The sequence below is a fragment of the Silene latifolia genome, chromosome Y, assembly GCF_048544455.1.
Source record: "Silene latifolia isolate original U9 population chromosome Y, ASM4854445v1, whole genome shotgun sequence".
In the NCBI taxonomy this organism is placed as follows: Eukaryota; Viridiplantae; Streptophyta; class Magnoliopsida; order Caryophyllales; family Caryophyllaceae; genus Silene; species Silene latifolia.
In genome coordinates this window covers 452942630-453086808 of record NC_133538.1, presented here as the reverse complement: position 1 = coordinate 453086808, position 144179 = coordinate 452942630, and the positions used below count along the sequence as shown (strand labels likewise).

General features: G+C 39.0%; 1 protein-coding gene and 2 long non-coding RNA genes across 4 annotated transcripts; all 3 read right to left on the bottom strand.

The window, feature by feature from the left end:
* Window positions 1–56339: 56339 nt before the first annotated feature.
* LOC141627032 (uncharacterized) lies at window positions 56340–71359 on the bottom strand. The gene is made up of 6 exons (XR_012536595.1): window positions 71186–71359; window positions 70864–71034; window positions 70164–70417; window positions 56819–56971; window positions 56575–56620; window positions 56340–56474 (listed from the first exon to the last, which is right to left on the bottom strand). It is a non-coding gene; the product is annotated as an uncharacterized LOC141627032 (long non-coding RNA).
* A 19923-nt stretch (window positions 71360–91282) lies between these two features.
* On the bottom strand, window positions 91283–94686 carry LOC141627031 (uncharacterized). 2 transcript variants are annotated; one of them, XR_012536594.1, is made up of 3 exons: window positions 94503–94686; window positions 94336–94409; window positions 91283–92051 (listed from the first exon to the last, which is right to left on the bottom strand). It is a non-coding gene; the product is annotated as an uncharacterized LOC141627031 (long non-coding RNA). The 2 variants fall into 2 exon arrangements; XR_012536593.1 differs by lacking the exon at window positions 91283–92051 and adding an exon at window positions 93115–93320.
* A 3591-nt stretch (window positions 94687–98277) lies between these two features.
* Window positions 98278–99633, bottom strand: LOC141632803 (uncharacterized). Its single transcript, XM_074445315.1, has 3 exons — window positions 99576–99633; window positions 98559–99062; window positions 98278–98405 (listed from the first exon to the last, which is right to left on the bottom strand). The coding sequence occupies exons 1-3, from the start codon at window positions 99631–99633 to the stop codon at window positions 98278–98280; spliced, it is 690 nt and encodes a 229-aa protein (XP_074301416.1).
* Between the last annotated feature and the right edge of the window lie 44546 nt (window positions 99634–144179).

The following is a 144179-nucleotide window of genomic DNA, read 5'->3' as shown; positions in this document are numbered from 1 at the left end:
CTAAAATTGTTGTTATAGAGTTCCTAAATTACCCTTAATCGCTAATTTGTTTGAAATTCAAATATTAGTGAAGGGAAATGAAAAAATTTAGTGAAAGTACAATTATACACCGGGTGGTACTCAAATTGAGCGTCACCCGGTGGCGTCATCTCATTTTCCTTTTTTGATTTAATTGGAGGACTTGGCTTCCATCTAATCATATTCACACCCATTTCTATTACTGGACATCCGGGTTCCAATCTGGTCCAAGCCCGGATAGAACCAGACATAGAGTGCCACCCTTTTATTGATATCGCATATGTGCGCTTAGGATGAACAAAAAATCTCATTTCAGACCGATATCCGTCTTAACCTTAAGATGAGTTAAATAGAATGGGTAAGACAAAAAGAAAGCTTGTAGGGGCTAGCAAAATAATTGTCACTTGACCCGTTTTATGGTTAAGACAAATATACTCATTTTTAGAGAGATACTCCCTTTATTCAACTCCACACTACACATTTCTATTTTGTACACTATTCACAAGTGAGCCTTCAATTTCGTTTTTTTCTCAATACGTAAGTGAAAATATATTCATGTGGGATCTTGTTTGCTTCGTCTTTAGGTAAACGAATTGAAAATGTATAAGAAATATTTGGTGAAAGTTTCTGTGTGTGTGTTTCCATTGCTCAACAACGTAATATATACAACTTACAACCAATAAGATAACTAGTAATTAGCCTACATAATAGCTAACAAACGTCTGACTAGTTGACCCATATCAACAACCAAAACTTACAGATTTTCTAGGCTAATATTACACTAACACCCCCCCTCAAGTTGGTGCATGTAAACTTGAAATGCCCAACTTGCCTAGCAAAAATTAAAACTGTGATCGACTCAAGGCTTTAGTAAGAATATCAGCTAGCTGAGAGGTAGTGTTAACATAGGAAGGCGTGATAGTGCCCCGCACAATGTCATCTCGAACAAAGTGACAGTCAATCTCGATATGTTTTGTGCGTTCATGGAACACGAGATTATTAGCAATATGTAAGGCCGCCTGACTGTCACAATGAAGTGAAATGGCCGCAGAATGATCATACCCCAGACTTTGAAGCAAACCTTTTAACCAAATAATTTCACAGGTAGCGGAAGCCATTGCATGATATTCTGCCTCAGCAGAAGAGCGAGACACAGTAGCTTGCTTCTTAGTCTTGCAGGAAATAGGAGAGCCTCTTAGAAAAATAAAATAAGCAGTGAGGGAACGAGGACTTACTGGACAACTTGCCCAATCAGCGTCACGGTAAGCTTCAAACACCATAGGCACGCAAAAAAATGCCTTGACCGGGATTGCCTTTTAAATATCGAACAACTCGTAAAACAGCTTCCCAGTGTGATTGAGTTGGAGCTCGCATGAACTATGCCAGTATGTAAACCGAATAATAAATTTCAGGACGAGTAAGAGTGAGATAAATTAATTTACCAACCAGTCGAAGATATTGTGAAGGCTCGGGAAACGACGGATCCGATGCGAGAGTGAGACGGTGATTTTCTTCTATGGGCACACTTTCAGGCTTGGAACCGAGTAACCCCGTCTCAGTCAGAAGATCAAGAGTATATTTTCGCTCACAAAGAAAAATACCACGGGTATTCCGTGCCACCTCAAGACCCAAAAAATACTCGAACTTACCCAAATCCTTCATACGAAAGCACCGACTCAGGTAATCTTTAAAATTACAAATAACAGCACTTATAGCACTTATTACCAGAAATGACCAAATCGTAAACATACACAAGAATATTTAGAATGACCTCATCCTTTCAATAGATAAATAAAGAGTGATCAGACGGACTATGAGAAAATCCATATGAACATAAAGCATTAGCCAATTTGGCATACCAGCACCGTGGGGTTTGTTGAAGACCTTACAAAGATTTACGAAGTCGACAGACTTTGCCTTGCAACCCATGACTGAAACAAGGCGGAAGGCGCATATATACTTCTTCAGATAAGTCTCCATGAAGAAAAGTATTGTGTACATCCATTTGATGTAACTCCTAATTATTAATTGCAGCGACAATGAGAAAAGCCCGAACGATAACCATCTTGACGGTAGGGGCGAAAGTTTCAACAAAGTCAACACCCTCAACTTGATGATTTCCAAAAACTACTAACCTCGCTTTGTACCGTTCCATTGCATTGTGCCATCAGATTTATGTTTAATCTTGTACACGTACATGCATCTAATAGCCATCTTATTCCGTGGTAGATCCTCCACTATCCAAGTACCATTAGCCTCGAGAGCATCGATTTCTTCTTCCATGGCCTTCTTCGATTTCGGATCACGAATGGCCTCCTTAAAAGAGGTGGGCTCCGTCTCAGTCGTAATAGCTGCAAGAAATTGTTGATGTGCGACAGAAAATATTTTACAATTCACGTAATTAGACATAGGATACGGAGTACCTGTGACAAGAATTGTTGTGGGTGGCCGATTAGAAGGAACCAAAGTCGTGTTAAGATGCTCATTAATTTTATCCCAGTGCACATAATCACGGTTTCGAGTATCTTCAAACTTCTCTCGTTTACCACGTCCCAATTCCTCGTCTACTGTCCCATTACCCGTATCGCCATCATCCTCAGCAATAAGCGCATTACCATCACTATCACCTCGTGCTATATCATGACCAACTAGTTCATCCACCCTCACGACAGCCCCGTCGATTTCATCGGTACCCCGCACGACTGGGCTGCCCATTGTTGAAGCTGAAGCATTCTCGCTCTGCAATGTACTAGTAGGAGATGCATTTGTTTGGTTGTGAACAACAGAGTCCGTGTCAATGATGCAATCATGGGATGTACTTCCTGCATCATGCCCTGCATCATCAACAAAGACATGTTTTGCTAAGGAATCTGCGGAAACATTTGTTGAACCACCATTTGGAGTACCTCCTGCATAGTGACCTGCATCATCAGGGTCATTCTCCACCAATAAATCCCCATCATCAATGTACAACGATTGAGCCCTTGCAACTCTTTCTGATCAGCAAAAGGAAACACGTTTTCCACAAACTGAACATCTCTGGATTGAAAGTAATCGCCAGTCTCAATATCAAACAAAGACCACCCTTTCTTTCCAAAGGGATAGCCAATAAAAACGCAGCGGCGACTTCGAGAATCAAACTTGACACGAGGATGAATATTTTTAGCATAGCATAAACATCTGAATACCCTAATTAAGCTGATATTAGGCACCTGCTGAAAAAGTAATTCAAATGGTGTTTTAGTTTGTAAGACTCGAGTGGGAATACGATTAATTAAATATGTCGTCGTCAAAATACATTAACGAAGCCCGTTGTAGTATATCGTAAGTATTATGTCGTATTACTATTATGGGCTTAGGGTTAGTTGCCCTAGCTATATTTATTTATCCTATATATACATTCGTATGATGAATAATAAAGCAAGTCGTATCATTCCGTCGTATATCCTTCTTAACATGGTATCAACTATCTTACAAAATAAAGATCATTAACCCTAATTCCCTTCTCGCCATGGTACAGCGTTGAAACACCTGAGTCCTCCATACCCATAAAAATCGATCCCTCTTCCCCCTCTTCGTCGGCCAAAACGACAAGCCAGGGGATCATATCACGGATGTCCGTCTCAATCTCACAAACTTTGATGAATGGACGTACTCTCTTCGTACTGCCCTAAAAGCGCGTCGTAAGTATGTGTTCCTTAATGGGACAATTAATGAACAATAACCTCCGTGTACACCGGCTGATTGGGAGACGGTCCATTCTCTCCTTGTTTTGTCGCTTCTTAACACCATCACTTCCAAGGTAAAATATTTTCTTCCTAATTATGCGGATGCGAAACGCTTGTGGGATGCTCTACATGAGCGTTTCAGCATCATCGATGGCCCAATGATTCAACAAATTAAGTATGACCTTCATGATTGTCGTCAAATTGAGTCGATAAGTGTTACTGCCTATTATGGGAGGCTTTGTCAGTTGTGGGACAAACTCGATAAATTCCAGCCTCTTATCGGTTGTAAGTGTCGTAAGTGTGATTGCGATATCGCTAAGCAATATGGTGAACATCGTGACTCGGATAATTTACACCAATTTTTGCTTGGTTTATTACATGTTTATGCTAATTTACGGTTGTTTTTTCTATCCCAATCCCCTCTGCCTACTTTGCATATGGCCTTTAATTTGATTTCGCAGGAGGAGCATGTACGGGGACTTAGCAATCTCCTTACGCCTCCCTCTGAGGTGTCTTTGTTTGTCGTTCCTGCTCCTGCTGGTTCTAGTGCGACCGTCCCTCATCTACCTTCTCAGATGACTCGCACTGAGCGTCAGCAGCTGGTTTTCTCTAGTTGTAACCGTAAAGGACATGATCGAAGCATGTGCTTCGACCTTCTCGACGAATTGCCCGACTGGTGGTATGATTTAAAGGGCATTAAAAAACCGTCTAAAGGTGCCTCAGGCCGTGGAGGGGGTTCCAATCATGGTGGTGGTTCTGGGCGAGGTGGTGGTCGCCAGGGAGCTGGCCGTAGTGATGGGGGCAAGGCCGAGTCCAGTGGAGTCGTGGCAGCTGCAGTTGATGGGAAGACTGATGATGGTGTCACGGTGTATGGTACTGTGAACCATAACTTGTCTGGTAAGTGGCTTATCGACACGGATTGCTCACATCATGTTACGGGATATTCTGATGCTTTGTCCGACATTCAACAGGTGCCCAGTCGTATGGTTGCCTTGCCCGATGGCACGCAAATTCGTGCCTCGCAAGTGGGTCGTGTTGTACTCACCCCCACGATCTCTCTTTAACCCGTAATATATGTACCAAAATTACGTTGCAATTTAATATCTGCCTCACAGTTAAGTGACGGACTTAATTGTGAAATCATTACTAATGCTTCTGTTTGTACCATATAGGACCGACATACGGGAACGGTGATTGCAACGACTGACAGATTGGATGGACTGTACTATCTAGGAGAAGACAAAATAATCACGGGATCCGTAGCTGTCGAGACATCAATAAATCTATGGCATAGTAGATTGGGACATCCGTCTAAAAGAGTAGTGAAATTGCTTCGTTTTTTGCGTAATAATAAAAAACATTTGACAAAACCATGTGAGGTTTGTCATCGTGCTAAACATGTTCGTAATAGTTTTCCGTTGAGCAATAATAAAAGCAGTAGAATTTTTGAACTTCTTCATTGTGATTTATGGGAGCTGTATGACCCGCCTTCTTCCTGAGCTGCACGTTATTTCATTACGCTTGTTGATGATTTTTCGCGTGGAGTATGGATATATTTATTGTCCAATAAAACAGAGGTTTATGATAAATTTTTGCAATTTACTGCTATGGTGCAGTGTTAGTTCTCTACTGTTATTAAAGTTGTTCGCAGTAATAATGGTACGGAATTCAATTGTCTACAGCCATACTTTCGTGAACAGGGCATTTTGTTTCATTCTTCCTATGTCGGAACTCCTCAGAAAAATGGTTGCGTCCAAAGGAAGCACCAACATCTGCTTAATGTTGCACGCGCCCTACGTTTTCAGGCCCATCTACCACTAAAATTTTGCGATGAATGCGCGTTGGCTGTTGCTTATTTAATAAATCGTGCTCCCACTGTGTTACTTGACGGTGTCACTCCATATGAGGTATTATTTGGCTCGCCACCACAGTTTGATCGTCTAAAGGTTTTTGGTTCGTTGTGTTTTGCTCATGACCAACGGGCCAAGGGTGACAAGTTCGCCAGTCGTAGTCGTAAGTGTGTTTTTATGGGGTACCCCATGGAAAAAAAAGGTTGGTATTTGTATGACCTTGACACAGAAGGGTTCTTTGTGTCCCGCGATGTGGTATTCTACGAAGACCAATTTCCGTTCAAAAATGATGTCGCTCCTTCTTCGTCCTCTACTACTTCGTCTCGTGAGTATGTTGTCGATTGGGAGTGTGATGATGTCCCGGATAGTCAACCCACTACCACGCGTGTTAAAGCCGAGGGGCCTGGTACGGTTGTGGACACCGGTGCCGACACCGCTCCTAATACGACTGATGGGGGAGGTGAGGTGTCCGGTGGTGACGGAAACATTGTTGATAACAATGTTGTTAATGACACGGTGCGGGTTCGTGGACACCGTACTGATATTCCCAACAAGGATCTCCGTGATTATGTTCTTGATAGTACTATCCAAAACAGTCCATCCGACGCTCTACAAGTCACCGTTCCATCATCTGTCTCAGGTATGTCGTATCCCTTAGTTAATTATATTGTATGTAATAAGTTTTCTATGGAACATCGCGCGTATGTGGCAGCCATATCTTCAAATAAAGAACCACGTTCGTTTAAAGAAGCTGCCAAAGACGAAGGATGGCGTAAGTCGATGGAAACAGAAATGAATGCTTTAATCGAGAATGGTACTTGGACCTTAGAGTCGTTACCTGTCGGAAAGAAAGCACTTGGTAGCAAGTGGTTGTACAAAATCAAGTACAAGTCCGATTCTACGATTGAAAGACTAAAGGCTCGGCTCGTTGTATTTGGAAACCATCAGACAGAGGGCATTGACTATGAGGAAACATTCGCTCCGGTGGTTAAAATGAGTATAGTTCGTACATTTATTACGGTTGCAGCTGCTAAAAATTGGGTCCTTCATCAAATGGATGTACACAATGCCTTCTTGCATGGGGATCTTAGTGAAGAAGTATATATGTGTTTACCGCCTGGATTTCACTCACCAGTTCCAGGTATGGTGTGTCATTTACGCAAATCTCTGTATGGTCTTAAACAAGCCCCTTGATGCTGGTTTGCTAAGTTAGGGGTTGCGCTAAAAGAGTATGGGTTCAAACAAAGTTACTGTGACTATTCATTATTTACATTTGTTAACAAAAATGTACAACTAAACGTCTTGATTTATGTTGATGACTTGATCGTTTTGGGTAATGACCTGGCTGCGGTTTCCAAGTTCAAAGAGTAACTTCATTCGTGTTTTCACATGAAAGATTTGGGTGTTCTAAAGTATTTCTTGGGTATAGAAGTGGCAAGGAATTCCGACGGTATTTTTCTATGTCAGCGCAAGTATGCTCTTGACGTTATAGCTGAAGTAGGATACCTTGGAAGCAAGCCGGCCTTTACTCCGATTGAGCAGAACAACCGGCTGTCCATTTCTACGAGTCCTCTAATAACTGACCCGGAAGCATACCGCTGCTTGACTGGAAGGTTGGTTTATTTGTCAGTCACTCGGCCCGACCTCACCTATGTCGTACATATTCTGTCTCAATATATGCACGCCCGTAGACAAGCTCATTGGGACGCTGCACCTTGTGTCGTTCGTTATCTTAAAGGTACTCAAGGCCAAGGCATTCTACTTCATTCGAATGCCGACCTACGCTTGGAAGGGTGGTGCGATTCTGACTATGCTACGTGTCCTATTACTCGACATTCTCTCACCGGTAGGATGATGTTCTTAGGCTCGTCCGTTGTGTCCTGGAAAACAAAGAAATAGCATACCGTCTCACTTTCATCTGCTGAAGCTGAGTATTGTTCGTTAGCTGCCGTCACTTGCGAGATAAAATGGCTAACTGGTTTGTTGCACGATCTGGGAGTTTCACATTCCGCTGCCATACCCGTTTGTTGTGACAGCCAGTCTGCTTTACATATTGCCAAAAAACCTGTCTTCCATGAACGTAATAAGCATATCGAGGTTGATTGTCACTTTGTACGTGATGCCCTCACTGATGGACTTATAGCACCATCCTATGTTCCGAATGCTTTTCAGCTTGCTGATGTACTTACTAAGGCATTAGGTGTGTCGCAGTTTATCTCGTTAACATCCAACTTGGGCATCTATAATTCGTATCTTTGTAAGTTGGGGCGAGGCCCGTTGTAGTATGTCGTAAGTATTATGTCGTATTACTATTATGAGTTTAGGGTTAGTTGCCCTAGCTATGTTTATGTATCCTATATATACATTCGTATGATGAATAATAAAACAAGTCGTATCATTCCGTCGTATATCCTTCTTAACATACATTCACCCCAAAAATCAAGAGGTAAAGAACTTTGAAACCGTAAAGCACAAGCAACATTCAAAATGTGGCGATATTTCCGTTCAACCCGAGCATTCTGTTGGGGCGTTTTTACCATGGAGTTTTGATGAATTATCCCATGTTCACGAAAATACGGAAGGAGCCAGCGAAATTCCGTCCCATATCACTCCGTAAAATTTTCACATGACAATTAAAATTACAACCAATAAGATAACTAGTCAATAGCCTACATAATAGCTAACAAACATCTGACTAGTTGACCCATATTAACAACCAAAACTTACAAATTTTCTAGGCTAATATTACGCTAACAGGAAGGTCAATCCGAATAAAGAAGCAAGTAGGCAAGCATATACGTAAAATTATTTGGTCAACGAAAATAAAGTAGCTGGTAAGCAAGCACGTACGTAAACTTTCTTTTCGAAAAACCGTACGTAACGTAGCGGAAGCAGTAGGGTTTGATTTTTTTTTTTGTTTTCTATAGAAAAAGAAATAGGAATGTATGTAGATAAACTAAGAAGTGTTTAGGAGAATATGAAATAAGAAAAGAGAGCATAAAATTTCCTTATTTGCCTAACAAGAAACCAACCAAATAAAATAATAACAACCAAAATATCTTCTCCATTTTTTTGTAAAAATAAGCAATGGTAAAATAATAATAATAATAATTATACTAAAGATTTCAAATAAAAGAATAAAAAGGATAAATCTAGCTAAATAATTAACTTGTCTATTAAATAAAAACACAGTCCATATATCAATGGGGCCAAAATCTATTTCCAATTTTTGCTTACAAAAATGTCATTTAAATAAAAAGTCGGTCCGAGAAGAAATCAGGCCGAAATAAGATTTAAAACGGCATTAATTAATGACTTGAAAAAAACCGGTAAATATAAGCATTAAAATTTAAATCTTAAAAACAAAAATTAAATAAGTGAGATTAGAAAATTGCGGGTGTTACAAATCGACCTTTTAGAATCAGCCTGAACGAGGGCGTGCATTTGACCACCTTTTCCATCTCCTGTGGTGTGATAATTCCTTGATCGCCGTGTCTCTAGCTAGGTGCTACTCTAGGTTTGGAGATTCCATCTTTCTACCTCATTCGTTCATTTTCCATATTTCAAATGACTTCCAGACTTGTCAATTTCCCAAATGAGCATAAATTTCTTTCTTCTAGATTCATCCATTTCCCATATCTCAAATGACTTCCAGATGAGCACAATCTCATATGATCGACCATTTCCCCAAATATTGTCTTTCATTCCCGTTGATGCTAGAAAACTAGCTCAAAAATATTCAAACTAGATTCTTAGTACACCCGTGGCCAAACATACCAAATAAGACACGGGAGCGCGCACTCCGTGCTGTTTTCTAGGTGACCACTAGTCCCTTAGAATAAACTTAAGATGTGAGTCCAAGTACCAATACAAGCTCAAAAATACTCACACCAAAGACTCTCATAAGTCAACAAAAATTCCAATCAAAAATGCAAACAACTCTAGTGACAGAAGTCTCAAAAAGTCAACGAAAAAAAAAATGATCTCTAATAGATACAAATCTAGTGACAAAAGTCTCAAACAGTCAAAGACAAAAACATATGATCTCAAGTAGATACAAATCCAGTCTCACAAATTCAAAACAGAAAAATTTCCAGTCCAGGTTGCAATTAAAATTGTGGAGTAGTCATTTTTCATTTCTCAGAAATTTGCAATCAAATTGCAAAGTAGTCATTTTTCCTTTCTCAGACGAGTTAATCCATAGTTACATTGTCTCCATCCCTGTAGGGACGATCCTTTCATTCATTTAGGTGAGTGAGAGAGATGCTCAGATCTCCATTATCTTCTAACACCATAGAACCTTCTACTCCATTCCACTTATCACCCTTAGCATCTAAGAATTCGGGGGATATGATCACAAAAGTATTTTGCTTCTATATTATTAGTTTTGATTAATTGGTAGAGCTTGTTACTGTAGAGAGGGCAAAACTCATCAATTTATAACTCAAATTCACATGTCGAATAAAAATGATAAATATTATCTACATCAGAGATATTTCCAGAGTAACAATGCCTAATCTTTCTACTTGGATCATATTTGGGTCAGACCCCATTTTTTTCAACATATTTTCAAAAAAATAAAAATATATTTTTTTCAATACTCATTAAAAATTTTCGAAACTAACATTTGCATCATAATACACGCATCATATCTAGGACATGCATTTGCATTTTATGTGTCATATATTTGTCCCTAACTACTCCAATTTTGTCACTAATTACTCTAGTAGACTACTTTGTCATTCATTTTCCAGATTCATCCAAAGTGGGGGCTTCTCATAAAGTCCCATCTGAAATAAAAATTTTGCGAATTTGAAAATCAATGATTGTGAAAAATTCCAGCCTAATTTTTATGCAAAATAAAATTTTACAATTTTTCAATCCTTTTCGTGAAATAAAATTTTGCGATCTAGCTTTTTTAAAAAATAAAATTTTCAAATCATTTGGTCGGCAAGCCCTGACATGCATTTGAGTTCTTAAAATAAAATTTTCTGAACTTACCTTTTCGCGTAATAAAATTTTGCAATTTTCAAATCAATTGGTCGAAATGCCCTGACATGCATTTGAGTTCTTAAAATAAAATTTTTTGAACTTACTTTTTCGCGTAATAAAATTTTGCAATTTTCAAACCAATTGGGCGGCAGGCCTTGACTTGCATTTGGGTTCTTAAAATAAAGGTTTTTGAACTAATAAAATTTTGCAATTTTCAAATTAATTGATCGGCAGGCTCTGACAGGCTGACATGCATTTTGAGTCCTTAACATAAAATTTTCTGATCTTGTCTTTTTACGAAATAAAAATTTGCAATTTTCAAATCAATTGGTCGGCAGGCCCTGACATGCATTTGAGTTATTAAAATAAAATTTCCTGCACTTACGTTTTTGCGAAATAAAATTCTGCAAATCCTAGTTTGTAAAATCATATTTTACATTCTAATCCCTTTTCAATTAAAATTTTGATTTCCTCGGTCGGCGGGCCCTAACACGTATTCGAGCTTGTGAAATCATATTTTGCAGGTTCATTCTTAAGTTTTACTTAACCAGATTCCAGACCAGCTAAAAATAGTTTAGCTATACCAGTTTCCAGAATAGCTAAACAAAGTTTGGCTACATCAGTTTCCAGATATCAGTTCAGACTTCAGACCAACGAAACAAAGTCTGGCTATTCCAGATTCCAGACCAACAAAACAAAGTTTTTCTTTATCAGATTCCAGATCGGCGAAACAAAGTTTTGCCATGCCAGTTTCCAGAATGGTGAAACAATGTTTTACCAGCTTTATTCCAGATTAGTAAAACAAAGTTTTGCTAAGCCTGTTCTAGTTTCCAGCTACTTTAGACAGGTAAATAAGAGGCCCAGGTACAATTCTTAGCCTTCATCTGTCCGGACCGGACTACTTTGACCTTCGTCTTACTCAGACTCGATCAAAGTGGGGGCTTCTGTAGACACCTCAAAGTTGTCTACAAGCCTTACGGGTACCCGATGATGAGGCTAATATTTAATGACTAAATGGAAATTGACAATCTTATAATTTATGGTTTTTTATGCTTATTCCCCGAGAAATTACTCAAAATATTAAAAAAACAACTTAAACCTTCCATTTCCTTTTATTTCACCTTGACAAATATATTTTCATAAGCTAGACGTAGTAGTCGTTAAATGGTATATTGTCCGCCTAAAACGGATTCGGGTTCATATTGTATCACCCTCAAATATGTTCATTGAGTTGGATTTCTATAGTGACAATATAAATTGACCCAGGAAATTAAAACAAGCCATCGTATCATGCCATATTGGGTATCTGAAGTCGATCTTGCTAGAAATTGTTACTACGTAAATAACAAGGCCATGATAAATAGAGAAGGCAATTCACCTTGTCATTCCATTTTTTTTGAATGTAAACACCCGAAGGCATTACTCTATTAATAAACGATCAAAAGAAACAACAGTGTTTGCAAAAGGTGGTAAACCATCCTCCCAAACTACTCTACCAAGAGTGCACGGACTACAATGAGCTAAAGCGTGAGCTACACAGTTATTAACTCGACTAACATGCAACCAATAAACAGAAAGAAAATAAAAGCTAAGTTCCAAAATATAATCAATGATCAACGAGAAGATACTCCGCCGATGGCTTCGATTTTGGATTGCTTCAATCACTTGTCGACAGTCGCTTTCCACTTCCAGCTTTTGGATCCCTCATCTAGCAGCTACCTCCACACCATTTAGCACCACAACCGCCTCAGCTATGTGGGCTTCCCAAACCTGTTCACGGACAATAGACACACCCCACAACACCTCCCCTCGACTGTCATGACATACAATCCCCGTACTGACTCCTTCACCTTCTTTAACTCCCGCATCCACATTTATCTTAACATACCTGTCCCTCGCCACCTTCCACCCCTCTGTCCTTTCCCCTTCACCCTGTGTGGATGACCCTCTACTCCTTGTTCCACCATCCGTCCCTCCACTCTCGCCAACTCCCTCTTTAACAACATCCCTAACCCTTCACACCACCTCAACCGGTTCTACCCCAACATTGTCAAAAATCACTTTATTCTGATGCTCCCAAATAGCCCCATAGCCCAACAGCCCAACAGCTCACCATGAACCTTACACAATCCTCGTGACTCATCTCCTTCCAGCAAGCTTCCACCCAGTCTCGAACATCATAACCCCTCCCCTCCGACACATCCTCTATCTCCAGCTCGTCCCAAACCCAATTAGCCACCCCACAATCCCTAAAAAGATGAATTCTAGACTCAATAGTAGAATGAAAAAAAAGGACATAAAGAGTACTCACCTTCTATCTGGGTTGCGATGTTTGCCCGTGTCGCCAAAGCTTCACTACACCGTTGCCAGAAGAATAGAAGAGCTTCACGCGGGGCCAAACCGAAACTTTCCAGAGCCGATTCCAGAGCCATGTGCCTCTCGTCCAATCCGACGAACCCGCCATATCCCCTACCTCCCCCACGAGCATTTTATAAGCACTTCGTACCGTGTATAACCCATCTTTCTCCAGTCCCCAGTACCACATGTCCCTCGGCATGTTAGAGCTAAGATGAATATTTCGAACTCGTTCCCTCTCAAAAGGTAGTAAAAAGAGCTCTAGTTTCTCCTCATCCAAACCCCTGCCATTCGGTCTCAACAAGTCAGCAACCATCAACCCTTCATTCCCTTGTGCACATGCCGAGATAATTCGACCCTATAGATACCTCGTTTCTACACCTTCCGCCAACCACCCAGTGATGATTGGGCCGAATGTTTGGTACGCGGAACGATTTATGACAGTTCGTAAGTTTATCATCAAGTGATAGCTCAAAAACTTGTGTCTACCTCTTGGTCGTCATCTACGCGCGGATGCGGTAGTTTTGACAGTAATTATAGTTCATTTGGAGTCCGGGTCAAAAACCACTTCATTTTCTAATAAACCGTTTAAAATGCCGAGTCGGAATGCTCTAGAATATTCCGTATATTTATTTCCTAAATTAAATTTATATATTTTGGTAAAATATATCCCGTATATCATATTTTAAGGAATAAGGAAGTAGAGATCTACCGCAATTCTATAATAGAAACGCGGATATCTTTCTTCCGCAGAAGGAAACCTCTAGGGAAATGACGCAACAGGTGCTGCGCCTGTTGGAAGGATCGCATCAGCTGCTGCGCCTCTTCTCCAGCCTGTTTTCGCTGTTTACAGATATTTTCCGTGATTTGTTTCTATAGTTTGGGTCATTCCATAACTCTTCACATATTTTAGTATAAATAGAGACCTTCGGTCTCCATATTTTTCACGCGAATGTCCGCCCTTCTATTCTCCCTTTGCATTCTAGACCGTGCTCTAAGCTTTTGACGCCTACGTTCTTGAACAATTGACCACGTAAGCTCAGATCATTCTGAGTTCCAGTCACGTTGCATGACCGACCAATTTGACCACTATACATCAATCAATCAATTAATCTAAAATTCTCCAACGAGGGCCCTTTATACATATATTCGAGTCGAGCAATCACTAAACGTTAACTTAGTTAAACTCATTTCGTTAAACATGTAAGTCTAAGGGTGTAAATCCCATCTCTTTTTTATTGTATTTTATTTTTTTTATATCAATTAATGTAAGGTTCACGTCAAAAACACATTCAAAAACGATTTTAAAAACCTTTATTACAAACTATTTTTACGAAACTGTAGTTACCAGACATCGAGAAGAAACGCAGCAACAGCTGCGCCTCTTCGAAGGGTCGCAGCACCTGCTGCGCCTCTTTCAGAGGCTGCCGCTGCTCCTGCTCTTCTTCTTCCTCCTCGGGTTTCTGTAGTTTTGTTCTCTTCTTTTAGTTTTCTTATTTTCTTCCTTTCTTCTGTACATTAAACCGTATTTTAATGATTCCTTTCAAATTATCGCATTTTTTTCGACTTAAATCCCTTATAATAAATATTTGCGGGTTTTCGTCATTAAATCAATCCTGGATTTTAGAAGCTCGAGTTGCTCATATCAAGTTTCTGGAATTCGTCCTTTGTACATATTTCCTTTGTTTATTCTAGTTTATCAAGTTTTTTAAAAGTTCGTTTTCGCCTTCGTAAATAAACCTAATTCATTTTAATTCATTTTGATTAGTTTTAATCCATGTTTATCGCTTTTATGACGATGTCAGTATGTAATTAATTTGTTAATTCACTTTCACTTGAGTCGAATATCGATAATCAATCGTAAAACATGCCAAAGAACATTCACTACCCGCGGTTCTGACTTCACAGCCAAAGCTCAACTCAAGAACAGACACAGGAATAGTTGCGCCTCTTCTAAGGGATGCAGCAGATGCTGCGCCTGTTTTGAGGTGACTTCTGTCCCTGAACTTTCCGTTCTCGCTTTGACGTAGCTTTAATTAGGTATTAATTAAATACTAATCATAATATCACCTTTAGTTTATCCTTTTTGTCACTTTGATTTCAAACTTTTATTTTATTTTCTTCAAATTTCCGTCTTAAGTGTATTTTTGACGTAAATCAGTTAAACCATTGTAATTTTAATTATTACTATTTTATTTATCGCTATTTATTTATTGTATGATTTATTTGCTTGTATTCACATGTAATTAATTCTAAATCCCAATTCGACATAATTGAGTGCTAGTTATTTGTTCACCGACGTAGTTTAATTCACATGCTAGGACTAAAACGTTGGATGTTGCATTGCATGCATATAATCGACGACATATCAAATATGAACGATTTCCCTAATCATTAGTAGAGGCCGCTATCAAGGCGGGCGGGATTAGTTGTTCGATTAAAGAGCTTCCTAATACGTACCCCCACCCCTTACTCCAGATCTCTATGAACATGCTTGTTCATTGGCATCCACGAGAGTCATTCTAGACATAGAATGCTAAGGGTAATAAATTCTTAGTGTTCATGTCACTACTTTTTGTCTTGACATGGCACGAGGTATTCGAACGGTTCCAATTTTCCATAAAAATTGGTGGCGGCTCCACAAATGCAACTCTTGTCCCAAGCGCCTCCGTGACCCATGTCCACAGTTTGGCGACTCCGATGGGGAATATACACTTACGTGTTACCCAGGATGAAACTTGAACAAGGCTAGGGAATAATTTATACGAGACAGTTGTCGGTTTTCATTACTCGACCTTCTTAGGTCGTTTTATTCGGCCTTCCTAGGCCCAACCCAACCCATTCGACCAATCGTCCTGTCTGGACGGTCCAAATTCTTATCTGGGCCCAAGGATAGATAGCGATTGACGTCAACCATACCGTGGTACATACTCTTGTTTGTATCAAGGGATTTCACTACTGGAGGAAATGGACTAGGAACCAACCTTACTCATGTTTGGCACGGACCTCTCCACAGACCAGGGTTTGATTGCTTGGTATGACAACCCAACTTTTAAGCCAAAACCCTTTAAATGCGCTCAACATACCGTTATAATGCCTGTATAAATGTTTCTATCATATACGTGATCACCATTTTGTAGACAAAACCACGACGAAATAAAATCCTTTTCTAAAATGTAAATATTTCAAAAGTGGCCTAAAATAGCGCAAAATGATTCGAAACTCTGTCCAAATGTCCAGTCAAAACTCGGGCCTCAAAACCCATTTAAAAAAAAAACTCACCTCGAGTCAGCACTCCTACAACTACTACTACAGTTGCCTAGGACAAACATTTCAAATTCTGTCATTTTCAAGCCTCAGCTGACACAGTGGCACACGTCCACTTCACGAGTTGAGTCTCTTTTGAGTAAGTATGCTAAAATGGTCGATCATGTTTTGATTCATCGTCGATCTCCTATCCTCAGTTTCCAAGATGCCTGGAACTAGTCACGCATGTCCGTCCTTTTAAGGACCCGTTGACCGACGTTGACTAACCTTAGACACCGATCATGACCTTGGGAAACTTTACAAGTGATGACTTGTGACGTGGTGAGATTTAGTTTGTGTTGTACTCGATCTAGCTGAGGCTACTCTATCGAGTTGCTTGGGAGCTCGATCGAGTAGAGGTCATTCGATCGAGTAAGTTAGTTACTCGATCGAGTAACGAGGTTGCAGCAGGGAATTATAAATCGTATATCGTGAAACCCCAAATAATTTCCCCACTTTTTTTTTTAAACCTAGATGCCGTCACCTTCTTTCTCCTTCTCCATAATCCCTTTTCTTGAGGCCTTTGAGGATGCTTACACCATGGGAATGGGATGCTTGATTCGGGTAGCGGTCTTGACGCCAGATTACTTTGTATAGGTATGTTATCATCGTCATCATCGTCATCATTGTTTTTTGTTAGGTTTATAGTGGTATTAATAGGTGGTTGCATTACTTTGTAAAGGTAGTTTTCGTGGTTGGTTGATATCTTGTGATCGGACGCGGAATCGCTGTGGTTTGCTATAGGTAGGTTCGCCTACTCAGTACTGTTGATTGTCTAGAGTGTCTATTGGTGTTGTTTGGTTGGTGTAGAGTCAGTATTGCTGATTGGTTGTGGTAGTTGTTAATGTTGTGTTGGTATAGTAGTTGGTGTTTGTTGTTGTACAGCTGATTGTGATTGTTTGTCTGTGGTTCTCAAGGTGCGCCCTCTGCTGAGTGGAGTCACTTGTAGGAGTGGCTTCGCGCCCTTAGTTCGTCCTCCGTGGAACACGCCACGGGAGGGGATGTGCACATTAAGGAACATGGTTTATCGCTCAGATAGATGAGTGGGGCTTAGGTGGGAACGGCTGCGGTCCCCCACTGGCAGGACTGGACCTTCGGGCAGTCAGAGGTGTGGATGGTTGGAGGAGGTGTGGTGTGTGTGTTGTTGTACTCGTTTTGTATCTGCCTGTATATGTTTGTTATCTGAGTCACTGACCATGTATGGTTTTGCTGTGTTGTTGTTTCTGTTGTGTCTGCCGTGATCCACTATGGTGAGCAGTCAGTCTTAGCAGGTTGTTGTTTGGATCATAGCTAGGTGCTTGGATGGATGAGTCTATCACGAGTCACGATAAAAGTAGTTCACATAGTTGATAGTGGTGTTGAGTTGTATGTTTCATATCGCCTGTTGTTGTAATTCACTTGTTATATAACTTAAACATTCTTTTATCGACATTAGATTATTACTGTCCTCGGGTAACCGAGATGGTAATGCCCTTATATGCTAGGGAAGGTCTTGTTAAGGTTTCTTGGTATATGGGGTGTTACAAAGTGGTATCAGAGAGACGATTTTGGAACCTGTAACAAATGAGCCTAATGAACGTAGAGAGTCTAATAAAATGAACATGGTGTATGTATATTGGGAGCCCCAGTTGATGCTTGGTTTTGGGTGATTAGGAGGCGCCTTCTTTTCAAAATCACGGCTCCATTATGCTTAAACCAGCCACGGGTTATGAGAATATCGAGTCGGGAATTATGTGCTTAGTGTATGATAAATAAGTTAGCAATATCTGTGATAGAGCCTCTGTTAATGTTTGGTACGTATAACAGTGATGATGAACAGCGTAGGGTTATGGTTGAATGGAAGTGTGAGTGAATGTAATAGAGATGGTGAAGTGTCAATAGTGCATGATAATGTTGAGTGATGTAGTGATAATGATGCGTTCTAAATCTTTCTATGCGTGCTAGTTTATAAAGGAATTGCGAGTCTTGAATGTGTAATAATAAGAGTTGTAAGTCTTGGTATGCGTGCGAGTACATCAAGGAATGGTAAGTTTTATGTTGGATGATATACTTGTCAAACGTTAAATAGAATTGCAACGAATGAGTCGTTGAATACTTTTGTATTATGGCATAGTTAAGTCGAATAATTTAGTTGATAATTTGTTATGACATGATTGAATTGTTAGCAAACTTGAATGATAAATGATGGTTTATTATTAGATGAATGCTTAGAGTAGTGTGAGTATAAGTTCGATTGTTGAAGTTTGCACATGCATGATTAGAAGTGAAATAATGTGTTGAGTGTATGTATGAATAAGTTAATGATATGGTAAATTGTTTTGTGTAGTGTTTGTTATAGAGTGATGTAATATGCGTCATGTTTGGATGGAGTAGTTGAGTTACATTTGAGTAGGAATAATGTGTCATGAATGAATGAAATAATCTGTGACGATTTTCAGATACATTTTGGAATTGACACGAGTTGTTGTTTTGCAGGAATTTAACTAAACTCGTAACTTTTGATATGGTACCTAACCTTGCTCGACTGAGAACGAGTGCCTATTCCATCGAGTAGACCTTATTCGATCTAGTTTAGGAGTTATAAGATCAAAATAGCTGAAACTGTCAGCGAAAACTCGATCGAGTAGCTCCAACTCGATCGAGTAGAGGCCACTCGATCGAGTGCCTTACTTTGTAATACTACGTATTTATGAGTCTCTGGGTAATCTATCGAGTAGGCCTTACTCTGTCGAGTAAGGGCGAGTTGCAGATTAAAATAGTTTCTGACATGTTGGGTACTCGATCGAGTAACGTGGATACTCGATCGAGTAAGGGGGCGCTCGATCGAGTACCTTAGTTACTCGATCGAGTAGCCGGTTTACGGGGGATGATTTCTCTGGTTTTGTTAATAATGCGATTATAGTATATAATACTTCCGTCATTGTTCTTTAAACACTTTTTAAAACCTAATCACTGTGAGAAGAGAAATCAAACTACGTCATTCGCTTTAATCGCATTGTTGGCAAATCCCGGAGTGTGGAAGGTCGGATTTCACCTTTCTTTATACCGTTGTGATCCTTGCGTCGAGGGTAAGACCTATATACCGTTTTTATAGTATTTCTTTAAAGTTGGTTAAACCCTAATGTTGGGAATTGGGGGTTTTGTGGTACTTTATGCTTGGTAGTGATTATATGTTTGTATATTAGGAGGAGGATTCTTAGAGAAAGCGTTTTGATATCAGCTGTGAGATCGTCTGATTGTTGTGCTTTCGGGTAGGGTTTCCTACTCAAGTATTAATTACATAATGTGTGGTGATTGTCTTTGTAGTTAGTGATTGTTGATTGATTTAGACGGTTGTTGATGTTGTATTATGATTCTTTGATTGTTTGTCTCGGTTCTCGAGATGCGTTCTCTACCGAGTGGAGTCACTTGCGAGAGTGGCTTCACTCCTAGTTTCGCCCTTCGTGGAACCCGCCACGGAAGGGGATGTGCACATTAATGGGACGGGGTTATCGCTCGGTATGATGAGCGGGGATTTGGTGGGTACGGCTGTGGTCCCCCACGCGGGTGGTCGGGTCCCGATGGACGATCGGTGGGGAGATTGATTGGAGTGGGTGATTGTGTGTGATTGCTGAGCTGTCTTGATTCTTTGTATGGTTGGTTATATAAATTGTGTGAATAATCGACCCTGGTTTATTGTTTTAAAACTGCGGTGATCCATTCGGGATGGTGAGTGAGATATTGAGCGGTATGAGTTGAGTCTTGGGATAGCCGGGATGTGCCACCGCCTCGATGATAGAAGTCTTCATTTGTAGCTTAGTAGTTTTCATAAACATTTCGATTAGATCAAAAGAGAGTTGGTTTGAGAACATGTATACGTATTTTGGTTTGGTTTTTGGATTGTAACCTTTCACTAAAGTATTTCTATTTAAACATTGTTTCATTATTGTTTATTTGATTATCATTGCCTCGGGTAACCGAGATGGTAACATCCTTATACGGGTGGTTCGGTAAGGCACTTGGAGTATGGGGGTGTTACAAAATGGTATCGAGCGACGATCCGAAACTCGTAACCAATGAACCTAATGAATATAGGGAGTCAATTAAAATGAACCCGGGGTAAAGGTTGTTGGAGCTAATGCAAAGGCTTGGGAGACGTCCTAAAGTCGCGAACTCGCCCTACAATTTTGAACCGGTCACATGGGGGGGGGGGGTGTATGTCAAGTCGTATGTGTTGTTTGTTCGCTTGTGTGTGGATGTGATGAAGTATGTTGTAATTGCTGGATGTTTGGAGTAGAAGGTTGAGAATATGAATGAAAGATTGATGAGACATATAGAACTGTGTTGGAATAAGAAGCATGATGGATGTTTACTATGTGGCGTTTGATAACATGATATAGTTATTTCGTTGATCATATGAAGAGTTGAGTGGCATAGTATGCTTAATTATGATATAATGTTGTGTTTATAAAGTTGTTTTATATGTTGGGATATGATATAGCATGCGGGTAGCATATTCGAGTTAACATGACTCGATCGAGTGGGTCTGACTCGATCGAGTGGGTATTTGACGATTTTGTAACCAGAATCGTGTTTTTGGGTACTCGATCGAGTACCTCGGGCACTCAATCGAGTAGTGAGTCACTCGATTGAGTAGCCTGGCTACTCGATCGAGTATGTTAGAGATCAGAAGGTCTGTTTGGGGTCTGATGTCGAGGCACTCGATCGAGTATGGGGGGGCACTCGATCGAGTAGCCTCTTACTCGATCGAGTAGCTTTAGGCAGTCGATCGAGTGTGTTCTGGGCAGTCCGCTTTCGTGTTTTAAGGTTTTAGAGCGTATGTTTATATCTACCCTTTATTATATAGTTTCAAGATGCCGCCCAAGAGAAACGCGTATTATGCGAGAGCTGAGACCATGAATATAGATGATATCGTTAAGATGTTGGAGCACCAAGATGCTCTTACTGAGGCCTTAAAGAAAGTGAATAAGGATAAGGAGGTTGATCACTCTAAGATCAGTCTCTATATAGCAAGGTTTAACCCAAAAGAGTACACGGGAACCGGGGAACCAAACCTTCTTGACAACTGGCATCGTGAGATGGAGAACATACTAGACCTGGTTCACTGTCCTGATGAGATGAGAGTAGAAAAAGCTGCGTTCTACCTGAGGGAAGCAGCTGGCAAGTGGTGGGATACAGTGAAGGTGGGTGCCAGGGAGATGTATGCGAACCAGGGCTTACCTGCTATACCTTGGGAAGAGTTTCGGAGGGCTATGAGGAAAGAGTTTGTACCGGAGCATGTGAGGAGTAAGCTGAGGGAGGAGTTTGATGGGTTTAAGATGACATCCGATATGTCGATTCTGGCCGAGTACTACAAGCAGTTTAATGAGAAGTCTAGGTATGCTGAGGATATGGGTTTGAGTGAGGAGAACCTGGCGCTGAGGTTTGAGAGAGGGTTGACACCCAAGATTATGGATAAGTTACCCGTGGGAGTCCTTACCGATGTTAAGGAAGCTTATGAGAGGGCTGGGAGAGCTGAGAGGTTGGTGGAGATGGGTCAGGAGAGAGTGAGGGTGGTGGCCAATCTAGTCATAAGAAAGGCAACCACACCCAAGCTAGAGGGTTTTCTTCTGGGTCAGGATTGAGTGCTGGGGCTTCTTTTGGGCGTGGCCGTGTGAGTGGTAGTGGTAGTTGGGGGATGACCTGCTATGGCTGTGGTGGTGTAGGCCACAAGAGACATGAGTGCACGAGTGCACCGGGAGCTTTTCAGGGATCGGCTCGGGGAGCTATTCTCGGGGACCCGCACGAGTTATGCGAGTAATAGACCGTCTGGGTCATGGTCTAACCGGGAAGTCGAGCTATCGGGGTGGAGGTAACCGCAATGGCGGTAATTCGATCGAAACCGGATACGAACAACAACAACAATCGGGGTCGGGTGCTAAGCCGACCACATCGCCCAAGATCTTGTCGGGGAGGTGGACGGAAGACCGATGGAAAGTCTGTTCATGATGGACAAGGAAGCGGTGAGGAGGATGCACATGTTATCACTGGTACTTTTCTTGTTAACGGTGTTCATACCTTTGTTTTGTTTGATTCGGGGGCGTCTCAGTCGTTTGTATCTTCGAGTCATGTTAAACGGTTGGGTTTGAGGGTATATGAGTCTGTAAGCGAGAAAGTTTTTATACCTTCGGGTGAGTCTGTATCATGTGGGAGGTTGTTTAGAGATGTGTCTATGATAGTTGGGCAAGTTTATCTACCTGTAGACTTGCTAGAGTTTCCTTTTGACAGTTTTGAGATGATAGTCGGGATGGATTGGTTGGGAAAGTATAAAGCTAAGATAGACTGTCATCAAAAGAAAGTGTCTTTGAGAGGGCCTAAGGGTGTTAGTGTGTCTTATCGTGGGTTTCTAGTCAAACCCAAAGTTAAGTTGATTGCAGCTGTTACCTTGAAGTCTTATTTGAGGAAGGGATGCCCTTTGATCTTGTGCCATGTGAGAGATGACCGGATAGAGAGTCCGACAGTTGATCAGATACCAGTGGTGGGAGAGTTTGCAGATGTTTTTCCAGAGGAGATTCCGGGGTTGCCACCGAAGAGGGAGATAGATTTCACCGTTGAGTTGAAACCGGGGACGGGGCCAATCTCCAAGGTACCGTACCGAATGGGTCCTAAAGAGATGGAGGAGCTCAGGAAATAGGTAGATGATCTGATAGAGAAGGGATACATTAGACCTAGTGTATCGTCGTGGGGAGCACCAGTTCTTTTCGTGAAGAAGAAAGATGGGAGTTTGAGGTTGTGCATAGATTACAGGGAGCTGAACCGAGTGACGGTGAAGAACAAGTATCCTTTGCCAAGGATAGATGACCTGTTTGATCAGTTGAGTGGTGCATCAGTCTTTTCTAAGATTGATTTGAGGTCGGGATACCTTCAGGTGAAGATTAGAGAGATGGACATACCAAAGATAGCTTTCACGTCGAGGTATGGTCATTATAAGTACGTGGTGATGCCGTTTGGGTTATCTAATGCACCGGCTGTGTTTATGGACTTGATGAACAGAATCTTCAGATAGTTTTTGGACAAGTTTGTGGTGGTGTTTATCGATGACAACTTAGTATACTCTAAGACTAAGGAGGAGCATGAGGAGCATCTGAGGATTGTGTTGCAGATTTTGAGGGAGCATGAGTTATATGCTAAGCTGTCCAAGTGCGAGTTCTGGTTAGAGAAAGTTGCTTTTCTGGGGCATGTGATCTCTAAGGAGGGAGTAACTGTGGATCCGGCGAAGATTGAGGCAGTGACAAAGTGGGAAGCACCAAAGAATGTTGCTGAGATTAGGAGTTTCCTGGGTTTAGCTGGATACTACAGACGGTTCGTGAAAGATTTCTCCAAGATAGCTAGACCTATGACAGCTTTTATGAGGAAAGAGAACAGGTTTCGTTGGGATGAGAGTTGTGAAAAGGCGTTCCAAACATTAAAGGAGCGTTTGACCACAGCTCCTATCTTAGCATTGCCTGAAGGGATCGAGAACTTTGAGGTTTACACAGATGCCTCAAAGAATGGGTTGGGATGTGTGTTGATGCAGAACGGTAAGGTGATTGCCTATGCTTCTAGGCAATTGAAGCCGTATGAGGAGAACTACCCTACACATGATCTAGAGTTGGGTGCAGTGGTGTTTGCTCTCAAGATATGGAGACATTACCTTTATGGGGCGACCTTTAAGGTATTTTCGGATCACAAGAGTCTCAAGTACATCTTCATTCAAAAGGAGTTGAACATGAGACAGAGGAGGTGGATGGAGCTGATTAGCGATTATGACATGGATATTATCTACCATGAAGGGAAAGCCAATGTTGTTGCAGATGCTTTGAGTAGGAAGAGTGTCCATTCCTTGTGTACAACTCTATCTTTGATGAGGTTGAGAGATGAGGTGGGGAAGTTTGGGATACATATGATGCAGAGAGGGTCCTCTCCCTTCTCTCTAAAACCTATAAACCCTTCCCTCCATGGATCCAAGCTTGCTTTGAGGAATTCCTCATCTTGTTCTTCAACATCCACACTTGTAAGTCGATTTCCACTCACCCTTTGTTTTAGTCTTAACCATAATTTTGAGGGTTTTCACTTGGGTTAATTTGTTAGTACTTAATATATGTAATATGGGTAATTAGTGGGTAATAATACGGGATTTGTATTGTATATTAGTGTAGGATGTTTAGGTAATGGTATTACATGATTTATAGGATTACGACGTTCTCGCGAGACGGAATTTTGTAGGATTCGAGTAGCTTATGAAGAATGCTAAAAGGTAGGTTAATCCTACTCAGTTTCAATAATGTGTGTGTATATTTATATATCTTTTCGTCATTTTCATAATATAAGTCGGATTTGTGTTACATGGTAATGTTCAGGATTTTGGTGAATCTTTTATGTTGTTGGGATTGTATTGTATCATATGGTAACTTGGTATCCATGAAGTATGAGAAAAAGGTAATTTTGTAAGAGTTATGCATAATCATTATGAGACGAACATATTGGCATATTGTGATACATCTAATATTTAATGTGACGGTTGATAATTGTTGGTGCCGATTCTTGTTGTTGAGGAGACGTAAGACGGTTGGAACACTATCTTACGTTTGAGTCACCTCTTGGAGCTTACCACTCCAAGAGGGATTTGTACATTAATGGCTTGAGTTTGGAGGTACTCGTGTGGGTGAGACACGACGTCTGGTAGGGGATCCGGTTGGCTTCCAGACCCGGTGCGTCTGGGCGTGTCCCGGTACCTTTGTGGTGAGGTGTGGTGCCGTGGGCGTGTCCCTGACACCGGTGGTTATGGTTATATCTGGGCGTGTCCCTGTACCGGCATTGTGGTTATATTTTCGTATCTTATTCATCTCACTAGCATGTTGCATATCTATTTATCATATTGTGTTATATGAAATTATTGAAATTGACGTTTGTGTGTGTGTGTGTAATTGTCACTTATTTCCGGGGTGGCCTGTGTTGATCTATATGATATTTCCGATCATATGGGGAGCAGGTTGAGTACAGGTTATCTTTGGTAGCACGTGGGAGATAGGACGAGCCTTGATGACATTTGAGTCGAGTATAGTTGGTTAGGAGAGTATAATAGTCATGAGTTGTATTCTTTTATTTATTCATTCACGGTTATGTAATTAACTAAACCTATCATTTATATTTAAATGCTTCTTTATTGTATACCCGATTCACCGCCTCGAGGAACCGAGAAGGTAACATCTCCCAATTACCTTGGCCGGGTAAGAAGAGGGTGTTACAAAGTGTTGGAGTAAGTGTCCTCAACAATAGTGCGATCACATGATCACTACTACACACACCTTACTTTGCCCACGCTTTATTTGGCTATTCTCGACGCTTAAAAGCGTCGCCATTTTATTTCTCGACGCTTTTAAAAGCGTGGTTTTTTGGGGCGTCAAGAATTTTTGACGGTTTTTAGCGTCAACCTTGTAGACGCTTTTATGTGTCGAGAGCAGCAACACTTTTAAGCGTCAAAGTTTATCTACACTTATTTGCGTCGAAATTTTGAAGTTCTCTACGCTTTTTCCCGTCATTAGACAAATTCACTAATACTATCTTCGTCAATACGATTTGAATTAAATCATATAAATTACCAGCTAATGACATCATAAATTAAAGTGTGTATAAAAAACATTAATTTGACTAAAACCAAAACAAAATTTTATACCATAAATTAAAATTGCAATTATCAAATTACATGCTTTCAAAATTCAAAAAAAAAAAATATCGTAATTATTTCATCCGAACAATAGAAATAAGAAATATCCCTATTAATGCTTTTACGCAAAAATAATAAACTGTCTCTAAACGATTAGATTTAAGGCAAAAGGTGCAACTAATCTACTCCAGAAAGTGAATTCAAGATTTGGTCCTTCTATCCGGATGAACCGCCACCATTAATTGAGTCTGATATCTACATGCAAAGAAATTAAATATCATCAATAAGGCAATCAAGTAGGAAGTTGTGCTACTAATAACGAAAAGAAATCAAAATACTACATACTTAAGAAACCATATATAAAAGAAAGGGTTATTTGATAAGAATAATCCAAACTATTGCTGACCTTCTCAAAATAATTCGAGCTATGGTTTAACCCAAAATAATCCAATTTATGCAATCATTTATCTTTTATTGCTTCGGTGAAAGGGTAACCTGTTGAACAGGTTACTCCTCCTTCTCATTTGAACCCAATTCACTTAATCTAATTCATCTATCTATCTCCTTCTTCCTTACTCTTTCATCTTATTCTCATGTACCTCGTTAACATTATCAGTGAAATTCTTCCACATTACCAACTGTGCAGATTAAGCAATATGCATCTTGCTACTGATTTAGTGACCAAAACTAAAGTAACAACATCAATATTTTTTGCTGAAATAAACCCTTCCACTAAGTTCAGACCTCTTAATCTCAACACAACCAAAAAAATTCACACAAGTTTAGGGCATTTCCCTTTAAACCCACTTGTAATCCAATCAGAAACATTAACATTACCGGCTCTTGATGCATAATTAAGCTTTTTACATTTCTCAATTAACCTATTTAACACTTCCAAATACACATTACTTTGTGAATCACAAACCAACAATGCATTCTTAAAACAAACCAAACCCAAAAAACACTAATTCAATCTAACCAAGATCTTAGCTTTACACACCAAAGACTTAAAATCGGATAAATCAGTCGTAAGGACTTCCTCACAATATTTAATTTCAATGCTTTCTCATATTCCCTCAATCTTTGTCGGGTCTCGGCTTGGCTTGATTTGAGAGGGTTAACCAAATTCAAAGGGGTTTCCGACATTTTCGAAAGGTGATTCGGGTGGATTATGGAAGAACAAATCTGGGGAAAAATAAAGAAAGATGAAGAACACAACATAGTGAACATACCAGTGGCTGAAGATGTTTGCAAATAAAGGAGATTAATAGAGGATGATGAATGCTGAAAGAAGAACAAGAATAATAAAACAAAAGACGAAGACTACCGTCTACAACTGAAGAAGAAGAAGCATAAAATAACAAAATTACTGGCAAAATTTAATAGATTACCCGTGGCAACAGGTCACCAAGAAGACCAAAGCAACACAAGATAAATGAGAACAAAGATCGGATTATTATGGGTTAAACAATAAGTAGGATTTTGTTTATTTTTTAATACTTTGACAATAGATTATGAGTAAAATGTCACATTTTGCATTTAATGTATTTCAGAGAGGAGTTTGATAGGAGAATGAGCATGATCGTATGGTTCTTATCGGATGGTCATTATCTCCTTCCTTAGAAACAGAGAAAGCTACTTCTCTTGATAATGTTAAGATTACAATAGAACAAGTCGAGGAAGCTGAAATCAATTCCATGTCCAAGAAAAGGAAATCAGACGAGGTTTCAGATGCATCCAACTCACTTCCCTCGAGTGAAATTGATGATAAAATAAGTAAGAAAAAAGGTATATTGCTGCAAGATGACAGCGATGACCTTATTGTCCTTGATAGTTTGAATTCGAACACGAGCAAGAAGCCTAGACTGGTATAAAACCAATGTGGATATATTGGCTGAAATCATTGCTCTCCGAAACTTAGGCATCAGGTAATGATGTAGGTGTTCATTTTCGGGTACCTAGTATTTGCTTTGTTAGATAGACTCTTAGATTCTAGTGTTTGACTCTTACTTAGGTAGCCATTCGTATGAAATTAATGTCTTCATTTCTTCTTAATTATCAATAACCCAGAAGCAGGATATCTATATGGTATACGACTAACGCAGCTGTAAAGGCATTAGTAAGATCACATGAATTGGAGGATTTGACAGGAATAGCAATAGAAAGATTCATTTTCATTCTACTAGGATAATTAAAATCTTTCCGAAGACAGGAAAATCTTTCCGAAGACAGGAAAGCTTTAGAGGGATAATTAAAATCTTTCCGAAGACAGTTTAATTGTTTTACTCTTACCATAAAGCTTGGGTAACTACTGAAATTAATGTTTTATTAGTGGTGATGTAGCCTAAAATAATTCGAGTAATTCAAAGTATTTACATCCATTGTGAGAATTGTGGGAAGAACATCATACAAAACATACAAAAGATGGCAGGTATACTCTATTAGTCAATCCTCGTAATCCTACATTTTTTGTGTTAAATTGTCACGATAAATCCGTCTTATCCTACAAAAGATGGCAGGTATACTCACCGTAGAAACTACTGAAGTAGCGTCACTGTCCAAATTTTGGGCCAAATTCCAATTATCTGGATCCTGCCCTGAAATTAAAGACAATCAACTGATAAATCAACTGATCAAAGGTTAAGGTATGCTAAGAGAATGAATATTGCTGCGGTTACAGTCAAAGGTCTTAGCGCCCAGCCCCAGCAGAGCAGACATGCTGACTAGTGTTAGAGCTTGCTGATCCAGACAGAGAAATATAAAAGGATAGACTCAAATTGAGGTCTGAAATTACTCGACCGAGAATGAACGGGACACATATTCTCTTAATAGGCGGCAAAGCGGTTATGAAAAAGAGGGAGGGGGTTTGCAACTCACTAGTCCGATGCCCACCCCGCCTCACACTTCTCCTTAGTTAGATTAATTTTGTGCACGTCTCAAATGGCTTCCCCAATTTAGAAGAGCCAAGCAAGCTTAACCTTCCTGCCAATGCCCTCTCGCCTAGTTCCATATGGACAAGTACAAAAAAAGGTTGACTTTCACCACATTAAAAAATTGAGGGGGAGTTAAGACATACTGATATTGTGATTTAACAATGTACTAAAATTCTTATCTTTGTTATAGAGTATAAGATAAATGTTTATATTGAGAAAATTATATGTTTTGATGAAGTAAATAGAATGAATTTATACAAGTGTTCAAATTATAGCTGTATGTGACCTTGGTTTGATCGATAGATATGAAACAAATTTGAGTAACGTGGACAATTGCTTGGTGATTGACAGAAAATATGGATAGCTGACGAAAAATCTAACGCAAATTACCAACAAGGTTGCCACAGGGAATCAGTAATGCCAGTTTTATATCCATAAAAATGAGGGCTGTCGGGAAAAATAAGGATCAAATATAGGAAATGCTAATCGACACATATTGCGCTACTAAACAGTCCATGGAAAGATGATTCGGTATAGGAAATACTAATCGACACATACTGTGCTACCAAATTAGCTAAATTCAAAACAGCTAAAAAATGCTAATTAAACAGCTAAAATCCAGAACCCTAAATTCACTAAACCCAGAACCCTAAAAATGATTAACAAATCGACTATCCAGCAAAAATATATGGAGATCCTATGCTTTGCAAATTGTCACAATAATAAATGCGCAAATACTTCAAATTTTGAAAGTTGGAAACCTGACATGGAAGTACATCAATGAATTTTAAATCCAACTTTATCATAGTTCCCTCTTCTTTTCTCCCTTACCTTTTCCTCTCATTAAATTGCCATATCCAAATCATTGAAGGATTAAGGCTCAAGAGAGCTTAGCTAAGTTCTACTTCATGTACACCAAAATTTTCAACGCTATTAGGTTTTAATAATAAATAATAAATGAAAACTAAATAGGAATTTGCAATACTCACCGTATAAACTACTGAAGTAGTGTCACTGTCCAAACTTTGGTCCAAATTCAAATTATCCGGATCTTGCCCTGAAATAAAAGACAATCAACTGATAAACTAATATTATAATATAAACAACTGTAAGACCTGACTACTAAAGAATCACAGTAGCCACTGATGTTAATCATAATTAAGGATTAACAAATACTTTCCTTGAGTATTTAACTTATGAATCTTCTAGATAAAATTTTAAGGAATGACTCTTTTTACTGAACTCTTCTTACTGAACTGTGTGACCAGGACTATCAGAGATCAGCGATACATAATGCTTTTGAGACTAAATAGCAAAAATTCAGTGTGACATCCCTAAGATTCTGAACTGTTGCATTCATAATGTCACGGAAGAGAGGGATACTTATATGGTATACGACTACACAGAGCTGTAAAGGCATTAGTGGTTCCCAAATAAGCTGTGTTCAATTCCTCAGGTTCAGAGTAAAGCATACCAGTGACACTCACTTAAAACCCACTGCAATTGATTACCAAAATTTCAACATTCCTTCTGCCACTCGCATCTCCGATATCATATATCTTTAGGTATTCTGCTTTTTCGACACCTCTGCCTTGCTTGTATGTTCAATCACTTTGTGCATTCTCAATTTGCCTCTTTAACTCGTATCTTTGCACAATTTCACTCATTAAAGTTGTGATTAACATTAAAGTACAAACTCCCAACAGAGAGAAATTTGGCAGAATCTTGTTCAAATGAAAGATTCAAAATCAGCTTGCTTTTGTCATCTTGTGCAGCAAGAATGATTATACTGGGTATGAACTAGTATCCAAAAAGGCCAAATTGGACATATTTAATGTAAGTTTCATTACATTCTGGTATTTGGCAAGATTTACACAATTTGCCTCAAGTAGTACAGAAAACATGATCTTTCCAAGGACTATTAAAAAAATATCCCATTAAGAGTTCCTTATCAGGCAATTCGTCGAACGCCTAACAAATTCAGGTAATCCCTAATTTGTGGCTTTCCATCCAAAATCTTTGTCTACTTCAACATACCAGGCCAAACAAAAGCATACATTCAATTAGATATTGTCAATCAATTTTGAAATTTTATTCAAACAATTTTCCAATCAAGTTTTTCCCTAAATTTATACTACAGCAGACCATTGAAGTTAATTAGATTATACTCATTGTCCTTTGAAATTGGCAGAGGCATACTTGTTTTTGTTCAAATTATTGTTTCACCACGATTATATATGCTAAATAAAACAACCCGGCTACCCAAGACGATGACGATGAAACAACGATTTAACAATATACAAACAATTGCGATGATGATGAAACAACGATCGAAAGCAAGAAATAAAACACAAGCGTACATTAGGTTTTGATTAATTACATACCTATTTAGCTGATGACAATGATGATAAACGAGAGTCCCGATTCACTGTGATGAGCAATTGTTGGAGATGAATAGTAGGACAATTGAATAGTAATGAATTAGGTTTTGATTAATTAATTACGATTTCTGAGGGAAATTGAGTGAAAAGTATGGGGGAGAAATTGATAGCTGAACAGGCGGTTTGATATTTTGGGGGAAAATCAAAATATTTGGGAAAGGATGAGCGCGAGAATGAAACCATATTGAGTCAGCGGGATTTTTTTATTAAAAATTATTATTATATTAATAAAATAGTAAATGGGGGAAAATTGGGTCGACGCCTTTAAAAGCGTCGACCATAAAGCGTCGGGAAAGTAAGGGGTTTGTAGTAGTGGATTAAACATCATAATTAAATCTCATAATAAGAATATGTAAGGGATAATTCATTATTAAGTCAACTAATCAACATTAATCGGTAACGATTGGCTGACTAGAGTTTGACGTTACTGTCGTTTGACAGTGGTGATCAGTTTATCCCTTTAGGTCACACCTATAGGAACAAGCTCCAATATTAAACTAATTATTAGTATAAGATACAATTTAATTAGTCCCTTGATCGATAAACTGACTAAAAGTTAGTGGAGTAATATAATTTACTTAGATCGAGTTAAGAACTCATGTCGGTTAAAGTTATTATTTAATTATACGATAATTAAATAAATAAATAAATTGGTAGAGGCGGATTTTATTAATTAATTGTTAATTAATAAAATCGTACTAATTGACTAATTGTGTTAGTATTAGAACGTATTATATTTACGCATAATTGTATACGTATAATTATATTAAGAGTGTTATTAAAATATGTTAATTGGGAATTAACTTTATCGTGTAAGACGATTAAGCTACGATTTATGCGCATTCATGAGACGAATATGAAAATCGACTTTGGCACACTTAACTAGCTAGGGACCGGTTTTTTATAAGGCCTATACCTAGGTTTTGTTTCCAATTGCATCATGCATTGGTCAAAATATTAAAATGTTAATTATTGTTAGCATGCAATGAACATAATGATGACTTTTGTGCATAAAAAAAATAAAAAGCAAAACACTCCAATCCTCCTTCCTCTCTTATGTTGGACGGTCCATTTGAGGAAAGTAAGAGGAATTGTTTTCTCTTATTTTTCTCTCTAACTCACTTGTTTTATTTTGGTATGACTAGTGATTTATCTCTCTAAAAAAACTCTCATAAATACCTCAAAATATTACTAAGAGTTAGTATTATTATTAGAAATCAAATATTACTAAGTGTAGTAGTTTTGATAGTATTAAAAGGGAAGCTCTAATAACATATGTAGTTAATATACATATTAGAGTGTTGGAATCTTGTTCTTGGGTGCAACAAGAGGAGACTTTCTAATTTTAAAGTTTGTGTTCATGGAGGATCATCCATAATGGTAATAGCTCAATATCTAGTTTTGGAATGAGTCCAAAACTAGTGCCCTTAAATTCGTCCATATGATGTAAGAAACATAATTTCTCCCTTTTGTTTATTTTGTTATGCATGCACTAGATCCACAAGGTTTATATTAACAAGTTAATTAAATAACCATTAGAGGAGTCTAATAGGAGTATATAAGCCCAACAATTGGTATCAGCGCTTTGGTGTTGCATGCATAATCGGTTTGGTTTTTCCGAGTTAAATGTAACTTAATTAAAACTAGATAATTTGTGATTTATAAGGATAAAGTCACGAAATTTTTTTTGCATGTAATATATTCTGGTTCTAAAATATATTTTGGTCATTTTGATTGTTTATGGATGATTATTGCTTATTTTAATAATTTTTAGTGAAATAATTACGATTTTATTAGTAAAATAAACTTTTATTTACTAAAAATAGTTAAACATCACTACTGGCCGTGATTTTTTTAGTATGACCTCATATGCATATTTTATGTATTGTATGTAATTTCATATTAATGTGATTAATATTGCATGATTTATGATTTTTATGTGATAAAAATGCTATAAATGAAAGTTAAATGACTAAAAATAGTTAACCTTCGAAACAGACCATGAAATTTAAATATGTTATTACATGCATATTTTACAGATTGTATATAAAATTTGAGATAAATGTGATTTATTATGCATGATTTATAATTTTAATGGTTAAAATGATATAAATAGTGACTATTTTTAGCAAAAATAGCTAAAATAAAATTTTTGATTTGAAATTTTTCCCAAATATTGTATATATGATATGGACATCAGATCTAAAGTTGCATGATTAATTTTGATTGATTTGATCCAACCGAGTGTACCACCACCATTACACGACACGCACACAAAATCCACAATAACAGCCCACAACTGAGGACTCAAACAACAACACAATCACTTATACACCAACATACCCACGGTCAAACCACCACGGTTCAACCAGGCCACCAGTCCTCGGTCAACCACCACGGGGTCAGGTCGGTCACGGTCTCGGGTCCATGGTGGGTCACAGGTCGTATAAATCCGTCTTAACACAATTTGTATAAAATCCCCAATTATAAAATTCTAGAGTTAGCATAATCAATTCAAGGTATAACAAGATTAAGATAACTAATTAATTAAATATGAAAACAAGATAGAAAGATCGTCTCACACACGAATATCACGCCTATTTCCTTCTCGTATTCTCGCCATCGCTGCTCCCTCTCCTTCTCACAGTTATATGTAAAATATGGTATGAGTTCATTATAACTTGGAGTGTATATATATATATATATATATATATATATATATATATATATATATATATATATATATATAGTGTCGGGATCCGGTGAGAACCACTAGTATAATGAGAACCACTTAACAAGCATTAGATCTAATATTACACGGAAGCTGAGATTAAGTCAAGGAAAAACCAAATCTTACGCGCGTCCCCCCTAACCCCACTAATCTCAGTCATTTTCCAATTTTCCTTTCTCTCTCATCATTCTTTATCTCTCTTCGACTATCAAAACCTTTCGCCATCACTCTAGTTCTTCGACTATCAAATTCTTTCTCTACAATCGATCGTCACATACTGAACGAGCAATTCTTTGACAATCAATCTTTCGACCAATTCTTCGACAATCGACGCTGCTTCAATCAATGGAGCCTTTTAATTCGAGGTAAATTTTCGATATTGATGCTTATTTTTTGTGAACTTAACGTTTATATTTCGATCTCTTTATAATTTTTAAATTCGTCGATCAAATTAGTTTAATTTAGTGTTTGATTATCGTGTTAGATTGTTTGCAAAATTACGGTTTGATTCTTTTTTTTATTTGTCGATTAAATTAGTTGAATTTAGGGTTTGATTATCATGTTAGATTGTTCGTGAAATTAGGGTTTGATTCATTTTTTTATTCGTTGATTAAATTACTTGAATTTAGGGTTTGATTAATCGATTAACTTTCTGGATTGATAAATTATGCTTCTGAATTTAAGGTTTTGTGAATTAAATTGGAGAAACTGAAGAATTAGGGTTAGGGAATTTGAAAAACTACCTAAATTTGTTGAAATCATGAAATTGGAGACCGAATTCAATGATTTAGATAGTCTTTACAATCATCACAATATTATTTATGTGCATCAAATTCTTGTTTATGTGCATCAAATTCCTGTTTAGGTGCATCAAATTGCGATTTTGTGATTGAGATTGGCTTAATTGAGAAATTAGGGTTGGAGAAATTGAGAGATCACCTAAATTTGTTGAAATCAGGGACTCAATTTCATGAATTATATTGTTGTATTGTTGCTTATTTAATTTTTGATATTTCTTGTTGCAGCAATAATGACAACTGCTCAATATATACTAGCAAATACTTCTTCAAATGTATTACAAATGAAGGAGCCATTGTTGAACTAAATGGAGCTCAGTCTGCACTTGCAGTTGAAGTTGATGAAGTTGATATTCCTGAGGTTGTGACTTCTGAATTTGTTCAAGGTATATTCAAGGTTCTCTTTTGTTTCATGATTGTCTTTGTTGCAAAATAAGGGGACTGTGTATTAACCTCACACAAACTGTTTATTAGGAAACAAGATTTTACCTAGTTCATGCTTGTAGGAGGTTATTTAATGCACATACATTGCTTTCTATGCACGTACAAGACAAGGAATAAGCTGTGGTATACTTGTGGGGCAGTCTACTTGAATTACCAACATAACATATTTCTTACTTTAATTTCATCACATATGCAGAGGAAGAGGAGGTAGGGGAGATAAAAGCTTCTTCAAGCAACACAAATCGGATATTTGAGTGTCCTATTCATCTTAAGCCTAATATTGGTATGGTAATCCCTACTCTTTAACTCGGTATTGAGTTTTATGAATCATATGCGAAAGAGTGTGGATTTATGACTAGATTAGGATCACAAAAAGTTTCAAAGGGCGTCGTTACGCATAAAAAATATTTGTGTAATAAGGGTGGGGAGTGTGAAGCAAATGGGACACAACAACGGAGGCAACGAACTAGGATAAGATGTCCTGCGTTGATTAAGTTTACGCGAATTGATAAGGGTCAATACGAAATTTATTATTTTGATGGTCACAATCTTATGCCACAAACACCCTTAACAATTGTGGATTTGACGCAATTGAGAGAATTGAACATTATTCACAAAAAAATGATAGTTGACAACTCGAAACTTAAACTAGGTTCAGTTAAGTCCTTTAGGATATTGAATGAGTATGTCAGAGCATATAAGAATGCGGGTGAATCATTGGAAGACTTTAAAAAAATTTCAAGAGGCATAAAAAGGTACTTAAGTGAAGGTGGTGCTCAAATGCTTATTGAGCATTTTATGAAAATAAAACACATGTGTCCATCGTTTTACTTTGACTTTGACGTAGACTCCAAAGGCAGATTGTCACATGTTTTCTGGGCTGACCCTATTAGTATAAAAAATCATATGCTATTTGGGGACATGACATCTTTTGACACTACCTTTAGGAAAAACAAGTATAAAATGATATTTGGCCCTTTCACGGGGGTAGATCACCATAAGAGATGTGTGATCTTTGGTACTGAGCTCATTATTAATGAAAGCAAACACTACTACAGATACAGCCTATAACAACGGGTAAAAACCGTTGTAAAATCAAAAAGCGGACGTTGTTAAAGCGGCCGTTGTAGAAGGTATTTACAACGGTTTGTTTATTTAGTGAAACTGTTGTCTAAAGTATTCACCACGGTTAAAAGCCGTTGTTGTTGGGTGTTCTCCGTTGTGGAAAGTGTTTCAAAATTTTGGAGGGAATAATATAACAACGGTTGTCGTATGTATAACCGTTGTTGTAACTTTCCCTCCAAAATTGTGAAGTCTTTTGACAACGGGTTTATGGTACATACCCGTTGTTGAAATTTTTAGTAACAACGGTTCTTTGTTTAATACCCGTTGTTGTAAATTTACCTCCAAAATTGTGAAGACTTTTAACAACGGTTCTTCGATTAAAACCTGTTGTTGAATATTATGCGCGGGTATTTGTGAATGTCATTCACAACGGTTTTATTTTTATTAACCGTTGTGAAAGGTATTCACAACGGTTTTTTTAGTAACTGTTTTTATTACAAACTCCTAATGTTTTGAAAAAATAAATTTGTTTCATGCCATTCAAAAATCTGCATATGTCAGCAGCACCATATACCAGCACCAGCATAAATCATAGCTGGGTTCATCAGAACTCAATAGATTCAATTCAACCACAACAGCAGCTGCATCATATATATATATACTTACAAGGAGTTGAATTTACATGAACTAATCATTCTCTAACTTCAACAAAAAATTTACTAATAAGTTGATCTAAACTCTGATCAGTATCATGCATTTGTAATATATTCTAAGACGTAGTTGCCCCACATGTCTCTTACCTCGTCTATATCTACACTTGAGTACTGCTCAATTCAATCACAGATCTGGTTGATTGCATACTCATGGAAAAAACAAAGAGAAGACATTATGGTATATATAGCAGCAAGCAAGATAACATTAGCAACATCATGGTATATATAGCAGCAAGCAAGACAACATTAGCTCTAATTTAAAAAAAAGTAATAAACACATGTTTAAATTATTACTAACCTTTTCTGGAATAACGAGATATCTTCGCCTAATAATCTCCAACATGAACCGACAAGCATAGTATCCACATTGTATGCTATCTGGCTGGCGAGGGGCCTATTATTACATAAAAAAAACAGACGAGAGAAGGCTCACATCAGAATCTTGAACTTTAGGTATTGTATTAGTATTAAACACAGATTTTGCACTTAATGTTATTGTATTTGAGCACGCACCCTCGTTATCGTAATAAAATCGGGGCCAACATCGAATCTTCCGTGGGTTGATCCCGCTCGTTTGCTCTTTTCTTCTTAAAGGCCCTTTTTTAAAAAATAAAAAAGGAGGCAGAAACTAATTTTTTAGGGGCAAAAATATGAAAGAGCTTTTTTCTATAAATAAAAAATGAAAATGTTATTATAAATAAATCAGTATTATAAACTTACATATTAATCAAGTGCTTAAAAGTCTCGCTTGGTTGATGATGTAAAGAGTCCAACCGTAAAACTTTATTCCTTTGTCGGCATGATGGTCGCTAGCACCCAATAAGTCCTACATCAAGAGACATCATCATTATTAACAAGTACATATATTAGTTATGAAAATGCAATTGTAGGGGGAAACGTAATATTAATTTTTTTATTACCCTTTTTCATTATAAGCGCCAAAAATCAGCTTCTTGGTTGTCGCCAATTGCTGAGCAATATAATCTACCCGTTGTTCGAACGAGAAATCCGGAATAAATAAAGATAAAACATAGGGGCACAGAACGTATAGATCGATGGAATATTCTTTCTGGGATCACTCTCAATTTCAATATCCTACATTATTACGATATTAATTCCGGTATTTAAAACACTATCTAGTAGTCAGAATATTAGACTATGAAATTATTTATTAAGAAACTTACTTCATCCAAACAAATATGTGTGATATATCAACTGTCTAGGCCACCCCATACGGCTAGCAGATCCCATGATATAAGCGCTTGGCGCTCAGCCCTAGAATATCCTCCTCGAGCGGAATAACTATCACTTGCTCGGTGGCTATGCGATGGCCAGCCTCCTCATGCAGTCTCATCATTGTCACCGTTCTTACTTTTTGCATGTAATCCTTCCCTTTATATTGTGTGAAGTTTAAAGTCCTAACTTTGTGTCAGGAAAGAATGAGTCTTTGATTTTGTGCTACTACCACCAGCTACACACATGTAGTAGATAATTAAAATAATAAAAAATCCAAAGGTAACATATCCTAGTTGGAGTAATAAAAATAAAAGCGTACTTAATTAAATACCTCGTCAACCTGCTCTTTCAATGATGAGGTAGTAGTAGCAGGTAAGACTGGGGACTTAGGCTTATCAGTCTTTTTTGTCCCCTACACAAAATTACCATGCTTTTTATAAATACAGACAAAATATAAATAAAGGGAGCGAGGTTAATTTTTAAAAAAATGGAGAAGTTAATTAAATACCTCATCAAGTTGTTGTGAAGTCGAGGTCGTTGGCATGTCTGTGGACTTAGGCTTATCCGCCAAAGCCGTCTTTTTTGTTCCCTACAAAAAAAAAAATAACATATAAATTTAACATATAAAAACATTCAACAATTAAAAATGTAACATATATATAAAGGTATTTCTTCTAACCCCAACTGCTTTCCGCTGCTGAGGCGGCGGAGATATCTTCGCCAAGTAGATGTGAGTTTCAGGCCATTGGATGAAACTTCCAAGCGCATCTCCCAGAATGGTAATGTCGTCACGAATTGGGACAGGCAGTTGAAAGTTTTCATGGCCTGGAAAGACTGTAGTTATCTCTACTTTTCTATGATTCGGCAAAAGTTTTTCGCCATGAACTACGGTTTCGCGATTGCAGATTTGTTTTCTACGAGACCCGCCAACACGCACATGTGGCTTTTCGGTTCTATTAGGGTCAAGCAAGAATAATTGGCCTCTTGTTTACGGCCTGAAGAATATACACATACATTATTATATCTTTGCAAAAACGCTTCAAAATTCAAAAGATTTTGCAAAAACGCTTTCGATCTCAGCCGATTTTTGCACAAACTTCAAGCATTCATATAAATTTAACTAATTAAACACTTCATGCATACCTTATTAAAACAGGGGAACTGACTTGAAGGGGATGTATGCTGTTTTCCATCAGCCGTCTTCTCAAGTTGCATCTCCTTTTCAGACCCATTATTTACCTAATAAAATTAACCAATTCAATGGCACCATGTCAGAAGTTATAGCATTAGAGCTGGCAGTGAACACACCCCCTGATCTTACCCAAAAAAAAAACAAAAGAAAAATAAGGAAGTATATATTAGGTACCTGATCGGCTTTAGTTGTTACAACTTCAGAAGCATTATTAGGTACCTGATCTTTCTGAATCTCGTTGACCGATACTTCCTTCTCATGTATTGCCAAGGTAGTAGCGGCCTCTTGACCAATCTGTTGTACCTTATTATTACCCCCTTTAGAAATGACATCCTCCATCATCTTCACTTCTTCTTCGGAAAGCTTACCTCCAACATTCAGCTTTAGTAGTACGGATGCCATTAATCAAGTCGCTTGCCAAGAATGTAATGTGTCAGCAATTTTTATCCCAACAATAACATGTGAATTGAACTTAAATGAAAATAATAGAATAAATGTTACCATGTCGGCCTTCTCAGACTTAGTCTTCCTTTTCTTCTTTATCCGGCGTTTTCCCATAATATTTCGTTACTCCAACCTCGTAACGGGACGCCCTCAAACGACCGGATGTTCGGGTCGGCCGATCGCTCTAGCAAGAACGTCATTACGACCACTGGGAGTGAATTTCCCTTCTTCTACCTCTTTCAATACGTTATCCTATAATATATTAAATAAACTTCAAATTATATTTGTGACTAAAATAATAAAGTTAGTAATGAACTCGTCTTAATAAAATAATGCTTATTATGTTGGCCAAAACTTCCTCATCATATTTGTCACGCGACGACCGGGATCCTTTAGGCGTGTGCCCTTGTTTATAAGTTATATGCCGATCCACCTCTTTCACTCCCTTTGCCACCTACACATTAACATGGTAACATTTATACACGTAAATGTGTATCAATGCAAGTCCAAGTGTGATTAAAAAAATAAAGTCTCACAGGGGAATAATGCATGCTACTTACGAGGTCCTCTTCTATCTTTCAGAATCGCCTCGAGAACCATAGAATTTCCCCTTCTTGCATGAAATGTTAGCACGATTTCTTCTGCTAACGGCCTTCAAATAATTATATAAAAGCGCAAGTAGATGAGATAATAAAAAGATTATATAAAGGACTCATTAATTAAAAAATGATAGGTAAATCGTTAAAAGGCGAGGATATTTAACCTGAAACTTCTCAGTAGTTCTCATCTTTTTGAAAAGATCCCATTCTTCCTGCTTGATGGTGGGACACTTGTTTTCCGGTGGGCTCTTACGCATCTCCCCCGTTGCCTTGTCCACATACAACCAATCCCTAGCAACGCCACACTTCCACTGCCTGTGGACATCCGCTGCCTTATGCATTAAATACTCATCATGTCTTTTATCGGGTATAATAAAGCCTTCCTTTACACGAGCCAAGTATAACTCCGCCAATTTTGGATTCAAAGTTCTAACATCATCTAAATGGATAGGCACAAACTGTCTTGTGCAAGCACCAATCCAACTGGAGAAAAGACCCGCATTTGGACCAGTAGGGAAACCCATCTCACTCCATGTTATTTCGAACGACTGTTTAGCGGCTATAGCTGCAAGGACTTTCTTGCACTTCGTAGCACCCCTCTCACCAGGCTTATTATCACCAGGCTCATTATTCTTTTGACTTCTTTTACGTTTTTCACCCATGATAATCCTAAAACCCAAATATGAATGATATAGTAAATGAACAACTTAACAACGTACATGAAGAGTATTATCTAAAACCCTAAACCCTAATAGGAATGAAAATTTAAAACAACAGATTGAGCTTCTAAAATCCTAAACCCCGATAAGAGGAGTAAAGTAGATGATGCGGGATGATAAAGATAACAAAGAAGACGAAAAACAAAAACAGATGCATGAAAAAGAAACAAGATGATCGTCTTAAAACCCTAATGACGAAACACAAAATTAAAGTGAACATACCTGTTGATGATGATGATAAAGAGAACGAGCAGGATGATAAGGGAAGGCAACGGAATCGGGCTTTGAAATCAGCGCGACGACGGCGATTTAGAGAATGTAAAAAGCGAGGAAGAGAGAAGAATTAACTCGGGATACCAACGGTTGAACTAATAATGTTGTGTGTGTTTGTGTATGGCATGCTGTATGGGTTTCTATATTAGTTTTTTATTATGACAAACTATTGACAACGGGTCCTCAAAACAAAACCGTTGTTATATGTTAATAACAACGGGTCAATAAAAGTCAACCGTTGTCAAAACTTTATTACAACGGTTAAAATATACCCGTTGTAATATATTTTCACCAAATTTGCGCCAAAATGAAATATGTCAAAAAAATAATTGACAACGGGTAGAGGTACTACACCCGTTGTTGAAAGTATTAACAACGGGTAATTTAAATACAACCGTTGTTATTGTTGAACCTCTCTTTTTTTTAAAATTACTGTAATTCCATTACAGTCCAAACTGTAACAATACATACTTTATGTAAAGCAATTTCAACACCAAAGCATCCACATCTAATAATAAGATCAAGAAAATAAGACAACACCAAAGATGCATGCATACCGTGTCCCGATGAACTATCTCGGGATCGGGGACGTTTCTTGGATGTCATAGTTTCTTCGTTAACCCAAATACCTTCACCATGGTCATCACGCATATAGATGCTTTCGGTGTCCTCATGATCGTATCAACATCGTCGAAATAAGATACAAAGTGTCAACATCCATTCCCTCAAAAACGACATCCCGATCATCATCACCATTATCGGATGGACTACTCCTTCTTTTCCTTATAGACAAGATGACAACGGACCACTTCTTATCCATAGGATCGGTGACATAGAACACTTGTTTAGCTTGGGATGCCATTATGAAAGGATCATCCTTATTATTGCCAACCTTACCCAGATTGACCAACGTAAATCCCATCTTATCCTTTCGGACACAATGGATGTTGTTATCAACCCGGTTACATCGAAACAAAGGCAGTGTGAAATCAATGTAATCTAGTACCAATATTTCTTGAATAACACCATAATAAAGGCATTTTCCCCAAATAGGCTTTTTATCTTTTGAAGTAGCAAAGTGCATTGCCTCAAATTCAGAACTCACACCACTATTTTGCATTGTGCTCACCTCATCTTGCTCGCGGGTGTAAAAAGTATATCCATTAATGGCAAAACTGTTGTAAAAGGTGACCCTGGCATTTGGACCTAAACCAAGACGTAGTAACCTAGGAGAGATGTCATCACCAGTTTGATCAAGATAATCGTAAGACAATATTCCTAAACCACTGGAAACGTCTTCGTATGCTCGTTCGCAATCCACTTCTCGGTCTTGTTTTGGTGATCGTATTTGAGTTCATCTTTGTGTTGTTGAATATAAGGTTGCACCTCATCTTCGTTGTTTAGCACATACATGTGTGCTAAATGCAACATTTCACGTGTCACAATTTTTTCAACCCGGCCCCTAATACCTTTTCCGGTCATCCAGTCACTATGACGATTCTTAGGAACGCCAATCAACTCCTCAGGGAGAGATGAGCGTAACAATATGAAAGAGCTTCGTCTAAAATAGCGCGTTCAGCAATACAACCTTCCTGACGATACCGATTAGATGTATAGTCCTTGTAGACTTTCATCAATCTTTCGAAAGGATACTGGTATCTCAAGTACACGGGCCCAAGGTACAAAATCTCCCTAACCAAGTGAATGGTCAGATGAATCATGATAGTGAAGAAAGAGGGTGGAACATACATTTCCAACTGACAAAGAGAGGGTACAACGAGGTCCTGCAATGAATCCGCGTCATCGGGATCGATGACTTTCTCGCATATGGACTGGAAGAAGAGACAGAATCTAGTTATAGCATATCTTATCTTTTCAGGTAAAATGGAACGAATAGCCACAGGTAGTAATTGTTGCATCAAAGTGTGACAATCATGTGACTTTAACCCGGTGAGTTTTAGGTCTTGCATCGACACTAGGCTTTTGATGTTCGACGAATAACCATGTGGCACTTTAATTCCATTCAAGCATGCACGTAACTCTTTTCTCTCATTCCGTGAAAGGGTAAAAGTCTTGGCGGTAAAAATGTACGATTACCTCTCTTCGTGGTGCCAACTCTAGCCTAATACCCATCATTTTCATATCTTCCTTAGCTGCGGCGTTATCCTTTGTTTTACCAGGAACATTCGGAAGGGTATTGATAATATTATCACAGACATTTTTCTCAATGTGCATGAAATCGAGGCAATGCTCGACCTCCAGTCGAGCCAATATGGAAGTTTATCAAAAAATATGGATCTTTTCTTATACCCACGAGTAGACAATTTATAGCCGCTCTTCTTCCCATAATCTATCTCAATATGCTTTACTTTCTGATAAACTTCATGCCCACTCAAAATTCTAGGAGGTTAACGAAGTTCTTGTCTTCCATTGAATGCTTTCTGCATCTTGCGATAACAATGGTCATGAGACAAGAACCTCATATTTCCCATATACACATACTTACGAGAAGACTTCAAGTATTCAAACTCGATATCCTCCCCACACAATGGACAAGCCTCTTTCCCATGAACTGTGTGCCCAGAAAGGTCGCCATAAGTCGGATAGTCAGTAATTGTACACAATAACATCGCTCTCAAATTGAAAGTTTCGTTCTTATATGCATTAAATACTTCTATCCCACTATCCCACAACAATCGCAAATCATCTAGAAGAGGTTCCAAATATACATCTATATCATTTCCAGGTTGTTTAGCGCCGGAAATTAACAACGACAACATCAAATACTTTCTTTTCATGCACACATATGGAGGTAAGTTATAAATAGCCAACACTACTGGCCAAGTACTATGTTGGGTACTCATGTTTCCGTGTGGGTTCATTCCATCAGTGGACAGCGCTAGACGTAAGTTTCTAGGTTCATTGCCGAACTCGGGATACTTAGCGTCGAACGATTTCCATTGCTTACCATCTGCCGGGTGTCTTAGCTTTCCATCATTTATTCTTCCTGTTTCATGCCAAGTTAACATTTTTGCATCATCGGGATTCGCATAAATCCTTATGACTCTTGGTATCAATGGAAAATACCACAACACCTTAGCCGGCATCCCTTCCTTATCCTTATAACGCCACTCCAAACATTTAGGGCAATTGGTTAAGTTTTGATATAATTTCCGATACAATATGCAATCATTTGGACATGCATGTATTTTCTCATATTTCATACCCACTCCTCTTATTAGTTTTTTCGCCTCATATGTCTTAACAGGTAGAACATTACCATCAGAAAGCAACTCCTTTATCAAGGCTAAAAAACTAGTGAAACACGTGTCACTCACCCCATTTGCCCCCTTGATATTATACAACTTCACCACAGCCGACATTTTTGTGAACTTACAACCAGGATACGAAGTGCTTCGGACTCACACAACTTCTCATACATGTTGTTAAGGTCATCCCAATTACTAGTGTCATCACCTACATCTTCAAAAGCAATGGACTCATCATCATTCTCTTCATTATCTATAGACCCAACATTCAACTTCTCTACTTCCAACTCTTCCAACTCAAAAAACTCGGCAAACTCAGGATCATCAGTTAGCCTTTCGTGTACCTCAACATCATCTTCTTCAGAATTATTCTCTTCCTCTAATGATTCCCCATGAAAAATCCAAAGTGTATAGGATCGACTAAATCTCCACTTTTCTAGGTGTATTTTAACGTCCGGAAAAGCCATATAGCTAATATTACCACATCTTTCACAAGGACATGCAATACTAGAAGAACCTTTCAAATTGTTCGAAACGAATTCATAAAATTCAGCTAAACCATCCTTGTAGGTGCGGTCACTCATATTTGCATCAATCATCCAAGTTCGAGTCATTATTCTACATTCGTAATAATAGGCAACTAATTCAGAAAATACAATAATAGGCAAACAAATAAACGAAATTCAGGAAAGCAATTAAGCTAAATTATCAACAAATTAGATAATAACCCAAAAAATCCTATATCTAGTTATAAGCGTTGCTAAGAAACATATATATACCTGATTGATAAACACGATGATGAGGGAGAGAAGACGTGACAACAGTGACGGAGATGAAGACAGAGAGATGATCAGGGAGGAATGGAGGATGATATAGTAGCAGTATTAGCTTGTGTTTGTGTTTGTAGCGTATAGCAGAATAAAGCAATATGTTGTTCTAAAGATTTTCATAATATTAATAACAACGGTTATTGAGTCTACAACCGTTGTTAAAAAGTATTAAAAACGGGTTCTAATATAACCGTTGTGATTACTTTTCACTAATTTGGCGCCAAACCATTAACAACGGTTAAAATTTAACCGTTGTTATTAGTTTTTTCATTAACAACGGTTGTTTAAGTATGACCCGTTGTTAAAACCAATAACAACGGCTAACAACACATAACCGTTGTAATTAAGTTTGGTAAAATTCGCGGAATAAATTCTACAACGTGTTTTGATGATTTTCGTGAATAAGCGTTGTTAAAGGGCCGTTGTGGTTTCCTGTATTTGTAGTAGTGAAAGAGTTATTTGCCTAATTGTTTAATAAGTTCTTAGAGGCCATGGGGGGTCGTCATCTAGTTTGTCTTATAACTGATGAAGATGCGGGGATAGAAGAAGTAATAAAATTAGCTTGGAAAGATAAGGTCCAACATAGGTATTGTATATGGCACATATTGAAGAAATTGCCTGAGAAAGTAGGGCCTTCAATATGTAAAGAAACCGAGTTTTTGAAGGAGGAAAGATGGACAACAATAGTTGAATCTCATAGGTTGTCTGAGAATGAATGGCTTAAGAAAAAATATGGGATTAGGCAGATGTGGATTCCGGCATACTTTTGCGACCTATTTTTAGGAGGTTTGATGAGAACTACCTAAAGGTCTGAATCAGAAAACCATTTTTTTAACAACTTCACTAATCCTAATCTAACCCTAGTAGAGTTTTGGATGCGATTTGAGAGTGCAATGGATGTGCAACGATGGACCCAATATAAACTCATTTCACAATAAAAAAAACTCTTCTCCCTCGTTATCGACTCCTCTTGCTCTCGAAAAACACGCAACAAATACTTACACGCCCAAAATCTTTTACGAGTTTCAAGATGAATTAACAGCTACTTGCTTTTCATGTGGGGTTGGGGATAAAAAAAAAGGATAACTATGCAATTGACTACATAGACATCATAGATCAAGAAAGAAACAAAACATATGTGGTTGGTTTCAAGATGGATGAAGTGAAACTAGTATGCAGTTGCAAGAAGTTTGAAAGACACGGAATAATATGTCGACATGTTTTGTGTGTCCTTAAAGATCGGGGATTTAAGAAAGTTCCAAGTGAATATCTACTTAGTTGGTGGAGTAAACTAACAACCTGCCAGCCAATCTTTAGTGCTAATAGGGGAGTTGGTTGCTGATTGCAGGGCAGTTGATGTACATAAAAACAAAATCAGTGAATTGTGGTCGGAATTGTTCACTTGTGTGTCACTAGTTGAATAGACTCCTGTGTATTGTGATGAGTTGATGGACATTTTATGTGGGTTCAAATAAAGGGTTATTGTAGGCAAAAGTGTCGATGATGATAGTGGTAATAGTGGTATTGGGCAGAAAAAGGACAAGAGTGCTGGAATTGGAATTCTTTTAGTAACAAGTGTCCCAGTGAATTAAAGTTTTGCCTCCAAGATAATGCAAAAACAAACGCTCGAGGAAAAGACTGATCTCGCAAAGAGAAAAGGCTGGGAAAGTCAGCAAGAAACCACTAAAAAGATGTAAGGCTTGTGGGGATATGACAAACCACGACAGTAGGAATTGTGACAAAAGGACCACCGACGATTAGTAGAGTAAGTTTTCTCCTATTAGCGTGAATTTCTATTATTAGCGTATGTTTTCCCTCTAATTTTTAGCCTGACATTTGGTTTCTTATCTATGAGGATTGAAGTGTGAGGCGAGGAATTGCTTGGACTTATGATGCGAAGCAGATCAGAACCAAAACATGAGGTATTCGATTTCTTACAACTTAAGAAAGTAATCTGAATGCTACGTTATTTGTTTTATGTGACACTGTTTGTACTTATGCAGCATTGCAGTGGAATGTTGAAGAATTTTTGGAGCATTATTGAAGAATTATCATTTGAGAAGCATATTTGAAGCATTTGACAATAGCATTATTGAAGAATTTGATAGAGTTTTCTGGATTAAGATGAATGTAACACTTGTTTAAAGTGAGTTTTCAGGATTTTTGGTCTAGTATCGTCTAATTTTCGAATTGATGATCTGAGCAGGGAAGACAAAATTGTTATTCTGATTTAGAGGATATAAAACGTGAGTTTTCCTGGTACCATTATTTCATGCACATACAACGGTATTTCATGCACACTCAACGTTATTTCGTGCACATATTAGTCGAGTATTAAGAAACCTGAAGGCGATTAATTTAATCACTCTTTCACGAGATTTAGTAATTAAAAACCTAAAATGAGAATAGACCAACACTAAAATGAGAATAGCTAAATGAATCATCGTGTATGACAGGTCTGGTAAAATGAGAATTGTTGATCCAACATCAACAAATAATATATAGCTTCATGTGATTAAAAATGAGAATAGCCCAGCACTTAGATGTGATTAATTGATGTGGGGCTTATTTCAATTTGGGCCCGTCCTATCAGCATAATAGTCTGGTAATTTTTGGCTCACTTTTGAGTCCTGAGTTACGTTTATTGAGTCGTGTTAGTCATATTTAGTATATGGTTATTTCATGCACATAAAACGTTTTCTAATTCATGTAGAACGTTTTCTAATGCATATATAAGACAAGTATTTAGAAACCCGAGAAATGTGATCCACCATTACATCCTTCATTGCTACCACATGCCCAACCATCGAAGCTAATATATACTCAGAATCTAATATGCCCAACCGTCGAAGCTAAAATTCCAAATTCTAAATTAAAATGCCACATTTTAAAAGTTCACCTAAGTAAGATTACTTTAAGATTTTACCCTGGACCCATGACTTACATATTTCATGCATGCACACTGTTATTTCATGCATATAGAACGTTATTAAACGCATGTATGATGTTAGAGAGATTTTTGCACAGCCTTTTCGTTGTCCAATTTTGAAAATGGTCACTCGTTATTCGTTGTCTCATGACACGTTCTTTCCATAATCTAATATGTACTAAGAATTAGTCCTGAAACATGGCTTTATGCCTTACATAACTTAAATATTCCAAAATCTAATATGTACTCAAGACTTGGTGTATTACATATTCCAGAATCTAATATGTACTCAGAATCTAATATTCCAGAATCCACTCAAATCAAGGAATCAGATCAAAAAAATGGGAAAAAAATGCAAGGTTGAGTGTTTCGAATGTTGGATTAGGTTCTCTGCCACTCCCTTTGCTAATCACTCGACTCAAGTGTTTTATAATCCTAAAAAAAAGGAGGGGAAATATTGTTACGTAAAAGTCACTCCGAGACATAATCTAATGAAAACAAAATTAAAATGAGGCATTCGAAAGTTCTTGATATTTACCTTTCTTTTGTTTTCCTTCCATTTGATAAGTTTTGCAATCATACTCTCAGCATATTTATCCAAATCCTACATATAAATTTGATTTGACGACAAATATTGAAAGTCTTGGAATAAAATATGCTGAATAATGTTGAACCAATATAACTTAGTTTAGACACCGTTACCTCGTAACGACTCTTATCGGTCCATGATGCTTGATCACATAAGTTTTCTAGCCACTTCAACAAATAGACTCCACAAGCATACCTTATAAAAGAATGAAATTTGTTGGAAAATTTATTATGGTGTGTTTCCATCAAACATATTAAAATAAGTCGTATATAATTTAAGCATGTATGGTACCCGTTACTTTGTCGAGGCACATTCACAACCTCCCACTGAAAATTTTGTATCTCCAACAACCTTATGTATCTCAGAGAGTCTCTTGGATGATCTCCAAAGCAGGCAGTAGCTATACAAAAACAAGAAAGTGAATGATTGTGATTGTGGTATATGGGTATTTCATGCACATTTAAGGTTATTTCATGCACATACATGATCACCAACAGTATTTTCATTCGACAGTGCATTTTGGGCAGCCAAAAATCGTTGAGCAGCCTTCCGTATATCATATGACGAATACGAGGCACCACTTATTATGGTGTCTACTAAGACCAAGTCGCGACTGGACCCGCTATGTTGGACCCAAGTCATGGCGAGACGCCATAATAAGTCAGGGTCAACATGTTTTTGTAAAAAAAAATAAAAAATTCTCTAAAAATATGCACAGTCCAGATTGCAGAAAAAAAAAATCATACCTGATCAACAAAAAATTTACGTCTGACATCAGGGCGCCTGGGCAGGTTGGAGTCGAGTATGAAGTTCGTCCTTTTCCCGATGTCAACAACACAAGCAATCCAATGTGATATGTCCATACAATAAGGAAAGAAAGCCTGAAATATTACAAACATGCAAAAATGTAATTGATTCATTGAAAAAAAGCTGCATTGAACATCTTACAGAGATTTAGGGGACTGAAATAAGTAAGAGAATGTTTATTTACCAGTTGGATTGTGTTTATATTTTGGGGCAAGTAGTCAAGTTTGATGTATTGACTTCGAAACCCGTTTTTATCGACAATTTCCTGAAAATTGGGAACATTTGTCAAAATTCTTGGTAATTTAAAAAACCAAAAACAAGCATAAGGACTCAATAAGGAATATGAATACCTTTATTATTGTCGGAAAATACACAACACTTGGGTTTTCCAGTGTCGTAAAAATACCAACAGCATCAATAACCATATCCATCAACCAAGTTCCTGGCAGCAAGGTCTGCAATGCGTCTTGGGTTACTTCCAACCAGTCCGTTTCTACAACTACGTCACTGTATAATGCACATATTGTAATTAGAAAACACAGAACAACAAAGAGTGGACAAAAACTGAACAATTAAAAATGCTTTATGGTCAGTTATAACTTACTCTTTATTTGCCCGATTTTTCTTAATAAAATTGTTCAAATCTGCATCTGTATAGAAATCTTGTGGCACTACTGGGGAAAAGGGAAAAACAAAGCTCCTTGATTACTGGGGAAAAAAGGAAAAAAGGAAAACGCGAAAGGGAAATAAAGCTCCTTAAGATTTATGATTACCGAATCAGATCGCCATTCTTGTAAGCCTTTACTGCAGATTTTACTTGAACATTCAAATAGTTGTTTTCCCAAGTCAGAATTATATTGCAAACCCTCACATTGTAACGTTTAACATCAACTCTCAGAATAATAACAAAAGGTAAAAACAAGATCAGAGCCTTCATATTTAATGCACATAAAAGGCTATTTCATAAAACTACAAAGCTAATTCATACATCTGTTTGGCTACTATCATGAGACTTAGTTAGAAACACTTGATAAAAAGTCGACTTGAATAATAGAGACTTACTTCCTTTAGCCCCAGCTTCGAACCAAAGTGTGCCTTAACCCTGCTATACATATCAATATGACGCATCATGTAGATTCCAGTATCACGCTAGAGAAAGATTTCAGGTTGCGGAATATACAATTTAGGTATCAAAAGCCATGCAGAAAGCAGCTTTGGGATCTTACATGAAAGCGTAGTCAACAACTTCTTCTGATAAAGGAAAGACAGCGCCAAGTAAATAAGCTCTCACAAAAAATAGACGAAAATAAGCCACTTTATTGCAAAACGATCTTAAGACATACCACATATTAGGCGGGACGCTACCGCGGGTCCGCCTAATCCAACCCTAACCCTTTCCCTTACTATTGTCATTCGAACGGGAGTAAAACCAAAAGATACCCTAGAGGGGCAGAGTGAACCCTTTTTGGGGACGAGATTTAAACTAGGTGCCCGCGTATCCTAAAGCGGGACGGGAAAGGGTTCAGGATTGGATTAGGCGGACCGCTGGCGCGAGTCTGCCTAATCCAACCCTAAGTCTGCCTAATCCAACCCTAAAACCTTTCCGTTACAATTGTCATTCGAACGGAAGAAAACCAAAAGACACCCTAGAGGGGGAGAGTGAACCCTTTTTGGGTACGAGATTTAAACTAGGGGCCCGGGTATCCTAAAACGGGACGGGAAAGGGTTTAGGGTTGGATTAGGCGGACCGCGACCGCAGATCCGCCTAATCCAACCCTACACCCTTCCCCTTATTATCGGTACAGGGTTAAATAGAGAACCCTAAACCCTAAACCGTAAACCATAAATCCTAATCCCTAATCTCTGAATTCAAAATACAAAATCCTGAATCGTAAACCCTAAACCCTAAAAATGGAGGGTTTATGGTTTTGGTAGGCTGGCAACAATACTGTTACTTAGCATATTTTGATATGGCAACAAGATTTTACATAGTTCATGCATGTTTCGGATTCTTTAATGCAAATATATCGCTTTTCAATGCGTCTACAAGGCGACTTCATGCACTGATAAGCCTATTGCAGCCTACCATTATTTTTGGGTAAGGGATCAAAGTAAAAAAAGGAAGACAAAACTATGCAGATTTTCTTACTCGAATTAGTTTGCTCAATGTCATTCATGCTTGCAGTTGTTGATTTTGGTGGGAAATAATCTTTAACTGACCTACCTCCTTTCACTGGTGGTTTTTTCTTCTTGACTGCAATAGACTTCGCCTCATATCTGTAATTGATATTTTAAGACAGTTAAAAGACAAACGCAAATTGTTCTACAAGTCACATGTTTATAATGACGACATATTTCAACATTTTGCAGTCAATTCTGTTACATTTTGAGACAATGAACTGTTGCAAAGTAGAGATAAGAACATAACACAAGTTGATGAATATAGAGTAAGAGGGATTAGGCAGCCCGGCTACAATTTAAAAGAAGAATATTGGATCAAAACTAATTGAAACAAGAAAACAAAGGAACATTGGCAAAAAATGTAAAACCAAAAAGTTATCCAAAATGTCAAAACAACATTACATAACTTCTTTTATCCAAATTGTCAACCAACATTACATAACAACTTATGTTATCCAAAATCTCAAACGAAAATTATATAGTTATTACTAAAGCTTGAACCCTTTCCCGTCCCTAAAGCCTTTCAAAAGGAACGTTTAAACCTTAAAGTTCAAAGCCGTAAGTACCAACACAGTACATTGGCCAAAAAGTTGTACAAACTACCACTTGTGCTATACGTAGATCAAATCTACTACTTTAACATGATAGAAAGTTCGACGAACTAGTAAGGGTGCTGCAATTTCTTTCGCTGCTTCATGTGTTAGGGTTGGCATATCCCACAACATCTCATTTACTTGTTTCATTTGAATATCATTGAGTGGATTAAGATGGACGTGCTGCAATACATTTTTTTGTTGGTGTACATGCAGGATAAATTTGGTTGCCTTATTATCCGTCATAAAGCACTTGAATCTTTGGGAAATTAGTCTACCATTCCTACGAACTATCCTAATGTCATTGACATCAGTGACGCGTAAGGTTTGCAGGTACGCCAACAGAAAGCGAGGTGAATTCGGATAAAAAAGAAACAACTTAGCCCAAAGTTTACAAACAGCGGCCATGTTTGCCTTATCCGAACAGCTATCAAGGTGGTGGAAGATTTTTGAAATGAGATCTGGATCAGTTAAAACATCATATTGGGATGGGTTGCAACTACCATTGAACTCGACTTGTTTATTTTGACCAAACTAACCCATAGCATTCGTTTTTGCTTTGACGTAATCCTTAATGAATAGTTCTCTATCTACATCCTCATTAGTGACTACCCAGCATTTGCACCAATTTTCCATATTTTTCTCTATATGCATAATGGTAAAGGGAATAATTTTTAAGTAATGAGAATATGTAAGTATACAACTAAATGTGCATTGGTTAAACTCAAAATGTAAACAATAAAAGCAGCAAATAGACAAGGTCCAACTTAGTTAACGACGAAACATCGATTAGAACACACAAAATAAAATAAGTGACATTTGAATAAACATCTTGCCAATCCAACCCTAAAACCCTCTCTAATTATCGGAACGGGTTTAAATTAAAATTATTATCCTTAACTAACAGTAATTAGTATCAGGATAAAATCAACTGATGCAACTGAAAAACTTTTTAATGCACATATAACCTTATTTTATGCACATATAACCTTATTTCATGCAGTTTAGTGATCTTTCTAGTATAATCAGAACAAAAATGTAGAACTCAGTACACTATAATCACACATATAAACTGAAAATTTCTATGCAAATGAGTTCAATGCATAGTCTTGACTCTTAATACAATCTGATGCTGCGGCACAAAGACTCGAACAACGTACAAATTTTTTACAAAATGAATTCAATGCGAATTGGTGACACAATCTGATTATCATGCTACACTAATACTCGAAAATTATAATCCGTAGAACCTAAACCTTTAACTAACATCCAAAATCATTAAGCAACTACATCCGCAATCATTAATCAGATCTTAGCAATATAGATAATTTATAATCCATAGATCATCTAAATTCTGCAATTTCGAAACCTAGAACAAAAATTCGAACATGCAATCGAAAATAAGACCAGAAATCCAAGAATTCGTCATATAAGAACAATGAATGACCTTAATTAGGGAAATTACTAGAAATTAGGGTTAATAGCTTGACAGAAATTGATGAATCTCGAGAAAAAAATACATGTATGAACAAAATAGAGTGGAATCGCCATTTATTTGAGAAAAATGTTACCTTAATTTGAATGACGGCGTATGAACAAACGCGAAAATGTTGGTGATGAATGACTTGAACCCTAATTTGAGAAGCAGATTTGAGAAGTGTTGGTAAATATGATAATCGGTGAAGATAATCGAAGAATCGTGAGGAACGGAGGAGATGATCGGAGAAGATGATTGTCGAAGAGAGAGAAAGAAAGATGAGTAAGAAAGGGAATATGAAAAATGACTAAGATTAGAGAGTTTGAAAGGGGGGGGAGAGGATGCGTTTAAGAAATATTCATTGTTTGAATGTTCATCTCACCATCAATAATAAGTTTGATCCAATGGTTATTAAGTGGTTCTCATAGGATCCCGAATATATATATATATATATATATATATATATATATATATATATATATATATATATGCGTTTAGGAAATAGTCATTGTTTGACTGTTCATCTCACCATCAATAATAAGTTTGATCCAATGGTTATTAAGTGGTTCTCATGGTTCTCATAGGATCCTGAATATATATATATATATATATATATATATATATATATATATATAGTGAAGTTCAAATGAGTCCACCTATATATTTGAGTCCCTAAGTCCTAATCTAAGCCATTGAATCTTCTAAGATTGATGGTTGAGATTTGAGACTTCTAATCAATTTTTGAAATGAAACTTTAATGTTTTAAAAGTGAAACTTTAATCTGTGAGAGCAAATTTAATTCTTTACGATTGAAACTTTAGTTTTTTTAAAGTCATTTTGTAAATAAAAAATTAAATTTATGTATTTTTAAATATAACTTTAATGTTTTACGAGTGAAACTTTAATGCTTAAAAGTGAAACTTTGATTTTTTTAGGCCATTTTTAATATAAAAATTTCAATTTATGAAATGATGTGATTGTGATTAATATTAATTTAATTTAACTGATTTTTGAATGTAACTTTAATAGTATACGAGTTCAACTTTAATGCTTAAAAGTAAAACTTTAATTTTTTTAGGCCATTTTAATAAAAAAAAAAAATTTGAATTTATGTAATGATGTAATTGTGACTAAAATTTATTTAATTTCATTGATTATTGAATGAAACTTTAATGTTAAACGAGTGGAACTTTAATGGTGACAAATGAAACTTTAATTTTTTAGGCCATTTGACGAGTGAAACTTTTATTAATATTTATTTAATTTTCAGTGATTTATGAATGAAATTTTAATGTTAAACGAGTGAAATTTTAATGGTGATGAGTGAAACTTTAATGATTTTCAGGCCAGTTTCAATATAAAAGTTTGTATTTATATAATGATGTAAAATTTTGTTTTTTCTCGAAGTTACGAATGAAATTTTAGTGGTTTAAGAGTGAAACTTTAATGGTAAACGAGTAAAACTTTAATTCTTGCGAGTCGAAACTTTAATACGAGTCCTTTGCACGAGTGAAACTTTAATGTTGAGCGATTGAAACTTTAATACTTTCAAGTCATTGAATAACCACCAGCTACCACCTTTCCACCACCACTACCCTTACCAACCACCACGACAATCACGCCCACAACCAACAACCGCCAACCCACCACTACTACAAAAATGATCAAAGAGAACGGTTGGTAACCGTTCTTATACCTAGTTTGGACCGTCCTGTGGCCAAGCGTTCTCTTTGATTTAAGAGAACGGTTGAAATTAAGTCAACCTGGTCGCTTTGTAACAACAATCAGAACGGTTGCCCTTTTGAACCGTTCTCTTTGATATATCAAAGAGAACGGTTGCATATAAGAACCAGTCTCTTTGATAAGGCAGTTCTCTTTGTTAGAGTTTTAGATTTTTTGGCGCCTTAGTTCTACCTTTTCAAAGAGAACAGTTGTGATGGTACTAACCGTTCTCTTTGATTCTATTATTTTTTTAAAAAAAATATTTCTATTTTTATCGTAACCCTACACGATTGAATCGTATAGCTCATAAGAATTTAACCGATTACAATTCAGAAACTCCAGCAAGTTTTACACAAGAAAAACCTTCCGATTTAATTTGAACCATTAGGAAAAAATCTATGGAAACAAAATACAAAATCGTATCATGTTGTTAAGAGCCTACAAATATCGAAGATACGCTACCATGTGAAAAACATAAATAAAAATCCTTCAATCCTCATCATTTAGTCGCATCATAGCGCAAATAAATCGAACTTCAAAAAATTGTAATCATCATCTGCAGAAAAATGAAGCTTGCATCAGTTTCTATAGCAGGACTCTCGTGAATATTTGATACCGGGTACATAATTAAAAGACTCAGCAGTGAAAAATGTTACCTGAGACAAAATAGGGATTGATGAACCAGGAAGCATGGCTGATCGCCTGATCCAAAACACATAAACAAGAAAAAAAATCAGGGTAAGTTAAGCCCAATGCCATTGTTACAAAACCTTGGTAACCTCCTCGGGAGCCATAGAACATTGTCTTCTTCACAGAAGCATTCTTGGCCAGTTGGTTTTAAGACTACAAGAAAAGTAAAACTATAATAGATGTTTAATAGAGTGAACTGGGGATATCTACCTGGATAATAATAACTGTATAATAGCATTTTCAGTATTCTATGAATTGTACAACCTTGAGGTGCTGCCATGGATTCTTGAAAGCTGCCCTTTCCAGTGACTTCCAAAAGTTTTTAGCCTTAAAGTCGTCTAACAACGCTCTTGAGTTCTCGACCTGCTCAAAACAACATGTATGACCGGTTTCCTTTATTTTTCCAACTCAAAATAATCGGGCATTTGCTAATCTTAAATATTTAAGGTCAACTAATAATCGGGCATTTGCACAATTGCATATCAATTTATGATACCTGTTTAAAATTCATACAAATATGAAGTTGGGAGTGTTGGGTTTGCCTTTAAGAAGGAGTCTTGGTTTATTAATATAAGCAGGCAAGCTTACCTTTGCAACATAGTCCCTCTCAGCAAACTTAAAGGCAATGCCAAGATAACCAAACAAGGGGGAAACAAGGTACAAGAATTGGAAAAGGGGCAACCGCAAGAAGAGAGTCCTTCTGGGAATTAACAGTAAGTGCCAGATCCTAATGTAAATTGGTTTCACTAATGTAACACCACTATGAAATAAGCCATTAAGCAAGCATGTAAATTTGGTTTCACTAATGTAACTTCATTTCAAATCAAAAAATGATTTTGCTTAATTAGCAGGATGCAAGTTGATGCCTTTATATTAGTTTCCATGTCTTGATTGATTTTAACACAAAAATAAAATGTAAGAGAAACACTAAATCCAATAACTTTATCAATTCAAAATGCCACCAAATGTCCAGTAGCACAACAAAATAACGCAATAATCAACTCAAAACATAGATAGATGAATTGATGATGATTCAAGGATGATGATAGCGTAGACAATGATTACTCAGAAGAAGTGAGAAAAAGTAACAAGGGACAATTGAAAAGAAGAGACAAATATACCTGTAGATATCCGTATCCGTCGATATTGGAATTTATAGAGAACCCGACAAACACCCGATGATGATAGGACACATGTATTCTTTAGTTGTCATTGTCATTATTTGGAGCTCGTTTTACGATGTAGAATGGGCGTCGTCGATGAAGTATTTTATTAATTTAAATGATATTTAAATTAATGTTTTTTAAGTGAGTTCATTTTATTAATTTAAATGATATTTAAATTAAAGTCTTTTTTAAGGTGATTTCAATTTATTTTATTTTATTTTGAATTTATTTTCCCAAGTTTATTTTATTGAAAATAAAATAAATAATTGATTTGAAAAATCATGTTATGAGTATATTTGGTTTGAAAAATCATTTATTTTAATGTGTTAATTGATTTGAAAATCGAAAAGAACTCGTTTTGAACATGTGTTTTTGAGCTCGATTTTAGCTCGGTTTTTGAGCCCGTTTTCTCTACGAATTGGCACGAATCTCGAGTACACTAACCAACCTAGACCACTACCCATCCAACCCCAGTTCGAACCCCATAACCATGGCCCAAATCCCGTCCCAAATCACCCCCAACAGCCCGCGCAAAACACAAAGCAGCCCCCCTGTTTCGCAGCTCAAACCCGAGTCCAAAACCCGCTCCAAACACCACCAAAACCCGTGTCCATTAACCCTAACCCATACCTTAATATCCTACCCATATTACCTTACCTTAATCACCAAGAAAACCCCCTAAACGAACCCTAGAAAACCCCCCAAAAGCTGCTGGACAGCAGCTATGCTCAGCCGAGCCCGTCTGCCTCTCCTCTCTTTTACCCTACTTTAACTCCTTATAAATACCCCCCCTTCACCATACATTCATTCCTCTAAGTTCTACATACATACTACCTTCACTCACAAGCTTTAAAACTCAGAAACAAACCCAAATTGCCTCTCAAAAACCCTCCACAAAACCGACATCCAAACTGGAACAGTTTGTGTGTCCTCTTCGAAAAACAATTCGTTCCTCCTTCAAACCTCCATCAAAACTCGAGTTTCTTGTTCCTAATTAACCATATAACATCCATCTACACATTATACAAAGATTTACGAGCCAAATTGCCCTTGAGAGTACACGAAATCCCTCGAAAAACAAAGTGTTATACACTCTGTTTTCGCTGTTTGTTCCTGTCTGTCCAGTTCTGTTTGTGCTCGTTTTTCGTGCCCAATAACTCAAGACGAGCAGGGGTTGCTTTAATATCTTTGTTCTCCTTTCTTTCTAGTTTTCAAAACATCTTTTAAATCGAATTTTCATCGTGAAACGAAGGAGAAATCGCTGTTTGAAAGTTCTTGTCCAGATTCGATAAAAACGCGTGTTTGCTTTGTTTCTTCGTCGACGACGGCCTCTCGAGATAAAATCTACCATCGATTACAACCCAAGACGGTGTCAACGATACATGTAGGTTGAGGGTGCATCAAATCCTCCTCTTTCTCCTTTTTTTATTTCGTTTTTATGTTTGTTTTTCTTATAGTTTGTTTTGTTTGTATATCGCTTTTTATTTATCATTTAAATTAACTATGAAACTAGTTTAGTCCGAGTATGAGTTAAAGTACCACCATGAACACCCGCGTTGACTTGAGATGGGAAAAGAAACCGCTACATCAGTCGGTCGTATACCCCCGTCTCATTTACATATCCTCGTGTTCAAGGTAGGGCATAAATAAAACGAATTTCTAACTTCGCTCCTCGTTTTTTACCCTTTGTTTGTCTCGGCCAATCCGACCCACCTTAGGACCCGTTGCATGTTAGTATGACTTCTGATTGTTAACATATAACTTATTTAGATGACATTAGATCAATTTAATAACCTAATTAGACACGATAGGTGGCTTCGACATAAGCTTTAAAATCAACCAACAATTCTGTAATTCAATCGAATGCATCTCTCTTTCACATAATTTCTCGCTAGTATGAGAGTGCGTGATTAGCACCTTCTTATTGACACTCGATGAGTTAAATTAATTAGCGAATTTGACCTAACTTGACCCCTTTTAGGCCGTGTAGAATGCCCCTTTGCGCGACATCATCTCAACCGATCAACGTCGTTTTCAACTTGTTTTCTAATTTGTTTCGAGTTCGTTTCGCAATCATTTGATCTAACTAATGAACCTGACCTAGGACCTAGGGTAGCCGTGTTTGGTTTGGCCGTGATTTGGCCGTGTCTTTTGGTCCTTCTGGTTTCGTCCGTTTTATGAATCGCTTGTTCTTTATCGCTTTATAACTTGTAATTTATCGTTTGTTCATCGAGTCGTGTTTGGTAGTTTGTTTGTAATTTTCAAGTTAGCTTTCTTTTATCGAGTCAAAACATCTTTCAAAAACCTTAGTCTTGTTTGGTTAGATGGTTGTGCCTCAATGCATGTAAGAGCGTAGTAAATCGCATGTTGTTCAAAGCAACATGGCCCGATTTATGCTAATACATGCTTTGATGCGTAGCCCTATGTCTAATTCGATAATATTAAGTGAAAGTACACATTACGAGGAGTGACCCAAGGCCGTGAGTCATGTAAGCCGTGGGCCACCCCTCTTGTGCACGGTTTCCTAGGCCGAATGGCCATGTAATGTATCGTGTACGGTTTCGTATGTAGAGATTGTATTTAGATCGAGTTGTATCTTTAATTTATTGTTGTGTCGGCATGAAATGCCTGGTTTGTAATAGGTAGATCCCAACGGCTCCCCCATTCCCCCTAAGCCTTGTTTGCTTTCGTTTATATGTTGCTTAGATCAATCAACCCACATGCTAAATTACAACTTTGACAAAGTTAGTTTAGTTGCATCTAAATCGACATAGAAACTTCACATGTTAGGGTTAAAACGATGTTTGCATTTCATATATCGTAGTAGCTATGACCTTGTTTGAAATCCATACTTGACTTAGTAGAGGCCGTTATCGACGGGCGGGGTTGGGTGTCCTTATGGGCTTCCCAACACGTACCCTCACCCCTTACTCAAGATATATGGTTTGTGGATCCGTCTAAATACCATTGTATTACGAGAGTCATTCAAATCGAGTGATATAGGGTACAAGTCTTTATCTTTAATCACTCGTAGTCGATTGGCTTTATGCTTTTCGATGAAAGGTGTAAAGTTGACTTGAACGGTGCCAAGTTCCCAAAAAACTTGGTGGCGACTCTAATATGTCTTAATTCGATTCGAAAGAACCTCGAGTCGATTATGCCTAGTGTGGATCCCGCGGACGCAGTTCCCGAGGGCCTTGTCCACGATTTGGCGACTCCTGGGAAAAGAGGACTAGTTACACTTTGTTTCTAGGGTCTTTTCCTCCGAGGTGAAACTTGAAAAGAAAGTGTTGGAAAGTAAAACATTACTCATAGTGCTACGATTCATGCATAAACCCTTAAGGACTTGCCCGGGCCGTCCCACCGTTTCTTCGTCATGCGTGGGGGGCGACGTCCCACTATGCTAGGAAGCTGCACATTGCTCGCTTCCACTTCACCTCGCGTGGTTCTTGATGGTGGGGACGATCTTCTAGGTACTCTACCTTAAGACACCTTGCTCTATAAGACCGCAAAAGGATGGAGGGCATAGACCTTCTTGTAGAAGACTTGCCGAGACTTAGAGATGTCTAGGAGCATACATCCTTGTAACATGAGAATGACAATGTGCAAATTGTTTTCCCGAGTCTTTTCGAAATTTCCCATGTCCTTTTCAAAACCGAACTTTTGAACAACTTACTTTCAAAATAGCATGGTTTTAAAAACGTGGCATGCTGCCCAAATAGGACTAGAAATTTCGGCGAAAACAAGCTTTTATAGCCGGCATGCTGCCCATTTCAAATCTCATTTTTCAAATCGATCATTCGTTTTTCAAAATCAATCCAAAATGCCTCTCGAACCTCAACCAAGCATGAAATGCGTCGAGTCGTGTCCGGGTCATGGCCGTGTTAGGCCGGGTATGTTTCGTTCTAAGAGTCTAGAACACGACCCTGTTGGGTCACCCAAGCTCACCTCTTGGGCTTTGAGTCATGTTGGTCGACCATTTGGTCTAGGATAGTCCACAGAAACGCCCAAGCTAGGCCCTTTAGGGCGTTTCACTAGAACCTAAGGACTATGTTAGTCCAATCACGGGTTTAGTCACACCGAGTCCAGTTTAGAATCGAGCTATGACAGCTTGAGTCATGTCGTTTTGTCGAGTTTAAAATGAATCAAGGTCTAGATCCAACCGTGAGTCGAACCTTTGGTTAGTCAGTCTCAAGTCGAGTCTTTCTTTGAGTCAAGTTGGTGTCGTGTCCTTAAGTGTGCAGGGGCTCTTACTTTAAATATTGACTCAGTACGGGGTTTTCTTGTAGAAAGGCCGCCAAAAACCCGACGTCAAGCAATGGAAGATCTTTGTTAACAAGCTCACCGAGGCCGTGAACCTCATGATGACCCGAATGGATGCAATCGAATCTAAGCTGGGTGAAGATTCCCCTCCATCTACCCCACCTCGATCGATCCGGAGAAACGGTTCAAGTTCATCGAAGACCGTTTGAAACTCTCCGAGGGGAAGAACATTCACTATGAGAATGCTAGGGCCTATGCCCCGATTCAGGATAAGTTGCCCACGAACATGGTACTCACTGACATCCCAAAGTTCAAGGGCATGAAGATCCGATCCACCATGTTAAGGCCTATAAAGGGTACTTAGCACTGAAGGGAGTACCTGCTGACATGCTCTCTGAAATTTTCGCTCAATCTCTGGATGAACACCCGAAGGCGTGGTTCTACAATCTTGACCTTAAGAACTTCCCCACTTTCGAAGATATTACGGTGGAGTTCGCAAGCACTATCTGATAATGTCGAGATTCAAACCAATATAAGAACATTGGAGGTGATGACACGGAAAAGACAAAGAAGGCTTTCTTGAATTCCTTGCAAGATGGCGCTACGAAAGCGTGAAATTAGCCAAGAAGCCTGATGAAGTTGAAATGGTAGATAAGTTCGTAAAGAATCTACGACCTATTTACCGCAATGCTCGGAAATACTAGAATTTTGGTTCTTTCAAAGAATTGATAAGAATCGGGATAAAGGTAGAAGATGATGTCATAAGGGCGGAGGTGAAAGGCCGAAAGGGTACCAAGGGGCCTCATCGTCTAAGGCCAAGGCCCCAGCAACGACCCATATTGATGAAGCCATCAATCTCTTAGAAGGGAAATCGAAGAAGTCGCAGCGCCAAACACCTAGGGCATTCACCGATATCGGATGCACTTATACATACGCTCTCCAAAGGCTCATAGCCCAAGGAAAGCTGAAGCCTATTGGTCCAACTCCGGACCCTCCCGCTGATCAACAAGGTAAATGGTATAAACCAAATGCCTACTGTGCCTTTCATCAAGGGAAAGGCCATGATACTGAAAGGTGCTATCGATCAAGCACGAAATCAAGACATGATCGAGAATGGAACACTCCCGATCCCAATTGTTAAACCCAATAACATCACCAATCCATTTGGCGATCATGCCAACTTTGTTTCTGTCGAAGACAATGTCGATTATTCCCATCTTATCCGCCCATGTCACTTGAAAGGGGTATTTATCGGGAAAATATTTGTGGATTGCTTTGAATTCTTGCCAAACCCGAAGGATGAAATTCAAGTCGGGAGTCTTGCTCTAGAATGTACTCCTCGCATTAACGAAGTTAATAAAAGACAATTCGATTCACCAACCTCCATCACTAGCGTAGATCCTCAGAGGACTACCTCGGGATGGAGGCAGACCATCAAAGGGATCAAGGACAAGGGCCGAGCATCTAAGTTGACAACTGAACAAGGGAAAGCTCAAGACCAGATTTGAAAATTATGAGTCGGGATCTATTTTCTTATCTTAGTCGAGTCGAGTCTAGGACTTTCTTTTCTTGAATTTGAGTCGTTTGTTCCACGATGACCTAGGGTGTGTCCTAGGAATCGTTTCTTCGAGTCTGTTAAGCTTTTGTCATTCCAATAAAAAGTTGTAGTTTCATTTCAAAATATATCTTTTTTCCAATCCTCAATCATTCCGAAAACATGATAAAATGCACAACACACTTAAAGGCATCCCTGGGTGGAAGTATGTCTCGTTTCAAAATGTAAGGTACACTAGGATCCTGTGTTTGATTCCTTTACCTATTCCATGTCTGGCGGTAGAAAACCTCCATCAAAACCAATGCTTAACACAAGCCTTTAGATGATTCTATGATGAACAAGGTCTAGCTCCTGGTTTCCCTATCGATGATGGAAGGCAAGCCCATCCCCAACAAAATCATCCCATCTCGAAGAGAGAAGATATCAGCCCGTTCTAACAAGGAATTGTTAGTTCCTACCCAAATTAATTGTCGAAGCCCAGTTTTCAAGGTGTATCCATTTATGACTAAGAAAATGAATAGAAGATCATTTTCAAAGAGAGAAAAAAGATGAAAAAGAATGAAAAATGAGAAAAAGAGAAAAATTGGAAAAATGAAAAAAATGAAAAAAATGAAAAAAAAAAAAGAGAAAAATGAAAAAAGATGAAAGAAAAAGAAAAAGAAAAAAGATGTTGAAGACATTGCAGAACGCTTTTGGTTGAATGTCGAAGTTACGGAAGCCAGAATTCAAGTCAAGTACCCATAGTTGAGGTTCAATGGGCGAAGCCCAAAAGCTTAAGTAGTAACCTCTTTACCCTCTAGGTCCTTCCTGAGACAGTTACAAAGGGATAGTCGGGAATTTTGAGAATTATTCCGCTTGTGTCGTTACACCCAGCCTTTAGGGTCCAGACATGGAAATTTGAACCCACATCATTTTCCAACCCATTTGTACTCGGGTTTCATCAAGCCTGAGACACCATTTCCAACCACGTTATAAGCCATAGCCCTTGGCCTTAACACCACAAAACAAGCCTTCAGAATGATGGTTAACCATTCGAACTTGTTTTTACCAAGCTCCACATCCCAAAGAAACACAACCTTTTGTACCAACCCTAGACACGGGATTTAACGGTACCTTACAGGCTAGAATGGGATACGACATGATACCTTAGGTGAAACCTTCGAGTGTGTACACACAATCAAAATGCCATGTTTATGCACCATGATCGAACTACGTCGGATTTGATTTCGCTCCACGCGAATACGTAGGCAGTCCTTCAGAATAAGGGATTCAATCCACTCATCAACCAAGTTGTCATCTTGTCGGTTTCTTACGGGTCTTAACCAAGTCCAAATGAAGCCACCTTTGTTTGAGTCGGTCTTAGCACTCGATGTAGGCTAGGATAAGGATATAGGTTTGGATGAATAGTATCAAGTCTCAGAATGAGCTTTATCTAACGGTTTAGGCAAAGATGCCGAGTCACATAGATGTGGATTTGTGTTGGGAACAGAAAATATGAAAAACCCGCTGAAAAGAATGAAGGCGTGCAAGAAAAATAGTAAAAGCCCGCTGAAAAGAAAGAAGGCGGTGGCAAGAAATGATGAAAACTCGCTGAAAAGAAAGGAGGCGAGGAGAAGAGTGACAGAATGTTCCCAACAAGAGTGATGTGTGATGTCTAACTGTTCCCATAAAATCAGTCTGTGTTTAGTGTTTAGGCGAAGCTAACGTTGTTGGTCCGTGAGTTTAATCCACCTTGTCAATACCAAGTGATCTTGGTTCCCATGTGCCCTTGGGAGCACGCCCATGCCATACGATATCTGTGTCTCAAGTCCGATGGCCTTGTGATTTCTATTTGCCATCTTTTGGTGCGCCGGATCGGCCAATTTACATTTCTACCCCCAACAAGTCAATAATTGAATTAAAACCCGTGCACACTTACGGTTTTATTTTCCTTTTTTGTTTTACGGTAGCGGGCTACGCCCACGTTGTTTACGAGTCATACAGAGTGTCTGTGTCGTATTTCATGCTCACCCATCAAGGTTCGATCTCAAATATTTCAAAATTTCAAAATATCTCAAATATTTCAAAATTTCAAAAATTTCAAAAACTTTTTGTTATGGATAGATGATCCAAGTCAAGGTTCAAACCTCAGAGTTCAAAATCAAATTTTGGGTCAATGACCCAACACCCAAATGATTCGTTTCAAATTCAACCTTCGGGTCGATGGCCCAATTATTCAAAATTTTCAAATTCAATTTTCAGGCCGATGACCCAATCTTTCAAATGATCCAATTTCAAGATCGATGATCCAAATGTGCTTATGTGATGATTATTGCTAGTACGTTTTTGTGTTTCAAATGTAGCAGGATATGCTTCAACTGGGCGCTCTAAAGTCTTCAACTTTAGAGCCATCACAAACTGGGGGCTTTGAAGCCGTTGGCTTCAGAGACCATTATCAAGATGTAAAGGATGACATCCACTAAGAATTCAATTCAATTACAAGAGTAAGAAATGGAAGAATTCCGTAGCTGAAAGTAAATGATGAAAGCGGCGGCAACCTCCTCGGAAAGTCCCGTCCCGTTTGGACAAGCGCCAGCAGATGATAAATTTTGGGCAAATGTCAACAGATGATGAATTTTGGACAAATGCCAGCAGATGATAAGCTTTGGGCATGTGTCAGCAGTTGCCGAACTACGACGCGGGTTTGATTCCGTCAGAAACGGATACGTAGGCGCCTAAGGATAAGGCTCAACTCACCATATATGCAATTTTATGGGTCGACGACCAACGACGATAATTTGACACAACAGAAGCAAGAGTCAATCCCCAACGAAGTTTCAGGTATGGTCTCTTCTTATGGTCAAGCGAGCTTATATACGCAAGTCTAATGGACTATAAACGACCGAAGAATCCTCGGGTCGAGAGGGACTGGGGTATACTTTGACTTTCGCCTTTCCAAGCCTCGGTCAAAGTGGGGGCTCTGTAGATACCCGTATCCGTCGATATTGGAATTTATAGAGAACCCGACAAACACCCGATGATGATAGGACACATGTATTCTTTAGTTGTCATTGTCATTATTTGGAGCTCGTTTTACGATGTAGAATGGGCGTCGTCGATGAAGTATTTTATTAATTTAAATGATATTTAAATTAATGTTTTTTAAGTGAGTTCATTTTATTAATTTAAATGATATTTAAATTAAAGTCTTTTTTAAGGTGATTTCAATTTATTTTATTTTATTTTGAATTTATTTTCCCAAGTTTATTTTATTGAAAATAAAATAAATAATTGATTTGAAAAATCATGTTATGAGTATATTTGGTTTGAAAAATCATTTATTTTAATGTGTTAATTGATTTGAAAATCGAAAAGAACTCGTTTTGAACATGTGTTTTTGAGCTCGATTTTAGCTCGGTTTTTGAGCCCGTTTTCTCTACGAATTGGCACGAATCTCGAGTACACTAACCAACCTAGACCACTACCCATCCAACCCCAGTTCGAACCCCATAACCATGGCCCAAATCCCGTCCCAAATCACCCCCAACAGCCCGCGCAAAACACAAAGCAGCCCCCCTGTTTCGCAGCTCAAACCCGAGTCCAAAACCCGCTCCAAACACCACCAAAACCCGTGCCCATTAACCCTAACCCATACCCTAATATCCTACCTATATTACCTTACCTTAATCACCAAGAAAACCCCCCAAACGAACCCTAGAAAACCCCCCAAAAGCTGCTGGACAGCAGCTATGCTCAGCCGAGCCCGTCTGCCTCTCCTCTCTTTTACCCTACTTTAACTCCTTATAAATACCCCCCCTTCACCATACATTCATTCCTCTAAGTTCTACATACATACTACCTTCCCTCACAAGCTTTAAACCTCAGAAACAAACCCTAATTGCCTCTCAAAAACCCTCCACAAAACCGACATCCAAACTGGAACAGTTTGTGTGTCCTCTTCGAAAAACAATTCGTTCCTCCTTCAAACCTCCATCAAAACTCGAGTTTCTTGTTCCTAATTAACCATATATCCATATACACATAGACAAAGATTTACGAGCCAAATTGCCCTTGAGAGTACACGAAATCCCTCGAAAAACAGAGTGTTATACACTCTGTTTTCGCGGTTTGTTCCTGTCTGTCCAGTTCTGTTTGTGCTCGTTTTTCGTGCCCAATAACTCAAGACGAGCAGGGGTTGCTTTAAGATCTTTGTTCTCCTCTCTTTCTAGTTTTCAAAACATCTTTTAAATTGAATTTTCATCGTGAAACGAGGGAGAAATCGCTGTTTGAAAGTTGCTGTCCAGATTCGATAAAAACGCGTGTTTGCTTTGTTTCTTCGTCGACGACGGCCTCTCGAGATAAAATCTACCATCGATTACGACCCAAGACGGTGTCAACGATACATGTAGGTTGAGGGTGCATCAAATCCTCCTCTTTCTCCTTTTTTTATTTTGTTTTTATGTTTGTTTTTCTTATAGTTTGTTTTGTTTGTTTATCGCTTTTTATTTATCATTTAAATTAACTATGAAACTAGTTTAGTCCGAGTATGAGTTAAAGTACCACCATGAACACCCGCGTTGACTTGAGATGGGAAAAGAAACCGCTACATCAGTCGGTCGTACACCCCCGTCTCATTTACATATCCTCGTGTTCAAGGTAGGGCATAAATAAAACGAATTTCTAACTTCGCTCCTCGTTTTTGACCCTTTGTTTGTCTCGGCCAATCCGACCCACCTTAGGACCCGTTGCATGTTAGTATGACTTCTGATTGTTAACATATAACTTATTTAGATGACATTAGATCAATTTAATAACCTAATTAGACACGATAGGTGGCTTCGACATAAGCTTTAAAATCAACCAACAATTCTGTAATTCAATCGAATGCATCTCTCTTTCACATAATTTCTCGCTAGTATGAGAGTGCGTGATTAGCACCTTCTTATTGACACTCGATGAGTTAAATTAATTAGCGAATTTGACCTAACTTGACCCCTTTTAGGCCGTGTAGAATGCCCCTTTGCGCGACATCATCTCAACCGATCAACGTCGTTTTCAACTTGTTTTCTAATTTGTTTCGAGTTCGTTTCGCAATCATTTGATCTAACTAATGAACCTGACCTAGGACCTAGGGTAGCCGTGTTTGGTTTGGCCGTGATTTGGCCGTGTCTTTTGGTCCTTCTGGTTTCGTCCGTTTTATGAATCGCTTGTTCTTTATCGCTTTATAACTTGTAATTTATCGTTTGTTCATCGAGTCGTGTTTGGTAGTTTGTTTGTAATTTTCAAGTTAGCTTTCTTTTATCGAGTCAAAACATCTTTCAAAAACCTTAGTCTTGTTTGGTTAGATGGTTGTGCCTCAATGCATGTAAGAGCGTAGTAAATCGCATGTTGTTCAAAGCAACATGGCCCGATTTATGCTAATACATGCTTTGATGCGTAGCCCTATGTCTAATTCGATAAGATTAAGTGAAAGCACACATTACGAGGAGTGACCCAAGGCCGTGAGTCATGTAAGCCGTGGGCCACCCCTCTTGTGCACGGTTTCCTAGGTCGAATGGCCATGTAATGTATCGTGTACGATTTCGTATGTAGCGATTGTATTTAGATCGAGTTGTATCTTTAATTTATTGTTGTGTCGGCATGAAATGCCTGGTTTGTAATAGGTAGATCCCAACGGCTCCCCCATTCCCCCTAAGCCTTGTTTGCTTTCGTTTATATGTTGCTTAGATCAATCAACCCACATGCTAAATTACAACTTTGACAAAGTTAGTTTAGTTGCATCTAAATCGACATAGAAACTTCACATGTTAGGGTTAAAACGATGTTTGCATTTCATATATCATAGTAGCTATGACCTTGTTTGAAATCCATACTTGACTTAGTAGAGGCCGTTATCGACGGGCGGGGTTGGGTGTCCTTATGGGCTTCCCAACACGTACCCTCACCCCTTACTCAAGATCTATGGTTTGTGGATCCGTCTAAATACCATTGGATTACGAGAGTCATTCAAATCGAGTGATATAGGGTACAAGTCTTTATCTTTAATCACTGGTAGTCTATTGGCTTTATGCTTTTCGATGAAAGGTGTAAAGTTGACTTGAACGGTTCCAAGTTCCCAAAAAACTTGGTGGCGACTCTAATATGTCTTAATTCGATTCGAAAGAACCTCGAGTCGATTATGCCTAGTGTGGATCCCGCGTACGCAGTTCCCGAGGGCCTTGTCCACAATACCACAACAGAAGGACATGAGCTACACAGGCAGGAAATCTCCTTGAAATCTATTTACTCAATAATTTTCATTAATTCTACAAGTTTCTCTTCTAATATGCAAATCTTATCCTAATCTCTGATGGACAAACTAATTCTCAATACGCATTACATTTACAACATTACACGCAATGAGTGATAGATACACAACAAATGGTTTTACAACATCTCGAGAGTAGTATTTCGTTGGAAAGCAACCGACTCAACTCTATCCAAGCCACAACCAATGGCTATCCACTGCTTAAAATCATTCTAAACGTACTTGTAAAAATGACAAAATTACTCTCAAATTAAATTTTAGAAGGTAAAAAAAAGGATGACATACCATATTCATTAAGCTTCCTTAGCAAATGTGCTTTAGTAGGTAGGGCATACATCCCAGCAGCAACAACTTTTCTGATTGCCTAACCATGATATGGAGCAAATACTTGAGAATAAGCATTAGAAGCTGCATCCTTCACAGAGTCCTCCCGAGATGAGAGTCCTCCTGGGAATTAACAGCGAGTGCCAGATCCTCGAATGCTTTAGCTATCTCCCGCAATGGCTTATATTCCCACCATCCTCGATCATGGTGACACACTAACACTGGTTAATAATGTTGAAAATAAGGACATGATACTTAAAAGTAAAAGAACACATTTCATACATAACATAACACCACTATGAAATAAGCCATTAAGCGAGCATGTAAATTAGTTTTCACTAATGTAACTTCATTTCAAATCAAAAAATGAATTTGCTTAATTAACAGGATGCAAGTTGATGCCTTTATATTAGTTTCCATGTCTTGATTGATTTAACACAAAAATAAAATGCAAGAGAAACACTAAATTCAATAACTTTATCAATTCAAAATGCCATCAAATATCAAAATAGCACAAGAAAATAACGTAATAATCGACTCAAAACATAGATGGATGATGATGATTCAAGGATGAAGATAGCGCATGACGATGACTACCCAGAAAAAGTGAGAAAAAGTAGCACGGGACAATTGAAAAAGAGAAGAGATTAAGAAAGCGTACCCAAAGTTAAAGGAATATTGAATGAAGAGGAAGGAAATGGAAGCGATCTTATTACTCGTATCAATCAACAACAGAATGTGGTGGTTTACTAAGTTGATGTCCCTAATTTGGCAAATCTCAATTTCTCAATCTTCACTGCGTTTCTTTTTCCTTTTTTTTTTCTTTATATTCCTACCACCCAATGAAATCACATCTAGTTATTAACTGTATAATAGCAGGTCAAAATATGTAACACCAAAGAAATTAATTTATGCAGTCAAAATAATAAGGATACAGTTTCTAATTCATGAAGAGATTGAACGATTTATCAGAATCACCATACCTAGCACATGTTCTTGACTTTAGATATGCGCGACAGGGGAGAGGCGGTGGGAAGATGGCAACTGACGAGCGGTGATGAAAAAACAGTTGTATGAATGGTCATCGATGATGCGATGAGGGTGGTAGCGGTGGAAATTGAGAAAAGGGACGAAAGGATGATTATGTGACATATGAGTTGGGATTGTATTAGGATGATAGGTAAATGGGGTCTTTAGCGATTTAATAGAGAACGGTTAAGGATAGGGACCGTGCTCTTTGTTTTATCAAGGAGAACGGTTCTGGATATATAACCGGTCTCTTTTATATTTTAAGACGGTTGGTCAAACTTAACCCTTCTCTTTGTTAATGTACGAGAACGGTTTGAGCAAACAACCGTTCTCTATTAGAATCCTATATGCCCGCCAAACTAAAAATAAAAAAGAGACCGGTTCCGCTATCAACCGTTCTTGAAGAGGCGTTCTCTTTGCCTTAAATTGTAGTAGTGCACGACATAAATCTGGGAAAAAAAAAAGAGACCATCAGCCACACACCCACAACGCCACCAGACCCACACCCACGATGCCGACAACACCAGTACTTTGTCGCCACCACCACCAACAACCCGACTTCACAAAAAAAAATTGCAGATCTGAAAAAAAGAAACAACCACCATGACATAATTGCAGATCTGAAAAAAAGAAACGCCAACCCACGACATAGGACTTAGTGGACTCACCAACACACCCACCATGACATCGCTAACAAACACCCACAAAAACGGAAAGAAAAAGAAAAAAAAAGGGAAAGGAGAGTGGGGAAGGAGGCGGCAGAAAAGACCACGACCCGCCACAACTTTCAACAACCACCACGACAAAAAATCTCTCACCACCCTCGCCTTTTCCAAACACCACCAACAACCCTCGCCTTTGCCCAACACCACCACGCACCGCCGCCTAAACACCACCACGCACCACAAGTTTAAATCAGGAAAAAAAATTATGAAAATATAAAAATCAGAAAGTAATTGATTAAGATGGTAGTCATGAGGGAGAAGGGAGAGTTGTGGTGGTCAAATTTTAGAACTGAGGCGACGGTAGTTGTGGCGGTGGAGGCGGCAGGATTGGCGTGTAGGAGGGGTGGCATTGGGGCGTGACAGGAGCTGTGATGGTTGTGGCGTATTGTGGTCTGTGGTGAAGGCGGTGCGGGTAGTAGCCGGTGGTGGACGAGGGAGTTAGAGAGGAAGGAGTTAGAGAGATGAGGGAGTTAGAGAGATGAGGGAGGCAGAGAGAATGAATGAGTGTGTGAGGATAAATTAGGGTTTGCTTGTTTTTATATCTCCCTTTTTTTTTTGTTTAATCTTAGCCATCCATTTTCTATGATCTAAGGGTTAGAAATAGGACTTAGGGACTCATGTAAGAGTAGAGGACTCACTTGAACCTAATTATATATATATATATATATATATATATATATATATATATATATATATATATATATATATATATATATATATTGGGTACATTGGGCTCTCAATTAGCTTGGCTCAACCGAGATTATATAACAAGGCTTGTTTTATTTTATTTTTTCTTCTTTTCTAAACCGTCTCACTTATTAATCCCGACTCATAATAAAATATAAAATGCTAATTAAACCTTACAAAATTACGGGTATTACAGTCTTCCCCCTTAAAATGAATTTCGTCCCCAAAGTTCGCTCAAACTTAAAACCACTTAACACAATACAACGCTCACATGCTTTTAACATACTAACTAAAGAACCATTTATCGAATAAAAGGTAGTATTACTGTCCATCCTCCTTAAAGAAACTGCGTCGTCGAAGTTCAACATAACACTAGTCGACCTTCACATAAAAGTCGCCAAATATTAAATGAAAATAATTTATTCTAAGCTCAAGCTGATAATTATTAACGGTGTGCGCCATTCTACCCCGTTAAGACAAAGGTTACGTCCCCGTTACCTTGGTTACTAATAAAGACCCTACACGATTGTACTATCTAAATACTAACCAAATTAGTCAAGACATGCCATTCCACAACGATTAATAGAACTTTTCGCTACCGATCATTTATCAAAATAAACCCTTAATGTCGGATCTCCATCACCTCTCTCACAAGGCGATAAACCAAATAAATGAACTCAAAGTCCTAATAAAACCATCTTCAACACAAGACACAGCTACGATAACTTCTTAAATGCTACAAATGCATTGTTAACATTCAACTATACTAAACATCCTATATTCTTCTCAATTCCTTCCTATCTCTAAATAATTATAATAATAATAATACCATTAATCAATCTCAATTTTAACATCAATATCGTCAAAGGTCTAATAATGAACCGTGCTCAACACTTAAAAATAAAACTCTAAACTACTGAACCACAAGTCGAGTTAGAGAAAATGACAACAAAACTCAATATGAGAGCTTGCTATAAAACACAATTCCAATACCAATACCAAAATAATATTTCGTTAACAATAATTGGTTGATAGCATAGCCTTTATGCTTCTGACTTTGGCCAAACAACAAATTAACATAATAATGTTCATGCATGCACTCTACTCTTTTCAACCCCATAGTAAATTGACATCACCCAAGTATCCTCTTTACTTCCCACTTCCCAGCACAATTACACTTAAAACCTACTTTTTATTATCTAAGAGTTAAATTCCTCTTTCGGTCAAACTAACTTTTCAACTGCTCTAATATTTCATTTCCATAATCAATCTCAAACACACAAATGAATTGTACCCATCTCACATGAAATAAAATTAATAAAAAGAAATATACATAATAATAAATAATATAATATACCTGATAAAACTTTGAGCACATAAATCCGTACCAACAGTTAACAAGTATACTTACATAGTTACATCCCAATAACTCCAAAAAAGACAATACAATATGTACATATACATACAATCCCTAAGGATAGTATGAATAATAGGACCGCTAGAATCGTGTTACCTTAATAACACAAGGAAAGTAGTTGAAAATATCATAAGGTGGTCCGAAATTTCAGCCCATGAGAGGAACAAGAAAATAGTATAACAGGCTTGGAGACAAGACCATGAGAGTATTCTGGCATGTTATGTTAAATCATATCTTTCATTTCATCTCGCACGGTTGACATTAGTTAAACAAAGAACTTGGAATTGTGGTTGGTTTATGTTTTGTGAATTCATATTATTATATTGGTAATGCGACGAGATGAGATGAGTTTGGATAGGCCAGGCACGGGGAAGTTGAAAAGTTATGGACCTTGGTTTGGATAGGAGGGGCAGGGCATAGTGTTCGGAGTTGGCCCTGGACCTGGCGTGGCTAGTCAACATGATGTGGCTGAGCTTGGGCTGAGAGCCTCGGCAACAGACTACTTGTGACTCATTATTGAGATAGTGGCATTGTGACTTCGTATTCATTTCAGTATTTATTTTATATTATTCACATGTTGTCCTTTTATTTATTATAGATCATGAGGTTGGCTTGTTTTGGGTGTTGTGTGTCTCATATGTCTTCCGTCATGGGAACAGATTAATACAGGTATAGTTGTTGCTGGATGATTGCTGGGAATGTGACGAGTGCGCTGGAATCGTGTCATCACCTAGTTTTCGACTTAAACATTTATTAATTAATAAACTCATTTATTGGTTTGTAATTAATTTAAACTAGCTCATTACTTTATTTGGAGGCTTTGGCCATGTGTTGTAGTCCAATGCGGACAATTTTTTTTTTCCCATTCGTTATTTATTTCAAAGTACCTCGAGTCGTTTGTTTCTTATACTATTTACCTCAGGCAACTAAGATGGTAACACCGTCTTTTATCTGAGATGTCTAGCTTAAGGCTCTTAGATAAGCGGAGGTGTTACAGAGTAATTTTTATTTTCTAATTAGTTTGTGAAAGTTTTTTATTTTTTCTAAGAGTCTTTAGGTCGTTCTATTTTAGTATAAATAGGAGGCTTTGTAATTAGTTTTAGAGGAAGACAATTAGAGTGATTAATACAAGAGTTCTTGTTAGTTCTTATTGCTTGCGAGTTATAAGATTTATTATTTCGTTCTTGCGAGGGTGAGATAATACTCATTCTTCCTTGCGAAATTCAGTGTTAGTTGTGTTGGTGATTTAAGAGTAATTACCGGTTCATTTGATTAAGGTCGATTCATTGATGGGTAATTTCTAAATAATGTAATGTGAGATCGGGAAGTACGGAGTGTACGTTCGTGTAATTATTTATGGGATTGCGGAATAGTTTTCGTTCGAATAACTATGACGGGGGTCTCGCTGCCCGGTCAGCGAGTCTGGGTCCAGGGGCGAAGCGCCCTGGTTTAACTATAAGAGAAATTCATTTTACATTAAACTTGTGTAAGACCGTCTTACACAAATATTTGTGTAGGAGGAAATAAGTAGTGTTTTGACTTTTGAGAAAATCTCATGTTGCACCCAAGTCATTCATTAATTTGCAACGTAGATAATAATAGCTATTTCTATGCGTCAGCTTGTCCATTCAAGCACATATAACATTTAAGGCTCTTTACACAAATATTTGTGTAGGAGGAAATAAGTAGTGTTTTGACTTTTGAGAAAATCTCATGTTGCACCCAAGTCATTCATTAATTTGCAACGTAGATAATAATAGCTATTTCTATGCGTCAGCTTGTCCATTCAAGCACATATAACATTTAAGGCTCTTTACGATATATGATTTGTAATTTCATGTACTACGGCCTTTGTATGATTTGTACTGATTATGGGGTGAATGTGATATAGTTTATCAAACTCAAGTACTCTCTACGTAGCTCGACTTTGTACTAATAAAATCAAAATAGATGATATAACTATAGTTTTACTATATATGCTCTTTGATGTGTTCTGGTCTTCTTAATTCATTTTTGTTCTTCGGTTCACTTCAGTTCGGATTTATATAAGTTCAATTCAATTTAATTCCTATAAGTTTAGTGCAGTTTGGTTTAGATCCTCCAAATTCATTAAAGTTCAAAAAATTTGAGCCTAAAGAATAAGGTCTTATACAGTAATATGCAAGCATATTAATCTTGATAAAATCGGACTATATAAATATAATTCTCATTTTAAGTTTATTATTGTTTGGATAATTACATTAATCGCGTAAGTAAAAGGCTTTTAGATATCAAAGTTTTTCATTAATTAAAAGATTCATTGCCAAATTAAATGGCAATCGTACTCTAATTTACATGTTAGAAATTAATTTACATGTTAGAAATGGTGTCTCGGTTGTACTGTACGTGGCCTATAATAAACATACTCCCTCCATTTAATTCCAAATACATCTCATATTTTGACACTATTCATGTTCGAGGAAAATAATTGGACGATTTAGATAAAATTTGGTTGATAAAGAGCAGCTCCCTCATTTTAATCCATGTTATCATATATTCTCTTTTTTATAGATGTATTACTCCATATTATTCATTTTGTTGTATCACCGATCGTTGGGTTCTTCTTTTGTTTATTGTACGTAGTACCAAATTGCCTCACAACTTTGGCATCATCAAATTTTCTTGTAAAAATATATGTGTGAGGAAAGGAATAGAATGATGGAAACTTGAATGGTTTGTGCCTTTGATCCTGAATCTCAATTGATTTAGCAATATACTTCATTCAAAATCGTTAATATTGTTTACTTTTTCTTTTGCGAGGAGTGCTTTAATCAAAAATAAATTAATAATTGTGACGGAGAAATTAACTATTCGATGATCATAATTCATACATATCGTTCAACTTGAAGTACGCAAAATCTACAATAAAGAGATTTATATTATGATAGGACATAAATAAAATAATTATAAAATTTTCACCTTAATTAAAATGGTTTGCCATATTCATCAATCATGGCATCATGAATATGTCTGTCTGTATTCTTCTAATTTGATGTCAAGAAGAGTGAAAAAATTAGATGGACAAATACGCTGACAACAATTATTGAACAAAACACATACTAACATGAAATAAAAAGGAAAGTGAGAAAAAGAGAAAATCAAAAATATAAAATATGCTTTTGTGTGTAGAAAACTTAATACGAAAAAATACTTTATATACGTTGATATTTCGATATTAGTTTTTCGGTTTGTGCACAACTTAAACTCTATTATAAAATTTGTTTAGGAGTGTAGAGCTTGGAGCTGAGCAAAAATTTCCGAAACGGTTTTTTAATACGGATACGATATGGTATACAGTTCTCATTATACGGTTTTCCGTATATACGATTTTTATTTCCGTATACCCGATACGATTTTTTAAAAATTGTTCGTATCCGGATTAGTAAAATTGGGAAAGCTTATACCCGGTTTGACCCGGTTTTAAGTTTTATTAAAAAAAAAAAAAAAAAACCGCAATAAGCCAATAACCCTAAGAAAAAAATGACTCAGTCTTTCAATCGTTCACTCTCACCAACCGCCTCATTCAACATACCAAAAAAATCAGATCCCCCATTCCCATTTTCCCCCAATTTAAACCCTAATTCAAACAATATATTTCCTTCAATTCAGATCTGCCTCAGAAATCATCTCTCTAACAAGGTTTGTTGTCTCATTTTAATTAATTTTCGTTTGTACTTCACTTTTTTAGTTTTCAATTTGATTTTCGTTCGATTTTTTTGTATTTTTTGTTATGATTTTCTTTTTTTCCCCGTTTTATTTGTTTTTTTTTCTTTTGTATTAAGATTAGATGTTGATTGTTGGATTGTTGTCACTTGTTAAACTGTTTGATTTTGTTTGATTATATGTTGTTTAATCGATTTCGTTTATATGTTGCTTAATCGTCATAATAAAATATGAATTAGGTTGTCAAACCGTTTATAATTTATATGTTTGATTAATGATTATATATTTATATGTTGCACTTCGGGAATTAGGTTGTTTAATCGATTAGCTTGTTTAATCGATTTCTTTTGCCATTAATACATTTTATTTGTTTTTTTCATTCTGGACAAATTCAAATTCAAGGATCACTTTTGTTGAATTAATTTAGAATGAATTAAATTCACCCAACATTCTTATCCCAGTATTCGTATTTGGGGTTTAAAGAGATTCTGATGTATGCAACATTTGCGAAATAAAACTGTTTTTTATTTTGACTTACTGGTTTTACAATTTGTATTTTGATTTTAATATGTTTCTTATTTCGTAGGAATGGAATCGAGTCATGACGATAATGACACCTTCAATCACATTGATGAAAGAGTCATAGATGTTGAGGACCACTCGAGTGAACATGATAAGGAGGACTTTGAATAAGTTTCAAATAAACGTTCGAAAGTAAATCCTCAGAAGTCCACCAAGTAAAAGAGAGCGAGACCACCGAAAATCCCTTCTAGTTCTATCAATGTAAGTAATATCTGGTGCCCTGGTCAGCCTTTTGTTAGAAATAGAAAAAATCAATCACCTCATTGGGAACATTATGTGCAAGCTAAGGTTCGCGATTTTGCTGAATGCATATATTGTAGCAAGACAATAAGTTCTAGGTCTAGTAATGGAACTGAGACATTAAGCAATCATGTAGGTCGTTGCCCAAAGATGCCTGCAAATGTTGATAAGAAACAAAAACTTATTACTTTGGAGTCAAGAACTGTTGTGAATGATGATGGTACAACCCAAACTGTTGATGTTCCTTCTGTGTGGACTTTTGATCAAGAAAAAACTAGATCATCACTTGCTAAGATGATAATAATTGATGAGTTGCTTTTTAAAACTGTTGAAGGAGAGGGGTTTAAGGGGTTTTGCAAGGATATGAATCCTCAGTTTGTTATTCCTTCGCGTTTTACCGTTACTAAAGATTGTTATAAGCTGTACCTTGAAAAAATAACACAACTACAAGAGTTTTTTTTTGGAAAAATGTCTTCTAGAGTTTGTGTAATACTCCGTATTTATAGTCTTGGGGGTACTCTATCGAGTAGCCCTTACTCTATCGAGTAAGGGTAAGTGGCGAAATAAAATAGTTTCTGACCTGTTGGGCACTCGATCGAGTAGCTGGGGCACTCGATCGAGTAGGGGGGTACTCGATCGAGTACCTTGGGTACTCGATCGAGTGTCCGGTTTTACGGGGGAGTTTTCTCGGGTTTTGTTAATTACGCGATTAAGGTATTTAAACATATTCGTCATTGTTCTAAATCACTTTTTACAAAACCTAAAACCTGTTTAAGAGAGAAAGCAACTAGTCTTCTTCCTAATCGCGTTCTTGACAATTCCCGGAGTTCAGACGGTCAGTTCGTATCGTAGTTCGTGTCGTTGGATTCCTTGCGTCGAGGGTAAGCTTTTAATATAATTTATATAATGTTTTGTTAAGATTGGTGAAACCCTAATTTAGGAATTGGGGGTTTTTATGAGTAGTATTTGAATGGTAGCATCTATGTGTTGTATGGTAGGAGGAGAATTCGTAGAGGAGCCGTTTTGATACGAGTTTGTAGATACCGTCTGCGTGTTGTGCTTTCCGGGTAGGATTTCTACTCGTATTAGTCCCATAATGGGATATTGGTGATGTCTTGTAGTTAGTTGTTTGATATGGTGATTGTGATTGTGATTGTGATTGTGGTTGTGTTTGTTGATGGTTCTCGAGATGCGTTCTCGGCTGAGTGGGGTCACTTGCGGGAGTGATCTCACGCCCTAGTTTTGCCCTTCGTGGAACCCGCCACGAAAGGGGATGTGCACATTAATGGACAGGGTTATCGCTCGTACGATGAGCGGGGCTTAGGTGGGAACGGTTGCGGTCCCCCACTGGCAGGGCTGGTCCAGTGGACAGTCAGTATTGAGATGATGGGAGTTGGTGGTGTGTGTATGTGTGTGTGACAGTTCAGCTGTATGTTTGTCTTATTATTGTTGTTTATATTGATTGTGTGATTAGTACGACCCGGTGTTGTTTTATAAAACTGCGGTGATCCATTCGGGGATGGTGAGCAGATATTGAGCAGGTATAGAGATGAGTCTTGGGATATTTGGGATGGCCACGACATGACGATAGAGTCTTCTTTGTAGTTTAGCATTTATTTACATTTCGATTGAGCAGATAGTTTGGAATAATGTATTGTACTTTGGTTTGGTTTTGAGGATTGTATTCATCATTAAACTATTTATAATAAATGTTGTTTCCGTTTTGTCTATTTGATTATCATACCTCGGGCGACCGAGATGGTGATATCTTCATACCCGAGTGGTCCTGGTAAGGCACTTGGAGTATGGGGGTGTTACAAATGGTATCAGAGCGACGATCCTGAAACCTGTAACCAATGAACTTAATGAACATAGGGAGTCAATTAAAATGAACCCGGGGTAAAATTTGTAGGAGCTAGTGCAAAGGCTTGGGAGACGTCCTAAAGTCGCGGGGGTCGCCCTACAACTTTGAACCGGTCACATGGGGGAAATGTGTGTTGAGTCATGTGTGTGCTTAGTAACTTGCGTAACAATGTGATGGAATGTGTTGATGGTTGGATGTTCGAATTGGAAGTTGATGAGATGAAAGAAAAGTGATGTTATATATATAGACATTGTTGATGAAATGATAGCATGATGGAATGTTTTACAACGTGGCAATTAATAGCATGAATGTTATGATATAATGTGATTTATAAAGTTAGCATGTTAGTATGTGACGTAATATGCGGGTAGCTCTTACGTATTGGTGGTACTTGATCGAGTGAGGCTGACTCGATCGGGTAGGTTTTAGCGATTTTGAGTCGAATCGCGTTTTGGGGCACTCGAGCGAGTAACAAGGGGTACTCGATCGAGTAGAATCACTCGATCGAGTAGCCTAGATACTCGATCGAGTGGGTTAGAGATCAGAAGGTCCGTTTAGTTCTGGAGTTTGGGTACTCGATCGAGTACATGGGGGCACTCGATCGAGTAGCCCGTTACTCGATCGAGTGGGTTTGGGTACTCGATCGAGTAGGTTAAGGCGCGCGTTTCGTGTTTTGAGGTTTAGTACGTGTGTTCATGTTTACCCTTTCTTATATAGCTTCAAGATGCCGCCCAAGAGAAATGCTTTGTATGCAAGAGCTGAGCTTATGACTACGGACGACATCGTCAAGATGTTAGAGCACCAGGATGCTCTTACTGAGACCTTAAAGAAAGTGAATGAGGACAAGGATAAGGAAAAGGAGAAGGAGGTTGACCATGCTAAAGTCAGCCTCTATATTGCGAGGTTTAACCCGAAGGAGTACAAGGGAGTTGAGGAGCCTAACCTTCTTGATAGTTGGCTGAGGGAGATGGAGAACATACTAGATTTAGTTCACCGTCCGATGAGATGAGAGTGGATCGGCTGCGTTCTATCCGAGGGAGGCGGTGGCAAGTGGTGGGATTCGGTGAAAGTGAGTGCCAAGGAGATATATACCAACCAAGGATTGCCTGCTATACCTTGGGGGAGTTTCGTAAGGTTGTGAGGAAGGAGTTAAATGCAGGAACATGTGAGAAGTAGGTTGAGGGAGGAGTTTGATAAGTTTAAGATGACCGCTGAGATGTCTGTAGCCGAGTACTACAGACAGTTTAATGAGAAATCTAGATATGCTGAGGATATGGGTTTGAGTGAGGAGAATCTGGCTTTGAGGTTTGGGAGAGGGCTAACCACGAAAATTATGGATAAGTTACCCGTGGGAGTCCTCACTGATGTAAAGGAAGCGTATGAGAGGGCTGGGAGAGCTGAGAGACTAGTGGAGATGGCTCAGGAGAGGTCAGGTGGAGAGAAGAGGAAGTCTGAGAGCGAGGGTGGTGGCCAATCTAATTTCAAGAAAGGCAACCACAATCAATCTAAGGGATTTTCTTCGGGTCCTGGGTTTAATCTTTGGAACTTCCTTTGGGCGAGGCCGTGGGAGTGTGAGCAATAGGCGGGGAGTGACTGCTTTGGTTGTGGTGGCGTAGGCCACAAGAGACATGAGTGCACGAGTGCACCGGGATCTTTTCAGAGACCTGCACAGAGCTTTGCGAGCAACAGACCAGCTGGATCATGGCCAAACCGGGGAGGTCAGAGCTACCAGAGTGGAGGCAACCACAACGGCGGTAATTCTTATCAGAAGACACCGACGAACAACAACAACAACAATCAAGGGTCGGGTGCTAAGCCGACCGCATCGCCAAGATCTTGTCCGGGGAGGTGGGCGGAAGACCGATGGCAAGTTGTTCATGATGGACAAGAAGGCAGTTGAGGAGGATGCGCACGTTATCACCGGTACATTCCTTGTTAATGGTATTCCTACGTTTGTTTTGTTTGATTCGGGGGCTTCTCAGTCGTTTGTGTCTTCGAGTCATGTAAAACAGTTGGGTTTGAGAGTATATGAATCTGTTAGTGAGCGAGTTTTCATACCTTCGGGTGAGTCTGTATCGTGTGGGAGGTTGTTTAGAGATGTATCCTTGATAGTGGGGCAAGTCGATTTCCCTGTAGACTTGCTAGAGTTTCCTTTTAATGGTTTTGAGATGATAGTTGGATGGATTGGTTAGGAAAGTATAAAGCTAAGATAGACTGTCATCAAAAGAAAGTGTCCTTAAGGGGTCCAAAGGGTGTAAGTGTGTCTTATCGTGGGTTTCTAGTCAAACCCAAAGTTAAGTTGATTGCAGCTGTTACCTTGAAGTCTTATCTGAGGAAGGGATGTCCTCTGATCTTGTGCCATGTGAGAGATGACCGGATAGAGAGCCCGGCAGTTGACGAGATACCAGTGGTGGGAGAGTTTGCAGATGTTTTCCCGGAGGAGATTCCGGGGTTGCCACCGAAGAGGGAGATAGATTTCACCGTAGAGTTGAAGCCAGGGACGGGGCCAATCTCCAAGGCACCGTACCGTATGGGTCCTAAGGAGATGGAGGAACTTAGGAAGCAGTTGGATGATCTGATAGAGAAGGGATACATTAGACCAAGTGTATCACCTTGGGGAGCACCAGTTCTGTTTGTGAAGAAGAAAGATGGGAGCTTGAGGTCGTGCATAGATTACGGGGGGAGTGAACCGAGTGACGATAAAGAACAAGTATCCTTTGCCAAGGATAGATGACCTGTTTGATCAGTTGAGTGGTGCAACAGTCTTTTCTAAGATTGATTTGAGGTCGGGGTACCATCAGGTGAAGATTAGAGATGTGGACATACCGAAGACAGCTTTCACGTCGAGGTATGGCCATTATGAGTATGTGGTGATGCCATTTGGGTTGTCTAATGCGCCGGCAGTGTTTATGGATTTGATGAATAGGATCTTCAGACAGTTCTTGGACCAGTTCGTGGTGGTGTTTATCGATGATATCTTAGTCTACTCTAAGACTAAGGAGGAGCATGAGGAGCATCTGAGGATTGTGTTGCAGACTTTGAGAGATCACGAGTTGTATGCTAAGCTGTCCAAGTGTGAGTTCTGGTTAGAGAAAGTTGCTTTTCTGGGGCATGTAATCTCTAAAGATGGGGTAGTGTGGATCCGGCGAAGATTGGGTGTGACAAAGTGGGAAGCACCAAAGAATGTTCTTTGAGGTGAGGAGTTTCTTGGGTTTATTTGGATACTGGACGGTTCGTGAAAGATTTCTCCAAGATAGCTAGACCGATGACAGCGTTGATGAGGAAAGAGAACAGGTTTCGTTGGGATGAGAGTTGTGAGACGGCGTTCCAAACCTTAAAGGAGCGTTTGACCACAGCTCCTGTCTTGGCATTGCCTGAAGGGAGCGAGAATTTCGAGGTTTATACCGATGCTTGAAGAATGGGCTAGAATGTGTGTTGATGCGAGAATGGTAAAGTGATTGCCTATGCTTCTAGGCGGTTGAAGCCTTATGAGGAGAACTACCCTACTCATGACCACGGAGTTGGGTGCGGTGGTGTTTGCTCTCAAGATTTGGAGGCACTACCTTTATGGAGCAATCTTTAAGGTATTTTCGGATCACAAGAGTCTCAAGTACATCTTCACGCTGAAGGAGTTGAACATGAGACAGAGGAGGTGGATGGAGCTGATTGGTGATTACGACATGGAAATCATCTACCATGAAGGGAAGGCCAATGTTGTTCTTTGATGCTTTGAGTAGAAAGAGTGTACATTCCTTGTGTACGGCTCTATCTTTGATGAGGTTGAGGGATGAGGTAGCGAGCTTTGGGATTCATATGATGCGGAAAGGAGATGCTATGGGTGATATGACAAGACATATGGAGTTTTATGATGACATTCGGGATAAGCGGGCTTTGGATCCTAAGATAGTGGAGTGGAGAGCTGGAGTAGAGAAAGGGGGCGGCGTCCCGCTTTTCCATTCATACGAGATGGTAGCTTGAGGTTTGATGGTAGGTGGTGTGTTCCTAACGATGAGGAGTTGAAAAAGACGATCATGACAGAAGCGCATTGCACACCATATTCAGTGCATCCGGGTAGAGACAAGCTTTACAAAGATTTGAAGAAAACGTTTTGGTGGCCTGGGATGAAGAAAGAGACAGCTGAGTTTGTGTCCCGTTGTTTGACATGCCAGAGAGTTAAAGGGGAACAGAGAAGACCACAAGGTAAGGTTCAGTCTTTGGAGGTGCCTGAGTGGAAGTGGGAATCCATTTCCATGGATTTCATTGTGGGTTTGCCTAAGAGTCAACAAGGTAACAATATGATTTGGGTGATAGTGGATCGTCGACCAAGTCACTCACTTTGTTCCAATGAAAGATACATGGACTAAGGCACAATTGGCTATGGCCTATCGAAAGAACGTGCTTAAGTTACATGGAGTCCCTAAGGACATAGTGTCGGACAGAGATGCGAGGTTTATATCGAGGTTTTGGAAGGAGTTGCAGGAATCGTTGGGAACGACTTTGAAGATGAGTACACTGACATTTTATCCTCGCGACGCAGACGCAGACTGACGAGAGAACAATCAAGACTCTTGAGGATATGTTGCGAGCTTGTGTGATGGATTTTGGTGGTAGCTGGGAGCAGAGGTTGGACTTGATAGAGTTTTCTTACAACAACAGCTATCACACTAGTATTGGTATGGCACCGTTTGAGGCTTTGTATGGGAGGAGATGTAGGAGTCCGATCTGTTTGGACGATAGTGCTGAGGCAGTGGTCTTAGGACCAGAGATGGTGCATGAAATGGTGGAACAGATTAAGATGATCAGGGAAAGGATGAGAGCAGCTCAGGATTGACAAAAGAGTTATGCAGATCTACATCGTCGGGACATAGAGTTTCGAGGTTGGGGACAAGGTTCTTCGAAAGTGTCTCTAGGCGCGGAGTTATGAGATTTGGGAAGAAAGGCAAGCTAAGCCAGAAGTTTATAGGGCCTTATGAGATCTTAGAGCGAGTTGGGGAAGTTGCTTATCGTTTGGCTTTACCAGCGGCGTTAGAGAGAGTACATAATGTGTTTCATGTATCGCAGCTGCGGAAGTATGTGAGTGACCCGTCACATGTGTTGGAGGAGAGAGCTTAGAGTGGATGAGTCTTTATCATATCTGGAGGTGCCTAAGCAGATCCTAGACCGAAAGGTTAGAAAGACCAGGAGTGGTGAGACAGTTTTGCTTAAGATCCTTTGGTCTAATCACGAGACTGAGGAAGCTACATGGGAGGCGGAGGATATCATGAAAGAGCGTTACCCTTTCCTTTTTGATCAGGTATGTATGGTTACGGGGACGTAACCTTGTTTCTTTTAGGGGGGTAGGAGATGATCGCGAGAGTTTTTAAGAGTTTTTACACCCCTTTTATATGTTGTGTCGGTATGTTTGTCGGGATAAGTTGGGTTAGTATCATGCTTTACGTGGTGTTTTGTCTGACCTTCGAGTCGGGAGGCTTATGGGAGTACCTTTGTTTAGTAGTGGTTTGAACTTCGGGGACGAAGTTCCTTTTAAGGAGGGAAGACTGTAATACTCCGTATTTATAGTCTTGGGGGTACTCTATCGAGTAGCCCTTACTCTGTCGAGTAAGGGTAAGTGGCGAAATAAAATAGTTTCTGACCTGTTGGGCACTCGATCGAGTAGCTGGGGCACTCGATCGAGTAGGGGGGTACTCGATCGAGTACCTTGGGTACTCGATCGAGTGTCCGGTTTTACGGGGGAGTTTTCTCGGGTTTTGTTAATTACGCGATTAAGGTATTTAAACATATTCGTCATTGTTCTAAATCACTTTTTACAAAACCTAAAACCTGTTTAAGAGAGAAAGCAACTAGTCTTCTTCCTAATCGCGTTCTTGACAATTCTCGGAGTTCAGACGGTCAGTTCGTATCGTAGTTCGTGTCGTTGGATTCCTTGCGTCGAGGGTAAGCTTTTAATATAATTTATATAATGTTTTGTTAAGATTGGTGAAACCCTAATTTAGGAATTGGGGGTTTTTATGAGTAGTATTTGAATGGTAGCATCTATGTGTTGTATGGTAGGAGGAGAATTCGTAGAGGAGCCGTTTTGATACAATTTGTAGATACCGTCTGCGTGTTGTGCTTTCCGGTAGGATTTCTACTCGGTATTAGTCCCATAATGGGATATTGGTGATGTGCTGTAGTTAGTTGTTTGATATGATGATTGTGATTGTGATTGTGATTGTGGTTGTGTTTGTTGATGGTTCTCGAGATGCGTTCTCGGCTGAGTGGGGTCACTTGCGGGAGTGATCTCACGCCCTAGTTTCGCCCTTCGTGGAACCCGCCACGAAAGGGGATGTGCACATTAATGGACGGGGTTATCGCTCGTACGATGAGCGGGGCTTAGGTGGGAACGGCTGCGGTCCCCCATTGGTGGTGGTCCGGTGGACAGTCGAGATTGAGATGATGGGAGTTGGTGGTGTGTGTATGTGTGTGTGATTGTTCAATTTTGTATGTTTGTCTTATTATTGTTGTTTATATTGATTGTGTGATTAGTACTGACCCCGGTGTTGTTTTGTAAAACCTGCGGTGATCCATTCGGGGATGGTGAGCAGATATTGAGCAGGTATATAGATGAGTACTGGGATAGCTGGGATGGCCACGACATGACGATAGAGTCTTCCGCTGTAGTTTAGCATTTATTTACATTTCAGTTGAGAACAGATAGTTTGGAATAATGTATTGTACTTTGGTTTGGTTTTGAGGATTGTATTCATCATTAAACTATTTATAATAAATGTTGTTTCCGTTTTGTCTATTTGATTATCATACCTCGGGCGACCGAGATGGTGATATCTTCATACCTGAGTGGTCCTGGTAAGGCACTCGGAGTATGGGGGTGTTACAGTTTGTCTCACAACTTATTGTTGGACTTCGGGCCAAAATTTAGGGTACATGTGTTTAACTGTTCATTTTATTGATTCCCAATTGGAATTTGCATAAAAGGATCCTTAATTTTTGTAAGATTCCGGGTCACTCGGGTAAGGTCATTGGTCATTGGTCAAAGTGTTGAGAAATGTCTTTCGAGTGGGGACTTGAAAAATGTCATGACGGTAACCGTAGACAATGCTAGTTCCAATGATGTTGCTGTTGATTATTTAAGGAGGAAGTTCAATAATTCAGAATGTGATGTTATGGAAGGTAAATATTTGCATATGAGATGTGCATCTCATATCTTGAACTTAGTTGTGAAAGAGGGTTTGACTGATCTAGAAACGTCAATTCTCAAAATTCGAACTTTAGTTAAATTTGTAAGGTCTTCGCCGACAAGAACCAAAAGTTTATGGCTTGTGCTCGTGAGGAAAAAATTTCTACTAAAAGTCTTTTATGCTTAGATGTTGAGACTAAGTGGAACTCCACTTATTTGATGTTAGACACTGCCATGAAGTTTAAAAAGGCATTTGGTTTGTTGCTTAATAAAGACACTCAACTTCAAAAAGAAATGAGAAAGCTTAATGAACCCCTTTTAGCTGATGATTGGAAAGAAGTGTCTTACTTTCTACCTTTCTTGAAAATTTTTTATGATGCCACTTTGAAAATGTCGGGATCCCGTTATGTCATTAGTAATAGCTATGTAGATGTGATATTTGGTGTTGGACAAGTAATATCCGAACATCTTCTCCGTGAAAATGAAGGCATTAAAAATATGGCAGTAAAATTGAAGGTGAAATATGACAAATATTGGGGTAAAATTGAGAATCTCAATTTGCTTTTGTTTGTGTCTCTAATCCTTGACCCAAGATGGAAGTTTGGGTATGTTTATTGGATGGTGAAAAAAGCATATGGCCAGGAAAAAGGTAAACTGTTGTCCTTGAATATTAGTTACTTTTTCCAATCTCTTTTCGACTTCTATGCTGCTCCTACTCCTGCCAAAGAAGCTTCAAGCTCTTCAAGTTCTACTTCTATCACTTCTAAGGTTGTCAAGTCAAAAGAGTGTGAGATTAATGATATGTTTAATTTTGATTCCCTTATGGGTGATAAGTTTGAAACAGAAATGGGTGGCGAAGTTGTGAAAAAATTGGAGTGGGAGAAGTATTTAAAAGATGACCGGGAAAGTAGGGATCCATCTTTTAATATATTTCAATGGTGGAAAGATAATAAAAAAAGATATCCCAAACTTTCTTTGATGGCTAGAGATGTGCTTGCCATTCCGGTTTCTACCGTAGCTTCCGAGTCGGCTTTTAGCACGGGAGGTCGAATATTAGATTCATTTCGTACTTCCTTAGCTCCATCAACGGTGGAGGCCCTTATATGTGCACAAGATTGGCTCCGGACTACTAATTCTCCTCTTGTCATAGAAGATGCCTTGAATGAAATGGAAAAACTACAAGAAGGTTGAATATTATTTCAAACTTTGTTTTTATATTTGAAGTTTTACTTTTTTGTATCTCCTTAAATTTCAATGTATGATTGTTTTTGTTGATTTGTAATTGTAGTAATGAAAGACTTGATCTTACAACATCCTGTCATCATGATCGATGAGGAAACAGAATCTTGAAGAATTGAAGCCTTACTACTTAGCCTAGCCATTGCTTCGTTTTGTTTCGCGTATTAGACACTTTGATTGTATTGCGTATTTGGTAGATGATTTTTTGTAAGACTTCTAGTAATATTTACCATTTGGGTGTATTCTCGAATTGAGCTTTGTATTTTTTGGACTTTTAACTTGGAACTTGTAAGTTGGCAGGCCTTTATTTGGCCTTAAAGCAGACATTGCAAATTTGCAATGAGTACTGAATTCATCATTTGAGGTATTTGTGTTTCTATTTTTTTTCATTGCTTTTAATGGAAATTCAAAAACTGTATTCGTGTACCCGCATTTCGTATATACGGTTTAACCGGGTATCCGAAAACCGTATACTCGGTAAAATGTACCGTATCCGGAACCAAAAAATGGGTTTTTAAAAACCGGGTACCCGATACAGTTTTGAAAACCGTATCGGGTACCCGGTTTTGCTCAACTCTGGTAGAATATTAGAATATGATTTATTAGAATATTAGAATATGATTTATTAATAATTATCTTATAAATTATAAATGGGTTTTTCTAAAATGTGTCCAATGGACCCATGATAATAAATGGTTTAGGCATAGGTTAATCGTAATTGTTTTATTAATTTATTCAAATTTCCTAAATTGTCTTAATTACAATCACCCCTTCCTTATTTTTCTCCACACACGATTGGGTGAGGAAGTATTCTAGGAGAGAGAATAGATTAATTAGGACCATTACTATAAATTTAGATAAGTCTTATCATGTGCTTATTGGGCATATTTTAGAAAAATCCATTTTATAAAATCTTAATAATTATCTTATAAGTTACAGAATTTGAAAATAGTTGGAGTCTAATAGACAAATTAATAATTCTGAGTTTTGATACAATTTTATCCTATCCAGTTTTTAACTCATTATTATATTTCTATTTAATAACTTATTATTTAATTACTTAATAATTCCAAAATTTTGGACCTCTAATATGGCTCAAAAAGTTCATCTTTTAAGTATATACTAGATTTCATGCCCGGCTGTTGGCCGGGTAATATCAAAAATAATTTGTGAATATTTTACTTGAAATTGTTGCTTTGAAAACATTTTTATAACGAATATAATAGAAGAATTTGATTTATTGCGACTTTTATGCAGTTCACGACCATTGGAAATCCAATATTTTCCAAATTTGAACCGAAATCGGTGCTTCATAATGCAAATTACTACTATTATATTTCCAATTAACCTTTCTCAGTCAATGTCATATTAAATTTTCAATTTTGTTTAGATTTCTAAGTCGTAATACTTTCTTATGCAATATTTTATATTGCGTATTCGACTAAGTTCTCGAACCATATCCCATAGGTCGCACAACTCTAAGAGTAAGAAAGCGTAAACTAGTTAGAGTTTTACCTTACCTATAACTTATGCTAGGTTTGAAAATCTGATAAGGATTCTTTGTAGTTTTTATGTAGGAACGGACTGTCTGTTGTAGTTCCAGACTATATAACATACCTTGGATGTATGTAGTTTATGTTCTGTTCCCCAAAAGTTCATTAAAAAATTCTAATCTTTAAGAAATTGTTAAAAAAAATAAAGTTGATGTTTATTGGTGCAAAAAATTACATATCTTCTTGAAATTTTATATAATTTAGACTCTTAGCAGAAGTTGAATTTTCTAATATAGTAGTTTTATATCATTGAGACTCTTAGCAAAAGTTGAATATTCTAATATCACTGTTATAATATGGTTTGAAATTTAAGTTCCAATAGATGCCTAAAATCTAACTTTTAATTAGCGTGCTCTTAATTTCCAAATAACATAAATGAGGAACTTTTCAAGCGATATTATGTACTTCAAGCCCGGGCGTTGTCTGGATCATACCAGTGTAATATTTAGTTATTATATACTTCCTTTATCTCTCTCAATAATTATCACTATTTGATAAGCGAGTGAGATATAAAACAAATGATAACGTTGTTCGTGTTCACTTAATTAGATAATTAAATTCTATCTCAGTTATGTTTGCACGAAAAACAAATACTTAAAGCTCGTATACCACAACTTATCTTATTTTATCTACTAATGCTAAAGTAATTTTATTACTCTATATTATTATTATTTTTTTATATGGAGATAGAGATTTTAATATCACTTGAAAAGTTCATTTATTAAGTAAAGATGAATGACTACTAAAAAAATATGGTAGTCTTTGACTATAATTACAAATAACGAAACCAAAAGAAAACTCGGAACGGGAAGACATAGAGGAATAAAACCTAACTTGAAGTCATACAGAGTAGTTGCCAAATTATAAGACAACTATTCAATTTTAATATTTTACTGCGAAGCATTTAAAAACTATACAAATAATGATAAATGTCTACAAATAGTGGTCGATTTCAGACTTTTGAGACCTTGAAATAGGCAAAAAGCAATGAGTAGTTTAAAATCAACAACAAATACTCCGTATAAGGTTGTGTAAAAAGAAACGCGAGTTTACGACTTGGGCCCGGGGTTGTTGACTTGACATATGAATCATCTCGATTACCTCCTCCTCTTCATTACCTATTAATGGAGGTATAATTTGATTTGAAGAAAAAATTAACGGTTTAGATTTATCAAGATTGTATACAAATTGAGATGGAGATTGAAGTGCCCAAAACTAATCTAGGCTCTTCATTCTCAATAAGTCTTGCTTGTGACGGGTCGGATCTTGCGACGGGTATTTTGTGAGTGGAAATGGGTAGAGGGGACAAGGTGGGCACCCACCCCATGTGCTCCTTCTTCTCTCACCCCCTATGGGTTTTTTGTGAGACAATATGGTACCCGTCTCTTATTTGTGACGGATACCCTCCGTCACAAATAAGAATTTGTGCTTCATTTTGTCCCCAGAAGCATTCCGGTCCATTAATAAGTAATGGATAGATAATGGAAAGAAGGGTAATGGAGAGAATCCGGACCGGCTAACTTGCTGCTGGTCTCCATTGAAGCACAACTTATATCTGCCAATTCGTCAAGTATATCAAGTTGTATTTCTCATTGATGTGTTTGTATCGATGTACCAATGTACTCGAATGTACCCTGCAAACCATAACAATATTATTTTGTGTAAATTTTAACCACTATCTATGAAAGCAACCTTGTATTATCGAATTCACTCTACGCGATAAAATCATTGTTATCAACAAAAGCCTTTATAAAAAATTTCACATGAGATTTAAGCTAATCGTCCTTTTAAAATCTCGCAATTTTACACATCTGATTGAGGTGCCTTCAGTGATTGTAGTTTTTGAATTTAGTGACCTTAAGGTATTCTAATTAAAGATAAATAAATAATTGAGACGGGATATGCATAACTAAAATTTACACTAAACCACACGTCTTTAAGCATATAAAGTAGATTTACTTGTAAAATTATTCTAAAAACTCACCAAAGTATCTTATTGAATACTCCCTCCATTCAACTCCACAAGGCCCTTTTCTTTTTTCACGTTTGCCAACGCGTGTTTTACGCGGTAAATATCGTTAGCTACGTATTTGCTAAAATTTTAAAAGTTAGATATTTTTAATGTACTCGTAAAGACGAATCAAAGAAGATCTCACATGAATATATTTTCACTTACGTATTGAGAGAAAATTGATAGTGAATGCTCACTTGTGAATAGTGTGTAAAATAGAAAAGGGTCATGTGGAGTTGAATGGAGGGAGTATAAATCTGCACCTTTCAAATATGCTTGCTAGTGTCATTAGTTTTTTTAATTTTGACTATGTTACATGTTAGAACACCAAAGTGCGAATAGTTTCAAAACAAAGATGACATTAGTAATAAATTGATCAAATTTCTAAGTCACTGAAGTGAAACCTATGAAACATCATGGTACCGACTATCGAGTACCGGCATAGAGTCCATTCAAAAGTCTGGGTAATAAAGATTTTAAACAAAAAATTGAAAGTACATTCTTGAAGAGGCAAGGAGTAATAATTTATGTTCAAAGTTGAGATATATACAATAAAAAAACACGTAAAAGTTCTATACAGATTATACCAATTTTTTGACGCCCCGTGATAAAGTGGAATGTAAACTACTAAATATATGCGGAAAATGAGGAATTTTAAAAAATTTTATTTAGTAGATAGAGTTTAGCATGCGGTAGTCACAATAATTCAACGGGAAAAGTATGTGGAAATAAAAACATAGGTTCATACAAATAAAATGGTCAAAAGGTGGGGAAAATATATCCCTCAAATGACATAATAAAAGAGGCGAGTCTAAGCGGTGAATAAGAAATCTAAAAGTCCAAGGTAATCGCTAGCTCACACGTCTTACCCCACATAAGCATCTTCACCAACCTATCATTCATGTAAACATGAAAGCCACAGTCAGTGGGGAGTAACTCAAGGTTCTCTCAGCAACAAAACGTCAAAACGAATATAACAAAGAACATAAACAGTTAATCATATTAAATAAGATATAAATGAATTGAATTACAACTAAACATGGGATCATACATGTTTTAAGGCATATCAACACAAAAGAAGACAAAGGGAGATGGGAACATGGTGTATCCATGATCCTCCCACCCGAGACCACCTTAAAGGCAGTCAGGCCATGGCAGAACCACCACCCCACGACCAGCCATCAGCCCTTCCCAGCCTTGTCCACCGCCTGTCCCCCACGGCCAGCCACAAACCGTGGCCAACACCTTTAAGACGGTCCAACCCACTACACAAACATTTACCTAATCGCAACATTTCATATAAATAACAAGGCGAATTCATGAGTATGCTTGAGACGGAAATACACATCGACACTTCTATTGAAAACAACCACTTACACACACCCAAAATAGCTACCAATATCCGCCCAACAACAGCCCAAACAACCACCCAAACAACCACCCAAACAACCACCCAAACAACCACCAAAAGCCGGCCTAAAATAGACCCACAGAGCAGGCCATAACCACCTGTCTATGTGGGTAATAAACAAAGCTCAAGTAGTCCAAAACCGAGTCATACTAAGACAACATTTGAGGCGGGTTTAAAACAGAAATTCACAAGTATAAAGCAACTCAAAAACAGTCCCGAAGTACATAGCAAAACCGCCCCAAAGACAGTCCAATCCCCTGCCCAAAACGCGTGCCAAAACAGGGCCATTTACTAGCACATTAAGACTGAAATTCGTCATGTAAACATACGACATTAAAACACTTTAAGTAAGCACAGAAGTCGAGTATTATTCCGACATGTTCAACCATTTATATGAAAAAAAAACACAAAGAACCAAACTTTAAGACCAAGGAGTGAAAAACCGAGTAAGAGGGACGAAATTTCGACACTTTGTGGAGTAATCTATCACCGTTACCTCGAATGCTCTTCAATCTTCAAGCGAATGCTCCACAATGTACGAGTCTCCCTCCGAGTCTTCAAATTCTTCACCTATAAAGAAGGAAATGAAGTATTTGAGCTAAAAGTCGAAAATTTTATAAGATGGTTGATTTTGAAACCTCTACAAGAGTGAGACTTTATTACCTAGAAAGTTGAAGGACGGAAAGAGAAAGAGAATGGCGGAAAAATTAAGGGAAACGGTTGAGAAACGAGGTCGGAATTTGAGCTTGAAGGGTCGAAAAAATGGAGTTTGTGGTCACTGTTTGTTTTGTTGTTTGTTGGGTAATGTTTCGAAAAGAAAGAAGCAAAAGGAAGGGGAATGCTTGGATTGGCCGGTCCCAATTGAGAGTGAGGGTGAGAGTAAGTGTAAAAATTATTATTAAGTTAGTTAGGTGCAAAAGGTAAGGGATGTGTTGTCGGTATGGGATAGGTCGAGATTAATCTAGTCTCATATGTGGAAATGTGACGGTCTTGTGCTAGACGGAAATACGTCTTAAATCTACTATAACTTAAGACGGAATTTTATTATTATTATAATAATAATAATTATTATCATTATTATTCCTATCTGACTAATATATATATTTTATATAGATTACGCTTTAAAATCATAGCTTTAATAAAAATTATGTTTGAAATAAAATTAATTAAATAAAATAATTTAAAATATTTTTATAGCTATTATACGAAAAGGGTGGGTGTTACAATCACCTCTCCTTTTAAAAGGTTTCGCCCTCAAAACTTGAAGTAAGGGAGATTACCTTAAGAAAACAACTCCGAGTACTTAATATGCATAGAAGCTTCCGGTTCCCATGTCACTTTTTCCACGTTACCGCACTTCCACAAAACTTTCACTAAGCACTACTACAATTAATGGAATAAGTAACACTAGATAGAGAACACCTTAATTGGATAAGCGTCTTCTAGATTAATAGAGAACGCTCCCAACACAAAACTGTTATTTAAAACTAAAATATAGAACACCTGTGGTAATAAACATTATCTATGTGATGGGTACAAGGAAGCGCTTATTCCTACTTCTATTATTATATTAATATTAGTATTAATTTATAAATTATTAATTATTAATTTGTTATATTGAATATTGAATTGAATGATGCACACATACCACTCACCTCCTTCATCCTTTTTGTTTTATTTTCTGATTACTTCTCTTTTAGGCGGTTCGCCCTAAAAATTTCGTGCACCGCTACGTCCGGTCTTCGTTCGCTCTACTGCACTACGTTAACTCCTTCATCATTTTTGTTCTTTTCAATTGGTAAGTTGGTTATTCTTGTCTAATTTTTCGTTTTCAATTTCATTTTAAGTAAACCCTAATTCCCAATTTGTGTTCGATCTGTTGTTCGTTTTCAATTGGTAAGTTGATACAAACTATTAGTATTTGTGTTCAAGCTGCGGTTCTTCCCAATTTGTCTTGTTGTTTCACACCTCTTACATCAATCCTACTAGTATTTCATCTACTCTTTTCTGTTCTTGTTAAATTCTTGTCAAAATTATCCTAATTGTCTACAGTCTAATTGCTAAATATTGGTCGCCGCTATTCCTTATTGGATACTCTACAAGAAATTATTTTTACGCCACTAATTCAAATAGGTTTGCAGAATGCTTGCTGTAATTCCATGATTGCCACTTATCCAACCATACCTCTTGTTGTATCACAGGGACTGATAAACAATTCAAGGAGAAGAACACACAATATCGAGGCTATGAAACATTTACCTATGAAGCTACCATATCTTGTTGCATAGATAGAAATAAGCATTTAAGGGTGTTAAGATTGCCAAAGTACATTGATGTATGTAGGTTTTTTTTTTTTTTTTTTTTTTTTTTTTTTTTTTTTTTCGGGTGCAGATTTTATCAATAATTTGAATATATCTCAGCTCTCAGTTTTCTTGCTCAAATATTTAGACTACGAGATGTGTTACTTTTAAGATTAATGTCAGCGACTTATACTATCTCATAATTACCGTGGAATTCTTATTTACCGCTAGTCAATCGAGTTATCTATTTGGAGAGTTATCTATTTGGATGTTGTTAACATTCTTTGGCTTTTGCCAAAATATTTATGTACACAATATTTTCTCGATTATTTTTGGCTGACTTGTTAGTTATACAATGGTATGTTCGTCTGGTATTTTATCTACAGCTATATAATGGTATATCCATCGATCTATTCTATTCTTATCTAGCTATAAGCGAGTTAGACGCACTTGACTTGTTAATTATACAAGTACAAAATTCCTAATTTAACTCTTATCCGACTGTGTTGTTTGTGCCTTATTCAAAGGATTATTGGTGGCTTAAAGTTTCTTGTTCCAAGTCTAAGATAGAAGATGCTAATATAAATTGGATAAAGATAGATCATTTGGCTTCTTGTCTAAGTTTCTCGCAAGGTCTGGACTTTTTTTTTTGTTCTACTTGCTGAAACATATGATGGATATACATTTGACTCTTCGTAGGCTTGACCTTTTTACTTGAATGATCGTGTCTCTACCCAAATTGTTTGGTTGCATCATTACAAGCACGTGGTCGACCTGGTCGAATATATAATTTTTGATGCATTGCTTCAAAGTATACCTTGCTAAGAATTAGATAGTATTAAGTCTCTTATGTGATCACCAAATTATTGTATCATTGAAGGTGGTTTAATATCTTTGTCGTTTTTATTAGGTGGAGATGAAGGGAGATGGCTAGAGCAAATGAGTTCAAATTTCTTGTGTGATTGCTATAGAAAAAGATGCTTGCGATTGTTATGGTAATTTTCTTATGCTCCCTCAATTTAACCTCCCTGATTTATACTTCGTTATGATTTCTTATGTTTTGAAGTTATGTAATACAGAGTAAGACCTAGTTAATTTGCAGGTTGTGAAACAAGTGTATTGGTATAAATATTTGATTTTAATGAGAACAAATATATTAATTTTATCCAAGTATCATCAATAATTTTTTTTTAAAAAAAAACAAAAGGGATAAAGAACTGTTAGCTTACTCAACCGTTCTCTTTTCCTAGGAAAAGAGAACGCTTATCAGGTGTTCTCTAAAGCTCATTTGAGCCGTTCTCTATGACTCTGAATACAAAACGCCTCATCTAACAGTTCTCTAAGCTTTAGAGAACACTGAGTTGAAGAACGCCTTAGAGGCGTTCTCTAATGCTAATTTCAACAGTTCTCTAAGCCTATTTCTGTAGTAGTGAAGGTGACAACTTTACTCCTTAACTTCTTATCTTTCTTATCCAAAATACAAATGGTCTTTCTTCAAAAGAAAGACTAGGCTCAAGCTCGGGAATTTCATTTTACAACATATGACTTGGGTCGCTAATGTACTTCCTAAGTTGAGACACATGGAACAGATTATGAACTTTACCCAAACTCAGGGGTAAATCCAAGTGAAGACCAATCCTTTTCACAAAATCATAGGGTCCAATGTACTTTGGACTCAACTTTCCTTTGACTCCAAATCTCTTTACTCCTTTCATCGGGGATACTTTCAAGAACACTTTATCACCAACTTCAAACTCCAAGGGTCGACGGCGAACATCGGCGTAAGACTTTTGGCGATCTTGAGCGGCTTTCATTCTTTCTCGGATGATCTTCACTTGGTCAATTATCTCGGCTAGCTTGTCGGGTCCTAGATCACGAACATCACTTGCTTGATCCCAAACAATCGGACTACGGCACTTTCTTCCATATAAGGTTTCATAAGGAGCCATCTTGATAGAAGCATGATAACTATTGTTTTAGGAAAATTCCACCAAAGGTAGGCTCTTCTCCCAACTAATAAGGAAATCAAGGGCACAAATGCGCAACAAATATTCAAGGGTTTGAATTGTCCTTTTGGTTTGACCATCGGTAGCGGCATGAAAAGCGGTACTCATCAACAACTTACTACCCATAGCATCTTATAAGGCCTTCCAAAATATCGAACAAAATCTCGGGTCACGATCCGACATTATCTCCTTAGGAACACCATAGTAACGAATAATCTCCTCAACATAGGCACTAGCAAGTCTATCTAAACTCCAAGTTTCTGTGATAGGGATGAACCTAGCACACTTGGTCAATCTATCCACAATCACCCATACGACATCCTTTCCACCAACGGTCTTAGGCAAAGCCAAAAAAAAATCCATGGAGATGGACTCCCATTTCCACAAAGGTACATCCAACGGTTGTAGCAAACCTCCGGGTCTCTTATGCTCAATCTTCACTTGTTGACAAGTAAGGCATTTCCCAACATAAGTTACAATGCCATTCTTCATGTGAGGCCACCAAAAATGAAGCTTTAAATCTTTATACATCTTGTCTCCTCCGGGATGAATTGAATAAGGGGATAAGTGAGCTTCCTCAAGAACTCTCTTTCTCAAGTACTCAACAACATCGAGGACATATATGAGGCTTTGGTAACGAAGATATCCACTAGCATCAATCTCATAATCTTTAGCTTTCCCTTCAAGAAGCTTTGCTTGAAATCTTTTGAAAGTAGCATCATCCACTAGGTTATCACGAATCTCACGAAGAATAACGGGTTCGGCCACCATAGCACCAAGGTAATCAAAACCACTTTCCACAATTTTCAAACTTAACTTACGAAACTCAGCACAAAGGTCATCAGGAAGCACACGGATAACACTCAAGGAATAAGTTGACTTTCTACTAAGAGCATCGGCAACCACATTTGCCTTTCCTTCATGATATAAAAATTCCAAATCATAGTTATTCACTAACTCCAACCAACGACGCTATCTCATATTCAACTCTTTTTGGGCGAAAATATACCTTAAACTCTTATGATCGGTGTAGATACAGCAATGAACTCCAATGAGGTAATGTCTCCACATCTTTAAGGCATGAACAACGGCGGCTAACTCAAGATCGTGAGTAGGGTAGTTCACTTCATGAACTCTCAATTATCATGAAGCATAAGCAACAACCCTCCTATTTTGCATAAGAACACAACCTAAACCCATCTTAGAAGCATTACAAAACACATCAAACTCCACTCCATCCTCAGGTAAGCTCAAAACGGGAGCGGTAGTCAACCTTCTCTTCAACTCTTGCAACGCTTCCTCACAAGCTTCGGTCCACAAGAACTTGGTCTCTTTCTTAAAAAGTTGAGTCATCGGTCTAGCAAGCTTAGAAAAATCCTTCACAAAGCGACGGTAGTAACCCGCCAAACCCAAGAAACTACGGATCTCACCAACATTGGTCGGGCTCTTCCATTCCATCATGGCTTCAATCTTCGAAGGGTCCACCATAACACCTTCCTTGGATATCACATGACCAAGAAAAGACACATTAGACAACCAAAATTCACACTTGGAAAATTTGGCAAACCACTTTTGACGACGAAGAACCTCTAACATAATACGAAGATGATGAGCATGCTCTTCCTCGGACTTAGAAAAGATAAGAATATTGTCGATGAAGACCACAACACACTTGTCCAATAACTCACTAAAATTTCGGTTCATTTAGTCCATGAAGATAGTGGGAGCATTGGTTAAACCAAAGGGCATCACCTTAAACTCAAAATGTCCATATCTCATGCTAAAGGCAATTTTCAGAATATCGGAATCACGAACGGGGATTTGATGATAACCGGATCTGAAATCAATCTTGGAAAAAGTAAAAGCACCTTTGAGTTGATCAAACAAGTCTTCAATCCTTCGTAGAGGTTACTTGTTCTTGATAGTAACATGGTTGAGCTCACGATAATCAATGCAAAGTCTCATGGATCCATCTTTCTTCTTCACAAAGAGAACAGGAGCACCCCAAGGTGAGGCACTAGGTCGAATAAATCCTTTCTCAATCATCTCATCAAGTTGCTTCCTTAACTCTTTAAGTTCGGTTGGTGCCAAACTGTAGGGAGCTTTAGCGATCGGTCCGGTTCCGGGTACAAGGTCGATAGAAAATTCCACATCACGCTCGGGAGGTATCCTGGGCAACTCCTCGGGAAAAACATCGGCGAATTCACAAACCACGGGCACTTCTTCAAGCTCCGGCAAAGAAGGAGAGGTAGAAGTCACCGCACACAAAAACACTTTGTGACCTTTCCTTTCCACACTCATCAACTTCAAAGCGGAAATCAACTTCACACCTTCTTGAGAACGGACTCCTTTATAGGAAACACGGGTTCCTTGCGGACTTTTGAGGCAAATATTTTGACCTATACACTCGAATCTTGCATCATATTTAGACAACCAATTCATACCCAAAATCACATCGAATCCCTCAAGGGGAAAACGGAGTAGGTTAGCGGGGAAAAGAATTTCCGAGATTAAGATAGGGACATCGAGAAAAGAATAGGAACATGAGATGATCTCTCCGGATGGTAAGGATATAGGGGTATCCTCACTAGGTATAGGCTCAAGAGGTAACTTTTCCGAAAACTTGGAAGAAATAAAAGATAAGGATGCGCCGATATCGAAAAGAATAAGGCATGGTTGATCAAAAATTAAGAACATACCCATAATGATGTCAGGATGAGCGGTGGCTTTGGCTCGACTCATGACATAGATAGTTCCTCTTGACTTGGCTTAAGGAGTAGGATCATCCTTCTTTTTGGGACAAGCATTGGCATGATGTCCGGGCTTCTTACAAATGTAGCAAATCAAAGGTCGATTGTAGCATCCAAGTCTGGGGTGTAAGGCTTGCTTACAATTGAAGCACTTGCGAGCTTTCTCTAAGTTGAGGTTGTTATTGCTTGGTTGGGATACTTGTCCAATTGGCTCTTGCCTTCTTGGTTCTTGCACTCTTGGTTCATGTACTATTGGCACAAACCTCTTCTTAGCGTAGTTTTGTGAAGGGGAAGGCACATAAGGTCTCTGATAGGCTATCATGTACCTATGCAAAGATAGTTACCCTAGACAAAAATTAATGTAGTAATAGGGCTTGAACACAAGGAGACGGGAATTGCATTTATGAATTGCTATGGAAAGATTCTTATCAAGGTCGATTTCGTTTGGGTTTGTTTGTTGTTTGGTTTGATGACTAACAAATATTAAGATGTAAACTATATGATAAAAGGGAGTCTAGGGAGTTGGGTCGCACATGCAAAGGTAAATATATGATTATGTTAAACTCGGTAATAGCAACATTGTCAGTTGTTTAGGCTTAGAGACACCCACCTTACGATATTAGTGTCAAATATAGACCGGGTCCTAGAGAAACTCTCGTTTATGACTAGGTCGTCCTACTACACATGCTTAGTCTAATCCGATTCCATGCCTCTTGACTTTTAGAATGATTAACAATCTTAATCAATGAATAAGGCCTTTAAACAAAGATTAAACCTGACGATGCAAACTTGTGATAGAAACAATTTGACAATATTATATCAACCTAATTTATCATTTTACATATTTGATTTTGCATGGCTTCGTTAGCCCCTAGACTGAGGAATTTAGCTGCTCATGACGAAATGTAAACTATAAACTTTGTTGTAAGAAATGATAGACATGCTAATGGAAATGATGTAAACTAAATGGTAAAGCATATCATGTAAGACTAAACTATGTGATATAAAAGTTCTAATGATGAAAACTATGCGATAACTAACAATGGAAACGTAAACTAAACAAACTAGAATTAGAATTACCGAATTGGAAATGAACTTGCAAAGAAGAACAAAGTAGAACCAAATGCTTGAATATATAAATAACCAAATCTTTAACAATCAAATGCTTAACAATATTGAAAACACAAATGAAAATTAATGAGAGAATATTGCTTAGGGCTATTATTGAATATGAAAGACGTGATAAAAGATATCCCAATGACGGATTAAGGCCCCTATTTATAAGAAAATAGGGGCATAACGTAAAATTACAAGAGAGGGTCAACCCCGATCGGGGTTTCCAGCCCCGATCGGGGGCGTGGTTATCCGGGAATTTCTTCTTAATTCCTCGATTAATTGCTCGAGGAATCTCTATGTTCATGTTTTAATGCTCCTTTAATCACCCGATAATGCTTCTTAATCTTAGCATCCAAAGCTCCTTAGCATCCAAAGCTTCCACCTTAATTTGGACTTTTATTTTGGGCTTGACTTTGCATTTGACTTCATTTATAATTCTTACTTCAATCCATTAAATATTCATGCAAAAACTCATGCAACTTCATACTCTTAGTCCAATACTTACTCTTGCTTAGCTTTTTCACTCTAGCTTGCATCTATGTTAGATTGTAGCTCCTAAAAGCTTAAACTCCTACAAAACATGTGGAAACAAGCAATTGCAACTAGAATAACAAATATTAGCTCAAAACACTATGATAAGTTCTAAATTACATGTAAAATGGAGCTAATCTAAGGGGTAAAACTATGTAAATTATGCACTTATCAAACTCCCCCAAGCTAAGACCTTGCTTGTGCTCAAGGAATAAACCATATCCCATCAATTGCAATATCCCAAACAAGGTAAGCATAATGATTTAAAAACCCGAAACAACATGGGCAAGGAATAAAGCAAAACATGGATGAGATTTACATGACGGCGTAGCATGGAAAACTTGTAATGAACCTTTAAGCTCTTGCATGATCTTTCGACTTATGGACTCTTAAGGTGCACTCAAACTCTTTTTTATGTGAAAGGACATTTTTGTGAATAAACACTCAACTATCCTCGACTTATAACAATGTGCCCGCAATCTAATATGGTAATAAATCAAAACTAATAAGCCAAAACAATCAAATGCAAGCATGATAAAGAAGCCAAATGGGTAGGAAGAAGGCATCATGTAATGGGTATGAAAGGGGAACAAATGAATTATGGATTGTGGAGCTAATATCAAGCTAGAAACAACCAAATGTAAGGATGCTCAATCCCAATTCTAACCCAATTTGCAATTCAAATCATAAGTAAACTCTCCAAAATATGTGAATAATGCATGAGAGTTTCTCACATCAAAATCTTCTTCACTTTTTCTTTTCAATTCATACTTCTTTGTTCATTTTCTTTTCATGTTTTTTTCATTTTTCTTCTCATCTTTTTTTTTCTCAATTTCTTTCATTTCAATTCATCATTTTTCTCTTTCATTTTTTTCTCTCTTTCATTTTTTTCTTGAGCATTAAGACCAAGCTCACATGATATTCCAAACTTTGAACCAAATCTCAAATGAGGACCCAAACAAGACCAAACAAAGGTACTAGCTCAACAAGGTAGGCAAATTATAATGTAGCTAGGAAAAATGTTTGTGAAGGGGCCAAGAAGGCAATTATTATCATGTGAATGGCTCCAAAATACTATAACAAATGAATGCATGCTTATAAAGAGATGACATGAGAACCATACTTATGTGTTTTGATAAACACACATCATAAGGAGACACCTACACTCACCTAAGAGAGACCGGATATGGATGCATCAGTCTAAAGAGGCTCTACCTTACCAATTTTGTAGCTCGCCAATAGTCAAGATCAAGCCTATTCGGTTCATTTTACATCTTCCACCTACTATGTCAAGACATCCCCATGTAGCAATTATCCCATCATAAACGAGTAAATCATTAGCTAAAAGCCATCATTAGGATAAGTAAGAGGGAAAGTAGGCTACAAGTAAGCAAAAAGCATAAATTTCTCTCAAAAATTTTCAAATTTTCTACACTACATGCAAACTACACTACAATGAAAATGCAATCCCCCCCCCCCCAAGCTAAACACAACATTGTCCTCAATGTGTCAACAATGAAATAACCCAACTAAGCCACAAAAATTGCTCAAAGCACATAAACAAGAAGAACTAGAGGTCACATTTAATGGGTTGCAAGACATAAACTAAAATGCAAAGCAAATAAAACTTACAAAACTTGCTAGCCTCCCCCCAAGCTAGTATGTATACGGGGGACTGATGCGTGTATTTTATATAAGGTTTTTACATCCTTTTTACACGCATTTCTATACTATTTTACGTGGCATCTAACTACAAATACCCCCGAATAGTCTACTTTGGTTCATTTTGTGTAAATTGCAGGAATAGACCGAAAAGAAGATAAATAGAGCCTAAACTCGTCCCATTTGCATGCATTTATGGAGAACAAGGAGCCGGAGCTTGGAATCTATCACTTTGAAGACGTGTGAGCTGGTTTCAGAAGGTGTCTTAGTGCCTAAATGTGCCAAAATAGCTCGATCGACTACTTTTCCAGTCGATCGAATGCTTTATATAATGAAGATTAATCGATCGAGAAATTCTTGTATTCGATCGAGAAGGTATTACAAGGGGTTACTCGATCGAGTGGTTTATTCCACTCGATCGAAATGTTTGTCGCCAAGTTACTCGATCGAGCGTTTTTATTCCACTCGATCGAGTGGTTTGCCCTGTAATTGAGTTTTTTCGCCTAATTTCGTATGGGCTTTTGTGATTAGGCCTTTGGATTAGGTTTAGAATAGATTTTTCGTATGCTACTTAGGCAGTAGACTGCGTAATTCACTTCTACTTCATCTTTGACTGCTTCACTTTCTTTTACACTTTTCCACTCTAGAACTCGGATTCCCAATTTGTAATCGGTATTATTTTCCCCTTTTATTTCTTAATCGTAATTATTGTTTTGTTTCTATCTTTCTCTCATTGCTTTCATCATTGTTTTATTTAATCCTTTTGTTTTTATTATTACCATGTTTAATTCTCGTTATCTATATATTATTATTGTTGATTCGATAGTAATGTGTAGCTAATTCCCTTTTGCTAATACTAGGGAATCCATGATTATGAAGGGAGAGTGATCGAATTATTAGGTTAATGCTTGTGTAGTCCTTATTGTTAATCGCTGCACTTATTTGTATCTGTCTAATTGAGTCGACACAATTAGGCATTTAATCATAGTAAACCTTGACCTGGACCAGAAGGTTGGAAGGGGTGAGACTCGCAGTGAACATTAGGGCACTATAGTGAGGGCGGAAGCTAAGCTATTTGTGCTTTAGGGCGAATTGAGACCGGAAGGAGATATTCACTGCCCCTGTGACCATACCTGCATTAACCTGAGACCTAGATCGCTTGAATGAATAATCATGGTGAACTGACTGTCTTAGCTGCTTTTTCCTTGTCTGCTTAATCTTTATTCTTTTGCCTTTTTTCTCTTTTTCATTCTCATTAGTTTAGAACAACCCAATTAAAACCCCCCAATTTGGTTACCGTGACGAACTTAGACAAAGTTGAAATTTTCCCATCTCCCTGTGGAGATCGACCCGACTTCCCTAGCTGTATTAGTTAGAGCCAGTTGGTTATTTTTGATAGGTATACGACTGCCCTATCAAATTTTGGCGCCGTTGCCGGGGAGGTGGCGCAATTTTGTTGCTTTATTTAAGTTTGTCTTTCGTCTTAGGGAATTTATTCCTTGAGGCCGATCTCATTTTTTGCAAAGTTTTTGATTAGCTTGCAGGTTATCTATTCTATAAGAGAACATTGTCGCACCTGTTCCAGTCTGTAAATTCTATCCGCCAGAATGCCGAATATAGCCAGCCATTCAGAGCCTAATGTGGATTCGCTTCCAAAAGGTTTCTTACTACCCACTACTGAGTCGGGAACTTTTGGAATCCACCCATCTTATATACAGCTGGTCGAGAAAAATCTCTTCAGGGGGGTACCTGAAGAAGATCCATGCAGGCACATAGAGCTATTTACAGAGTACTGCTCTACCATTCCTCTTGCTGCTGGGGTGACATAGGACAAAGTGAAGGGAGTTCTCTTTCCCTTTTCTTTAGCTGATGATGCCCGGGAATGGTTGAGGGATTTAGATAGGGAGGCAGCCGGTGTAACCGACTGGAGTTCTCTTACTTTGGCCTTTTACAGGCGATATTTCCCACCGCAGCGCACCAATGCTTTGAGAGCTCAGATTACTTCTTTTGAGCAATTGACCACTGAAGACTTGGATGGGGCTTGGACTAGGTTCAAGAAGCTCGTTCGTTCTGTGCCTCACCGCGGTTTCAAGCGTTGGTTCCTTTTGTACCCAGTTCTACAATGGTTTATATCGAAACTAGAGAGCTATCCTTGATAGTCTAGCTAAGGGGAGATTCACTAAAAACGTGGAAGATGATCAAGGGTGGCATCTCAATGAGGAGATGGCCATTCATGTTGCTGAATATGGAAATCCCGAGGAAGTGGGCAAGTCAACGAGCTGGTAGCAGCTGAAGTGGGAAGTCCTAACAAAAGTCTAGGCACTGTGGAGATTACGGAGATTATGAGTGAGAGTGTACAAATTTGTGCAATTACTGAGAATGTGGAGATATGCGGTAGATGCGGCATGGAGGGGCATGACCCCATTGATTGTATGGTGAGAATTGAGCGCGTCCTTGCTTATCAGAAATACAAGCAAGAAGTTCCTTTTTCTCAATTATATGAAGAAATGACAAATGTCTCTACTCCTTCTAAGCCAGTGCCGCAGCCAAATTCCCCTTCTACAAACGAGGAAATTGCCGAACTAAAGTCCTTGATGTTGAACTTAACAAGACAGTTTGGGGAGAAATGCAACAAGAATGAAACTGTCATAGTGCAGTTGAGAGAACAAGTCGCGCAGTTAACACTCGCGAAAGACCAAGCTAATCACCCACCAACATGCGACCCAGTTAACGCCATCAATCTCCGAAGTGGCCTTGCTTATGAGGGGTGAAAAATGCCAAAAGACGGGGTTGTGACAGCTGATAATGCCCCGGAAGAAGAGCTAGATGAGTTTGTGGATGATATCCTTGTTGTACATTGTCCAGACACTCGATCGAGTGAAAATACAACTCGATCGAGTGATATTATGCTTCAATTAAGTCGATCAAGTAAAAATACTACTCGATCGAGTAGTGCTCAATTTGAAGAACTCGATCGAGTAATTTATTCGTCTCGATCGAATAGTTTAGATGATGAAGTTACTTGATCGAGTTAAAATTGTACTCGATCGAGTGAGCCATAAATCCAAGAGCTCGATCGAGTGGTTCAAACAGCTCGATCGAGTAATTGTCAAGATGAAACCACTCGATCGAATGGAAAAAGTGGTCGATTGAGTGATAGAGCCAGCGGAGATCATATTTTGACATCTAATTCCGCTACCGTGTCATCTTCCCCTGCCGTGAAGACGTCACGCACTAATAAAGGTAAAGAGAAAGTCGCGGGTCCACTCATTGCTACCAGAGTACCCTTTCGAAGTCGTCTGATGGATGCGAAGGTCGAGCGACACTACGGTAAGTTTGTGGGCGTTGTGAAGAACCTCTAGGTAACTGTCCCTTTTACCGAACTTATCACCCAGGTACCTACTTGCGCTAAATTCATGAAAGATATTGTGACGCGTAAGAGAGAGCTAAGTGAATTTGAGACCGTTTCATTTTTGGAAGAGTCTAGTAATTTACTTTTAAATAAGGCTCCACCTAAAATGAAAGACCCAGGTAGCTTCTCTATTACTTGTGTTATAGGCAATGTGGTTATTGATAAGGCTCTTTGTGATTTAGGAGTCAGCGTCAGTGTCATGCCCCTATCTATTTGCAAGAAATTGAATATGGGTCATCTTAAATTGACTAATATTACCCTACCGATGGCTGATAGATCTGTTAGGAGAGCCTTGGGTGTCTTAGAGGACGTGCCTGTGAAAATAGGCAAGTTCTTTATACCAATAGACTTCATTGTTTTAGACATAGCTGAGGACACCCGGACCCCAATTATATTAGGAAGACCGTTCCTTTGTACAGCTGGGGCCATTATTGATGATAAACAAGGGCGTTTGACTCTTGCAGTATGGGATGACGCGATTACTTTCAGTCTGCCTAGCACTTTAGCTTGGCCAATGATAGAGGATACATGCTATTCAATTGATATTATTGACGAGTCTCTTTATGACTTCTGGTCGGGTTCTTTTCTAAAGGACCCACTAGAGGCTCTTATGCTTTTGGATGAGTGTGCAGATAACCCAGATGATGATGATGTTGTGCTGGATTTGCTTATATATGATTTAGATGAGCGTGAACTCACTGACGCTGAGGGAGAGCAAGTGGAACAAATGACCAGTACCCTTTGCTCCATTGAGGTAAAGGTGCCTGAGCGTAAGCCTCTCCCCTCTCATCTAAAATATGTTTTCTTAGAGGATACTGAGCGATATCCAGTCATTGTCAGTGCTAAGCTTGATAATGATCAGCTGACTTCGTTGTTAGCTGTACTTAAGAAAAACAGGAAAGCTTTGGGTTATTCTTTGGACGATATCAAGGGGATTAGTCCCGATATTTGTATGCACAGGATAGAGCTGGAGGAAGATCACAAACCTTGCAGACAGGGTCAGCGCCGACTGAATCCGAAGATGCAAGATGTTGTGATGGCTGAGGTAATGAAGCTGTTGGATGCAGGTATTATCTATTCTGTTGGTCATTCTTAATGGGTGAGTCCAGTGCAGGTGGTCCCGAAGAAAGGAGGGACCACCGTGGTTAAGAATGACAAAAATGAGTTAATACCCACTCAAGTAGTGACTGGTTGGCGGATGTGTATAGATTACAGACAGCTGAACGCCGCCTAGTAGAGCGAAAATAAGGGTTGAACCCAAGGGAATCAGATTAACAATTTATGCAATTTATAATGTAGGAACTGTCGATCTTTAATGTAATTAAAGATCGTAGTAACAAAAGGGGGGAGGTTTGAGTGATTTCCTAATAAACTAAGATTAATAGCTAATGCAAATTGAGTAGTAAAACTAATGACTTTTGGTGTATCAAATGATTTAAAAGGGTCTTAGAGCCAAGCATATATCCACACTCAATAACAATTGGTCACTGTAAGACGGTTTCAATTACTAATCTTGATTATTCTATCGTGAATGACAAATTTCAATTCTGCTTACGAATAGTTAATTAAAACGAATCCCGTTCTTAATGTACCCAAACTGTTAAACAATCTTAACAATCCAGTTCAAGACTTAATCCAACAGCAGCAATATAAAATAGAGAACTCGATAGAGAATAAATAATGCATACAATCCAGTTGTGTAATACCACGGTTTTATGAGTCTCTGGGTACTCTATCGAGTGGGCCTTACTCTGTCGAGTAAGTGTGTTTTGCGTTTTAAAATAGTTTCTGACCTGTTGGGTACTCGATCGAGTAAGCGGCACTCGATCGAGTACGTTAGTTACTCGATCGAGTAAGTGTGTTTTACGGGGTTGTTTTGACGGGTTTTGCTAATAACGCGAGTTTGATATAAAAGGTTTCCGTCAATTTATTTCATCATTTTTAACCTTTCTAAACCTTTCAAAAGAAAAAGGAGTTACGTAGTTCTCTCTCATCGCGTTGTTGGCAAATCCCCAAGGCTAGGAGTGTCGGATCATCTTGTTCTTTGCATCATAGCGTTCCTTGCGTCAAGAGTAAGATCTACATACCAATTTTATAGTATTTAGTTAACTTTGTTTAAACCCTAATTTTGGGAATTGGGGATTTGTGTTAGTTTTGTGATTGTTAGTAATTATGTGATTATATGTTAGGAGGAGGATTCGTAGAAGAGGGATTTTGATACAGCTGTTGAGACCGTCTGATTGTGTTGCTGTTCCAGGTAGGGTTTCCTTACTCAGTATTAGTCCCATAATGCTTTGTTGGTGTTGTGTGATTGTTGATTGTTATCGTATTCGTATTGAGACGGTTGTTGATTGATTGTTGTTTGATGGTTATGATTGTTTGTCTCTGGTTCTCGAGATGCGTTCTCGGCTGAGTGGAGTCACTTGCGGGAGTGGCTTCACGCCCTAGTTTTGCTCTCCGTGGAACCCGCCACGGGAGGGGATGTGCACATTAATGGGACAGGGTTATCGCTCGGTATGATGAGTGGGGATTTGGTGGGTACGGCTGCGGTCCCCCAGCTGGCGGATGGTCCGGTGGACGATCGTGTGACGGAGATTGATTGGAGTGGGTGTGATTGTGTGTGTGACCGTGTGAGAGTGCTTGTTTCTTGTTTTGTTGGTTTATATAAATTGTGTGATTAGTCTTGACCCGTTTAATGTTTTAAAAGCTGTGGTGATCCATTCGGGGTGGTGGCGAGTTATTGAGCAGGTATGATATGACGCGTATGGGATAGCTGGGATGAGTCATCACGTGGCAGTTAGAAGTCTTTCGCTGTGTCAGACGATGTTTTATAGCTTTGATAGTTTTAGCAGTAGACCGTCTGAGAATCTTGTCTTCAGTTTTGGTTTTGGTTTTGGTTTTGATGATGTAATCACTTTAAACTATTTTGTTATTTAAATTATGTTTCTTCATTGTCATTTGATTATCATTGCCTCGGGTAACCGAGATGGTAGCACTTCCATGCCTTGAGTGGTCCTGGTAAGGCACTTGGAGTATGGGGGTGTTACAAAATGGTATCAGAGCGACGATCGTGAAACCTATAACCAATGAATCCAATGAACATAGGGAGTCAAATTAAAATGAATCCGGGGTAAAAGTTGTAGGAGCTAATGCAAAGGCTTGGGAGACGTCCTTAAGTCGCGAACTCGCCCTACAATTTTGAACCGGTCACCATGGGATATGAGTCGGGATCGCTATGTGTTTATTTTGTGAATGGTGTACCAATATAGTGATGTGTGGCATGAATAAGTGTGATTTTGTATTGATACGTGCCTAATATATAGTCTTTTTAGCCTATTTCAGCACGTATTTCTATGCATTTTTATACTGTTTTTATGGTATTTTGCCCCGAATTGGCTACTTTGGTTCGTTTTGTCCATTTTGTAGAAATGAACGCGAAAGTAGTGGAATCGTACTCTTTTTCGTCCTTTTTGCATGTATTTAGAGGAGACGGGATCTGTTCAGAGTAAGATACTGCGTTGGGAAGCGTCATGGCACGGATTACGAGGCATTTAGGCGCGGACTTGAGCTGAAATGAAGACGAAGTACTCGATCGAGCAGTTTTACCACTCGATCGAGTGGTTTTTACGTCTCCCATTGGTCGATCGAGTAGAATTCTACTCGATCCTTAGTCTGCAGAAAGACCAGTTACTCGATCGAGTACTTTTCTACTCGATCAAGTAGATTTGCTGAGGTGTTTACTCGATCGAGTGGCTTTAATCCACTCGATCGAGTGGTTTCGCTGTTATGGGCCTTTAATTAGGCCGTGTGTTGTTTATTTCGCAAAACTTAATTGCTTTTCCTATTTAAACCTACGTTAACTAGGTTATTAGATATCTTATTATCTATCTTTTTATCTATTCTTTTTATCTATCAAGAAACTTTACTGCGTTACTTTGTTTCCACTGTAACCTTACTTTTGGAATTATTCTTGCTCGGATTTTGTGTTCTTTACGCCGGATTCGCATTGATTGTAATTCATCTCTCTTCCTTTAATAATAATTAATCCTTTGTTGTTTTAATTGCTTGTTATTCCATTTAATTCCCTTGCCCTAATTTCTCTTTACGCTTTTTACTTGTTATTTCATAATGTTTACTACTGGAAATCTATCTGCTGTTAGTTTAATTAGCGACATGAGTAGCTAAACCCCTTTCATTTTGGGATTAAGGGATCTGCGGTAGGAAAGTGACGATGCAGTAAATGAAACAGATGAAATAATTGCGAGACTCTGTCACCATAGCAATTTAACTGTATTTATTCAACTTAGTTGAGTGCACACTTCTGAGTTAACCTTTAATCTGGCTAAAATTAATCCTAGATCGAAAGATTGGACTAAATAGGCCTGCTATGAACAGTAGACTACCCTGACGAGAATGAAAGTTAAGTTAGCAGTATTTTAGGATAGAAAGTGGATCGAAAGGACCTTTTAACATCCGTCTTACATTAATTCGTCCGAGTCATTTATAGCTGAGTCACAGGACTACCGTAGTGAACCGAAATCCTGACATGTCCCTCTCTATCTGATAGTTTTATCCTTTTTTTCTGCTTTTATTGCTCTTACCCTTTATTCCTCTTTCCTTTAAATCTCGTAGTTTAGATAACAAATCAAACAACCCTCCCCCCCCCATTTGTGACCAAATAGACGGACTTCTACGATTATCTTACCTCCCTGTGGAGATCGACCTGACTTCCCTAGCTATATAGTTAGTTGAGTTAGTTTATTTTTGAATGGTATACGACAGACGTGTCAAATTTTGGCGCCGTTGCCGGGGAGGCAATTGCCCTATTTGTTTTCGTTCCGTTTATTTTATCCGTCTCAGGGAATATCTATTACTTGAGACCGTTCTTATTATTTTCTTTCAGTATTGTTTATGCCCAGGTCAGACAGGTTAGAATTAGTTTCAGCTGATTCAGAACTAGAGAGACTATTCAGGCATAGACTCTGTCTGCAGAGAAAATCACGAAAGGAAGACTTGAGTACTTTCGAGCCAGAGCTACATCACTTTCTTTTCCAAGACAGTCCGTTATCACCAGTAAAGATGCCAAAGCTTTCTAGTCATTCAGTGCCTAAAACATTCTCTATTCCGAAGGGTTTCAATCTCCAGACTGATGATGGGAATACATTCGACATCCGTCCCTCTTATATCAATCTGGTGGAGAGAAATATTTATAGAGGTGTGGCAGGTGAAGATCCAAGGAAGCATATGGAGACCTTTACCGATTATTGTTCTACTATCCCCGCCACTAAGGGGGTAACTCAGGACAAGATTAAGGAAGTTCTATTTCCTTTCTCTTTAGCCGATTCGGCCGGGGAGTGGTCGATCGACTTGGACCGCACATTCTTTGGGGTTCTGATTGGGAGTCTCTTGCTCTTGCATTTTACAAGAGATATTTCCCTCCACAACGCACCAATTTCTTTGAGGGCCAAGATTACTAGTTTTGAGACAGGCTTAGATGAAAGTTTCTATGAAGCATGGTCACGATTCAAGAAGTTGGTGAGGTCTATCCCTCACCATGGTTTTGACCCATGGTTCCTAGCTAATCAGTTCTACAATGGGGTGTATGACGACCGAGGAGAGCCATACTTGATGCGGCATCCAGTGGAAGATTTCAGGAGAATACAATTGATGATAAGGGATGGTCCCTTATTGAAGAGATGGCGAATCACAGTGCTGAATATGGTAACCCGAGGGATGGGATTAGGACAGTTCATGCAGTTCATAAGCAGGTTTTGGCTCAGCTGGAGACCATGAATGCTAGGTTTGACAAGTTGGAGTTACAAGCTGCGGGGGAGCCTCAGACGGTCCATGTTCTTACTAGAGGAGAGACCGTTTCTTGTGAGAGATGTGGGAGTAATGATGGCCACACTGCTGTTGGTGTCTTGTAGAGAAGGAACAAGTCCTTGCCTTTCGTAATATAGGCAAGGAGGGGTTCCTATTACAATAATCAAGGGGCGATCCATCCCAACGAGGTGGACTAGTCGAACGTGCTCAACCCCACTCCTCCTCCGCACTTGGCCACAGCGGACCTTATGTCCCTCCACACAAGAATCAACAAGGCTTTCAAAAGCCCCCTTCTTTTACTCCTCCTAACCATGGTGCATCATCTTCCCGTGGGGTGAGTGAAATTGGTGAGCTTACGTCTATGTTGCAAGCCTTCACGAAGTAGTGGCAATTGAGTGATCAACAGAAAGATGCGTCCATGAAGGCACTTGAAACTCAAGTTGTCCAATTAGCCACTAATCAGTTCACAAGAAAGCAGGGTCAATTACCGACTCAAAATGAGAAGAATCCACACGAGACGGTAAATTTCATCAATCTTAGAAGCGGTCGTTCATATGAGGGACCGGAAATGAAGAATCAGACCCGAGGAGAGCTAAAACTGATGATGAACAGTGTTCTGTCGAAGAAAATAAGCTCACGGCAAAGCAAGTGCTCTATTGACTGGTTTCAGGTGGTCGATCGAGCAGATTTGGGGACGAAAGTGGTCTATTAAGTGAAAATACCACTAGATCGAGTGAACAGGAAAGGCAGAATGGTCGATCGAGTAGTTTTTCTACTCGATCGAGTGATGAGCAAAATGGAGTTGCTCGATCGAGTGAAAAAACTACTCGATCGAGTGGTATTGATGAAGAATCTACTCGATCGAATGGGTACATTGGTCGATCGAGTAGTTTGATAACGGGAAGCTTATTCGAGAGCCTGCTAGTGCTCGTTTAAGCGATTAATCACCGGAAAGACCTCGTTCCAGAGGTAAGAAGCGTCTAAAGGATACAGAACTTGCTCCGGAAGATACATTGGAAGAGAGAAACAAGGACTCGAGATACCTATCACGGTTCCCTTCCCGAGGCGGTTGCAGAATACTAAGGCCAATCAAAAATTCGGCAAATTTGTCGAACTTCTGAAAAGTTTGGAAGTTACTGTGCCGTTCACTGAGTTGCTGACAAAGGTACCCTCTTATCTTAAGTTTATGAAGGAAATGTTATCGCGTAAGAGGAGTATTAGTGATAGTGAGACCGTAGCTTTGGTCGAGGTGGGGTCACCCTATTTCAAAATAAGTTACCTCTAAGCGATCGGACCGGGTAGTTTTCAATTCCGTGTCATATCGGTAACTATTTGATTGATAATGCGCTATGCGATTTAGGCGCTAGCGTAAGTGTCTTACCGTCTGTCTCGGCCAAGAGACTTGGTTTGACAAAGCCGAGTTGCACTAACATGGCCAGTCGGATGGCCGACCGTAGTATATCACGGCCACTAGGCATAGTAGAAGAACGTACTGTGAGGATCGGGAGGTTCTTTATTCCCGTTGATTTCATTGTCTTAGACATCCCCGAAGATGCACACACCCCTATTATTTTAGGGAGAGCATTTTTGTCCACTTTGCCCGTGCGATTATAGACGTCGGGGAAAGACTTTGACCTTTCGGGTAGGGGACGAGGAGCTAATTTTTCATCGTCTAAGTCCCGGAGGACTCCCATGCAAGCTCGGCCTTGCAATGTCCTCTTCTATCGACCCTATTATTGACACTCCGGATGAAAATTTGGAGTATTGTCTTTGCAATTGTTACCCCTCCGCCTCGCACCGAGAGCAAAAAGGAGGAAAGTTCGTCTGCATTTTCCTTCTTTGTGAATTCTGAGATGAAAGCAATGAAGGAGCTGTCAAGGGGAATGGTGTAATTACTGTCAATCAAATTGGAGATGATGATGCTACAGCCGGTGATAGAGGAGCAAGGACGAGAACGATTCGCTTATGTGGATGTGAACTACTCCCCTCATACCGTTTGAACGATAATTCATGCTCATGAAAGTTGAAGAGGACGATCAATGTTCTTTGAGGTGACGTCCTCCGTCGGGAGCCCTTCAAGGGGCTCTTGAATTGCTCTCGGGAATTAAACGGGGAATTGCCCCGTGTAACACTTTATAATAGATAATTTTGAATTTTCCGTTGAATTTATTTTATTGCTTTTAATTAGGACAATTAGTTTATAGACTGCTCTTTAGCGTAGAATTAAGACTATAGACTGTTTATATGCGTTTTTGGTATGTTGGGATATTTTTGCAAGTGATTTTATGCAGGTTTGGGGAAGTTTTACGCATTCCAAGGAAGAATTGACGAAATTCAGGAGCTAACATGAGAAAAGAGCTCGATCGAGTAATTTTTGTACTCGATTGAGTGAAAAATTGATCGACCGAGTGTTTTTTCCAGTCGATCGAGTAAAGCCTAAAGTGGGACTTCTCCATCGAGTAGATTTCTACTCGATCGAGAAACTGGATCTTCAAAAGTCCCCGATCGAGCGGTTTAAAACCACTCGATCGAGTGAATACAACAGGACAGGGAGTTTTTTGTCTTAAACTCTATTGTTTTATTTCTAATTTCATTTTATCCCTAATTTCGTCTAACACTCCCCTTTTGTGATCAAATAATCCCCAAATCCCCATTTTTTCTTGCCCAATGTCCAAATCCGCCACCTACAATCTCTTACTAGCCAATTAATCTATCATAGCCCCTTATTTTCCCCTTGATTGGTGTCCATTTACATGGTTTTCGAAGAGGGTTAGGGTTTGCGATTTTTCGAACGAAAATTCGCCTCTTTTGCTTGTTTGATTGAAGATTTATTGTATTTGTAGGTTGTATTCATCAAGTAAGTGTTTCCTCTAGCTTCATTGCATTTTAATTTCCTTATCTTTGCATTTTTATGAGGAAAAATCGGAATTAGGGCTCGAAATTCCTGTTTAGTCGAAGTTTTTGACTTAATTTGTCATTGTATGCCCTTACTTATCTTGCTTAATGATCAAATCCCCTTTCCCCGCTGTTGTTGCTTGTTTAATTCGAATTTTCCGCGATTTTTGTGATATGGGTTCAGGATTGTCGAAATTTTCGACTGTCATTATGGTTTTTGTTGCTGTAATCTGCCTAGTAACTTTCTTGTTGCTTAATTTCTGTTGACATTACCTGTTATGACCGCCTTATCGCCAATTACATGCTATTAGGGGTATTTGGTCGAAGTTTTATTGTCAGGACGGCTTATGAGCTTTCATGCCTTGATTAGCCTCAGTCATTGCTTACTTGCTGCTGTTGTTAACTGTCATCCCGTCCGCTATCACCATTTGCATGTTATGATTCGAATTTTTCGGGGGAATGTTGGGAATTTCAAGGGTTGAAGTCGAATTTTCGACTGTTTGGGGATGTCAATGCTGTCACATGCTGATTTCGTGCTGTTTTAGCCTTTGTTAGCCATTATTTTCTTATTATACCCCCTGCCCTTTGCTTACAGGATGGAGTCTAGTACTTTACCTTCTACCAGTACCACCTCTAGTCCATCTTTGAGTGAGACCGTGGCTCCTGCTGTTCCCACTGCCTCCGCCTTAGTCACCACTGCAGCCCCAGTGTTTCTAGTTTCAGCTGCAGGGACAGTTTTTGCTCCAGCTAGCTCAACTGCTAGCTCAGTTCAGGCTGCTACTTCCTCTACGGTCACCACCACAGCTAGCACTACTGCTAGTCCCTCTTTAGTGGTGACCACAGCAGCCACTACCTCTGCACCAGCCTCTACTCTTACACCTGTGGCGGACTCGCCGACGATGTGTTGCCTTGAGCGACCACAGTTCCTCACACCGTCGCTTCACGGGCACGCTTTGAGCTCCGAGGTCGGGGTCGTAGAGCGATCCCCAGCTGCACCGGCTCGATCACCTCAACTTCCCCTCCTAGCACTTCTACGGTGATCCGCTTATATACAGCACGATCACGGTCCGAGGTGACACTTCCCTCGACCCTCACCCAGATTACCCGCAGGTACTTTTCGTTAACACCTTACATCGTAAGAAATTTTATAACCTGCTTCGCTGTGTGCATGTACCTTCCCGATTTCTAGAGAAATCGGCGCTTGAGAGACTCGGTATCTACGAGTCGGTTTGTTAGTTACTTCGGGGCACGGGGATGGCCGGGCTCATCACTATGAGCGGCCATACCTTTTTAGAGCTGAGCCTCGAGTTTCTCAGCTCTTTTACCTTCTCCCCCGGGGCACACGAGGCTGACCCTGATAGTTCTTCAGTGTCCTTCCGGTTTTTTAACCGGACCTTCCCGATGACACTAGGGGTGTAATACTCCGTATTTATGAGTCTTTGGGTACTCTATCGAGTAGGCCTTACTCTGTCGAGTAAGGGTAAGTTGCGTTTTAAAATTGTTTCTGACCTGTTGGGTACTCGATCGAGTAACTAGGATACTCGATCGAGTAAGGGGGTACTCGATCGAGTACCTTAGATACTCGATCGAGTAGCCGGTTTACGGGGAGTTTTTCTCGGGTTTTGTTAATTATGCGATTAAGATATATAATCTTTTCCGTCATCATTCTAAACACTTTTGCAAAACCTAATTTACTGTCAAAGAGAGAAAGCAAGTACGTTCATCATCTTAATCGCATTGTTAGCAAATCCCGGAGTTTGGAAGGTCGGTTTTCATCGTTTGTTATACCGTTGAGATCCTTGCGTCAAGGGTAAGATCTATGTACCCTTTTTGTTGTCTTTCCTTTAAGTTGGTTAATCCCTAATCTACGGATTTGGGGGTTTTTGAGTAGTTTGTGATTTGGTAGCATTTGTATGTTGTATGATAGGAGGAGGTTTCGTAGAAGAAGCTTTTGATACAAATTTGTAGAGACCGTCTGATAGTTGTGCTTTCCAGGTAGGATTTCCTACTCAGTATTAGTCCCATAATGGGATGATTGTTAATGTGTTGTGGTTTATTGAATAATATAGTAATTGTATTGTGACGGTTTGTTGATTGCGATTGTTTGTCTCTGGTTCTCGAGGCGTGTCCTCAGCTGAGTGGGGTCACTTGCGGGAGTGGCTTCAAGCCCTAGTTTCGCCCTTCGTGGAACCCGCCACGGAAGGGGATGTGCACATTAATGGACAGGGTTATCGCTCATTATGAGGGGCGGGGATTTGGTGGGTGCGGCTGCGGTCCCCCAGCGGGCTGGTCAGTGGACGATCGGTGATTGAGATTGTTAGGATTGGTGTGATTTGTGTGTGTGACGGTTAAGGTCATCATTTATCTTATTGTTGATATATTGAGTTGTGTGATTAGTCGGACCCGGTTGTTGTTTTGTAAACTGCGGTGATCCATTCGGGGATGGTGAGCGTAATTGAGCGAGGTTTGAGTTGAGTCTTGGGATAGTTTGGGATATGCCACCGTCGACGATAGAAGTCTTCATTGTAGTATTTTAGTTTTATGACATTTCGTATTTCAAGAGACGATTGGTTTTAAGAACTTGTACCCGTATTTTGGGATTTGGTTTGAGTTGTACTTTTCACTAAAGTTATATCATTTAAGTTGTTTCGTTATTGTCTTATGAATATCATGCCTCGGTTAGCAGAGATGGTAATATCTTCATACGAGTGGTCTGGTAAGGCACTTGGAGTATGGGGGTGTTACAAATGGTATCAGAGCGACGATCCTGAAACCTGTAACCAATGAACCTAATGAACATAGGGAGTCAATTAAAATGAACCCGGGGTAAAGGTTGTAGGAGCTAATGCAAAGGCTTGGGAGACGTGCTGAAGTCGCGAACTCGCCCTACAATTTTGAACCGGTCACATGGGGGGATGTATGTGAAGGTTGTATCCGTTGTTTGGTTAGCTTGTGTGTGAATGTGATGAAGTGTGTGTAACCGTTGGATGTTTGCAGTAGAAAGTTGAGAATATGAAAGAAAGGTTGATCATATATGTAGAACTGTTGTTGGAATGAGAAACATGATGGATGTTTACAATGTGGCGTTTAATAACATGATATAATGATTTCGTAGATCGTATGAAAAGATGCGTAGCATTATATGCTTAGTTATGATATAACGTTGGTTTTATAAAGTTTTTAGCATGTTAGGATATGATATAGCATGCGGGTAGCGTTTCTGAACTAGCATGACTCGATCGAGTGGGACTGACTTGATCGGGTGGGTTTTTGACGATTTTGAGTCCAGAATCGTGTTTTTGGGCACTCGATCGAGTACCTCGGGCACTCGATCGAGTACCTCGGGCACTCGATCGAGTAGGGGGTCACTCGATACTCGGTTGAGTATGTTAGAGATCAGAAGGTCTGTTTGGGGTCTGATGTTGGGGCACTCGATCGAGTATAGTGGGCACTCGATCGAGTAGCCTGTTACTCGATCGAGTATGTTTGGGAACTCGATCGAGTAGGGTCCGGGCAGCTTGTTTTCTTGTTTTGAGGTTTTGGCGCGTATGTTTATATCCACCCCTTTTTCTGTTATAGTTTCAAGATGCCGCCCAAGAAGAATGCGTTGTATGCGAGAGCTGAGCTTATGAACATAGATGACATCGTTAAGATGTTGGAGCATCAGGATGCTCTTACTGAGGCTTTAAAGACTGTGGGGAAAGATAAGGATAAGGATAAGGATAAAGAGGTTGATCACTCTAAAATCAGCCTCTATATAGCGAGGTTTAACCCGAAAGAGTACAAGGGAGTTGGGGAGCTGAACCTTCTTGATAGCTAGCTTAGAGAGATGGAGAACATATTAGATTTGGTTCACTGTCTTGATGAGATGAGAGTGGAACAGGCTGCGTTCTATCTGAGGGAGGCAGCTGGCAAGTGGTGGGATACGGTGAAAGTGAGTGCTAAGGAGTTATATGCGAACCAAGGTTTACCTGCTATACCTTGGGAAGAGTTTTGGTAGGTCATGAGAAAAGAGTTTGTACGGAGCATGTGAGGAGTAAGTTGAAAGGAGTTTGACAGTTTTAAGATGACCGCCGAGATGTACGTGGCCGAGTACTACGAGGCGAGTTCAATGAGAAGTCTAGGTATGATGAGGATATGGGTTTGAATGAGGAGAATCTGGCGGCGAGGTTTGAGAGGGGTTGACCCCTAAGATTATGGATAAGTTACCCGTGGGAGTCCTTGCGATGTTAGGGAAGCTTATGAGAGAGGGCGGGAGAGCCGAGAGGTTGGTGGAGATGGCTCGGGAGAGGTTAGGTGGCGAGAAAAGGAAGTCTGAGAGCGAGGGTGGTGGCCAATCTAATCACAAGAAAGGCAACCACAATCAGTCTAGAGGGTTTTCTTCTAGGTCGGGGTTCAGTGCTGGGGCTTCCTTTGGGCGTGGCCGTGGAAGTGTTAGTGGTAGTTGGGGAGTGACCTGCTATAGTTGTGGTGGTGTAGGTCACAAGAGACATGAGTGCACAAGTGCACTGGAACTTTCCGAGAGACTGCGCAGAGCTATGCGAGCAATAGACCGAGCTGGATCATGGGCAAACCGGGAAGTCAGAGCTATCAGAGTGGAGGTAACCGCAACAGCGGTAATTCTTATCAGAAACCACCGACGAACAACAACAACAATTAAGGGTCGGGTGCTAAGCCGACCACATCAGCCAGGACTGTCTAGGGAGGTGGACAGAAGACCAGTGGAAAGTTATTCATGATGGAGAAGAAAGCAGCTGAGGAGGATGCACACGTTATCACCGGTACTTTTCTTGTTAATGGTATTCATACCTTTGTTTTGTTTGATTCGGGGGCTTCTCAGTCGTTTGTATCTTCGAGTCATGTTAAACGGTTGGGTTTGAGGGTGTATGAGTCTGTTAGTGAGCAATTTTTTATACCTTCGGGTGAGTTTGTATCTTGTGGGAGGTTATATAGGGATGTACCTATGATAGTTGGGCAAGTTGATTTCCCTGTAGACTTGCTAGAGTTTCCTTTTGACGGTTTTGAGATGATAGTTGGGATGGATTGGCTGGGAAAGTATAAAGCAAAGATAGACTGCCATCAAAAGAAAGTGTCTTTAAGAGGTCCTAAGGGTGTTAGTGTGTCTTATCGTGGGTTTCTAGTCAAACCCAAAGTTAAGTTGATTGCAGCTGTCACTTTGAAGTCTTACCTGAGGAAGGGATGTCCTTTGATCTTATGCCATGTGAGAGATGACCGGATAAAGAGTCCGGCAGTTGATCAGATACCGGTGGTGGGAGAATTTGCAGATGTTTTTCCGGAGGAGATTCCGGGGTTGCCACCGAAGAGGGAGATAGATTTCACCGTGGAGTTGAAACCGGGGACGAGGCCAATCTCTAGGGCACCGTACCGTATGGGTCCTAAAGAGATGGAGGAGCTCAGGAAACAGTTAGATGATCTGATAGAGAAGGGATACATTAGACCTAGTGTATCACCATGGGGAGCACCAGTTCTTTTCATGAAGAAGAAAGATGGGAGTTTGAGGTTGTGAATAGATTACAGGGAGCTGAACCGAGTGACGGTGAAGAACAAGTATCCTTTGCCAAGGATAGATGACCTGTTTGATCAGTTGAGTGGTGCATTGATCTTTTCCAAGATTGATTTGAGGTCGGGGTACCATCAGGTGAAGATTAGAGAGGTGGACATACCAAAGACAGCTTTCACGTCGAGGTATGGCCATTATGAGTATGTAGTGATGCCGTTTGGGTTATCTAATGCACCGGCTGTGTTTATGGATTTGATGAACAGAATCTTCAGACAGTTTTTGGACAAGTTTGTGGTGGTATTTATCGATGACATCTTAGTCTACTCTAAGACTAAGGAGGAGCATGAGGAGCATCTGAGGATCGTGTTGAAAACTTTGAGGGAGCATGAGTTGTATGCTAAGTTGTCCAAGTGTGAGTTTTGGTTAGAGAAAGTTGCTTTTCTGGGGCATGTGATCTCTAAGGAGGGAGTAGCTATGGATCCGGCGAAGATTGAGGCAGTGACAAAGTGGGAAGCACCAAAGAATGTTGCTGAGATTAGGAGTTTCTTGGGTTTAGCTGGATACTACAGACGGTTCGTGAAGGATTTCACCAACATAGCTAGACCTATGACAGCGTTGATGAGGAAAGAGAACAGGTTTCGTTGGGATGAGAGTTGTGAGACGGCGTTCCAAACATTAAAGGAGCGTTTGACCACAGCTCCTATCTTAGCATTGCCTGAGGGGATCGAGAACTTTGAGGTTTATACAGATGCCTCAAAGAATGGGTTGGGATGTGTGTTGATGCAGAACGATAAAGTGATTGCCTATGCTTCTAGGCAATTGAAGCCTTATGAGGAGAACTACCCTACTCATGATCTGGAGTTGGGTGCAGTGGTGTTTGCTCTCAAGATATGGAGACATTACCTTTATGGAGCAATCTTTAAGGTATTTTCTGATCACAAGAGTCTCAAGTATATTTTCACTCAAAAGGAGTTGAACATGAGACAGAGGAGATGGATGGAGCTGATTGGCGATTATGACATGGAAATTATCTACCATGAAGGGAAGGCCAATGTAGTTGCTGATGCTTTGAGTAGGAAGAGTGTACATTCTCTCGTAATACGACTCTATCTTTGATGAGGCTGAGAGATGAGGTAGCGAGGTTTGGGATACATATGATGCAGAAAGGAGATGCCATGGGTGATCTGACAGTGCAGCTTGAGTTTTATGATGACATTCGAGGTAAGCAGGCGTTGGATCCTAAGATAGTGGAGTGGAGAGCTGGAGTAGAGAAAGGGACAGTGTCCCGATTTTCTATTCATACAGACGGTAGTTTGAGGTTTGATGGTAGGTGTTGTGTTCCTAATGATGAGGAGTTGAAAAAGACTATCATGACAGAAGCACATTGCACACCATATTCAGTTCATCCAGGTGGAGATAAGTTGTATAAGGATTTAAAGAATACGTTTTGGTGGCCTGGAATGAAGAAAGAGACAGCTGAGTTTGTGGCCCGTTGTTTGACATGCCAGAGAGTTAAGGGGGAACAGCGACGAACACAAAGTAAGATTCAGTCTTTAACGGTACCTGAGTGGAAGTGGGAATACATTTCCATGGATTTTATCGTGGGTTTGCCAAAGAGTCAACAAGATAACAACATGATTTGGGTAATAGTGGATCGACTGACCAAGTCAGCTCACTTTGTTCCAATGAAAGATACATGAACTAAAGCACAATTGGCTATGGCCTATCGAAAGAATGTGCTTAAGTTACATGGAGTCCCTAAGGACATAGTGTCTGACAGAGATGCGAGATTTATATCAAGGTTTTGGAAAGAGTTGCAGGAATCGTTGGGAACAACTTTGAAGACGAGTACAAAGACATTTCATCTGCGACAGACAGACATGATGAGAGAATAATAAAGACTCTTGAGGATATGTTGCGAGCTTGTGTGATGGAGTTTGGTGGTAGCTGGGAACAGAGGTTGGACTTGATAGAATTTTCTTACAATAACAGCTATCACACTAGTATTGGTATGGCACCGTTTGAGGCTTTGTATGGGAGGAGATGTAAGAGTCCAATTTGTTGGGATGATAGTGCTGAGGCAGTGGTTTTAGGACCAGAGATGGTGCATGAGATGGTGGAACAGATTAAGATGATCAGGGAACGGATGAGAGCGGCTCGGGATAGGCAAAAGAGTTATCTTTGATCTACATCGCGGGACATAGAATTTCAAGTTGGGGACAAGGTTCTTTTGAAAGTGTCTCCTATGCGTGGGGTTATGAGATTTGGGAAGAAAGGCAAGCTAAGTCAGAAGTTTATTGGGCCTTATGAGATCTTAGAGCGAGTTGGGGAAGTTGCATATCGTCTGGCTTTACCATCTGCGCTAGAGAGAGTGCATAATGTGTTTCATGTATCGCAGCTGCGGAAGTATGTGAGTGACCCGTCACATGTGTTAGAGGCAGAGAGCTTAGAGCTAGATGAGTCCTTATCATATCTTGAGGTGCCTAAGCAGATTCTTGACCGAAAGGTTAGGAAGACTAGGAGTGGTGAGACAGTTTTGCTTAAGATCCTTTGGTCTAACCACGAGACTGAGGAAGCTACATGGGAGCCAGAGGAAGCTATGAAAGAGCGTTAACCTTTTCTTTTTGATCAGGTATGTATGGTTACAGGGACGTAACCTTGTTTCTTTTAGGGGGATAGGAGATGATCGCGAAGAGTTTTTAAGAGTTTTATACCCTTTTTGTATGTCGTGTCGGTATGTTTGTCGGGATGAGTTGGGTTAGTAACATGTTTTATGTTGAGTTTCATTTTGTTTGTAGAGTCGGAAGTGTTGTGAGAGTATCTTTGTTTAGTTGTGGTTTGAACTTCGGGGACGAAGTTCTTTTTAAGGAGGGAAGACTGTAATACTCCGTATTTATGAGTCTTTGGGTACTCTATCGAGTAGGCCTTACTCTGTCAAGTAAGGGTATGTTGCGTTTTAAAATAGTTTCTGACCTGTTGGGTACTCGATCGAGTAACTAGGATACTCGATCGAGTAAGGGGGTACTCGATCGAGTACCTTAGATACTCGATCGAGTAGCCGGTTTACGGGGAGTTTTTCTCGGGTTTTGTTAATTAAGCGATTAAGATATATAACATTTTCCGTCATCATCCTAAACACTTTTGCAAAACCTAATTTACTGTCAAAGAGAGAAAGCAAGTACGTTCATTATCTTAATCGCATTGTTAGCAAATCGCGGAGTTTGGAAGGTCGGTTTTCATCGTTTGTTATACCGTTGAGATCCTTGCGTCAAGGGAAAGATCTATGTACCCTTTTTGTTGTCTTTCCTTTAAGTTGGTTAAACCCTAATCTAGGGATTTGGGGGTTTTTGAGTAGTTTGTGATTTGGTAGCATTTGTATATTGTATGATAGGAGGAGGTTTCGTAGAAAAAGCTTTTTGATACAGCTGTAGAGACCGTCTGATAGTTGTGCTTTCCAGGTAGGATTTCCTACTCAGTATTAGTCCCATAATGGGATGATTGTTGATGTGTTGTGGTTGATTGAATAATATAGTAATTGTATTGTGACGGTTTGTTGATTGTGATTGTTTGTCTCTGGTTCTCGAGGCGTGTCCTCGGCTGAGTGGAGTCACTTGCGGGAGTGGCTTCACGCCCTAGTTTCGCCCTTCGTGGAACCCGCCACGGAAGGGAATGTTCACATTAATGGACAGGGTTATCGCTCATTATGAGGAGCGGGGATTGGGTGGGTACGGCTGCGGTCCCCCACTGGCAAGGCTGGTCCAGTGGACAGTCGGTGATTGAGATTGTTGGGATTGGTGTGATTGTGTGTGTGTGTGACGGTTAAGCTGTCTGTTTATCTTATTGTTGATATATTGAGTTGTGTGATTAGTACTGACCCCGGTTGTTGTTTTGTAAACCTGCGGTGATCCATTCGGGGATGGTGAGCAGTAATTGAGCAAGTTTGAGTTGAGTCTTGGGATAGGTGGGATGTGCCACCGTCGACGATAGAAGTCTTCCATTTGTAGTCTTTTAGTTTTATGACATTTCAAAGTATTTTATGAGACGAGTTGGTTTTAAGAACTTGTACCCGTATTTTGGGATTTGGTTTCAGTTGTACTTCTCACTAAAGTTATATCATTTAAGTTGTTTCGTTATTGTCTTATGAATATCATGCCTCGGGTAACCGAGATGGTAATATCTTCATACCTGAGTGGTCCTGGTAAGGCACTTGGAGTATGGGGGTGTTACAAGGGGAGTTTGGTAGGTTACTTGACCTTTCCTCTACGGGCTTGACTGCTGCCCCGAGGAAGGTTTACCGTCAACTTTGGCGGTGTCTGGCCTAGACCACTTTTAGGGAGCGAAAGCTCCATCAGGTCCACCTTCCCCCTGTCCGCTGTTTCCTTAGACTGATGGGGAACACTATTTTCGGCCGAAAGGAGCCGAAAAACATGACCAACACCGAGCTCTCCATCCTGGGCGGTTACCTAAACATCGACTGCGAGGGTCCTTTTACCCTCAACATAACTTATTTGACTGCCCACTACCTTCTGAGCCAGGGGAATAAGGAGACGGGAACCATTGCCTGCGGTGGCATAGCCTTACCGTAGGCTACTGAGTCTGGACGCCATGCTTTCTAAGCATTGACTGACCCCAGACTACCAGACTTGGAAGATTGACGGCTCCTTGTCTGTAGACTTACCTTATGACACTCTCCCCCGTCTTGAGCCCCTTCCCCGTTGATAGGGCGCCGCCCTCCGCCACCACTACCTCACCTTCTCCTTCCACCCAGACCTACTCCTGCTGCACCCGCCGCCAAGAAGCCGCGTCTTGAGACCGGAGAGGGGTCTACCCCGTCAGGGAGTGCCCAGCCTTCCACGGCTACTCCTGATCCGACCCCTACTCCCACTACCACTCCTACTCCTACCCCCACTCCCACTGACCAGACACAGACTGAGCCGGTCTTACCGTATACTTTCGTACCACCTCCTCCCTTTGTGGCGCCCGCGGTCATGGACCAAGGGGCGCCGTTTACGGTTTGTTGCTTGAGATTGTAGCGCATCAGGCTCGTATGGAGAGGGACATGGCTCTTGCCTTGCATCCTCTGTACGAGTACCACTTACGGCGACACAGACCGATTCCAGAGGGTTGACTACACCCTTCCTTCTTCCGGTTCCCACCTGAGGGGTACCCGGAGTCTGCTGACGAGGAGGAGGACGAGGACCCGGAGGTGGCAGTGGAGAGAGCTCGAGCTGAGGAGCGGAGGAGGAGAGAGGAGGAGAGAGACCCGGAGTTCAAGGTGGAGGAGATCCGTGTGAAATGTGTGATGACGACGAGTAGTTATCTTGGTCTACTCACTTCCCGATTTAAATTTGGTTTGGGGAAGTTCGTATTTTGTATGTATCTTCTACTCTTTTATTTTGTCTCCTTTTATTTATTGTTTTTATTTTATTATTGGTTGTATATTCCCATTCCCCCGTATATATCTGCTGGTGTATGCTGGAGGACAACGAGGGCGTTGTTCGTTTTGGTTTGGGGAGGGTATTGCATCCTTTTGAGTCTGCATTTGCATCTGTTTTTGCATTCACGTTCATTTTTCAGCTATGCATTGTTGTTTATTTCATTTAAAAAAATCAAAAATCCAAAAAAAGTAGAAAATTTCAAAAAAATTTAAAAAAATTTCACGTTTATTTTTGCATATAGGTTGAGTCGGAACGGTAGATTTCCGTGATGATAATGCACTATAACTTGTCTTTTTACTTGAGCCTTGCACTTTCATTGATAGTTATTAGCTTTGTCATATGCATAGTCTACGAGTTTTTGTTCAAATATAGCTGACTGTTTAGACTTGACCTGATAAATTGGCAAACTACTTGAAAAATTTTGAGATATTAGAGCCATAACTGGTGACACTCATGACCAGTTCATTAGGAATTGAGAGTAGTACTCCTTGCATAGCATGTTCGTCTCTTTTGCACTTTTATGACATTCAATTTCTTGTCAAATGCACATATTCGGGTTTGTGGTTGGTGTCACATGCAGGGAGGTGCTTGCAAATTTCCCTTTCCTTATATTTTTCACCCATTTAGCTCCACATTAGCCAAAACTTGCCTTTTTGACCCATTAGCTACATTCCAAACTAAGCCTGCCTAGTCAAGCTAGTTAATATGTTCTTTTGTGGTATCTTTTCCAGTTGCAGTTTGGCCCATATTTCTGTGTTTTGGAGTTGGTGGAAATTGAGGAGGGGAGTATGAAAAAAAAGAATTGAAAAAAAAAAGGAAAGACGTGAAAAAGAAAGAAAGAAAAGAAAAAAAAAGAAAAAAAAAGAAAAAAAAAAGAAAAAGAAAAGCTGGAACGTGAATCAGGAAGAAAAAAAAAGAAAGGAAGTTTGAAAAAAGAGTTGTTTTATTTGAGTTAGTTTTTTCAGACGGTATTAAAAAAGGAAAGTTTGTGACCGTCTGACTCCTCCGTTTTATCCCATTATTTTTGAGGAGATTGTGTTTTGAGTCTAGTGGGTTTTGTGCCAAAAGAAGGGCACTTGTACTTAGTTTTTCAGTCAGTTGAGATTCAAATGGTCTTTATTATGGTCCTGTAGGAACTAGCTTGACGCTTTTACCTCCACATTACCATAACATGTTTTTCCCTTTCTCACCTGAACCTCACTATTCCCATATTAGTTGTAAGCCCTCGGCTGTGACGGACATTATTGGTTGGAATGTATGCATTAGTACTTGAATTGTCTTTCATTTTTGTTGCATGCATGCTATGTAGGTCGCAGTTAGGTGAGTGACTGTCTTTTCGTACCTCTTTTACATATATCATTCACCTTTGCTTCATGAGAGAAGAGTGACCACGAGAGAGTCCGATTTTGTTGGTCTTGCAAGGTCGATAGGTTGGCTATATTTACGAACGACTTATAATTCGTTTTGCGTATTGATCGCTTAGCTTTAACTGTTAGTTTTTGTTGCATTAAATTGGTTCAAGTAGACAAGTTAAGCTAGCTCTGAGTTATCATTTCCGTTCCATTAGTTGCATTTTAAGTTTACTCGAGGACGAGTAAAGGTTCGGTTTGGGGAGATTTGATACGTGCCTAATATATAGTCTTTTTAGTCTATTTCAGCACGTATTTCTATGCATTTTTATACTGTTTTTATGGTATTTTGCCCCGAATTGGCTACTTTGGTTCGTTTTGTCCATTTCGTAGAAATGAACGCGAAAGTAGTGGAATCGTACACTTTTTCGTCCTTTTTGCATGCATTTAGAGGAGACGGGATCTGTCCAGAGTAAGATACTGCGTTGGGAAGCGTCATGGCACGGATTACGAGGTATTTAGGCGCGGCCTTGAGCTGAAATGAAGACGAAGTACTCGATCGAGCAGTTTTACCACTCGATCGAGTGGTTTTTACGTCTCCCATTGGTCGATCGAGTAGAATTCTACTCGATCCTTAGCCTGCAGAAAGACCAGTTACTCGATCGAGTACTTTTCTACTCGATCAAGTAGATTTGCTGAGGTGTTTACTCGATCGAGTGGCTTTAATCCACTCGATCGTGTGGTTTCGCTGTTACGGGCCTTTAATTAGGCCGTGTGTTGTTTATTTCGCAAAACTTAATTGCTTTTCCTATTAAAACCTACGTTAACTAGGTTATTAGATATCTTTTTATCTATCTTTTTATCTATTCTTTTTATCTATCAAGAAACCTTACTGCGTTACTTTGTTTCCACTGTAACCTTACTTTTGGGATTATTCTTGCTCGGATTTTGTGTTCTTTACGCCGGATTCGCATTGATTGTAATTCCTCTCTCTTCCTTTAATAATAATTAATCCTTTGTTGTTTTAATTGCTTGTTATTCCATTTAATTCCCTTGCCCTAATTTCTCTTTACGCTTTTTATTTGTTATTTCATAATGTTTACTTCTGGAAATCTATCTGCTGTTAGTTTAATTAGTGACATGAGTAGCTAAACCCCTTTCATGTTGGGATTAGAGGATCTGCGGTAGGAAAGTGACCATGTAGTAAATGAAACAGATGAAATAATTACGAGACTCTGTCACCATAGCAATTTAACTGTATTTATTCAACTTAGTTGAGTGCACACTTCTGAGTTAACCTTTAATCTGGCTAAAATTAATCCTAGATCGAAAGATTGGACTAAATAGGCCTGCTATGAACAGTAGACTACCCTGACGAGAATGAAAGTTAAGTTAGCGGTATTTTAGGATAGAAAGTGGATCGAAAGGACCTTTCAACATCCGTCTTACATTAATTGCCGAGTCAGTCATTTGGTGAGTCACTGGACTACCGTAGTGAACCGAAATCCTGACATGTCCCTCTCTATCTGATAGTTTTATCCTTTTTCTCTGCTTTTATTGCTCTTACCGTTTATTCCTCTTTCCTTTAAATCTCGTAGTTTAGATAACAAATCAAACAACCCCCCCCCATTTGTGACCAAATAGACGGACTTCTACGATTATCTTGCCTCCCTGTGGAGATTGACCTGACTTCCCTAGCTATATAGTTAGGTGAGTTAGTTTATTTTTGACAAGTATACGACAGACGTGTCATGTATGTTGTTGGTTGAAAGCATGTTGGATGATAGCTGGTTTACCATGTTGACTGGAATAGTTGGAAAAGTATGTGAGAATGACGAATGATGTGGTGGAAAAAGGAAGTAGTTCATATGTGATAATATGTGATGAATAATGATGTTGCAGTGTGAATGATTTATAATGTGTACATACTAGTAACTTGCGATTAGGGGATTTGATATGATTTTACATAATTCTGTTTGCGTAAACTTAGATAATAAGTTCATATAATTGTCTACTGTGGTATCATATGCACTTGTAGATGAAGAATGTGGTTGAAATAGATGAACTGGTTGGAAAAGATGGAGTGTCAATTACATGAGAATATGGATTTTGTGAATATGAATATGTTTAGATGATGAAGTGGATTTATAATATTGTTGCGTTAGTAACATGGAAATAGGATTTGTAATGTATGAGAGTGTTTTGTGTTACGAAAAGTTATAAAATTAAAGCCTGCGGTTAGTACATGATTAATAAGTTAAATAATATATGTGCATGATGGATGTTGTTGGTTGACTTTTGAAGATAGTAACATGTGATTAGCAATACTGGGTTTATAAGTACTGAGTTGTTTTTGTCTACCTTGTTGTTGTTTAAGTCGTTTGGAAGTAAAAAATCAAGTAGTTGTGTTTTTAGATTATAAAGAGGCTGTCTTTAAACTGTTATAACTTGAGATGCATAAATTATTTTGATATGATTCTAATTGGAGGTGATAGCTTTTTCTTTTACGATTCTAACGATAGGTCACACGCCCAAAATGACCAAGAAATGAGTGAGTTATGACCGTTTTACGAAAACTTGACAGTGCTGAGAAATGCGTAGGGTACTCGATCGAGTGGCCCCTACTCGATCGAGTGTATCTTGGTACTCGATCGAGTACCCCTTAATCGATCGAGTAACCCTGGTAAAATTTTTATATACGTCTCTGACTTTCACCTACTCGATCGAGTAAGTCATTTACTCGATCGAGTGGCCTGTACTCGATCTAGTGACCCCTGTTTTGGGTCATATGCTTATCTTTTGACTTCGTTGCATATCATGTTTAACTCAAAGGTGTTATCTTGCTTCTTTATGCATTGTTTTATATGTATGTTGATCCTGATGCGTAAGTTACCCAATCTTCTGATGTAAGGATTGGCACCTGTGGTGAGTATGAGTTCGGTGGGAGGACATGAGTTTTATGTGGTTGTGATAGATAGTGGAAAAAGAAAAGGAAGATCGTTATGGCTTAATTGAGACATAGAGCATGTTTTCTAGAGATGAGATGAGTGATATGATTGTGGGTTGAGTAACGTAAAAGCAAGTGAATATGGGCAAGAGATGATGTGAGTCTAAGGAACGTGAGAATAAAAAGGTTCAAAGTAAGGATGTGGATAGTGGCAGCTTGAGATGTGTAAAGAATTATGGAGGGAGATGGTTAGGAGTCGTGTGGGTTAAGGATATATGTAGTGAAAGTTCGTTTTAAAGGGATTGAGAAGAGTGGTTTACAGTGAACGTTGATTCTATGGATATATTAGTGGAAAGTGTGAGTAATAACATAATAAGAGAAGATCCATGGTAAGAAAGAGTGAGGTGATATCGATATAAAATAATGAGATTTGAGTTTTGGAGCAATGAGAAGGTAATTGGAGCACTAAAGGGTTTGGTAGAAGTAATAAGGAGTTGAGATATTAAATGGAATTATTGAGTATAAAGAGAAAAGAAAGATAAAAGTAAGCTGAGAAAAATGTTCACCGGAGTTATGTGATATAAAAGTAAGGAATCATCGGGATGTATGATACTACCAAGAGTAAGTGAGTTAATGGTTATACAGAAGTTTCAGGACAACATGATTAATCATGAGTTTCGAGGAATTAAGGGAGTAAGAGGTTGATTTAGTATCTGCACTCTATGAGATTTTGGTGGAGAGTTAGATGACGATACAGTTCGGGATAGTATTGGGAAGAATGTTGAGGTAATTTTGTTAATGGATTTGATGTTCGTTATTTGGGATGTTAACCAAAGATAGGAAAGAAAACGTGATGTTTAGAGATGAGTGCAAGAGGTTTGATGTCCGGACAGTGGTAGTGTTATGGTTTGTGACTAGTGGTTAAGGGTGATGGTATATTAGAAAGGTAGCAATCCTAAAGAGGTTGATTTTGTAGGGACCAGATTGATAAGTATGGTTATGAAAGAGTATAAGATGTGGTTATATGAGGTGGTTGTTAGTAGTTGAGTATTAATGGTGTGGCTACATTTGGCAGAGGGTGATGGATATGCGAATGGGAGAATATGTTATGAGGTGTATACGAGTTAAGCTTGGGTGAGAGGTAACTTTTATCAGGTGGTAACTTACGTGATTAGGATTGACTGGTTGGATGTGATTACGGGTCTGTGATATATATAAATGTTTGTGTGAGGTTTTGACCTCACAAGACGTGGTATGGTGTGATTATCATAAAGTTGTTATTTGAATGTTCTGTAATGCATGTTGGGTACGCTAATCTAATTGAATGATATTAAAAAAGGTAATAATTTGATTGATCTGGCATGTATAGTTAAAATGGTATGTGTATTGATGATACATGTTTATTCCGTGAAATGGTAAGGATGATGTTCATGAGATTCTTGTCAGTTCTTTCCGCATAATATGTTGTGTTATAATCTAATAAAACGGTTTTGAGTGAGTTTTCTTGTTCGAAATGTCATATTGAGTCAGTGTTTATAGGAATTATATGTGATTGGAATGTTTATCGATGTGGTTGTGTGCCTCGAGTGGTGATCCGGGCATGGTACTTCATATCGTGATGCGGGTATTTTCGCACTGCAGTGTGGCTGTTGGTGGCGGTGTTGCGATGCCGTCACCGGTTGTGGTGGAGTAGGCGAGATGATTATGATACGAGTTCTCAAAAGTACATATAAGTTATACATAGTTGTTGTTTTGTTTGTTGTTGTTCCCTGTGAGTTTCATTTTGGACACATAGATTGTTGTTTTGTTTGCTACTGTTTCTTGTAAGTTTTGGTTGAACAGGTAGACTGTTGTTTTGTTTGCTGATGTTTCTTACCAGTTTCAGTTTGAGAATGAGGGTAGAGTATGATATGAAAGAGAGTGTCTTTGTTTCCGTGGTTGTCATGGCATAGGGATATTCTGTTGATGGGACACAGTTGTCAGAAGTTGTTACAGTACATTTGATCTTGTTATAGATGAGACATTGGTGCACATAGTCATGGCAAGTGATTCGTAGAACATGTGTGGTAATGATCTGAAAGGTGCAGGTGGTTCATAATCTTTCGTTGGGACAGTGAGGGTAGGGTGTTTGGATTTAGTGTCATGTTAAGTCATGTATGAGTTTTGCAGTGATGAAAGAAAAGAACTTGAGGATCTTGTGTGAGTGTAAGTAACAAGTGTGGACCGTGAGTTATGCTTTTGGCGATAGAAGTTTTATATAGTCTATATAGAGAGGTATGTCATGTTGCGGTAATGTGGAAGAGTTGGAGTATTGGTTATGCTAAGGGTTTTGTGGTATTGGTTAGATGGAGTGCAGAGTGAATTGAAGTATGAGAACTGTTTAAGTAAGAGAGCCTTGGAAATAGGAATGGTTATAGAAATGAGGTTATAGGCGGTTATCTTTGACATGTGGTGGTGATGAGGATAATGAGATAATATAACTAAGGATTTAGTATTAGTGAGTTACGAGGACGTAACATTTTTCTTAAGAGGAGTAGGATGCGATAAAAGAGAGTTTCATGGTTGTGCATGTTGTAATATAATTGGAAGTAGAGTGTTAGCGTAGCGTAAAGGAGCGATTTGTTTTGTGGATGATACTGTTAAAAGGCCATGGCCGTGCTTGTAGTAGTGTGAGAATACTTCGATAGTGGTAAGGGTTGGATGATGATGTTTAGGAGTTCGAGAGTTTTGATTGTGGCATGATGATGTTTATGAGTGTAAGTAAACTTCGAGGACGAAGTTCCTTTTAAGGGTGGTAGAATGTAACATTCCGTTTGATGTTATGAGTATCTTGATATTGGATTATCTAGTGGATGATATTTTACGGAGCTAGCAGCGTTTGTGTTGGTAGTGTATGGAGTTAGGATCGAGAGAGATATAATGGAGTTGGTACGATATCGTGAGCCATGTTGTGGAAGTATGAATAGTTTGTGGAGTTGGGGTTACGAGTTCATGTTTGGTCGGTTGCGGTTTGGTGTTGAGTTTTAAGTTGCTTGTTGTGTCTTGATCGAGTTAGTATGTTTGTTTTTGGGTATGGGTTGAACTTCGGGGACGAAGTTCTTTTTAAGGAGGGAAGACTGTAATACCACGGTTTTATGAGTCTCTGGGTACTCTATCGAGTGGGCCTTACTCTGTCGAGTAAGTGTGTTTTGCGTTTTAAAATAGTTTCTGACCTGTTAGGTACTCGATCGAGTAGCCTTGGTACTCGATCGAGTAAGCGGCACTCGATCGAGTACGTTAGTTACTCGATCGAGTAAGTGTGTTTTACGGGGTTGTTTTGACGGGTTTTTCTAATAACGCGAGTTTGATATAAAAGGTTTCCGTCAGTTTATTTCATCATTTTTAACCTTTCTAAACCTTTCAAAAGAAAAAGGAGTTACGTAGTTCTCTCTCGTCGCGTTGTTGGCAAATCCCCAAGGCTAGGAGTGTCGGATCATCTTGTTCTTTGCATCATAGTGTTCCTTGCGTCAAGGTTAAGATCTACATACAAATTTTATAGTATTTAGTTAACTTTGTTTAAACCCTAATTTTGGGAATTGGGGGTTTGTGTTAGTTTTGTGATTGTTAGTAATTATGTGATTATATGTTAGGAGGAAGATTCGTAGAAGAGGGATTTTGATACAGCTATTGAGACCGTCTGATTGTGTTGCTGTTCCAGGTAGGGTTTCCCTACTCAGTATTAGTCCCATAATGCTTTGTTGGTGTTGTGTGATTGTTATCGTATTCGTATTGAGACGGTTGTTGATTGATTGTTGTTTGATGGTTGTGATTGTTTGCCTCTGGTTCTCGAGATGCGTTCTCGGCTGAGTGGAGTCACTTGCGGGAGTGGCTTCACACCCTAGTTTCGCCCCCTGTGGAACCCGCCACGGGAGGGGATGTGCACATTAATGGGACAGGGTTATCGCTCGGTATGATGAGCAGGGCTGGTCCAGTGGACAGTCGGTGATGGAGATTGATTGGAGTGGGTGTGATTGTGTGTGTGACCGTGTGAGCTGCTTGTTTACTGCGTTGTTGGTTTATATAAATTGTGTGATTAGTACTGACCCCGTTTAATGTTTTAAAAACTGTGGTGATCCATTCGGGGGTGGTGAGCAGTTATTGAGCAAGTATGATATGACACGTATGGGATAGCTGGGATGAGTCATCAAGTGGCAGGTAGAAGTCTTCCGCTGTGTTAGATGATGTTTTATAGCTTTGATAGTTTTAGCAGTAGACCGTCTGAGAATCTTGTATTTCAGTTTTGGTTTTGGTTTTGGTTTTGATCATGTAATCACTTTAAACTATTTTGTTATTTAAATTATGTTTCTTCATTGTCATTTGATTATCATTGCCTCGGGTAACCGAGATGGTAGCACTTCCATGCCTTGAGTGGTCCTGGTAAGGCACTTGGAATATGGGGATGTTACAAGTTGCACTTTAGATATTTATGTGAATCGCTTATAAGTACTAATATCAACGTATCCCGTTCAAAATTAATTCCTAGCTGTTACTAGCGTAGAGTTAATCAATAAATCCAATTCAATTAACAATACTAACAATAGAATGAAGAAATCAATCACTAGTTGTACACCTAGTAATAATCAATCGACAATTCATAAATTTAATAACTAAGCAATTCACAATAATCAAGACGAGAAATTAAAACATTCAAACTCACAATCGTATTATGAGCGCTTCAATTGCTTGAATCCAAGAAGAAAGATTAGTTACACATCGTCTGCTAAAAACAATAATAGGGTTTTCTCTTCTCAAAATTGTGTATGTCCTTTTTCATAAAGATGCCCTCACAAATTATATAGTAATAAGGTAAATAATTAAAATAGGAAATAAAGTACTAAAAATAATAATAATAATAAAATTCTTCGGAACAAACCGAGTCAAATAAGGAAACAAAACACGAGTTCTTTAATGGGACGCTGAAATAGAAGGCACGCGCATAGGTCGCGCCTCGGTCGCGCCTTCCTCGAATGCAGGTTGAACACAGGTCACGCAATAGCTGCTACCGCATCCCATTTCTTTTGATTTATGCGCGCTCAAATAGCGCACCTTAAGCACACACGTCTCAGATATCGCCATAGGTATCCGGGCCTATCTCTCCTCGGACTTCGACTCCGTTTAAACTTGTAAAACTGGCCCAATAGCTAACCAAAGCTCACTAACAAATAACCTGCAATTAAACTCCATAACACTACTTCAAACCGTCAAAGCAATACTAATTCGCTCCAAATAACTACGACTAAATTAGTCGTATGAAATTCCCCATGCTTGAACTTTTACTCGTCCTCGATGTAAAACCAAAGGACACAATGAAAAATTATAACAACACCAGCTCAAACCCAGCATGATACCGTCGTTTTGTATCAAAATTAAATTTATAAATCCGAACTAAAACTATAGCTAGTGATAGTAGGGGTCGAACCACAGAGAGACAAGATCAATTATATTTGCTATTTTCAGTCTAAAAAACTAACAATTAAGTGGGAGTTTTGAATTGGTTTGATTCTAAAGACTAATTGACAAAATAAAAAATTTCTCAAACAAGATAAAAAGAAGATCGAAAAGTTCGGTTCACTATGGCTAAGGTAAGGCAATAAGGTAGCAGAGGTCCTATAATACGGTCTCAGGAAATATGAGCAAGCCTTTCGATCAATGAAGATGGAAATTGCATTAAAACTTACTAAGAATTGATGAACAAAGGCAATTGAATTGCAATCCGTAGTCTACCTTTCTTCCCCAAAAACTAGATCTAAAGCTTGAGTTCTTCTCTAATGAAAAGCATAACCTAAATTATTCATCTGTTCTACTGATAAACGATGCCAAAAAGTTAATTACAATTGGCCCGTTTAAAAGTCTAACACGAAAAATCAATAACAGCTGCGAAACCTGGTCGATCGACTGAGTAGCATGGTCGATCGACCAGCCAGAAACAATGCAGTAGCTACTGCTGAAATTCCACGGTCGATCGACTGAAGAGCCTGGTCGATATACCAACTGAGCTGTGTAGAAACTCCTTTCTCTCTTCAAATCAGCCACTTCACTCCAATGCACGCATCCCAAGGTGAGTGAGTCTGAACTCCCTTCTTCCAAGCTTCCCTGAAGTTGCCTCCGAAGGACGACTTGGGCTTGATTTAGCTCACTTCCACTCATTCCTACAATAAATCATAGAAATTGCAAAGTAAACCGTTTTGGGAGAAATAATAGCTTTAAGATAACGAATACGCATGGAAATACGTGCCAAAACTGAAAATAAAGTGTATAGAATATGCACGTATCAAATCTCCCCAAACCAAACCTTGCTTGTCCCCAAGCAAGCACTATGACCTAACTAAAAACCTAATGGAAAGGAGTATATCTCAGAGCTAGCTACCAGTCAATGCTAAACCGTTTAATGCACATAATCAACTACTGCAAAGCTCAAAGCAAGTGAACAAATTTATGCATATCATGGAATTAAATCGGGCGTTCGACCTTGCGAGACTCATAAATTCGGACTATCCCGGGTCACTCTTCCCTCAGCAAGGCAAGTGGTAAGAATAAATGTAAAAGAGAGGGAAGAAAATATAGACTCTCACCTAGACTGCGACCGACAAAACATGTATGCTTGACTAGTATGAATAATTATTCTAGCTACCGTACACACGCATAACCACCGTCAAGGACTATTACATGCCGAACTATTGCAAGATTTGGATATGTAAGGCTAAGTGGGAAAGAAAGGGTAAAACAAGTATGGAAATGTGAGGGTAAGAAGCCAAGCTAATACCTAACAAACCATCAGAAACCGTATCCCGTTCCTCCAACTCGAAAAGTGAACCATTGCCTCTAAATGTCTAGGCAACAACTATCCCAAAACAAACACCTCCAAATCATAAAATAAGCACATAAGGTGTATTCTCAACTCAGCCGAATTTTTTTCGTATTTTTTCCAAATTCCTTATTTTTTTCTTTTTTCTTTCTTTCTTTTTTTTTTTTTTTTTTTTTTCATATTTTGAGCTGGCAGTCGATCGACCAGAAACAGCAATCGATCGACCACCCCTGCATTCCAGTGCCCTCTGCCCAGATCAACTTCCTCTTTTTTCATTTTTTTCTGAGTTTTTTTTTCTTTTTTTCCTGACTTTCTCCTTTTTTTTGTTTTCAGGCTGACACATTAGCAACCCCTGCAATTCTCATAAATACTCACTCCAACATTACCGAAACGAACCAAAACTGCTATAATTCGACAAATTCCTCTACTACTACCTAGCTTGGCACAATGTTAGGCTAAGTATGGGATGTAGTTAAGGGCAACTGGCAGATATGGCTTATAGTGGAGTTAAATGGGGCAAAATGAGAAAGGGGGAGATGCAATAGTTCTCAAAACACGTAATACCGACCAGAAACCGATGCGTATAGGCAATAAGCAATCAAAACTCATGCACATGCAAAACATGAAATGATGGGAGTACTACTCTCAATCCTAAATTAACCGGTCATGAATGTCACCAGTTATAGGCTCTACATCTCAGAAAGTATAAGTAGTTTGCCAAAAGTAATGAGTCAAGTCTAATAACCCGAAGTAAATTCCACAACAAAATTTGAAAAATCACTTTTAACTCTCGCTAAGCAGTTGTGAAAAGGCAAGGAATGACATAAATTTGACTGATAGTGCAATGTCATCATTAGTAAACTCCAATCCGACTCAACTATATGCAAAAGTAAACGTGATATTTTTGATTTTTTTGAAATTTTTCGATTTTTTTTCTTTTTATTTTCTTGAAATTAAAACAATGCAAGCTAAAATGCAATGAACGTGTGACTGAAATGCAATAAAAAAAACAAATGCAGATGCAATAGACATATGCAAATACCCTTCCTAAACCAAAACGCACAATGCCCTCATTGTGCTCAGTAGCAAATCACCAGCAATAACAACAAAATGGGGAAGAATATAAGCAACAACAAAGTAAAAGGAAACTAATAAAGAGTGATCGTAAACTCACAAAAGACGACCTCCCCAAACCAGCCAAAAACAGGGGAGGTCACAAGCATCTAATCTCCACCGTCATACTCGGAACCACTATCCTCATCTGACCCTGAGTCATCCTCCTCTTCCGCCTCAACAGCAGCGGCAGTAGTAGTCGTGAGAGGAGGTCTCCTGGCAGGCTGAGGGCAACCAACCACCGGGGGAACAAAGAAGGACGGGTGAGTCCAGGCACCCTGTGGGAGCATCCCCGTCCGAGCGTACTCATCGTAGACTGGGTATAGAGCCAAAGCCGTGTCTAACCTGTGCTGATCAAAGCTCCTGCACAAGTCACCCAACACACGTGACATCGCCTTTTGGTCCATGACCGCAGGGATAACAGTAGGTGGAGGGAGACAAAAAGTGGCCGGGAAGCCCATGGAGCCAGGAGTAGAGGAGGAGGAGGCCTGTGAAAAGGAGGCACGAGCTCGCCTCGAAGTGCTAGCAGTAGTGGTGCCCGCCCCAATAGGGAGCCTGTAGCTAGGCAAAGGCGGGCGAGCCGCCCGAAACAAAGGTGGTAAGGGGCGGGGATAGGAGGAGGCCAAGGACAGGGATGGGGTCGCAGATGAAAGAATCAATCTTCCACCGACTCCGACTATCGACCCACTTCACAGACCTCGCGTAGGCAAGATCCATGAAGCGTAGGTCAGGGTCAATAGGGGCCTCCTCTCGAGAGAACAGAAGAACTAGACGGTTGGCGATACGCGTCACCAACCCACCACAAGCAATAGTGGCCAAAGTGCCCTCACTTATAGTCTGCAAGTGAGCGGCAGTCAAATAAGCTATGTTATAGATACGGGCTACCCGACTTTCAATGTTCAGATAGCCCGCTAAGATAGACAATTCAATGGTATTCACATTATTTGACTCCTTACGGCCGAAAATGGTATTACTCATTAGCCGTAGAAAATAACGAAAAGGGGGCAAGTGGACGGAAGTGCCCGTCCTCTTAGGGCCGTTCCAGTCAGAGATACACGACCACATGACCCGGTGAACATCAGAAGTTTCCGTGGTGTTACCCTCGAAATAAAGACCCAAAAATCCAGCAAAATCGGCTAATGTCAGGGAGTAGGTGACATTGAATAGCCGAAAAGAAATGCAAGGGCTACTCCTGTTGGCTTCAAAAGAAGCCTGGTCAAAAACATAAGATGAGAAAAACTCGAGGGTCAAAGTATAGTAAGTGAACTCAGCCATGTCCATATGACCCGACATTCCTGTCCTATTTAGCAGGGACACAACAGACTCAAAACAGCCTAATTTCTCTAAAGTCGGCCTATGAAGAAAACGAGTGGCTGTAACTTTCATTTTTGCGACAAAGAGAGCGAATTTAGCTCGCTGAGTAGAGGTGGAGAAAATAACCTGCGGATAGTCAGGTAGACTATCCGTAGTATCCTCGGTCATCAGTGGTGGACCCCGCAGTCGTTTGGCAGCTCCCTAACTGGACTGCCCTTCGAACATTTGCTGCTTTCCTTTCGTCATGGTTGCTTCCTGCAAACAACAAATTAGTAACAGGCTTCCCTTAACCTTTAACAATGACAATTTATGAAACCCCAACCAAAAATCAGAGATCAAAAATTAAATTAGGGTTTTGAAAATTTGGAGGAAAACGGAATTAAGCTGTCCCTAGTTGCTAAAATGGCTCGAAATCCAAGGGAATAGGAAATCAAAGTGTAATTAAAGCCTAAATTCGACAAGCAAACAACCTTAAATCGATTTACCCCAAATCGATTTTTACGACCCAAGGAAACAATACTCGAAATTTGGACATAAAAATTCAGCTTGAATCGAATATAAAGGAGTAAGAAGGGATTAGAGACATACCTTTGACGAGAACTTGAAGATTTAAGCAAGAAAATTCGAGATTAAGCGATGGATTAGCAAGAAATCGCGAAAAGGGGGAAAGATAAGGGTTTTCTCTGATTTTCTAATTGAATGAATATGAATGAATGAATGAGAAAAGAAGTAAAACTTCCCTTATTAAATTGCATTCTGATCTCGCGCAGGGGTCGATCGACTATCATTAGCAGTCGATCGACCGGTCTTCCCCTAATACAGCTCTCTGATATCGCGTGGTTGGCGATCGACCAATAGTAGCAGTCGATTGACCAATCTCCCTCTTAAACAGGTTCTGCCTGTTTTCTTCTCAATCGATCGACTAGCGAACTTGGTCGATCGACTGCTTGTGCTGGTAATTAATCTTAAAATCGTCAAAAATTCATTTTTTTTTTCAACTCAATTTCCCGTTCCTCTCGCATGAACATTCAGTAAACCACTCTACGCACTTTGCAATAAAATAATCACCTGCAAAATTATCAAAGGCGCACATTTTTCAAACCAAGAAATTGCTAATTAAAAAGAAATAACTAAAGCTCCTAATGCAAATTAAATTAAGTAAAACTATTAAGCTCCTAATTACAAAAATTTACAAGCCGGGTTGCCTCCCGGTTAGCGCTGGTTTAAGAGGTCCTGCACAACCTTTTTACCTCAGTTTGCATCATCCGATAACGGGTTGAAGTACAATACCTCGACTTGCCCAACAAATTCATCTGTTCCGTGATAATGCTTCACATATTGGCCATTAACTTTGAACCGTTCTCCAGCAGAGGTCTCCAATTCAACTGATCCGAATTTTGTAACTGCTGTGACCGTATAAGGGCCAGTCCACCTGGATTTCAGCTTACCAAGAAATAAACGGATACGAGCGTTAAAAAGAAGTACCTTATCGCCAATATGGAACTCGCGCTTGATGATTCTCTTGTCGTGCCAGCACTTTGTTTTCTCTTTGTAGATCCTAGCATTATCATAGGCCAGCAGCCTAAATTCCTCCAGCTCATTCAGCTGTGTCATACGTTTCTCACGAGAGAGGTTAGGATCCAAATTCAAATCACAAATAGCCCACCAAGACTTACGCTCCAACTCAACAGGTATATGACATGTCTTACCATAAATCAATCGGAATGGTGACATCCCAATTGGCGTCTTAAACGCGGTCCTATAAGCCCATAAGACATCATCTAACTTAAGACTCCAATCTTTCCATGATTTAGAAACAACTTTAGCTAAAACTTCTTTCAATTCCCGGTTAGAAATCTCAACCTGACCACTAGTTTGGGGATGATACCCCAAACCCCTACGATGTTGGACACCGAATTTAGTCAATAAAGCACTAAGTTGTTTCTCTTTAAAATGCATTCCCCCATCACTAATGACAACCCTAGGGACACCAAAACGAGGGAAAATAATCTTTTTAAACAGTTTAATCACGGCCTTTGCGTCGCAATGGGGAGTAGCGATAGCTTCTACCTATTTGGACAAATAATCTACAGCTACGAGGATATATTTATTACCTTGACTGCTCGGAAAAGGTCCTTGATAATCAATGCCCCAGACATCAAAAATCTCAACCTCTAAAATACCTACCTGTAGCATCTCGTCTCTTCGAAATATTCCCTGATCTTTGACAGGCATCGCACTTAGCAACAAAATTGCGACTATCTGCATGCAAAGTTGGCCAATAGAAACCAGATTGGAGTACCTTTGCCACAGTCCGGGACGGACCATGGTGACCACCATAGGCAGAAGAGTGGCAAGCTTCTAGGATATCCTTCACCTCTCATTGAGGCACACATCTTCGGATAAGACCGTCTATGCATTCCTTGAAAACATAAGGATCATCCCAAAAGTATTGTCTAGCATCATAAGCGAACCGCTTCTTCTGCTACCATGAAAGCTCGGGTGGTATCCTGCCTGTCACAGCAAAGTTAGCAAAATCAGCAAACCACGGAGGTGGATAAGACCCTGAAGTAGTAATAGCTAACAGACTCTCATCAGGAAAAGAATCATTAATAGGTAACGAATCCTCCCTTTCTGTCAGCTGCAGACGAGATAAATGGTCAGCCACCACATTCTCTGCTCCTTTCTTATCTTTGATATCCAAATCTAACTCCTGCAAAAGGAGTATCCACCTCAAAAGCCTTGGCTTCGCATCCTTCTTAAGAAAGAGAGTCTTATTTTTGCATGGTCGTATAAACAACAACCTTAGAACCTAACAAATAAGACCGAAATTTGTCTAAGGCAAAAACTACAGCTAGAAACTCTTTCTCAGTTGTATAATAATTGACTTGAGCCTCATCCAGAGTTCGGCTCGCATAGTATATGGCATTCAAAGCTTTATTCTTCCGCTGTCCCAAAACTGCACCAATTGCATAATCGCTGGCATCACACATAATCTCAAATGGGAGGTCCCAATCAGGCGGCTGAATGATTGGTGCAGAAACTAGAGCCTCCTTCAACCTGTTAAAAGCTAAAAGGCACTCATCAGTAAACTCAAAGAGCATCCTTAAGGAGCAATTGTGTAAGTGGTTTAGCAATTTTTGAAAAATCCTTAATGAAACGCCGATAAAAACCAGCGTGACCAAGGAAACTCCTCACTCCTTTAACATTCATGGGAGGAGGTAATTGCTCAATCACCTGCACTTTTGCTTTATCAACATGTATACCCTTATCAGAGAGCAGATGCCCTAACACAACTCCCTCATTGACCATGAACTGA

What these genes read in the sequence shown, in the direction of transcription:
- LOC141632803 (XM_074445315.1), bottom strand. Translation starts at nt 99,633, where the DNA reads ATGGTGGACCCTTCGAAGATTGAAGCCATGATGGAATGGAAGAGCCCG. An exon ending in GAAGAGCCCGACCAATGTTG is followed by an intron (nt 99,063 to 99,575) that starts GTGAGATCCGTA and finishes TATATCATGAAG; the next exon opens with GAAAGGCAAATGTGGTTGCC. An exon ending in TGAGCATAAGAGACCCGGAG is followed by an intron (nt 98,406 to 98,558) that starts GTTTGCTACAAC and finishes TCCCTATCACAG; the next exon opens with AAACTTGGAGTTTAGATAGA.